This window comes from Panicum virgatum, chromosome 4K (genome assembly GCF_016808335.1).
Source record: "Panicum virgatum strain AP13 chromosome 4K, P.virgatum_v5, whole genome shotgun sequence".
NCBI classification, from domain to species: domain Eukaryota; kingdom Viridiplantae; phylum Streptophyta; class Magnoliopsida; order Poales; family Poaceae; genus Panicum; species Panicum virgatum.
In genome coordinates, this window is record NC_053139.1 from 8,798,189 (window position 1) to 8,939,136 (window position 140,948).

The following is a 140,948-nucleotide window of genomic DNA, read 5'->3' on the forward strand; positions in this document are numbered from 1 at the left end:
GAGGTGGAAAGCGTTACCACGCTTTTCTCCCTGGCAGACAAGTGTGCCAGGGCCGCTGAGGGCCGCGCATGGCACTCAGCCCCCCAAGACGGAGACGCCAAGGCTGGTGGCTCCGGGGCTACCGCCCAGGGCGGTGGCAAGAAAAAGAAGAACAAGAACCGGAGTCGCGGGGAGCCGCAACCCAGCGGTCCAGTCGTGGCAGCAGCGGCACCAGCTGCAGCGGCAGAAGCTGGGGGCCAGAACGCGCATGGCAAACGCCCGCGCCCGTAAGGTGGCAACGGTGGTTCATGCCCAGTGTATCCCATCGCTCGCCACAGTGCCGCTGACTGCCGCGAGATCCAGAAGCTCGCGAAGCGGGTCAGTGGGCGGCGTGAGCAGTCCTCCAAGGACAGCTCACCCCCTCCTCGCCAGCGGCATGGTAAGGAGAAAGCCTCCGACAGCGAGACCGCTGCCGGGGAGAAGGAGCTGGGGTACCAATCCCCCGCTAAGGAGCTGAAGGGCGTCTACCGCCACGACAACTCTGACTCCGACAACGAGGAGCGCCGCAAGAAGCTGTACGTAATGTACGGCGGAAGCTGGGAGCTTGTCTCCCGGCGGGACGTGAAGACCCTTCGCCGAGAGGTCCTTTCAGTGAAGCCGGGGGTCCCGAAGGCGGCGCCGCACCACAGGTGGATGAACACCACCATCTCTTTCGGGCCATCCGACTGCCCGGAGAACATGGCCGGGGCTGGTGTACTACCTCTAGTCACCGCCCCTGTCATATCCAACGTCAGGCTCTATCACGTGCTGATTGACGGTGGGGCTGGCCTCAACGTCATCAGCTATGCAGCGTTCAAGCAGCTGGAGATCCCGGAGTCCAAGCTGACTCCCTCTCGCCCATTCTCCGGAGTGGGCCCACATCCGGTGTTCCCTCTGGGGAGCATCACCTTGCCGGTCATGTTCGGGACCGAGGAGAACTTCCGCACAGAGAGCATCTAGTTCGATGTTGCGGAGGTGAACCTCCCGTTCAATGCCATCATTGGCCGGCCGGCTCTCTACCGCTTCATGGCCATTGCCCATTACGGGTATTTGGTTCTGAAGATGCCTTCCCCTGCCGGTGTCCTCACCGTGCGGGGTGACCGCACCGCTGCCGTCGCTGCAGTTGAGAGACTGCATGCTCTGGAGGCAGAGGTTGCACGTTCCGAGGAGGACCCGTCCACCTCGCAACCCAGGGCGCCTGCAAAGGCACCTGAGGTTCAGTCGTCTGATCCGGACAATGTTCTTGTGAAGACGGTGCAGATCGGAGCAGACTCCTCCAGGACCACCCGTATCGCGGGGAACCTGGAGGAGAAATAGGAAGACACGCTCATCACTTTCCTCCGGGCAAATGTAGACGTGTTCGCCTGGGAACCGTCACAGATGCCCGGGATCCCCAGGGAAGTGATCGAGCACAATCTGAGGATCTACCCCGACGCCACGCCGGTGCACCAGAAGCCTCGGAAGCAGTCCGTGGAGCGGCAGAACTTCATCCGTGAAGAAGTCCGCAAGCTGCTACACGCTGGCTTCATCGAGGAAGTCCACCACCCCGAGTGGTTGGCCAACCCGGTCGTCGTCCCAAAGGCCAACGGGAAGCTTCGGATGTGCATCGACTACACCAGCCTCAACAAGGCATGTCCTAGAGACCCCTATGCTCTTCCACGTATCGATCAAATCGTGGATTCCACCTCTGGGTGCGACCTTTTATCTTTCCTAGATGCATACTCTGGTTTTCACCAGATTCAGATGTCTAGAGAGGATAGGAAGCATACAACTTTTGTAACAGTGGATGAGCTTTATTGCTATATTGTCATGCCATATGGTCTGAGGAATGCCTTACCCACGTTTGTACGAGCTATGAACAAAACCTTCTGTAATCTAATTAGAGATATTGTTGAGGTGTATGTTGATGACATTGTGGTCAAGACTAAGGTAGGGTCAACACTAGTGGAGGACCTGTCCCTCGTCTTCGACCGACTACGCGCCACGCGCATGAAGCTGAATCCCGAGAAATGCATCTTCGGCGTCTCAGCAGGGAAGCTGCTGGGTTTCCTGGTCTCACATCGAGGCATCGAGGCAAACCCAGCCAAGATCAAGGCGATCGAGGAGATGAGGTCTCCTGGCCGCATCAAGGATGTCCAGAAGCTTACTGGATCTCTCGCCGCTCTTAGCCGCTTCATATCGAGGCTGGCTGAGAGGGCCCTCCCCTTCTTCAAGCTATTGAGGAGGTCCGGTCCATTCTCTTGGACCGAAGAGGCTGAACAAGCCTTCCAGGAACTGAAACAACACCTCATCTCGCTACTAGTATTGGTGGCTCCAGAGCCAGGGAGACGTTGTTTCTGTACCTTGCTGCGTCTGCAGAGGCAGTCGGCATGGTGCTGGTCGCCGAGAGGACGGAGCAAGCTCGCCAGGGGGACACCAGGGTCTCCCCGGCCAAGGATGGTGAGCCGGACCCCGGACATGGTGGTCCGGCGGCCACTCCTCTGTCTGAAGGACCGGACCTCGGACAAGGGGGTCCGGAGGAGCCTCGTTCCAGTGGGAACCCAGAACCGTCGGGGGCCCAAGGACCTGACGTGGCGGACAAGGGCGAGCCGGACCCGGTTGCCAGGGTCCGGACCATCCAGAAGCCAGTCTACTACGTCAGCGAAGTCCTCCACGAGACAAAGGCCAGGTATCTTGAGACACATAAGCTTATCTATGCTATACTTATTGCGTCCAAGAAACTGCGCCACTACTTTCAGGCACACCGAGTTGTCGTAGTGACCTCTTACCCGCTAAGAGCGATCCTGCACAACTCCAACGCCACGGGCAACATCGCCAAGTGGGCAGCAGAGTTGGCTGAGTTCCAGCTGGATTTCCAGCCTCGCCATGCAGTCAAGAGCCAAGTCCTGGCTGACTTCATAGCGGAATAGACTCCTTCCCCAAGCAATTCTGGGGGTCCGGACTTCAACGCCGGACCCCCGGAGCCGGAAGTCAGGACACCAGTCTTCACCGAGCCCCACTGGACACTCTTCTTCGACGGGTCCGTCTGTAAGAATTGGGCTGGAGCTGGTGTGGTCCTCATCGGCCCAAACGGAGATCAGCTGAAGTACATGGTGCACCTTGAGTTCAAGGCCACCAACAACATGGCGGAGTACGAAGCTCTGATCTTTGGCCTGACACAAGCCCTGTCTCTGGGGGTCCGGCAGCTTCTGGTGAAGGGGGACTCTCAGCTAATCATCAAACAGGTCCGAGGGGATTGCAGCTGCAACAATCCCCAGCTCGCGGCATACCTCATCCACGTGAGGAAGCTCGAGAAGGACTTTGACGCCTTGGAACTGCAACATGTTCCCCGCGAACTCAACTCAGCAGCAGATGATCTCTCCGCGAGAGCATCTACCTGGGCATCCATGCCCGAGGGCATCTTCGAAAGACGGTTGCTGAGACCTACCGCCCAGCCTACCGAACTGGGTGAAAGGGATCAAGCTAGCACCTCGAAGCTAGCGGTCCAGGGCGGCATTCCACCTGTGGTGCTCGGCATGGGTTGTAAGCTCTGTTGAGGATCCTGGAGACCTCATAGAGCCATTCCCACCTGCTCAGGGAGCTCCCGATGCATGGATCTCCGAGATCCGGGACTACCTGAAAGACAATATCCTCTCTGATGACGATGTGTCCGCTGAGCGCATAGTACGATTGGCTAAACGCTACGCGGTGGTAGAAGGGGATCTCTACCGCCGTGGCGCCAATGATATCCTCATGCGGTGCATTTCCTAGGGAGAGGGCCGCGAGTTGCTCGCGGAGATCCATCGAGGCGAGTGTGGAAATCATTCCTCATCTCGCACGCTTGTTGGCAAGGCCTTTCGGCATTGCTTCTACTGGCCGACAGCACTCCAGGATGCGGCTGAGCTGGTAAAGTCCTGCAAAGCATGCAAATTCCATGCAAAGCAAATACACACACCGGCTCAAGCTCTGCAAATGATCCCGCCCTCATGGCCATTCGCCATATGGGGCGTGTATATCCTGGGGCCGTTCCCCCGGGCCGTCGGCGGGTACCGGTTCCTCTACGTCGCTATCGACAAGTTCACAAAATGGCCGGAGGTTACCCCTGTGGTGAACATCACCAAGAAATCAGCAGTTGCATTCCTCAAGTCCATTGTGTGCAGATTTGGCGTCCCAAACCGCATCATCGCGGACAACGGGACCCAATTTAAAAGCAGACTCTTCCAAGAGTACTGCGAGGACATCGGCATCCAGCTATGCTTCGCGTCCGTGGCACATCCCCGCAGCAATGGACAGGTCGAAAGAGCGAATGCAGAGATCCTCAGGGGACTCAAGACCCGCACCTACAACTGCTTGAAGAAGCATAGTGCCAAATGGGTTGATGAGCTTCCGTGCGTACTACGGGGCAACCGGACCACACCCAGCCGAGCCACCGGGGAGACTCCATTCTTCCTGGTCTATGGGGCCGAAGCATGCCTTCCCCCGGAAATTAACCTGGGCTCACCACGGGTCCAAGCTTTTGACGAATCCATGCAGGAACAGCTGCGGCATGATGATGTGGACTTCTTTGATGAACGAAGGTGGCGAGCAGCAATCCGAAATGCATGCTACAACCAGGCGCTCAGACGCTATCATCAACGGTTCGTGCACAGTAGGGAGCTCCGGGCTGGCGACCTCGTCCTCAGGCGGATCCTGAACCGAGCAGGGCTCCACAAATTCTCCCCCAGCTGGGAGGGGCCCTTCAAGGTTACAGAAGTATGCCGGCCCGGATGCGTTCGCCTTGCCACAGAAGAAGGGGTGTCGCTGCCCAACCCATGGAACATAGAGCATCTGCGTAAGTTTTACACTTTGGCAGAGCAGGGAACTGAATTTTTTCTTTGTAATAAGATAGAATTAGCATGCAGCGCACCTTGGAGGTTCCTCTCAGTCGTTGGGGGCGAAGGCGCCCTGTACGTGCCTATACAGCATCATCCAGCATCACCTCGGGAGCTCGCAGGGCCCTCCTCAGCACAAGATCTGTCTCATGCTCAGATAGCATGAGAACAACTTCTTTGGCTTTGAATGGGAGTGGCCCTACCGTTGCCAGCTGCCGTCGGAAGCCAGCCCGATGGCCACTCATAGTGAGCTGAAGCCAGCTTATCACCCTGGTGCAGCGGAAGGACGGGTGCTCGTTTGGACTAGCACGGAGCGTGGAGAAGGGCAGTCGTTTGCCGGCTCCACCTTGGTGCTGGCACAGGGCCCCCGCGCCCTACGGTGGAGGTCGACGCCTGTCTGCAGCAGCTCCAAGGGAGGCTCGAGCCAGGCGAGGGAGAAGGCGACAGACATCCTTCCCGAGCCACAGCCGTCGGCTCCAGGCTCCATTTTTAGAGGAAACCTTGAGCCGACGCCGTGCCGCCGCAGGGGACCCCTGGTGGTTGCTTGAGAGAAAACCTTGAGCCGACGCCGTGCCGCCGCATTTTGAGAGAAAACCTTGAGCCGGTGCATCCGCCGTCGCCGCGTCGGGTGCAGCTGCGCCTGGCACTGGCGCATCTGCCGTCGCCGCGTCAGGCATTGCTGCGCCTGACACTGGTGCACCCGCTGTCGCCACATCGGGCATTGCTTCGCCTGATGCTGGCGCACCCGCCGTCGCCGCGTCGCGTGCCATCGGGTTAGCGGAAGCTGCTGTACCCGAGCTCCCTGCACCCGCCGTCGCTCCCGCCGTAGCCGCCGAGACCCCGGTCGCCTGGACCCCTGCTGACGAGCCAGCGGCGGTGGAAGAACTGCTTGGGCGAGAGGCCCTGGCAAACAAAGAGAAGAAGCCTTCAGTAAAAAGCGGAGCACCAAGAATAAGGGTAAGAACACTTACCCTGAAGCGCCGGGTCTCCAGCGCCCACGGAGGCTCGGCGACTGCTTCTGCTGCTGCTGCTGCTCCTGTGGCGGCGGCGGAGGCGCAACTTGTGGCTGCTGCTGCTCCCGAGGCGGCGGCGGAGGCGCACCACGCTACTGCCGCTGCTGCTGCTGCGGCTCCCGTGGCGGCGGCGGAGGCGCAACCCGTGGCTGCTGCTGCTGCTGCCGGGGGAGGCATCTCTTGGCGGTGGTGGTGGCGGCGCGGCTGCTCCGGGGGTCCCGCGAGGTCTGGGGGTCCGGGAACTACCCTAGCCCGTGTCCTTGGCGGTCCTCTGACGCTTCGCGGCGGGCTCCGTGATTGGGGTCCCGTCGCCCCGGTGCTACCTGCGCCGGCCTGCTTCCCCCGACGACGTGCCGGAGCTGCTCCGGGCTGGCTGGGGCCGCTCGTGGCGGCGCTACCAGCCACGGCCTGCTTGCCCTTCGCAGTAGGGCCGGACCCCGCGGCGCTCGGCACGGCTTGCTCCTCAGACACACCAGGGATCCGGATCCCGCGGTCCGGGTCGCCTCCAGTCTGGCGCGGTGCCAGCCCACCGTCGTCGGCGGTTGGCAGGGTGGCCAGCACCGCGGTCCTCAGGCGTGAATCCTCGCAGAGGGGGACGACGCCCTGTGGAAGGATCAGGTGCTCTGGGATGAAGACTTCCCCGGTCACCGCCCTCACCAGGACCTCCAGGGCTTCCTGGGTCAGATCGCTCCCCTCTCTGTGGTGGGTCCTGCTGCAGTCGTTGGAGCCGGTGAAACTCCAAGCAGGACACGGCCGCTGCTTCAGGGGGGCGATCTGGCACTTCAGGAAATCCCCGAGCACGTGCAGCGAGGTGAGGCCGCCCTCCGCCAGCGACCTGATCTTGCTCAGCACCGGGTCGAACGCCGGCGGCAGGGACGGCTTTGCTCGCCAGGACTGGCGGTCGGTGGTGGGTCCCTCGGTCGGCAAGGCGAGGCGCTCGTTGACTTCGGTGGTGGCGATCACCCATTCCTTGCGCCATTCTTCCCACTTTCCGCTGGTGAGGCCGGGAATGTAGGGCGTCGGCAGGTCGCTCCGCGTCTGGAAATAGTACGCCCCTACCTCATCCTTCCCCTTTCCGGACTTCACCAGGACGAAGAAGTGGCGGAAGAGGATGACGCAGGGACGCACCCCCACGAACATCTCGCATAGATGGACGAAGATGGACGTCAGGAGGAGGGAGTGGGGCGTGAGGTGTTGGAGTTGGAGGCCGAAGTCTTCCAGCAGCAACAGCAGGAACGAAGAGACCGGCAGCCCCACGCCGGTGGAAATGTGCGAGATGAATAGCACAAATTCCCCGGCGCGGAGGTTGCTGAGGGGAACCGAGCCTGCTCGGATCCCCCAGGCAGTCTCCTGTGGACTCCACCCTAGCAGGAGGCGCACCGTGTTCAGCTCCTCCTCGGTCTGGAAACGACTGGGGCGAGCGAGAGACGCCATCACGCTGTGGAGGTGTGGAGCAATCTACGCAGGAGAGCAAGGGGAGAGGAGGCTCGAAGGCAAAGTGGCGCAAAGGTTGGAAAGAAGAAGGCGAATCCGGAAAAGTAACCGCGGTGTGCGGTTCATCCCTTTATGAAGCCTGGCCCAACCGGCGCGCCCCGGAACCGTCGCTGGAACCCAAGCGACGCTCGCGCCTGGTGTTAACCGCCCAATCCATGACAAGGGGGCCCAGGCCCGCCTGTCAGGGAGGGCGGGTAACCACAAAGGTGTGAAAAGGTGGGATCTGAACCGTCGCCCGCGCGCGAAGCGAGGCGGAAGCTGAGCTGACGTGCGTGCATTAAGCGCTGGCATGACCAAGCTTTTCGGGACTGCGCTGGTGGTAAATACCCCGTTTACTCCGGCCGCACAATGCCGAGCGTCGCTCGCATGACTAGATCTACCACTGTGCGTGGGGGCCACAAGTCAGTAAGCCGTTGCGATGTGATGAGGCAGCAAAAAACCCGATGGATGGTCAAAGCTGGGCAAGACTCCTGCAGTAAGAGGCTTCAAGTTATGCAGAACCAAATCACAGTAGTGGCCCCACCTGCGGGTTCGTCACCTCTCCCGAGGTGGGCCCGGGGGCCACTGTCGGTACCCTGTAGCAGGGATACCCGCTTCTACTGCAGCAAGCCAGGACTCCTGTAGTCATCTATGACTGCGCCTTAAGGGGCGGAGCGGCGTTGCCCCACGGGTCAGGCTCCTACCTCACCGGGCCAACGGCCCCGGACCCGCTCCCCGCCCCGGGATGGGTCCGGTGACGCCACGTATCCCTGAGGAGGGGAAGCTCCGAGACAACAGCCGAGGGCCCGGACCCCCCATAGGGGTCCGGGACCCCCTGCATCTGTCCGGACCTCCCGCGCGCATAGAGCCAGCATACCGCCGGGGGGGGATCCGGAGGGTCCACGTGTCCCGCAGACGCGGGCGCGGGTCTTCCGCAGGAAGACTCGCCCACCTACTGCATTTAATGCGGGTGGTTGAGGCGTGCACTGCCGCCGCGGCACGCGGGGCAGCCTTTGTCAGGTCTCACTGTAGACCGCGTATTACCGAGGTACACAGTGCAGCCGCCTACGCCGCTTCCGCGCAGAGCCTGTCTGCCGCATTAAATGGATACGACGGCACGGCACTTTTTCATCATGCCGCCTACGCCGCAAGCTACACGGCCCGTTCAGCTACGCTGCGGGCGACGCCGCAAGCTACGCCTAGTGCCGTTTCGACAAGACAGCGCATGGGCATGCTGAACGGAGGATTCCCAGGAGCAGGCAAGGAAATCCAGGAATAAGATCTCCTTCGCCTGCAGCGCCATAATGTATGAGCAGTATGTTATTTTATACTACATCATTGGGCCCACCTGTCGGGGACCCAACAGCCATGTACGCGCCTCCCTTGAGATATAAAAGGGAGGCGCTCGCTGAGGCTCAGGAGGAGAAAAAAGGACACAAGCTCACTCAGTCTCAAGCAATACAGCACACAGTGGACGTAGGGTATTACGCTCCGGCGGCCCGAACCACTCTAAACCTGGTGTGTTCATCGTGTTCTTTGAGCGAGATCGAACTAGTCCTAGCTAACCCCCCGAGTACTCACCCTCTGGGCTTAGGCGGGTGCATTCCGCCACCCGGCTGTGGTTTGCCACACCACGACAGAGCCATTGATGTGCTCCGGGCGCATTGGGTGCTCCCGTGCACCCGATCGATTTGCATCCATCCGTCGGATGCAACATGCACACATCATATGCGTAGTTATTTATTTTTCATTTAGCTCCTGTATTTTTCTCAATTTTTCTCAAATCAACCCGCCGTGTGTACATCTGGTGGATCTGGTGCATCCTCGTTGCACCCACGTAGAGGAAATTATTTTATCTTTACTTTTTTTTATAGAACTAGGTTCGTGCCCGTGCGTTGCAACAAGCAAAACAAATAGCGAACTCAACCAATCATATTATGCAAAAGAGCTTACATATTAGTCTTAATCAATCTAAGTGACATATAAATGCATGCTTTTATAATTTCCATAGTTACCATATTTATTAGGTAAGAAGGTAAGCATGAATGAATACATGGACTCAACCATAGTAGTCTCAATCTATTAGAATTTTCTACCCTACAAATAGGATACTGTACACATCATATATCCAAAACCAAGAGTGCCCATCATAAGGGGCAGGGCGTGCAGCCCAGATCCAAGAGCAGGCAGAACGGATCCTGCCGGTGGAATCTCGAGGTTGAGATGGTTTGGACATGTCCAACGAAGGCCTCTTGAGGCGCCGGTGCGTAATGGGATTCTTGAGCGGGTCGATAATGTAAAGAGGGGTAGAGATAGACCTAAACTGACGTGGGATGAGTCGGTTAAGAGAGACCTTAAGGATTGGAATATCTCTAAAGAGATAGCTTTGGATATGAGCACTTGGAGACTAGCTATCAATGTGGCTGAACCTTGAACTTATTTCTTTCGGGTTTCATCTCTAGCCTACCCCAACTTGCTTGGGAAAAAAAGCTATATTGTTGTTGTAAAGTCACAATATGAACAAGATCTGAACCTGACTATATCAATTGACTAAACCTAAATTCTCCAGCAAGTATCTGTTTTGCATAGCTCATTGATGAACACAGGTTGAATCAGAAAGTATCTTTAAGAAAAGTTACCTCTGTCATGAAACCATTCTTGCAATATCACGGGTGTTTTACTGTGATGAAAATACTACTGTTACAATACCAAATTAGCACTCTATATTTATCACAGTTCTGTAGGGTCTATAGTCAAATATTCAACTCCTAACGAACAATTGATCCATAGCAGATACAAATTACAGAGCATAGAAATTGTCATGGGTCAACTGACAGGCAAACCAAAAACATTGCCTGCATAGTGCATACCCACTAAGTTCCCGCATTTCATCACTTCCACTCTAGAAGTCAGTAGCTCTACATCTAGCTAGACATCCCCAAGCCTGCACGATTAACAGCCAGTACTATAGATGATGCACAGAGGTGTTTCTTCAGTAACAAGCTGCAAGTAGATACATTTAGCGCAAGCTATACAGAAAGAGTGACTGATTTGAAGTGCAGGGTTGCCCTCGAAATCATCCAACGTCCAGAGCTTCTCGGTCAGTGGCTCTAGGAGCTGCACGCCCACCACAAAGGCAAAGTTGCCAAGCACCCCAGCATCAGGCTCAAATGTCAGCCAATACCTTATCAAGAACCCACGCCGATTGACATACCTTGAACTGCGGCGTGCGGAAGTTGACGGCGACGCTTGTGGACTCCGACCTTGCGCACCCGAAGCCGCCAACTGCCCGCAGCCGGCGGCGAGGTGAGGGAGCTGCGTGGCGGCGGTGGCACGGCAGGTGGGGCGACGAGGAGGCCGGCCGCGAGGGAGGAGGGGACGACGAGATGCTCCATCAGTGAATCTATAGGGCTGCTACGATTTGGTCGAAGGAGAGGCCAGCCCGATCCGCCCTGAGAATCACCTCACGCGGGTGGACGGGAACCCCCTCGCGACGGAGGGTGGCGATGGATGGGTTGATGGCAGCAAGTGCTCCTTGCTCGAGCTGGTGGCGTGCCCATCTCCTGCAAGCTGTCGCCGGCACCGCGCGACCCGCCTCCTCGCGCGGGCGGATAGCGGTACCTCACTGCGGAGGGCGGCGGCGGCGGCGGACGGCCAACCTCGCGTTCTCGGCGGCAGATGAGGGAGGGTGCCGAGCACGCGGTTGGTGCGCGGCTGCACGTCGATCCGCGTGCGCCTCGCGAATGAGGGAGGAGAGGATGGAGAGAATCTGCGCAGGAGACGGAGAGTTGTGGGAGGGCGGCGGTATCCTAGATCGGAGCTCTGAAGGATGAGGGGGCTCGGCCCCCACAACTCAGGTAGGTTCCCGGCACGGAGGAGGGTTGGAGGAGAGGCCGCCGCGGGTAGCCACCGCGCCTGCCATTCCGCCCGCCGGCGCGAGGGCACGATGCGTCGATGGTGCAGCGGAGAGCCGGTGATCCGCACTTGTTAGGGAGGCCGGAGTCGGATGCGGCGAGGATGGCGGCGAGCGGCGTGCGCTGGGCGTGGGCGAGGACGCGATGGGCAAGCGGAGGTGAGGGTGAGCGCTGAGCGGAGGCGAGGGCGAGGGATGCGGCGGCGTGAGGGGAAGGGCGGGCGCGGGGTTGGCGATTGTGATGGATTGGTTGAGGTCTGATGATCGAACGGAGACGCTGGTCGCACGGGCGATCTGCAGCCGTCGGAGGCTTAACCAAGAGGGGACCACGGGGTGGCAGCCGAGATGTACACTAAAAAAAATATCACACTTAGCCTCTTTTTAGTAGTAGAGATAGAAAATTACAGTACAAATTTATTTCCATCAGATTGCTAGGCATGAAGGTAGCAGAGTCATCCATCTCATTTTCTAGAGACGGAGCCACCACTAGGGCGAGCTAGAGTGGCCGCCCTAGGTCCATCTGGGCAAGTTCCAGAGCATATCCCGTGTTCTCAACTCCGGCAAGGGGCTCGTGGCGCCCTCCTGGATGTGAGGACGACGGTCGATAGCGAGATTCAGATTGGGGCATTGGGGGAGAGAACTTCGTGACCTCGTGGGCTGTCCGGCCGAGTGAGCTGCGGCCTCTTCAGCGGTTCAGCCCAACCCAACGCCGCTTCTTCTTGCAGCTAGCCGCTGCCCACTTCGGCAGTTTGCCATCCGGCCCCGCCCGCAGCCCCCGCAGCCCCGCCTCGGCACCTCTTGCTTAAAATATGCATGATGCTGTTGTTAGCCAAAATTTTATCGTAGAGCTCCACTCTAGGTCATTTCCTGAGCTGGCTTGGCCACTGTCGTTTTCAATTGGCAGGTCAGAATTTGGTGGCCGTTTTAGGTCGCTGTAGTAGAGTACTATCCACCACGTATGTTTTATGATATGTCACAAATCAAAGTACTATAACAGTAGCCACTCTATATAAGAGTGTCGTTTACGAAGAAATAATGAATCATCTTGCAGTCATGTACCGTACAGAATCTTCATTTTTCATATTAGAAGATCAGGGTCATGCACGTATGATATTATTATTTACTAAAAGGAACTATAACTAATCAAAGTCTATAAACTTTCAGACATATAGATGTGAAATACAAATATCAGCATCTGCCCCATGGTACATTTACATATCTAGAAAAGAAAAATGGTGCATGATTACGCTGACATTTTGGGTGACATAAAAGATCCGGAGCATGCTTAAGAGAGTATGCCTCAAAATATCATTATATATTCTTCTTCCCAGTGAAAAGTACTTGACATTATTAACTTTTTGTCAGGGCACCCTTAGTGACAGAGGCTTGTTTTGCGACATCCATTGGGTAACGATGGATGCAGTTTGCCCATGCAGAGTCAGCACTACGAGCTGGTAGAATGCACTTCCACACAGCGCTGTTGCACTTGTATCCAGAACCAAACCCAATCATCCAAACTCGATCCCCCTTCCGCATCTGCTGCTTGGCCTCACAATACGCCATCTCATACCACAGCGAGCTGCTCGATGTGTTTCCAAATCGATGCAGTGTCATCCTCGATGGCTCAACCTGCTCGTCGGACAGATTGAGGCTGCGTTGGACTGCATCGATCACGGCTCTCCCACCGGCATGTATGCAGAAATGCTCAACTGCCAAGCCGAAATTAGGAACATACTGCTTTGTTCTTGCACTTTTCTTGATGAACACCTTTTGCACAACGAAGGAGAGAAAAAATGAGAGCTGCTCAGAGATTGGGAGCAAAACTGGCGCAGTTGTGGTGATGTTGGCTCTGAGTGCCTCGCCGGCGACTGCCACAAGGTCCTTCGACAAGTTAAGTCCTAGGAGACCCTCGTCGTCTTCCTCCTGGAAAACACAATGGTATGCACTATCCTGGGCAGCTGTGGATTCTCTCACAATGTGCGTAAGCTCAAATCGAGCATTGTCCCTTGAGGTCGAGAGTAGCGCGGCAACGCCTCCCATCCGGAACAACACGTTGGTCAGCTGCATCGATCGCTTCTTCCCTGCATAGAAGTTGCCAGTCATGAGCTCCGTGGATACCACCAGCGCATGTGCACCGTAGGGCATGGTCTGCAAGAGGTTTCTTGCTAGACCAACTGCGATCAATCCTGCACTGCACCCCATCCCAGATAGCTGCATATTGTGGATATCACTACGAAGCTTGTATCTGTTTGCGATCATGTCGGTCATGGATGGTACCATTGTGCTGCTGCTGCAATTGGCAATCAGTATGTCGATATTGTTAGGCATGACGGGTGTCTTGGCAAACAGATCATCAATGACTGCGAAGATGATCATCTCTGCCTCCTCACGAGCTAACCTTAATCTATGAGCCTGGGGGAGAAAATTATTTACAGATGGGAGGCTAGTCTCATTGCCAAGGCCAGAGCGTCTAAAAACCTTTGTTAGGAAGGAAATGGTATCATCATCAAAGAAAAAGCTGAAGCGATGAGTCTCAGCCCAGGAGGCTGGGTCGACGTGGAAGTTCGAGCTAGGCCCAAAGCAAGCATAGTCAACAAGGTATACAGTGCTTGGACGTTGGATAAGATACTTGATGGTTACTACGGTTATGATCAGTAAGAAAGCCCAAAGTTGGTAGATGGGTGGGGTGGTAGTGGACCAGCTGGTGAGTAGCCAGTATTGGCAAATCTGTGTGACCTTGAGGATCATGGCAGTTGTGATTATCATGGTGGCAGCAAAGACGATGCAATTGTTCACAAGCTGGTTGAGATAGCATGCGACCTTGTATTGTTCAAGCTCACTATATTTGCGAATGAAGTATGGAAGACAGGCCGGGGTGGGGGGTCTTTAAAGCTGCCGCTAGATAGTACACATTCCTACCATGCAAAAAACATGATCCGATCAAAAGAAATTTCCATAATACCATATATATGATGGTGGTTCTTCCTTCACTACAAGGCTGCAAACATTTCCCCACAACTTATTTTGCAAGTGTTTTAAATCTTTTGTTTATTTTGATAATGACTAGCTACTATTTGTCGGTAATAAGTTTACTAGTAGTTACATTGTTGATGATTTGATAAAACTATTAGGGAATATGAAAATTATACTAGAACTGTTGGCCACTCGACAGAAAAAAGGCACTACAACTTTTGGCAACTCATACAAAACTGTCAGGAATCTTGTGGTGCTTCTAATTTTTGTAGTTTTTTTGTTAGCAAACAGTTTGGCAAGCTGTCAGTGTTGTTAGTTGGAACAGTTCTAATATTTTGAAACTGGAATGACGAGTGCATTTCAGTGTTGTTAGTTGGAAGTGGAACACTTTGGCCCAATCAGCGCGAAGATAACAATTGTTGCTGTGCGTCAAATAAAGGCTGCGCTTGTTTTCCTTGATACTACTACAAAACATATCGCCACAGTTCGTCATCCTTTGCCAATAAGAATCCTTCGATTTCATAAAAAAAAAGAATCCTTCAAATATAAGAGTTGCTTCTTACTCATTCTCCCCGTGTTTGGATTTTCCAGGGCGAAACGTTAATAGTTATATAAGAGTTGAAATTTGGCATTTGAACAAATGATGCAAGTTTATTTTATATCTGAAAGGACTAGGCCTATGTCACTACTAGGAAACAGAGGAGACTCTCATGGGGATAGCTATTAATAACCAAGTGACCAATTTAAGACTTCCCTTTGCACAGCTATAAGCTCTTCATGCGCTTGCACATGTGACCTGCATTTTCTTGAACGCATATCGAATGCATTGTTCTGAGCTTCCGATCGATGTGCCATTCATTGTAGCCTATAGCCCATGAACGAATCTAGAAATGAAGGGAGCAGTTCAGTGTTGTTAGTTGGAACACTTTGGTCCCATCAGCGAAAAAAAAACATGGTCACTATACAAGACTCATCCAACGGGTCGCCTCATCTGTTCGTTATACAAAACATTTTCCATACTATTCGTAGAGGTGTTTGTCCCTTGTTTGAAACCATATATACTGTCTTTTTCTCAATACCTTGCTGTCTTGACACCGCACAGGATTGAATCGAAGTACAGAATATGATATCAAGTGGACTACAGGGCATTAGGTGCCAATGCCAATGCAAATTACTCTCATTTATTGTATGAAATGCCATAATTAAATATTTGAGGTGATTTGGGCGTCTGACAGCTGGGAAGATGCATGTGATTGTAATGGTTTATCCCTAGTACATAGATCTTCTTTTATCCTGGTTAATAAGAGGTTTTAGTCCCGGTTCCTTGACCGAGACTACGGATCCGGAACTAAGGTTGTGTTTGATTGGGCTTGGGTTTTTCAACCTGCTTTTGTTAAAGCCAACCAAATGGTCCAAAAGCTATAGAAGATTTTACCTTAAACAACTTTTCCTGCATTACAAATCTGGTTCCCCTACTTGTTATCAAAGAAATGACCCACCTGCTACTTGTTATGAAAGAAAACTAACTTTCTCTCATCTCGTCGCGGCCTCTTCTTCCCCGGCGTGAGTGTAGCTCCGCTGCAGGAGCGGACGCGCGGTCCCAACCCGGTGCAGGAAGCTTTGCCTGCCACCATGGGGAAGTTGAGGGACCGAAACTGGCGACCAGAGGGGGGTGAATGGGAGCCGATCAAAATTTCTTTCGAAATCTGAAACGTCAGCCTATGTCCCAAAATCACCGCAAGCCCTCGAATCTAGATCAGCGAGAATAACTATGGACAAGCTATCTCGAAGCAGAAGACCCAGGTCGTAGCGCGGAAGCAAAGCGAGTCGAAATGCAGAACTGGACTGCAGAGACCGGTCAGACCGGTTGCACAGACCGGTCAGACTGGTCGGGCTGGGAATTCAAATTCCAGACCGGTCAGACCGGTTACTCAGACCGGTCAGACCGGTCGCTCCCAGACAGCCCGCCAACAAAGCTCCAAATGTCAAATCTCGAGCAAACGAAGTCCAAATCCAACGAAACTTGAAGGAAAGCTTCGTAACTACCCCGTGAACATATCGCCAAAAGATCTCACCCAAAAGATTCACGGATCGAGAGAAATCGAGGAAAGATCAAAGAGGATTGGGGTTTTCTCAAGAACACAAAATCGCCAATTCGTGAGAACTCATGATTCCAGGGGGTTTGGCACTAGGCTATATGCATAGGAATCGTTCCAAAGAGTTCATCAAACCACGAAATCAAGGGTTGTTCTCCTCCAAACAAAGAACACACTAAAAGAGGAGAATTGAACCCAAAACGCAAGAGAGAAGGGGAGGACGAGATGCTCAGCATACACAAGTGAATTGCAAACAAATTTCATCCATTAATTCTCAGAGGAATTCATCTATACAACAGCTAGAGCCATCCGCCCATCATCCACCCACTAGATTGAAGAGAATAGCTATAATCTAAACTCTCTTTGCGTTGGAGTCCTTGGCCCTAACCTAGAGCAGGGGCAGGGAGAAGGAAAAACACAGAGAAAACAAAAGACTCAAGAGACTCAACCAGCCACGGGCTGGTGGGGGGTATTTATACCCGGCTGCTGCGGCCAGACCGGTCAGACCGGTCCAGGGGACCGGTCAGACTGGTCGGGTCAGCAGCACCCTGCTGTACAGCCTCGATCGACGGCGGAGCTTCTTTCTTCGACTCGAAGTCTTTGCTGTGATGCCGCCACGTTGACGAAGATCCGGTCCACGGTTTTGGAGGGTCCGTGAAACCCGGGTAGGTGGCCGGTTTTGAGAAAATCGCCAAAACCTCACGCGCGGGAAGATTCCCGCCTCCACGCCGTGGCCCCAGACGCCGTTCCCGCCTCGGCCTTTTGACGGCCCTAGACGCCGCCCGACGCCCGTCGCCTCCGTCAGTCCCGAGATCGACGCCCGTGCCTCCACGACTTGGCGTCTTCAACCGCCGTCCGCCTCCTTGGTTTTGTGGCGCAAACCAAGAAACCCGCCTTCCGTTGCCGCTTGCGCCCTCGATCCAGGAGTGGACGCCACAGCTGCCACCCGGTCCGAGCTCCGGTCCCGGCTGCCCTTCACCGCCGTCCACCGCACGGTCCATCGGCCACAGCACCTCCACGGCAGCTCCCCTTCGACACTTGACGCCCGTGTACCTGCAATCAAAAGACCAAGCGCACGATCACACCGCACAGTTGACAATTCACTCATCACAGGCAGAGTAGAGTACTCACATTCCTCAATCTCCCCCTTGATGAGTGCATTGTCAACACACCACAAACGAACCAAGAGAAGTGAAACCAGAGAAGAACAAAGAAGCACGAAAGAGAAGAACTCAAGCAAGTGACGAAAAGCTCAGAAAGTCAAGAATAGTCACTTACTCAAGCAAAGATCGATCCCCTAAGACAAGGGCAAGGGCTCGACGCAATCGATCAAAAGCCAAAACATGACTCCTCAAAGACAGAGGTAACGCTCGACGCAGTCATGCAAGAAGCAGAGGGAAAACGAGGAAACCAGGAGCCAAAACCAAAGCAGAAACTCCCCAAGCAAAATTTTTCCCTCTCACAAGTGCAACTCTCCCAAAATGATGCACTCTCAAAGCCCTGTGCACAACAAGTTTTTCAAAAATCAAACAAGTCTCCCCCTTGTTCGATCACTTCTCCCAAAATTCTCCCCCTTGTTGGCACATGCACACATAAAGTCGAAAAAGACCTAAAGCTCCCCCTAAAGCTGAAACTCCCCCTGAACAGATGCTATGCAATGAATGCAATGCAGGAGGTGTAAGTGAAAGCATTCAGGGATACAAGGATATGAGTAACATCTAGTCACAAGCACTTGTGCATCCATAAACAGGACCTGCATCTAGCTCAACAGGGTATATCAAATCAGTCTAGAGCTAGGCAAGTTCAGGTTTAGGAGAAATAAAGACATCACCCATGATCTAGCACTAACAAGTAGGGAATAGAAAGCAGTGCTAATCATACTCATACAAGGTGATCCAAACCAGCCAAAGCATGTTGCACACATTCATTTTTCAACCAAATTTATATCAAGCAGTTCTTAATGCCAGGGGTTGAAAGCTTGTCATGCTTTACTTAGCAACGAGGCCAAGCCTATGCCAAGAGACAATCAGAAGCTTAAGGCACTCGTTTCAGTAATGCACAGCTTTGCTCGGGTTCTCACAAGTGCAAAGTGAGCCGTCCCGAAAGCTCGATTAGTGCGACAAGCAATCCCACCTAGATCTTTTCAATCCATTTCAAGAATAGTTCAAGCAAATTTATCAGATTTAGATCATTTCAAGTACGAATTGCTGAACGAAAAGCCACACTAGCATGAATAAAATAGCAAAGCATATCAACACGCCCTAACATACTAGTAGCCAAGACAGGGTGATCATGTTTTCAGATTTTCAAATCAAAATAGCTTAACTTAGATGATGTCATATACACAATGGAGCAAGCTATACATGATCAAGTTTATCAACTCACACTAGCAGGCACTAGAATATCATAGTAATGTATACAAGAATGCTAGTGCGAGTGAAACAATGCAAAATGCAAACATGTACAATGCATATGCACAATTCAACTACCAAACCTAGAAAACCAAGAGAAGCAAAACAAAGACCTACCAAGCTAACCAAAACAAAAGTCAGCGATCAAAAGGGGTAACAAACCCCAAGCTCCCCTCGCAAGCGAGCAAATGTGTCCTGCTCTAGCGGTTTGGTGAGGATATCTGCGGTTTGCCTCTCTGAAGGGACATGGATCATGTCTATGAGTCCTCTCTCATGATTGTCTCGCAGGAAATGGAATCGGATGTCTATGTGCTTGGTTCTGGAGTGTTGGACAGGGTTCTTTGCAATGCTAATGGCTGACATGTTGTCTACAAAGATGGGAACCCTAACGAAACTCAAGCCATAATCCTGCAAGGTTTGTTTCATCCAAAGTATCTGGGAGCAGCAGCTAGCAGCGGCAACATACTCAGCTTCTGTGGAAGAAAGCGCTACGCTAGCCTGCTTGCGAGAGGACCAAGACACCAAAGATGTACCAAGAAATTGGCAAGTGTCGGATGTTGACTTGCGATCCAACCGACACCCACCGAAATCGGCATCAGAAAAACCCACCAAAACCAGAGAAGAATCCGCAGAATACCAAAGACCAAATTCAAGGGTGAATTTCAGATACCTGAAGATGCGTTTCACCACCTGCCTGTGGGAGGTATACCGCGCGCAGAGGCAGACGCCGAGCTGGATGTCCAGTCGCGTCGCCGTCAGGTACAGGAGAGAGCCGATCATGCTCCTGTACTCCTTCTGGTCCACCGCCTCGCCGTCCAAGTCCTCATCAAGCGCCGTCGAAGTGCTGATCAGAGTCGGCTGAGGAGACAAGTCGCTCATGTCAAACTTCCGCAGCAAGTCCCTGGTGTACTTGGCTTGATGGACGAACGTGCCCTAAGGAGTTTGCTTGATCTGTAGCCCGAGGAAGAACTACAGCTCACCCATCATGCTCATCTCGAACTCCCTGGACATCTGCTCAGAAAACTTGGAGACAAGAGCGTGAGAAGAGCCACCAAAGATAATATCATCCACGTATATCTGAACTAATAGAAAGTCACTGCCAGACCGCATAAGGAACAAAGTTTTATCAACACATCCCATTTTAAAGCCCTGAGCCAGCAAAAAGGTTTTCAATCTATCATACCAAGCTCTAGGTGCCTGTTTCAAACCGTAAAGAGCTTTTTGAAGTTTATAAACACGATTTGGAAACTTGGGATTTTCGAAACCAGGGGGTTACTTCACATAAACTTCTTCTTCGATAAAATCATTCAAGAAGGCAGATTTCACATCCATTTGGAAAAACTTAAAACCCTTGGAAGAAGCAAATGCAAGAAAGGTTCGAATAGTTTCCAAACGAGCAACAGGGGCAAAAGTTTCCTCAAAATCAATACCCTCTTTTTGGCAAAACTCCTGGGCAATAAGACGAGCCTTATTTCGAACAACCAAACCATCCTCACCCTGCTTGTTTTTGAAAACCCACTTCGTTCCGATGGGATTACAAGCAGGTGGAGGCTCGACTAAAACCCAAACTTGGTTTCTTTCAAAATTTTCAAGTTCCTCATGCATGACATTGACCCAATTAGAATCAGAAAGAGCGTGTCCAATATCTTTGGGCTCAAAAGAGGCAACAAACGCTGAATGAGCAAAGCCAGCGATACTTGTTACCTTGGACCTGGTGACTCGCTCGTTGAGATCACCTAGCATCTGTTGAGGTGGATGGCGACGCTGAATGTGTCGCGGTGCTTTCCATGTCAAAGTCGCCTCCTCCTCAACCAAAGCTGGTGCCTCCTCAGGTGCAGCTGGTGAAGCCTGAGTCACCTCCTCGATCAGCCCCCGGGAAGTAGACGTAGTCGGATCGGGGCCGTCGTCATAGTCCGAGCTCGTGGCAGAGACGGCTGGGTCCACAGCACGCGTGGTAGCCTCAGTCTCGCCATCTGCAGCTTCTTCCTCCTCATATTCAAAGATGGAGGTGCCGAGCTCATCATCTCCTCAACTTCAAATACAGAAGAATTGCATGGTGCAGTCTCGTCGAAAGTGACTTCACAAGTCTCTCTGACGATGTTAGTATCAATAATTAGCACACGGTACGCTCTAGAGTGAGAAGCATAACCGAGAAAAACACCGTCAGACGAGCGAGACTCAAATTTATCAAGATTTCCATCTTTCAGCATAAAGCACCGGCAACCGAAAACTCTGAGATGGTCAACACGGGGCTGGCGTCCAAACCGCAACTCATAAGAAGTCCTGTGCATGAAAGCACACAAGAAAATGCGGTTGGACACGTAACATGCGGTGTTAACCGCCTCAGCCCAGTATTTGCGAGGAGTCCTATGGTCATCGAGCATCGTCCTCGCCATCTCAACCAGCGTCCGATTCTTCCGCTCTACAACTCCATTCTGCTGTGGAGTGCAGGGAGAAGAATATTGGTGTTCAAGCCCTTGATCACTGCAAAAGGCGTCAAAACGAGCATTTTTGAATTCTGTGCCATTATCACTGCGAATCGCTCTCATGGCCTGGGGTAGCTCGTTTTTCAACCTCAAGATCAAGTCTCGAACAAACTCGAAAGCCTCATCCTTGGTTCTCATGAAAAAAACCCAAGAATAGCGAGAAAAATCGTCCACGATCACAAGAACGTACCACTTCCCACCAACAGACATCACCCTAGGAGGACCAACTGTGTCCATGTGTAGCAACTCTCCAGGGTGAGCAGTCATCACCTGATTAACAGGTGGATGTGAAGTAGCAATCATCTTACCGTGACGACACGGATGGCAAACAAGGTCCTTTTCAAACTTCAATTTGGGCAATCCTCGGATCAGGCCAAGTGAGCTCAATCTCGACAACAAATCGAAACTCAAATGTCCAAGTCTCCTATGCCACTTCCACAAATCAGAAGAAGGACCAGCCATCAAGCAACGAGAAGGGCCAAGAGGAGTTCTAGAGAAATCAACCAAGAAAACCCGATCGCGAGGTGTAATCCGGCAAACCAAATCTCCTCTGGAATCCAAAACACGCGAGCAACCCTCCTTGAAGCGAACCTCAAACCCCTCATCAAGAAGTTGCGAAACAGAGAGCAAAATAAAGCCAAGATTCGAAACCAAAGCAACTTCTCTCAGGGTAAAGCGATCAGAAACTCGAACAGCGCCAAGTCCATGTACCTTTCCTCTTCCATTATCCCCGAACACAATGTACTCCTTTGAGCGCATCGGGGTGAGGCTGGAGAACCATCTGTCATTTCCGGTCATGTGGCGCGAACAACCGGAGTCCATGATCCACCTGTTCTCCAAGCCTCCGACATGCACATCAGTAGTGAGACAAATGGTGAGTAAATGTCTCAACACTGGGGTTAGCAAAGTGAGAAGCAAACCAGTGTCGAGCCATTTGCTCTACAGAAGGGTTAGCAAAACCAGACAAAGCGTATCCCCCGTCCCGTCTACTGCGTGACTGACGAACACCACCGCGAGGAAAACGTGGAGCCTCAAAACCTCCTCCAAAGCCTCGGTCCCGTGGTCCATAGCCGTACTGAAAACGACCAGGAGCACGGCCGGCAAAGCGACCACCCGCTGGAGCACGGTAACCATCACCGTCTCCCTGACCTCCACCTACACGGCGCGCCCTAGCATCTTGCCTACCACCACGCCGAGAAAGACCATGCACCCGAGCAGAGTACATGTCCGCGTTCCGTCTCTCCTGCTCTCTCCTCACAGCCCGCTTCCTCCTAAAGCAAAACTCCTCCAGGTGACCTTCCCTGTCACAGAACTCGCAGTGGTACCTCACCTCACGCTTGAGAGGTGGAGGCCTAGCCTGCGGACGGGGAGGAGCAGCCCTCTTCTTCTGGGCAACCTGGGCTGCGACAGCAGGGAGCGTGTCGAGGGAATTCCTCAGCTCATTGGGCTTGGGAACCCAAACCTGCTTCTGCGTAGGTGCTTTCGGTGGTTCTTTAAACACACCATCCGCGGGGTCAACAAGCGAAGGCTGCGTGCTCGTGCTAGCAGTGTTTCCAGCAGCCTTGCCAATTTTACCATACAACCTGTCAAAGTCTGACTTCGTGTATGTGTAACCGACCCCAAACCCATCACCACGCTTGAACTGCTTAATCATCATGCCCAACTGCGGCTCACTGCTAGAAACCCAACTCAGAATCGCCCTAATGTATGTGTTCTCATTCTCCAGGTTGGCTTTCTCTACCGCAAGATTATCCAATCAGAGATCAAACCAGGGCAAATAGAGCAGTCAATAGGTGGGCTAGACTCTACGACCTTAGTCTTTCCAAAAGACTTGATCAAAGTGTTCTTCTCCTCTAGCTCCGACCTAAGCGTGGGACAAAGCTTACAAGCGCCAAGCAAAGCAGGCCTAGATCTAAGCTCCTCTAGTTCACAAACAACAGTAGCAAACTTGGATTGCAAAGAAGCTAGATCAGACTTGAAGATAGGACACTCATCGCATTCAAGCACATCACTAACAATGGGAGCGTCCTTGACAAGTTCAAGCTCATGCTTGGCCTTGGCTAGCTCGTGAGACACGTCAGAAAGCGAAGTCTTAGCAACATCTAAGTTCGCGACGTTCTCATCATGCTTGGCACGGAGAGCAACAAGATCATTCATGTGAGATATGCAGCCAGCGCACTCATCCTCACTAGATTTCTCCCGAGCACAAGCCAGCTCAGCCCTAAGCTTTCTACGCTCTCTAGCTGCTTCCTTAAGTAGCCTCTTCTGGTTGTCGAGAGCGGCGTACAACTCTCTAACCTCTGTATCAAGCAGGTCGATCGTGGAGTTTACCACTGAATCGCTCTCGGATCCAGGAGAAGAGCCGGAGTGCGTTGGTGTAGCATGTCCACCTGAAGACGCACGAGCACCATCGGCTTCGCCAGCCATGGTGCAGAAGCTCTTGCGCCGACCGGCCAAGCAAAGGCCGATGAAGCCGGTGGCTTCCTTGTCCCGCTTCTTCTTCTTCTTCTTCTTGTCGTCGTCGTCGGAGGTCGGTGAAGAAGAGCGGTCGGTGTCGGAGCTCTTGTCGAGGTCGCTGAGCTGCGCCAGGAAGGCCTTCTCCCGCTTCTTGGCCTTGTACTGGAAGCGCTTCTTGAGTGACTCCTTGTCGAAGCGTCCTCCCCGGTCACGACTGCGGTGCTTTTGGCGCCGACGCTCCTTGTTGGAGCCTCCCTCGTCGCGGTCGCGGTGGCGGTAGTAGTCGAAGGTGTTGTTCTGGCCACCGCCGGACTTCTTGGGGCAATCGGCGATGAAGTGGTTCAGATCGCCGCAGTTGTAGCACCCGGGGTTCTTCTTCCTCTGCCTGTTGTGGTAGACGCGCTGGAACTTACTGATGAGGAGGCACAAGTCGTCGTCGCCCAGCGTCTCCAGCTGCTTATCTGAAACAGAAGGAAAAGAGGCAAGAGAAAAGCCAAGAGCAGAGTTAGCGTTAGAGCTCGATCCACCTGTGCCAGTCACAAGAGCGACGCTCTTGGAAGGAGGGGCACCATTGAGCTTGGCTCGTGTCTGGTTATCCACCTCCGTGGCCTGGAGCTTGCTGAAAAGCTCGTTCACGGTCAGTCTCATAGCCTGCAGACTCAATGATCGTGTTCACCTTGAGATCCCAAACAGAGCGGTCAAGTGCGTAGAGCAACTTGAGAGCCTTCTCGTGCTCTGTGTACTCAAGGGCACCAGCAGATCTGTTCGCATTGACTTTATTCACAATCGACTGAAAATGACTGAACATCAAGTCAATGCTCTCACCCGGCTCCTGTGTGAAGTTCTCGTACTCACGCCGGTGAGTCTCGAACAGTCTGGCCTTCACCTGAGGTGTACCCTCGTGGTAGTTCTCAAGGCACGTCCAAATTTAATGGGCTTCCTGAAAACCCTGGACGCGTGAGAACTCCGCACGAGAAATGCCAGCGAACAAGGCATTGACGGCCTTGGCGTTAGCCTCGTGCTGGGTCAACTGGAGAGGTGTGGTCCGAACAGCAAGCACCTCATAAAGCTGGTTCGTGGTAATTTCCCAGACATCGGCTCCCATGCTCTGCAGGAAGGCTCTCATGCGAACCTTCCAGTAAGCATAATCCTCGCCGGAAAACACCAGGATCCTACCAAGACTCGCCATGGTCGCCGAGTGGTTTTCGAACCGGTTAAGGTACTGAAAACCTCAACCGAGCTCTGATACCAATTGAGGGACCGAAACTGGCGACCAGAGGGGGGAGGTGAATGAGAGCCGATCAAAATTTCTTTCGAAATCTGAAACGTCAGCCTATGTCCCAAAATCACCGCAAGCCCTTGAACCTAGATCAGCGAGAATAGCTATGGACAAGATATCTCGAAGCAGAAGACCCAGGTCGTAGCGCGGAAGCAAAGCGAGTCGAAACGCAGAACTGGACAGCAGAGACCGGTCAGACCGGTTGCACAGACCGGTTACTCAGACCGGTCAGACCGGTCGCTCCCAGACAGCCCGCCAACAAAGCTCCAAATGTCAAATCTCGAGCAAACGAAGTCCAAATCCAACAAAACTTAGAGGAAAGCTTCGTAACTACCCCGTGAACATATCCCCAAAAGTTCTCACCCAAAAGATTCACGGATCGAGAGAAATCGAGGAAAGATCAAAGAGGATTGGGGTTTTCTCAAGAACACAAAATCGCCAATTCGTGAGAACTCATGATTCCAGGGGGTCTGGCACTAGGCTATATGCATAGGAATCGTTCCAAAGAGTTCATCAAACCACGAAATCAAGGGTTGTTCTTCTCCAAACAAAGAACACACTAAAAGAGGAGAATTGAACCCAAAATGCAAGAGAGGAGGAGAGGACGAGATGCTCAGCACACACAAGTGAATTGCAAACAAATTTCATCCATTAATTCTCAGAGGAATTCATCTATACAACAGCTATAGCCATCCGCCCATCATCCACCCACTAGATTGAAGAGAATAGCTATAATCTAAACTCTCTTTGCGTTGGAGTCCTTGGCCCTAACCTAGAACAGGGACAGGGAGAAGGAAAAACACAGAGAAAACAAAAGACTCAAGAGACTCAACCAGCCACAGGCTGGTGGGGGGTATTTATACCCGGCTGCTGCGGCCAGACTGGTCAGACTGGTCCAGGGGACCGGTCAGACTGATCGGGTCAGCAGCACCCTGCTGTACAGCCTCGATCGACGGTGGAGCTTCTTTCTTCGACTCGAAGTCTTTGCTGTGATGCCGCCATGTCGACGAAGATCCGGTCCGCGGTTTTGGAGAGTCCGCGAAACCCGAGTAGGTGGCCGGTTTTGAGAAAATCGCCAAAACCTCACGCGCGGGAAGATTCCCGCCTCCACGCCGTGGCCCTAGACGCCGTTCCCGCCTCGGCCTTTTGACTGTCCTAGACGCCGCCCGACGCCCATCGCCTCCGTCAGTCCCGAGATCGACGCCCGTGCCTCCACGACTTGGCGTCTTCAACCGCCGTCCGCCTCCTTGGTTTTGTGGCGCAAACCAAGAAACCCGCCTTCCATCGCCGCTTGCGCTCTCGATCCAGGAGTGGACGCCACAGCTGCCGCCCGGTCCGAGCTCCGGTCCCGGCTGCCCTTCACCGCCGTCCACCGCACGGTCCATCAGCCACAGCACCTCCACGGCAGCTCCCCGTCGACACTCGACGCCCGTGTACCTGCAATCAAAAGACCAAGCGCACGATCACACCGCACAGTTGACAATTCACTCATCACAGGCAGGGTAGAGTACTCACATTCCTCAGATGTCCCAGTAGTTGTCGCAAACCAAGGCCGGGTCCTGACCGGAGGCACCCTGGAGGACGCGGCCCTGCTCCAGCGAGGACGCCGCTCGGCCACGGGGGCGGGCGCGCGGCCCCAGCCTCGGCGTGGGCGCCACTCCATCGCTGGAACAAGCGGCCCTGCTCCGACACGCAGCCCCAACCTCGGTGCGGGCGCCGCTCCACATTGGGAGTGAGCAGCCCTGCTCCAGTGAGGGTGCGGCTCCGGTGTGCGGCCCCAGTCTCGGCGAGGATAGGGTGAAGTTATAGCTCCCGGGTGCCGATGCACCCACAGAAAAATATGAAAGAAGTGATAGAATCTATTTTTTTCACTATATATATATGCTCCACGTCAGCTCAATCCGATGCACCCACAAGACAAGTGCACCCCCTATGATCCTTTGATTTGCTCTAACTTCGCTACAGCTCCGGCGATCCTCGACAGCTAGCCCTATCCCACTCCGGAGACCTATACCGGTCCGCAGGGCGCGATGCGGATGGCTATGCCTGGGGTGCTGCGGCCTGACTGCAGCGTTGCGCTCGGGTGGCGCATGAGCCAGCGATAAGGGGTGTGCCTATCCCGCGGCGCCTAGTGTGGTGGCGAGGAGGGGGGTGTGGTGCGGCGGCGAGCGGGCCTTGGTGCATTGCTGAGCGGCGCACGAGCCAACGCCGAGTGGCGGTCATCTCCTTCCTCAAAATCCTTAGCTGGATCTAAAGTTTGGTGTTCTTCATCCTGCTCATAAGCTTCAGTAATGTTCTCATTTGTCAACTCTTCCGCATTAGTTGCAAGGGAAGTAGCTAAAGACTGCAATTTGTCATTTGTTTTGAAAAACTGCAATGATGAAGCCCACACTACTACATAAAGCATTTGTAGGGGCGGTTAAAATGAGATTTTTAGAAACATAACATCTACAGGGGCGGGTAACATACCCGCCCCTAAAAATCATTATGCAGGAGCGGTCATGCCCTCACCCGCCCCTACAAATCGACCCGCCCCCTATAGATTGAATAAAAAATTAAAAAAAGTCGATGGGGTCGGAGCCGTGTCGTCCCGCGCTACGGCCCGTGCCGCCGCTGCTCCGGGCTGCCGCTCCTCACATTGCAGCCCGCGCCGCTGCTGCTTCAAGTCGCCGGCTGTGCGCAGCCGGCTTCGCGCCTTCCGTAGGCCAAGAATCTCCTTCTGTAGGCCCTCTTGTCGTCGTTGCTGACGTCGCAAAGCGTGGTGGACGACTGGCTAGTGAAGGCACGCCGTTGTTCTTGAGGGGTAGGATCCTGCCTTTGGAGAAGAGCTGGTCCGCGGCCATCATGGGATAGGGTAGCTGCCCACCGAGAACTCGAAGTTGAGGTCCTCCTCCTCGGACCGCAGGCTCATCGTTCGGTTCTGCACCAACAGCGGCGGCTCGATGGTGAAGTTGCACTACGCTTGGTGCTCGTGCTCCGCCATCGCTGCACGCTCATGTCCTTCGACCCCACGCCGGGCGCTCGCACCACCATCACAGGCCCCGCGTCGGGCGCTCGATACACCGCCCCCGTGCACTCGTGCTGCCGCCGCAGGGGAGAGGAGGAGGGAAGCAGAGGGGGTGACAGAAGAGGGAGAGAGAGAGATAGAGAGAGAGAGAGAGAGAGAGAGAGTGACGGAAGAGATAAGGAAAAAGAGTGGGTTAATGCATGCGTGGAACTTTTTAAGCTATTTCGACACTGGTAGGATCATCTTCTTCGCTTGATAGGTATTGGCGGGCACCTTGTTACCCTCTGGGTATGTGTCAGCAAGCATACGAAATAAGTCGTTGAAGCTAGTGTCGGACCACCCATGGCGCGACTTCAGCATCAACTATTGGAGGTTAAAATGCAACGCTGTTCAATGCTTTGGATTGTCCTTATATAGCGGATCAATTGTCGCCTGCTTCATCTCCTTGAAATTCTCCGGCCACTTCGAATTCCCAAACAGAACATCATCTTGGTCCATACGGTTAGCATGGTTTTTAAAAATCTCTGCATCTTCGGGCTCCAGCAAATCACCCTGCTCATCACCATGCCCATCACCATCATTGCACGCCATATCTTGGAGAAGTTCATCAATGTTGATGTAATCGCGATTCGCACTGTTGCTGCCCGTTGTTACTGTTGATGACGAGGGTTGTTGTCCTCTTTCATTCACCATCGAGGTCATCGACGAGTTTCGTTCAGATGCACCGATGACACTTGGATCTCCTTCGTCGTGAAACATTAAGACGGTGTAATCTTTGATAAAACCACGCCGGATCAAGTGAGATTGCACCACGATATCTTTCTGGAGATGTTTATTCTGACAGCTATTGCACGGACAAATCGTGCGCTCCCAACCCAGACTCACACGATGCTTTTTCAAAGCGGCAATAAATTTTCTCACATGATGAAGGAAAGTCATATCGTTGCCAACCTGCGCTAACTTGTACATCCACTCTTCTCGAGACCTTGCACACACGCACAACAAGAAATTAAAGTCATTTGGTGAGGAAAAAAAAGTTTATTTTGTGAATTGCGGAGTGTCCTGAAATGCGGTCTGTTTTTCAATAAATGGATGGATGTTTTTGCAAAAAATCTAAAATTCGAACGATCTGATCGATGGTTTTCGAGAAACTAAAGTCATATAAGCAGATCAATATAAGAAAAAAATGCATCCGAGTAGCTCCAGATCCGGTTTTCTCTCTCCTCTATTTATATCTAGATCTAGATCTAGAAAAATGCACCTAAATCATGTAAAAGAGAGAAGAAGAGAGTTGGAGAGTAAGAAATCAACCTCTTGCGGTGCCCCCCTTCATCAAATCCAAGGGTAAAACATCCCCCTCTAAAATGGCCAATTTATGTGTTTTGAGCTCAAAACACGAAAAAATAGAGGAGGAGCAGCGGGGAAAAAGAAGGGGGTTGGGCTATTATATATAGGAAACTTAACCGAAGTGGACAACCTTACGAAACCGCCTTGGTTAATCGCTATTAACTGAGGCGGTTGTTTTAAGATGTGCCGCCTAAGTTAATCCCTTAACCTAGGTGGTCGGCATAAACCGACCGCCTCGGTTAATACATGGTTATCTGAGGCGATTGTGTAAGGTTGCCCGCCTCGCTTAATCGATTAACCGAGGTGGTTGTATGGACGGTGGGCCGGTAATGGTTAATCGAGGCGGGCCACCAGCCCGCCCGCCTCCGAGGCCATTTTAAAAGGTCACGATTAATGTTTTTTTGTAGTAGTGCGCTCGTGCCCTTGCTGCCGTTGACATCGATTTTTTAACCCCCGCCCCTGCCGCTTCCTGCATTCAAACTTTGCTGGGCAGGTCATAAGATGATCCACCCCTACAAATGCTATTTTTAGGGGTGGATCACCCCATCACCTGCCCCTGAAGATGGACCCATTTTCAGGGGTGGGTGATGGGGTAGTGCTCCTAAAAATGCATTTTTATGGACGGTTCAGCTACTATAGTAACCTCGCTTTTTTTTTTGTAGAAACGGGTTATTTTTTATCCGCCCCTAAAAAAAGAGCTGTTACTACAAATTGTTTTTGTAGTAGTGATGTAGATTGGTTTCTTCTCGTAATTGATGGTTTGGCACAAATAATGGTAGAAACAAACCTGAAATATACTACATAGAAATAAAGTTGCTTGAGAGAAGGCACCCGGACCAGTAGAGATAGCTAGAAGTATACTCCCTAACATTACTCCCTAAGATCAGGTAGATTGTAGTATCTAGCATTAATTCTCGAAACAACATATTTTTTATGCTCCTCTTATTGCTTCAAAAAATTTCTGCTCATGTAGCAACACACATGTATAAACCATATAAGAACAAATGATATTGCTAGGTAGATAAAAATCTGAGCTGTACATCTTAAACAAAAGAAGCCCCTAAAACACTTGGATGTTATGTAGTCACTCACTTTTCTTATTCTTTTGGGGAATGTTATAGCTGTCAGCATCATATACATGGTAATAATCATTTTTTTACACGAATGGTTTGAAGTTTAAAAACAAAATTCAATATAAATTCTGTAAATGTACGGAGCATACCCTTCTGAATAAAATCATGACGGCACCCAACAAATCCAGTCAATAATGTATTGATGATTTACATGTATGGCCTGTCATGTCCTTTTTGAAGGTATACAATATGCATTTCTCCAAAAGAAAATGAGAGTCCCAGCAACACAGCCAATGATCATCCTGGGCATATACAGAGCCAGCACCAACTGACAAACCCTCTGATGAAACAAGGGCAAAAATACTTCTGAAGTTCTGATATGTCCAAGGTAACCAAGCATTACAATCCACTTAGCTAGCACTACTGCATTAGTATTATTATTATTCGGCCATCGCCACTCGAAGGCACAACTTACTATCCGTGGCGAACTGATCCGTGAAAAAAATTTGCATTCAAGTTGAATGAACTAATTTAAAGCAGCTTCGACGAGTTGTTCTGTTCGTGTCATCATCTACGACGACCGGGCGAGGGGCGTGCCGCCGGCCGGCCGGCCCGGCACGCGGCCGGGGCATTACGCGACGGCGGCGACGCTGCCCCCGGCGGTGGCGCGCTTGACGAAGCGCCCCTTCATCCGCGGCCGCTTCTCGGCGTTGAGCTTGCGCACCTCGTACCGGATCTTCTTGGAGAAGAGCCGCGTCCGCCGCTTCTCTCGGTACCGGGACACTCGGGCCTCCCGGCCGCCGTCCATCACCCCCAGCCTCGGCGTGCAGAGCTCCTCGCCGCCGTGGCCGGCGAGTCCTCCCACCAACCACATGCCCTGCACGCACAACCATACTCGAATTAAGCTAGCTATTACTAAGTTAATCCGCATATGCGCACGATGTCAACGTGATGCTTGTGCGCGCGAACGTACCGTGTAGTCGTGGGGCCAGCTGCCGTCGAGCTTGACGTGCGGCCGCTCGCCGCCGCCGGTCCACGGCGAACTACCCCAGCTCTGGATGATCGCCTCGTAGTTGAGGGTGAGCGAGAGGCTCGTCTGCAAGAACTGGGCGTCGGCGCTCGTGTCGTTGCTCCCGGCCTTCTCGTCCGGCGGCGTCTCCTGATCCGGCGAGCCGTAGTCGAAGTCGATGTCCAGCATGTCGTCGGATGCCTCCGCCTCCAGCTCGAGGCCGCACGCCGCCAGCGTGCCGCTGGTAATTTCGCAGGCCCCGCTGCCGTCGATCTCCACCTTGACTCGCGCGGCGTCGGCGTCCACCGGGTCGAGGAGCCCCAGCGTCTCCATGTAGAACGACGAGTCCTCCTCGTTCCCGTCGTCGAGGCCGCGCCCCAGGAGGGCTTCCATGTCAGCGGCGAACTCCCTGAGCTCGGCGTAGGTGGGCTCGAAGTTGGCATGGCCGTCGGGGAAGAGCTGCGCCGGCGGCGGAGCCGGAGCCGGCTTCGCGGGGTCCTCGACGGCGCCGTCCTCGTTGCACGACGACGCGACGGCCGCCGCGTCCTCAAGAGGCGGCGGCGAGCAGAACTCAGCGAGGGCTGGGTCGAAGACGGGCACGCGGTAGAGCAGCTGCTCCTCCTCCTCCTCCACCTCCCCTTCTTCTTCCCCGTTCCGCCCCTCGGGCGAGTCCGCCCCGCTCGCCGCCTCCGGCACGACGAGCCGCCGCGACAGCGCCTGCCCGAGGCTCTTGGCGTGCCCGCCCCGCGGCGTGCGCGCCTTGCGCTTGAACCACGCGGGCACCACCTCGTCCCGAGGCTCGCGCCGCGCCTCCTCCCCCGCGGGCGCCGGCGGCGCGCACAGCGGCGACGTCGGGCGCAGGCGCAGCCGCTCGTGGCGCCGCGCGAGCGGGTTCGCCGAGTGCACGGACGTGTCGCACCCCTTGCACAGGAACGCGTCGTCCGCCGCGCAGTACCACCTCGCCCGCCGGCGCAGGCAGCCGTCGCAGGCCCGCGCCGCCTTGCCGCCCACCGCCCCGGCCGCCGCCGCCTTCTTCGCCAAGCTGCCCGTGGCAATCATCTCTCCTCAACGGCAGCGTGCAGCGATCTTGCTCGTCAGTGATGTCCCCTGTACGCTCGATATGGGCGCAAGTACTCAGATCACATGTATGAATGTACACTTTGATCTTTGTACGGTAGATTACAATTTTTTTGTGTGCCGGAAATATCGTGGGCTTAGGTTTTGTAGTATAGAACGGGAGGAGATAGTGGGCCCGGCTTGTGCGCTTTTGGGGGGACCCATGGTGTGTACTTTGCACTTTTGGTGTCGCGGAGGGGCTCACCTGCAGGTCTTATCTGCGACGTGATTGGCTGAAGGGCATGCAGCATCCGGCGCGAGCGCCTGTGATTGGCTCCGACGGGATTTCCGGTGGGCCACCCGGTTCATCTACGCGACGCCCAGAGCCCTTTCCCCGTCGTTCTCACGGTTGCTGTGGGTTCACGCTGGCAGTGGGACCGTGTGAACCCTGCAAGAAAAGTCTTCCTTGAATTCCATTTTTTCCCCTAGCACAGCGATCACAAACAACTCCTCCTACATCTTACATTTTACTATGTTACACGTTACCACATGTTCTGTTACCATTGTAAACCTTAGAAATAGTTTTATTTGTCCATTGGATTTTTATAAAATTTAAAAGAGGGACAAGTTCGAAAGCATGCACATATACATGGGTCGTTTCAGTTACAAAACCGCCGATCTCAAATCACGTCAATTTTTTTTTGTTTCCTACATTATTAACCATTTTAACTGTTTCTTATAAAATCATACTCGTCCAAATGGGTCCTGAATACACAAACAATTCCAAATGCCCTAAATTGATCTAATCCTACTTATTACGAAGATTTGGAGCTGGCATATACAAAATAAAGTTCCAAAGTGAATAGATCTGACAATGATTGGAACTTCAATTGTAATGTTGTCATTTATGCATTCCCGATGTCCTTACTAGAGAGGTGAAGTAAAATTGGATACTAGCAGCTTAGCTTGTGCGCCGCGTCATGGACGTATGGTCCCCCAAGGAAGATCTACGCGCTCGCAGCTGCCATGCCCGAAATTTGGAAGCCTGCAAAATTGCACACCCGAAAAACATGAAGAAAATATTTGGCCTCTATGGTCCCCAGCCAGGGATCTGAATCGTTTTCGAAATGTTGATACGGTGGAACATAGTGGTTGATGACCGCTTGGAGCGTAGCAGCGTGGTCGCATGGGCTTACAAAACACTCGGACTCACGGCGATGCCGACTTGATATGCCAGAATTATACAGGTCTTATCCAGTGAAGATAATGCCCCGTAAATTGCAAATGCATGCCTACCCTGGCAAAGAAAATAGTGCCTTGTGCATGCTTTCTTTGTCTCAGCTCTCTCTTTCTTGGGAGACTAAATTGTGCCTAGAAACAAAAGTAATATCATTAGTATATATGAACGTAACGAGGGTTTAAAGCTAGGCCCTCAGCAATTTACGGTGAGTCAAAGGTATTTTTTGCTCCCCTTTGCATACTTACATAATTTGACAGAAATTTCATAGTAACCAAGAAACTAATGGAACACAGACGCGCACTTTGCCAATACGTTGGTTTAATTTGTTTTGTGCATCAGAAAAATCATTGCTCATTTCCACCGTTATGGAAGAGACTGAAGTAACAGAATAAAGTTACAAAAGAAAACTCCATGCCACTACAATTTTTTGAAGTTGGATTTCATGTTGAAATCCATGCCATTGAGTGGCATGATTTTGAACGTGACACCCAATTTCACGGAGTTGTGGTGGCACGAATCGAATTTTCCCTTGTCTTAAAAGAGTATTGAAGAATCTGGGCTGTCAAGCTAGGAAAATAACATTTTCACGATGACTTTTCGTTTTAGATGACTGGCTATGAATTCTTGAGAATATGTATTGCAAAGTTTTCTATCTAGTTCTTGGTCAGATAATAGAACATAAGAAAAATAACGATTACGCATCTTGGTGCATTCTGTATCAGAAACGTTCAAGCAATTGACCCTGAAAATTTTGTTTTGACTATCTACCATTGATCTTGACTACGGTTTTGTTAACTATAGAGCTCTGTTCCATCTGAACCGTTGGTCGTCCATGCTGATGCGATCACTTGACAAGCATAACCGCCGGGAAGTAACAATTTGCAAGCAGCCCACCTGCCAAGTCCTACTAGTGACGACTGCTCTGCTCGGCAGTTCACTCAATTCCAACACGTTCGCCAATTCCGGCTTGAACATGGGGGGTAACACATGTCACATCCTCATCCCACGGCGAAGCGAATGGATCAGCACTTGCATGTCGCATCGAAGGTACAGGTCGTCAGCTTCTAAGGGCCTGTTTGGCTCCAGGATTTTTTTCAAAAGTCCCTATCACATCAAAAGGAATCTTACTATTTTATATTATTAAATAAAATCTGTTTATAAATGTTTTTTGACAGCTGAGTGCTTTTTCGCGAGACGAATCTAATGAGCCTAATTAATTCATAATTTGCTACAGTCATGCTACAGTAACCATTCGCTAATCATAGATTAAGATACCTCATTAGATTCGTCTCGCAGTTTAGCCCCAGGGTTCTGCAGTTAGTTTTATAATTAATATTTATTTAATACTTCTAAATACTAAAAAATCCCTGTGACTTTTTTGAAGTCCCTGTTTCTAAACACCCCCTAAAGGTAGCTGCTGCTTAAGCTCCAAGTCGTCTTTCTTACCTTCCTTTCCTCGAGTGAGCCGTAGCATTCAGTTCCGACATTCCCCAGCAATGTGTTGAAAAATAGACAACTGTAAGTTTAAATTCCGAACTAGATTTATCATGACAAAAATTAAACCTAGCATGCATGACTCTAACATACTAGACAGTACGCATATCATAAACATGATCTCAGAAAACATGATTATGAAACAGATCTGATCACAAAAATACGTACTGCGGGAGCCGCCGGAAGACGAAAGGTGCAGACGAGACGAAGACGGTCCTTCGAACGGAGCGCAGCAACCGGCGTTGCAGATGACGGTACGCCGCAGCTCCTGACTTGGACGGAGGACGAGCCGTGGCGAAGAAGATGAGCAGTCACGCTTAGCGCTTCCCAAAAAAACCTTATTCGCCCTCTCCCGGTGCAGGATCACAAGAGCGAGTGGTTCCGGAGACCTGCTCTCCCGTTTGCCGGTGTATGCCGGCGCTCGGGATGGAGAAGACTACGGTAGTGGCGCAGCAACGAGAGGAGGCAAAACCCTAACTCAGATTAGATCTTCTTATGAATTCCCAAACCTTGGGGACTCCACGTATAACGATCTATGGTGCACTTTTTCCATGAGTGAGGTGGTCCGTATTTAAAGGGAGAAAAACCCCCTACACCCTCGTCCATTAGCAATACGAGACTAATAGATGGTGTACCTCCTCTTAGCGCTAATGAGCCTTTGAGATTTATTAGAATTATTTATATGGGCCAAGCCCATAAATCTAATAATCCCCACTAGATCTCAAATACCCATTTATAGATTTTGCATGTTTCTCACTACTGTTTGATATACCAGTGTTTTAGTGAGGACTGTTAAGTTGAATTCTCACCTAGAGCTCCAAGCTACACTTATCCACAACTTGAACAATAGACTACGCCTTGAATTGCAAGTTTGGTGCGAACAAGTTTCACTCAAAGTCATAACCAGTACATGGCTGCCAGTAGCCTTCTCCGCGGGTGGAGCATATACGTCGTAGTCCCTGGTCTCTTCATGAGTTTACTAGAGATTACCCAAATATCACAGACTGCGACGTTAGACAGTCAGACTCATATAGGTGTGTTCTTTCAAGAATGCTCTGTAGGACAGCACCTTTGCTCATTAGAGCCAACAGAAATACATTAAGACAAATAGCCAACCTGCCTTACAGCAACTGAGAGTATTGCATCTTTTCTTAGAGAGGGTTTAACCATTACTCTCCTCAGTTCACCATCAGCTTGTTCTCCCCAAGTCCTAATTCACAGGGATCTCCGATCACATAGGTTGGGTTACCACTGTGGCAATTTATACGGGTCTCATACCCATCTCCCTTGATGCACTATCTATCACATTCCGTGATAATCCTTTTGTAAAGGAATCTGACAGGTTTTTATTTATTTGAATATAAGTCATACTTATCACTCCGGAGTTTCTCAACTTCCTGATAGACTTCAGTCACCTTTTAACATGTCTTGATGACTTTGCATTATCCTTAGCACTGTTCACTTTGACTATCACCGTTTGATTGTCACAATTCATAAGGATGGCCGGCACTGGTTTCTCAACCACAGGCAAGTTTATCAAGAGCTCACGCAGCCACTCTGCCTCAACAGTGGCTGTGTCCAAAGCAGTAAGTTCTGCTTCCGCGTCAAAATGGTCTATTTGCAAGACCTCCATGATATCGCACCACCTCTAAGGGTAAACACATACCCACTCATGGCATATAGCTCATCAGCGTCAGATATTTAGTTTGAATCACTATATCCCTCAAGCACAGCAGGGTGCCCAGAATAGTGAATCCCATAACTCATAGTACCTGCTAGATAGCGCATAACCCTTTCAAATGCATGCCAATGATCAGTACCCGGGTTTGACATGAACCTGCTCAATTTGCTCACAGCAAAAGATATGTCGGGTCTCGTTGCACTAGCTAAGTACATGAGTGAACAAATAATCTACGAATATCTCAGTTGATCTTTGGCAATTTTCCTGTTCTTTCTCAACATCACACTAGGGTCATAAAGGTGTTGGAGAAGGCTTGCTATCAATATAGTCAAAACGGCTCAAGACCTTTTCCACATAATGGGATTGTGAAAGAGTAATCCCATTCTCAACCTTAATAAGCTTGATGTTAAGGATAACATCAGCTTCTCCTAGATCCTTCATATCAAAGCTCTTTGAAAGAAAGGACTTGACCTCATTGATCACATCAATGTTTGTGCCAAAGATCAGTATGTCGTCCACATACAAGCATAATATCACTCCTCCACCCCCACCATAGCGATAAAACCCGCAGAAGTTAAAGTTCTGTCGAACTTCTCATGCCATTGCTTAGGTACTTGTTTCAACCCATACAAAGACTTCAAAAGCTTACACACTTTGTTTTCTTGACCTTTCATTACAAATCCATCAGGCTGATCCATGTAGATCTCCTCATCCAACTCTCCATTTAGGAAAGCCGTCTTAACATCTATCTGATGAATGATAAGACCATATGAGGCAGCCAAAGAAATTAATGCTCGAATAGTGGTCAATATAGCGACAGGTGAATAAGTATCAAAGAAGTCTTCGCCTTCCTTTTGTGTGTACCCTTTAGTAACAAGCCAAGCCTTGTACTTGTTAATAGTACCGTCAGGCTTAAGCTTCTTCTTGAATATCCACTTACATCCTACTAGCTTGCAACCATAGGGTCGTTCAGTGAGCTCCCATGTTCCATTAGAAAGAATTGAGTCCATCTCACTTTGGACTGCTTCTTTCCAATTATCTGTATCTGAAGATGCATATGCCTCTGCAATGGACGTGGGAGTATTGTCTACAAGGTACACAGTGAAATTGTCACCAAAGGATTTTACAATCCTTTGTCTCTTGCTCCTTCTAGGAGCTTCACTGTCATCCTTCTCTAGGACATGCTCATGTTCATCGGATTGTTCAGAAGACTCGATAGGTACTGCAGGTTGAGAAGTTATCTCTGTCGAAAATCTAGAATTGCTATGCACATCTTTCATAGAAAAAATATTCTCAAAAAATGTTGCATCACGAGATTCCATAATAGTATCAACATGCAAATCTGGTATCTCAAATTTAACCACTAAGAATCTATAAGCAATGCTCCTCTGAGTATATCCTAGAAAGACACAATCCACTGTCTTAGGTCCCAACTTGCGCTTCTTTGGAATAGGCACATTAACTTTCGCTAAGCACCCCCACGTGCGCAGATAAGAAAGTGATGTTTTTCTCCCATTCCACATCTCATATGGAGTTTGATCTTGATTCTTGTTTGGAACTTTATTCAAGACATGACACGAAGTCAATACAGCCTCCCCCCACCATGCCTTAGAAAGACCAGCTGTGTCTAACATGGAGTTAACCAAGTCAGTCACCGTGCGGTTTTTCCTCTCGGCAATCCCGTTTGATTCGGGAGAATAGGGAGGCGTCCTCTCATGAATAATTCCATGCTCCTCACAGAATTCATCAAATATTTTGAGAAAATACTCGCCACCACGATCCGACCTTAGACGCTTGATCTTTCTCTCTAGTTGATTCTCAACTTCAGCTTTATAGATTTTAAAGTAGTCTAACGCTTCGTCCTTAGTTCGCAACAAATAAACATAGCAAAATCTAGTCGCATCGTCAATTAACATCATGAAGTATCTTTTCCCACCTTTTGTCAACACACCATTCATCTCACATAGATCAGAATATATGAGTTCTAGAGGTGCCAAGTGTCTCTCCTCAGTAGCCTTGTGAGGCTTCCGAGGTTGCTTTGATTGCACACAACTATGGCACTTAGAACCTTTAGCAATGGTGAATTTCGGAATTAAACACATGCTGGAAAGCCGAGACAGCAAACCAAAATTAACATGACATAAACGTGATTGCCAAACACTCGCATCATCGCTAACGTTGCCACAAATATGGTTCACCGACTTATTACAAAATTTAGCAAGAGAAAAGCGGAACAAACATCCGCAATCATAGCCTTTACCAACGAAATGTCCATGTTTCGACACGACAAATTTATTGGACTCTAACACTACCTTAAACCTGTCCTTGCATAGGACTGACCCGCTGACCAGATTCTTGTTGATAGTGGGCACATGCTGCACGTTCCTCAGCTGCACGATCTTCCCCGAAGTAAACTTCGGGTCTACCGTGCCAACACCATGAACAGAAGCATGTGAACCGTTCCCCATCAGCACGGAGAAGTTCTGGACGGTCTGGTAAGAAGAAAACATAGAGATGTCAGCACACACATGAACATTAGCACCCGTATCAAGCCACCAACTCGTGGATTAAAAAACTAAAAGAACTGTAGGTAAATTACCGTACCCATCTCCAGTGTTGCTTATGATCACCATGTTGACATCCTTGGACTCATTTGCTTTCTTGGCCCTGCGGTCTGCCCGATCTGGGAAATCCTTGGAGAAGTGTCCAAGCTTACCACATGCATAGCACTTTTCCAAAACCTTGTTCTTCTTCTTCTTGAAGGTAGTGGTCTTGTTAGGCTTGTTGTTCCCTTTGTTCTTGCCATGTGGGAACTTTTGGACCAGATTGGCGCTGGACTGGCCTTGATCTCCTTTCTCAGGCACGTCCTTCTTCCGAGCCTTCTACTCAACATGAAGAGTCGCTATCAGATTTTCAACTGATATCTCCTGTCTCTTGTGTTTCAGAGTTGTGGCGAAGTTCCTCCACTGGGAAGGCAACATTTGCAATAATGCATCCAGCCACAAACTTTTCGGGAATAGGACACTTAAGGAGATCAAGATCCTTGACAATGCACTGCACCTCATGCGCCTGTTCCACCACAGAACAGTTATTCACCATCCTGTAGTCATGGAAACTCTCCATGAGGTACAGTTCATTGCCCGCATCTGTTGCATCATACTTAGCAACCAGAGCATCCCACAGCGTCTTCGCCTCTGTCTCATCAATGTACACACTGACTAATCCGTCTGACAGATTGCTAATGATACATCTAACAAAAGAGATTATTGGCCTCATCGTACTTCTTCTGCTCTTCAGCAGTAAGTACGCCCTCAGGCTTGCCAAGTCTCATGTCCCAGATGTGCATAGTAGTAAATCAGAAGCGAACCTTGGACTTCCAGATCTTAAAGTTCATGCCAGTAAACTTTTCTGGCCTTAGTGACTCAGCGAAACCAGCCATTGTTAAATCAACAGATTGCCTATAATAAGGTTTTTGGATTGTTGGAAAAATAGACAACTGTAAGTTTAAATTCCGAACTAGATTTATCATGACGAGAATTAAACCTAGCATGCATGACTCTAACATACTGGACAATACGTATATCATAAACATGATCTCAGAAAATATAATTATGAAACAGATCTGATCACAAAATATGTATTGTGCGGGAGCCGCCGGGAAGACGAAAGGTGCAGACGAGACGAAGACGGTCCTTCGAACGGAGCGCAACAACCGGCGTTGTAGACGACGGTACACCGCAGCTTCTGACTTGGACGGAGGACGAGCCGTGGCGAAGAAGATGAGCAGTCGCGCTTAGCGCTTCCCAAAAACCTTATTCGCCCTCTCCCGGTGCAGGATCACAAGAGCGAGCGGTTCCGAAGACCTGCTCTCCCGTTCGCCGGTGCATGCCGGCGCTCGGGATGGAGAAGACTACGGTGGCGGCGCAACAACGAGAGGAGGCAAAACCCTAACTCAAATTAGATCTTCTTATGAATTCCCAAACCTTGGGGACTCCACGTATAATGATCTATGGTGCACTTTTTCCATGAGGGAGGTGGTCCGTATTTAAAGGGAGAAAAAACCCCTATACCCTCATCCATTAGCAATACGGGACTAATAGATGGTGTACCTCCTCTTAGCGCTAATGGGCCTTTGAGATTTATTAGGATTATTTATATGGGCCAAGCCCATAAATCTAACACAATGCACTAGTTGTCGACAGGTTAAACATAATCCACTTGATTGGTAACTTACATATATACAGCGTATGTTCAAAGGTTTCCCTTTGGTTTCTTCGTGACAAAAATCTTTGCATGTACCAAGTTCGTGGCAAAAAACTAATGCATGTCTACCAAGTATATTATTTTGGATTACTGAAACAGTCAAGGATTTTAGGTGTGCCGTGGGCGATAATATCAATATACAATTATTTCGGTGCTGAGTTGCTCATCAAGTGATGTTCATGAGAAAATAATTTTGAAATAGTAAAAGTAGAACACCTCACATTCTCAGGGTTTGCCTTTTCTCACATTACTCGAATTGTTATTGCAATCTCTATAAAGAAAAGTTGACTATAGCTGATCTTTTTCAGTAATTTTCTCTCTCCATTTTTTACTGTGGTATATTCTTAGGTGACTGTAGTTTATAGAAATTAGAACCAGTCACTAACTAGAATTTTTTTAATAACAGTAATGGAGATCTATAAATTCTTTTTCGTACTTTTAGTTGTCAATATGAAGAAGGTAGCCCTATTCAGAAGAAAAGCATATTCTTTGGGAAATGGAGGCAGGTGCTCCTCCTCCGAAACGGGACAGCAGAGTGAGATTTGGATGTGAGTGAACAACCTAGCCGGGACATCAACATCATGCCCATCCCTGCGAATGGGAGAAGATGGGTACCCTTCATGATCCAAGGCATGTCAATTGCCAATTGCACGTCCAGATCTTGGTCCTATGTGACCGATTTGGCGATTTCCATGTCACTGAGATGGACGTGCTTCTTTCCCCAGTTTACCAGCTGTAGTAGTACATGTTCATAAAAAAGATAAAAAGCTTGAATATGAATTATGGACTTCAAATCTCCAGTGCCATTCTACTAGTATTCGATCTGAGTACCCCCCCTCCAACCTCTATTTTACATGATTTAAAAAAAATGAAGCGCTGCAAAAATATTAAACTGGAATAATGAAGGACAATGGCTGAGCACAAAAAGAAAAAAAAATCAAATTTCCTACTGCTTGCTGGTGGGGCTAGTGTTTATCCACTTGAGTCATGTCCTTGTCAAGATACCTTTTGGACACCGTCTTTGTCTTGGCATATACAGTAGTATTCCACTCTGAATGCGAAAATACAAATGTCACGCAGAATTCCAGAATTATATTTCACGGGGATTAAAATGCATGAAGGGACACGTGTCGATGTGAGGCGCTGTGAGTCTGTGACCAAACATGTGTATATGTCCTATATGGAGCATTTGTTCTTTGATGTAGCTCATCCAGTGTTGATATAAAAAAAGCCTACGACTATGATACTTTACCATGTGTTGATTAGGAGGCAAATGAAGTGTATACTCCTCGGTAGTTATATTGAGTTTCAAATTCTTTACAATCCCAGTGAGTGTAACAAAAAGTCACACATATGCTAGCTAGCTAGCAAATCATAGTACGTCGCTGGATTCTGGAGGTTTTTGTTAGTGGTAGGAACTTGGAAATATACGGCATCAATTTGTCTTGAACCTTTGGTAGCTAGCGAATCTGCTTTAGTGGTAGAATCAGAGCATTACGCTTTGCCTGCGAAATTAAAAACTAAAGGCTACTATTTCATTCAATTGAATATGCAGCGGAATAAGGTTTACAACACGCTAATAATGACTTCCTTTAAATATTGTAGATTTTTTATTGGAAAATCCGTTTGCAGTATGTATTACCAAAAATCTTGTTTTCCATTTTTTTACTTAACTCGATTTTGATAATGAAATTTTATAGAGAGAAATATTATGCCCATCCCTGCGCCTAATAAAAATTATAAATATTTGCAAACCTTTTTGGGTATAGTGAATATTCAATTTACACAACACCTTCACTAATGAAGATGTCATAATAGTATAGATTCCATTTTCACTAGTTCTAAAACAATTCATTAATATTTTATAATTTTTACTGTATATGCATGAGGATGGACTTGTATACACCTCCATCGAAGTCTCATTTCTAAACTCCATGTCTTAAATAAAAAGATATAAAAATTAATATATAACTAATGGCAATGGATTTTTAAAAAAGATTAGTCATGACAATGTTACAAATGGATTTTTTAAAACCATATGCAATGATTATAAATACTTTAAACTATTTTCACAATAAAAATATGCCTGTGATGTAAATAGAAGGTTTGGTTTCCCAAAATGCCGTGAAATATTTTGGTTCCCATTGACTAGATGCATCTCTGCTGAAATATCTGGTTAACGGATGGATTTTTGCTATACAGTTTTAGTTCAAATGGTTGGCTTTAAACCTTATGCAAATGCAATATTTATATTCAACTGGCCTGACCTGCAATTTGGTCCAGCTAGCGCAAGCGTTGATACGTGAGCTAAGGTCTCATTAGATCCAAGTGCTAATAGGTGAAAGTGCTAAATTTTAGCACTGGTATATCCAAACAAGAATGCTAATAGGGTAGAAACTTAAAAAAAATTAACAAAAGTATAAGTGCTAATAGGTGCTAAAGTTTAGCACTCAACTTTATCCTCCTTCAAACACGCTCTAACTGGAAAAGAAAACCTACGTGTCAACTAATTTCGATGCACCTGCGATACTGCTGCAGAGAACATGTGTATTTCGGAGAGGCCGTCGTACTGAAGATACTTGATCTGAGCAGTTCAGCTACAGGCCTTCAACCTCATTAAAATCCCACCTTGTTCCCGTTTCCTTTTGCTTATATTCAGGCCCAATTCAGTCAGCCTAAAAGCTTATCATTTGAGGCCAAGGTGCAGGGCAAGACGAGCTGAGGTTTAAAGCCCAATTTAGCACTGCTGCCTTCCCCTAACAAAGAAGAAAAAGTCGAGTTCCCGGCTCCACCCCTTAATGTTGGATTTCTAAGGTCGATCGAGAATGAAATTCAGTCAGAATGTCAGATCCAGTGTGAACTGTATCACTGTACTTTATGGAACGAAGCAGCTGCTTAGTTAGCAGTTGGTGCGTAAACAGGGCGTCTTGTTGGGAGCTAAATTTCCTCCATTTTTTCCGCATGCACATCAACCCACAGCATGCGATCCGCGAGCCTGACAACTAAGACATGAACAGACCTTGAGGCAGCACAAGGTAAATCAATCGCGTCATGTGGTGGTCGTTTCCCTTTCTCCCTAGCCGGATGTCCGTCCTCCATCAGGGCTCTGTCGGCGGCGGTTGGCATCGTGCGCTGGTGCGTGCCATGCACAGGACGCGCGTGCTACCAACGACGTAGCAGGCCAAAGACGACGGCCTTGGCAGAGCTCAGCCGCTCAGGTATATGCATGGGAGCCAGCACTCTCCGTCATGCCGGCAACACTCTGATAATTGAATAGCGTTTGTTTCATTTTTGAATTTATCTTGGTTGGAACGGCTCATCGTAATGTCTTCTCCCAGCTGATTGGAGGAGCTCTGCGGGATGATGTTTGCTGAAAACTGATTTTAGAATGAGCCGAGGGGTTGTGAGATGAAAAGAAAATCCTTCTAATTTACTTTCTGTACAAAATCACGTCATCCGTTAATAGACCTAGAGATTCATAATGCATCACTCTCAACCACATAATCACTGTTAGAATCATTATTTGCGGGATTAAGTAGAAGCAGGAGGAGTTAGGGATGCAAGTGGGTACCCATTGAAGTTTTTGAGTTTCTCATTCTAGTTCATTTTTTCTCCCAAAATAATTACATAACATGCCATTCTAGTTCATTTTATCAAGTTTTGGGTCGACCCAATGACCCCAAAAAGATGGAACTTGCATCCCTAGGAGGAGCCCTACCAAACATACCCACGATTCTATATATGACGGTAGTCGTTACGGATCTAAACCATTAAATCAACAACTGCAAGTTTCAAGTAGCAACATAAAAAATAAAGCAGTTAAAAGACCAGATGTGATCCAGACTTAAAAGAGAAATTCCCCTAAATTTAGAGACATTATATTTCCAAGAAACCATACATATCTACATTTATATAGGAATCGCATGCACCAACCAATTCAACCCAAAAACTTAAGCTGATAGGAAGAGGCGGACAATTCATTTACTAGAACATTAGGCGCGCGATGCGCGCCCTACCATCTGGGTGGACGAATGCTAGTCTGCTGCAACCGTTGGCGGCGATGGCAATGCTTCTACTTCCCTCCGCCTCGGCCCGAACCCAACGATGTGTCGGTGATGATCTTGCCGGTGTTGGAGGTGAGCCGGTCCGCGACCTCATCGCCGTCAAAGGGCCCAGACACCATCTGCCCTGAATTGGAGGATCAAAGTAGCTGCAATTTGCAAGCACGAACATAAATTAACAAATGAGTTGAGATGCCAAAGACTGGCATAGAGAATTTACGTGATATGTCTGACGGGAACACAGTAGGTGCCAAATGAAAAGCAATTTCAACAGGAACAAGAATGACCATTGCAACATAGATAGCACTGAGAAAAAGACCCAGCAGAAACTTGAAATAAAAGTTGCAGAATGGTTCCCCTATCTTGATTTGGCCTCCAGTAGTGTCGACAAGGGCACTAACTCCTAGCCTCAATACCTATTGACAAGCAAAACACATGCATTCCACTGTTTAAATTCTGAAACAACAAAAAAAACATACATACTGACATGCTGAACCAAAACTATAGTATGACAATTGACACACCGGGAGAAGAAGACTGGAAAGTGAGTAGTGAAGCTTCAAACAGATGCATCCAATAAGCCAGAGAATGGCATTAGAAGCAAATGATGAAGCAAATAGAAGTTGGGTCTTCTGAGGTATTTTCACACCAAACAATTATGAAGTGCAGATATCAACTTATCAAAAGCAACCAGCCAAAGATCAATGGGCATATCACAAGTATCGCTGCAAGGTTAAGAGAAATATTGGCTACACTTATGATCCCCCAGAAGAAATGCTGCAAAAAATTGCATGTCCTATCGAGCACCCCATGCATGCTAGGCAGCATTCTAAGAGGGCTAAACAGCCAGCAGACCCCCAGTTGGTTAATACATCAAAATAAATTGTGATTGTAAGGCACTCACCCCTTGAGTATTGCTGGAAAGCATGCAAGCCAGTGAAGAGAAGCGCCACAATAAGGATAAACCCATATCCAACTAAAAGTACTGAAACTGTTGGAGTGTAGGAGAGTTCTACATGACTACATCCATAGTGGCAAAACTGAAACAACATAATACTATTCTTCCCAGTGAGAAGGGGAGAAACCCATATCCACATTTTGAGAATTAAATCGATCAGAAATTCATTTGAAAAAGTTATACGCATACTGCACAGAACAAGTTGCAATGATTCAGGCAATCATTTGTAAATTAGTATCCACGCTGGATTACATGTATTGATGTGACTGAATTTCCTTTCATAATGTTCATAGGCGATCCTCTCACTGTACCATCCCCTTAACATAGAAGTCCTCACCTATTGCAAGATTCCGAGATCACGCAAAGCCTGCTGCTGCTATTAGTGGTGAAGAAAGTTCTTTATTTTTGTTTGTTGTACCTAGTGTATTACATTTTTTTTGCCAATAACTCTTTCATATATGGTTTATAAAAACTGAAATCAAGCAAAGTAACCCAAACAATATAACTCTTGCATCTCCTATTGTTTGTATCTTATAATGTACTTGGCTCCGTTCTCAAGGCGGTAAGGCGGACGCCTAGCAAGATGGGGCGGCTGGACGCCTAGGCGAGCAAGGCGGGCGCCTAGGCGAGCAAGGCGCAAATCGGTGGACGGCGCATGGACGCCTAGGCGACGCCTTGAGAACAGAGATACTCGGTGATACTAACTGCATCTACTCCTACAATTTGTTACCCAAACAATATAATGGACAAGAGAGATAGGAATTCTGCTCCAGTTTTGCTGGGAAATAATTTCAGTGTTCATGCGATGGTTCCGAAATTACGGAAATAGGAACAATCAGGATATAGCTATCCTCTCATATACGCAGGGAGTCATAAATTATGTACCAAAAATAGCATCAAGCAAACATTACCAGTAAAACAGAAGTGATAAAAAATGTATGCTTATCTTTTCAATTGATTTATTTCGAGTAACATTGAGCATACACGTGAGAGCTTGCTTGTGGTTGTCGGTGCTAATAATCAGAACACACTTGTCTAATAAGAACTGCCTTGTATATCAATTGTCCCGCACTGCAAAAGCCATGCATATATTCGACGAATTCAGACACTAACACTCCGATTGAACTGAATAAACAAAGTGGGACTAACCATCCAAATTACTTGAGGAGTTAAGATATATTGAACATCGAGACAACCAACGAATAGGCAAAACAGAGAAGAGGAGCGGGAAAGGATGGAGACCGCACCGTGCTTCCGTGTCCGACGGACCGGCGCGTGAGGGCGGAGGCGAGGCGGTGGCAGCAGCTGTAGGTGTCGGCCCAGGTGTACCGCACGGGCCCGTGCACGACGAAGGCCCTGGCCGGGTGGGTCAGCGCGCCGCGCTCGAGGAACCGGAGCGGCGTGAGCGCCGCATAGTTTGGCGTCGTTCCGCGGCAGGTCGTGGATGTCCTGTTCCGCCGCCATCTCCGCGCCACCACCAACGCCGGGACGCCCCCGGTCGAGCCGCGGCGTGGCTTTGACCTCGGCGCGCGAGGCTCTGCAGCTGAAGGGATGGTGATGGGGATCGGGGAGGCGGAAGGGAGGGAGAGTCCGAACGAGTAGGGCTGGGTGGCTTCGCCTACGCACCTGGACTACGCCTTCGAGTGGCTCGCGGCAGCACACCTTCTACCTGTCGCGGTGTTCCCGCTGGTCGACGCGCTACGGGCCTCCTGCGAGCTGCTTGCGCTGCCGAACCTCGCGCGCCGCTTCCACTGCCGCAGCCAACTCCACTTCCTCCGCCTCTTCCAGCGAGTCTTCCATCTCCGCGCCCCGCTCCCGCTCTCCCTATCGCTGACCCCCACCGCCGCAGACCTCCTAGCCGTCGCCAGATCCCCCTCCGACGCGGCGCGTACGCTCCGTAGCCTGCTGGCGATCTGTATCCCGCGAGAGTTGGAGGCGGCTGCGTAGAGTAGGAGGGGCGACGGCGGGGAGGGGAGGCGGCATCGGCGAGGCAGAGAGGAGAGAGGGAGAGAGAGGGTGGCGGCGGCGGGGAGCAGGAAAGGGAGGAGAGCGGTGGGGAGAGGGAGTTAGGGTTCGGGGTTGCGGAAGGGGGTCAGTCAAAAATGCCTGGGGGTTGCTGTAAAGATAACAACATTATAGAATTTCTTCTTCTTTACGTTGAAATAAACATTTATTTGAGGACCTTTGTGAAAACTATTTGAACATGGTTACTGTGCCTTGTGGAGGATCTGAGTTCAATTGTGATTTCTATTAAACCGGAGGGTGTTTATGCAAAAAAGTCAGAGCATGCAGGACACGCGCCCCCTTCTTACCTGAAGAGCGGGGAGAAGAGCAAACAGTAAGCAGTAGTATCTTTTAACTATTCCGATACTTCAACACTCCCCCTACATTATATATATTAATTATATATATTGAGTTGCATACACCAACCAATTCAACCCAAACTTATATTTCAACAGACTCCCCTCACGTGTAGGCTCCACCTGACCTCAAACGTGGACAGAAATCAGCTACAATTATTTTATTTAATCGTGTTCTTCAGGATTCAAACTCAAGACCTCTAGCCCTGATACTACATTGAGCGAGTTGTCTGCACCAACCAATTCAATCCAAAAAGTTAAACTAATAGAAAGAGGTATAGTTCCACCTGCCAACTCCTTTTAAGCGCCTTTGGAAAAAAAAATTTAAAAGCCACCGCCTGCCAACAAAATTTAACCTACCACCTTGCCAACAGCCAACAATTTGTGATAATACGATCTGTTGTACATGCTATTGAACTTATTGTCCTTGTACATGCTTGTCCACGACAGTTTCATGTTCGCGTCTACTGTTTTTCCATGTTCTTGAAATATCTATCCCCGTGTGTGTGTGAGAGAGATGTCTCTGGATCAGCCACGCAGAGATGTCATGTGTAATTTATGATGCAAATTAAGGTGATGAAGATAAAGTTATTTTCATCTAGAAACAATTCAATTTAAGTCAAGTGTTTGATTTAGACAGGCACGATTTTTAGTCACCTCGATATCCCCCCATGATGTTTTAATGGCATTGCATAATAAATGATATGAAAGACATCCCCCCTTTAAAACCTTGCACACCCTCCAGTCCTGCTCCATATGAGCCGATGCACTTCATCAGGAGCATCAGCAACATGAACTCACCACCCAGTACTATCAAGCGCTACAAATACTTATTCCAGCTTGTCATGAACAATTTTGTTGTCACCGTTGCTGCTGTGCTACTTGGAACCATCCTCTTGCTGAGAGCCGCTCAGCTTGGCCCTGCCCAGATCCTCACATGGTTACATTCAGTGCGGCACGCCCACCTGTTTTCAGCAACCTTCCTTCCAATTGCCCTAGGCACCCTCTACCTCATGCGCCGCTCTCGCAGTGTGTACCTTGTGGACTATGCTTGCTTCCGCCACACATCCGATTGCCGCATCCCCTTGGCCTCTTTCGTCGAACATGCTCACCACTTCCCACTCATCGACGACAAAAGCATCCGCTTCATGAAGCGCATGCTTGAGAACTCCGGCATCGGTGAGCAGAGCTACCTCCCAGCTGCTACCCTCTACATCCCACCATCTAACACATTGAACGATGCTCGCGGCGAGGCTGAGCAGGTTGTTTTCTCATCCATCGACGACTTGCTCGCCAAGACACGCGTCAGCCCTGAGGCAATTGACATTGTCGTCACGAACTGCACCGTGTTCTGTCCGGTGCCATCTTTAGCTGACATGATTGTGAACAAGTACAAGCTGCGAGGTGACGTCCGTAGCATCCACATCTCAGGGATGGGGTGCAGCGCAGGAATGATTTCAGTGGAGGCTGCGAAGAACCTCTTGCAGGCTGCCCCTCCGGGCGCACACGCACTAGTGGTGTCCACGGAGATCATCTCATCGCTCCACTACTACGCAGGGAGGAACCTTTCCATGTTGCTACCGAATGTCCTGTTTCGCATGGGTGGGGCTGCAGTGCTACTGTCCACATCTAGGTCTAAGTCCCGCTTCAAGCTCATGCACACCGTACGCACAATCACTGCCGCCCAAGACAGGTCTTATCAGTGTGCATTCCAGCAGGAGGATGACATGGGTGAGATGGGGGTCAACCTGTCCAAAGACCTTGTAGCTGTTGCTGGTGACACGCTACAGGCCAACATCACGGCGATAGGGTCCCTTGTTCTCCCATTATCGGAGCAGCTGCACTTCGTGCTCTCACTGATTGCACGCAAGCTGCTGATGAACAGAAAGATGAAGCCCTACGTTCCTGACTTCCGGATGGCCTTCGAGCACATTTGCATCCATGCCGGTGGGCGGGCGGTGATTGATGCTGTCCAGCGTAGCCTTCGTCTATCAGATGAGGACGTTGAGCCATCACGGATGACGCTGCACAGATTTGGGAATACGTCGAGCAGCTCGGTTTGGTATGAGCTTGGATACATTGATGCCAAGTGTCGGATGCGGAAGGGTGATCGGGTATGGATGATTGGGTTTGGATCAGGATTCAAGTGCAATAGCGTCGTGTGGCAGTGCATCCAGTCTCGTAGCAACCTTGATGGACCTTGGGCTGATTGCATTCGTAGGTATCCTGTAGAACTAACCAAAGTGGCCAGGTGAAAGCTTTGGTCGAGGTTTAAGATACACATGCACTTTTGCAAGGGTCTTGTGTTGTGAACTGTGTGTATCCTGGCTATACATGCAGAGGCTGAGAGTGTCTCAAAGTCTTTGTATCAGTTCGATGTAAGGATTTTGAACAAAACCCACTTTTAATGCAAGTATAAATCTCTAAAACTTATATGTTTAAGTATGAAACACTACTACAGAATAGGCTTTTGTTCCAGATCATTTGTCCCGGTTACCTTTGGACCCGGGACAAAAGGTGACTTTTGTCCCGGGTCCAAAGGAGCGGGGGGACATGGGCCTTTTGTCCCGGGTGGAGCCACCAACCGGGACAAAAGGCCCCCCTTTTGTCCCGGTTGGTGGCTCCACCCGGGACAAAAGGTCCAACCCTTTTTATCCCGGTTGGTAACACCAACCCGGACAAAAGGGTGACCCTTTTATCCCGGTTGGTGGTACCAACCGGGACAAAAGGCCTTTTTTGTCCCGGGTGGAGCCACCAACCGGGACAAAAGGCCCCTCTACGTGATAGTTCAAAAGAGAGTTATTCTTTACTGAGTCACATGTACTACTTAGGTGAGTTGGCAAGCAGGCCATGCGCTAGGCAATAGGTCTTGGGTTCCAATCCCGCAGGGCGCAAATATTTTTTAGCACGAGGGACATTTTGTCCCGGTTCTACCACCCGGGACAAAAGCCTCCAGCGCTTTTGTCCCGGCGGCCGAATCCCGGTTCCAAAACCGGGACAAATGGCCATATGGAACCGGGACAAAAGGCTGTTTTTGTAGTAGTGAAATAAATTGAAATTTCATTCATAATATGTCTTACATATTCTTTAGCAATTCCAATTTACATTGAGAAAACGATTCTTTGATGTCGTCTGATTCTACCTAATATATATGAGAATTTTTATAATGATTGAAAAAAAATAACAGCCGTCCATCTGACAGAATGTGATCAAGTAGAAAGTACCTGGTGGTACAAAAATGTGGGACAAGTACCAAAAAGTGGGACCAAATACTAATTTAATTTAATTTTTATAAATATTTTCCATTGATCAACGGCCATAAAAAAATTCAAGGCAAAAGTACCTGAAAGTACCCATTGTATTTTATAATCATTGTAACAAAGCTCAAAAATAAAATGGCTTCAACCAAGAAATCCAAAATGAAATTCCAGAATCACTTACAATAGAGAGGAGAAGAAAAAATGGCTTCTAGCTTCTCCTTTTTTCTCCATTGAAGCTGCATTGGTAAATTAAACAACAGTTTCGACTTCATGAAAAATGTGATTTCACCGGTGAAGCCAAAACCATGGTTCAATTCAGATAGATTGGAGAACTCGACTATGTTTTTTCGATGGAACAGGAGGGGCAAGCTCCTTTTTGTATGGGAGTGTATCCAACCATCAGATAATGCTGATGATGGGCCATGGAGTAAGTGCATCCATCGGTACCCAATAATCAAAGCATGACTGTGCTAATCGCCACTTGAGCTGAGGGTAGCCCAATAATCCAAGTATTTGTACTAAAGTAATGAGTGTATGTCTTGGAATTATAATGTCGTTGTTGTTTTGCACCAGTATAATAACTCCACTCTCTCGTCCTGAATTTTGAAAAGAATACAGATCCGATCAATTAAACTTTCTAGGCCACTAATTTGATTCCCTTGCAAAATTAAGTATATACGAATCAAATCAACCCTAGGCGTTGAAAACAGTCATTTCAGTCGAAAATATAAAATCGGGCATGCAAGATGAAAAGTAAACACAGAAAGATTGGCACACACTAATCTTGCAAAAAAAAACCTTTATTACCAAGATTTTGTGATGTCCTCTAAAAACACCATGAAGATTTATCTACTAAATCACCAGAGCCTGGACTAGTAAACTCTTAATCTCAGGTCTAACCTGCTCTTTAAATAACTGTTGGAAAAAATGAATAGCCAAAATTCGATTCTTAAGGTGCTGTTTGGTTCCAGAAACTTTTTTAAAGTCCCCGTCACATCAAAAGAAATCTTATTATTTTAGAGTATTAAATAAAATCTGTGTATAAAATTTTTTTGACAGCTGAGTGCTAATTCGCGAAACGAATCTAATGAGCTTATTTAATCTATAATTTGCTACTGTGATGCTACAGTAACCATCCGCTAATTATAGATTAGTATACCTCATTAGATTCGTCTCGCAGTTTAGCCATAGGGTTCTGCAGTTAATTTTATAATTAACATTTATTTAATACTTCTAAATGCTAAGATTCTCTTTAATGTGACATAGACTAAAATTTAGCCCCTCAAACCAAACAACCCCTAAGTAGTCCTCCGCTGGTCCGGCCCAACTTGTGCGAATCCCTAAAAACTGGCCCATGCTGGCCACACCAGGCCTCATGTTTGAACACTGCTGGGCCTGCATCGCGCGCGCGACAAAAGGCTCTTTTATCGGGGGCTCCTATCTATCTTCTCGAAGATAGATAAAATATTCATCTTTAAAGTCCATTTTGACCCAATTATGTACTGCGAATATGTTTAATATTTTAGCAAAATTAACTCAATATTTTACTAAACATATTCAATATTTGGCTTTCAAAATGTTAAAACTGTAAAGACCACATGTTGAAAATACTAAAAATAGAAATGTTGCGTGGGTGCGGCACAGCAGCAGTAGCAACAGCATGTAGTAGCATGCAGCAGCACCAGCAGCGTGCTGCGCAGCAGCAGCAACGCGCGGCAGCGCGCGGCTCGCGGCGCAGCAGCCGCGCGCAGCGAGCAGGTGGTTGCGGCAATCGCGGCGGGCAAGCGGCCGCGGCTGGCGGAGCGGCGGCGCTGCGCGTTCAAAGGGCGGCGGCGGCGCTTATGGGGAAGGGGGTTGGAGGAGGAAGATTAGAGTTGAGAAGATCCAACGGATGAGATGACTTGCACGAATCTCAAATATTAAAAGATGGGGAAGAAAAAAATCTTTCGGAAGATATATAGAATTTCCGCTTTTATCGCCCACGCGCTCCAGCTCAAGCTGGCCCACCGAAAAGTTTTAAAGCCGAACAAGTGTTGGATTGTTCTTGAACTGAACAGCGCAACAGGTGCTGCATTGTTGGGTTCGGCCCATTATACTTTTTCCCTTTTTTTCTCTTTCCATTTGCTTTTCGATTCTGCTCTATTTTCTTAATCCAATACTTTTTTCTTTTCATTTTTCTTCTTCTACCAACATGCGTATACTCTTTCTTCCTTTCCTATATTCTCATCCTATTGTTTTCTTCTAATTTCAGTTATGCAGTTTGTAATTTTATTTTTCACATTTATTCTTATATATGGATCTTAACGAGTTTGTGTTTGATCTTAACAAATCTTTATTCTTATCTTTTATTTCCCTTTTCTTATTCATTACCACTTCTTTTTGTTTCATCCTTCTAATTTAATTTATGATAAGATTATTTTTATCTTTTTTCAATTTAGCTCCTTTTGATACTCACGGCAGTCTTTTTCTTTTTTTGCCTTCCTTTCCGTAATATTAACCTTTTTTATTTTCCTTTCTTACTTTTGTTTAACTAAATTGTTAACGCTGTTATAGAATTTATGCAAGGTGTGGCCGTGTCATGTAGAGTTATTTTATAATTGATTTCCTTCATATACTAACTTGTTTAGCACATGTCTTGCAAAAAAAATTTTATGTTATAGATATATTTATTATTTTATAAAATTATTTATATAAGTGTAACTAATTTATTTGCAATACTAAATTATTTTTTTCATATTTTAGATTAAATTATTCAGCGGTGTTGATTTATTTGTTCGTGATATTTATTTTTTTATTACTTCTACTATATAATTAAATGTTCGTGATGTTTAATATTTTGTTCATTTGGTATTATTATTTTCTGTTATGTTTAATATTTTTGTTCAAAAAAACTATTTGTTCGTGTCATTAAAATATTTGTTCCAGTATCTGAGATTAACTATTTAGTATTAAAGAAAATTATTTTTATAATATATTTTACAAATATAGACAAGTGTGGCCATATTTTGAAGATCTAATTGCAAGAAAGATAAAGATGCAATTCAAATTTAATTTGGATTGTCATTTTAATATCTATATCTTTTTTATTTTGAATTTGTATGCAGGTGGGTGATATCATCATCGTTGTTTGTTCTTCAACATGCATGGATACAATCTCTCTCCTCTTTAGGAGCAACGTGAAACAATAGTAGGCAGAAATAATAAAATATACAAACTAAGATACATGTGGCACAATAAAATAGCGATCGGTCCTAGATCTTATATATTAGAGTTATACTTGGCTACATGAGCTGGACATAGGCCGATACCCGGGGCGGAGAAAACGGAGCAGGACGGCGGGAGCCTTCAGACGACAATCACACAGAGATGTCACTTGACAGCTAACTGTGTCTGCCAGGGCTATATATCGTCCGCATGACAAAACTTGAAACCATCCCTGAAGGGAAAATGGCTTCCCTTCTTCTTCCTCATGCTCCTGTGGGCGGCGAGCCAGGGAGAGGGGAGTGGTGGCGGCGGCGGTGAGCTAGGGGAGGAGGAGGGAGTGGCTGGCGAGGGGAGGTTGTTGGGGGGAGTGACCGCCAGCGAGGTCGTCGACTGCCGGGGCGGTCGAGGGCGGCAGCAGAACTTAATTTTTTGGGTTGTTGGAGCTTCCATGGACGTCGACCTTAGAGAAGGGGGTTAGGGGTGGCCGCAGCCCGGCAGTGGTGGTGGGTTGGGCAGCGAAGGACGAGGCGGCACGGGAGCGCCACCGGCCAGCAGGTAGGACTCCGGGTGGGTGGTGACCGGCGACGCGGGTGAAGAGAAGGTGGTGCAGCGCCAAGGGCGCGAAGGCAGGGGAGGGCGTTGGTAGGCCGCATGGGCCTGTCTTGTCTTCAAGCAATGGATGGCGCTTCCATCGCCTTAGATGATGTATAGCTGCGCCCAACCGCGCCCCTTGCTTGCTGCTATCCCGGTCAAAGCAAACCACACACACTTAGGGGTGGTAGAGGGTCTTGCAATTTGGTCTAGAGAATCTAAGAATTAAGCCTTAAAAGAGCCGGGCTCTAATCCTATATAATTTTGAGCTACAATATTTAAGGGTCGTGGGCTGTAAAGAGGTCATTAGGGTAATAGCCCATTACCACTACACACACTCTGAGCCCGATATGGATAGGATAAAGGCGCATCAGCAGTATGGGCAAGCATGCCACGAGTCTTAACCAATTTGACGCCATTTACATGGCCACAAATGAGTCGGCTGGTGGCTTGTTCATTCAGAAATACAGTAAGTCAGCATCAGCTGGTCGTATGCTCGCTGAATTGATCAAATTAAGATAGATATCCGGAAGGTGCGCTGAACGCCTGAACCATCAGTTGTTTTCGTTTCAGTTAATAAGACTCGAGAAGGTAAGCTCTCAAAGTCAAGGGATTGTTTGCCCGAACCATTACTGAGGCAGTCAACCCGGTCAGTCCGCTTTTCCAACTAATCATGTTATAGAAAATTAGCTACCTACCATAGAACCATTGGCAATATAGACGAACTCCCTCCATTCCAAATTATTATTATCCGTTTGGGCTTTTCTAGGTTCATAGATTTTGTTATGCACCCAGACACATATTATATATATATATATATATATATATATATATATATATATATATATATATATGCGTATCAAAGTCTATAAATCTAAAAAAACTAATAAATTCCTCCTACAATCCTGAAGTGAAGTACTACTAGTATACTGTTTCTGGTCATTTGTTCTGAGTTGAAAATAAATTCCTCCTACAATCCTGAAGTGAAGTAAGACGACAAAAGGGTCGAGGGTATATGGCACTACAGCACAAACAGTTAGAGGTTGTGCAGAGCCATCAGTCCATGTCGTTGATTAAGTAGCTCTGAAGTACAGAATAATCAATACAGAAATTGCGACGTATGGACATGGTTGATGACAATGCAAGCTTCTGGCTAGCATCGTCATAAAAACAAATAAATGTGACGGGACATGATGACTGGACACCTTGCAGTTTTGCACTTGCAGTCTTGCACCACGTCACCACTTGCAAACTGGCGCAATTGTTGTAGTGTTAGCGAAATGATACATACAGCCACAATTTGTTAAACGGGCTAATTATGGAAGAAAAGTATCAAAAGTGGCATCTTGAAATTATCTCCAAGGAATGGGATGTCTTCCGAAATTCTTCCCTTCGATCCTCAACAATCTTTAGAACTGCACCTAACGGTTTACCTAAAAATTGTTTGCATAGAAGGTGTGTGAGGTCTTCTGTTATTAATTTATTACAAATATCCTTGCAGCAAAGCCATGGCCATATGGACATGTTCTTAAGGTATGTTTTAATATGAATAGAAATACACTGAACCACGAAGGCTCGGTTCAGGAGCAGCCCTTTAATAGCCAACTTTAGTAGTTATATATGTATATAGGTGTGTACACATGTTGTTCAGATCATGCCATTTCACCTTCTAAAACAAATGAAAAAAATGCAATTGCACTATTCTGGATTTGTTAATTTATGCATCTATTAACTGAGTGATGATCCACCACCTTATAAAATTATTTTTTTTATTTTTTAAGAAAAGTAAGATGGAGACATATTGTATACCAAAATTATAGTGTTCGATAAGATCTAAAATACTGTAGTTGACAATTTTTTCAGTTGAGATTGTTTTGGAATCCAAGTATTTAATATAAGATTTGGAAGATCAATATGAAAGAATAGCATCCCTTTACCAGTCACAAGTGACTATATGATCTAGTGGAGGGGTAATATAACCCATTCAAATCCTCGAGAAGTCGAGAATGCACGCTTTGCGTGTGAAAAAATTTGGGCGTTAAATGTTGCGGTCAGTGGCGGAGCTAGAATTAAAATCTACCTATGGCGGAGGGCGCGGAGCAGTGGAGGGAGAGGAACCGTGGAGGTAGTCGAGAGCGACAAATCGACAGGCGACAACGCCTTCATACGTCAATTTTTCACGGTTCAGCTTCAGGTAAATGGATTGGTCACGGGCTGACGGCCCAAAAGTCTAAAGCCTAAAAGCATCTCCAGCAGATTACTTATTTCTCATATCATATATATTTTCTCTCTCCATTACCAATAATACTTTTACATTTTGGTAGTAAGTGCTATAGCAGATTACTCAAAGAATAGGGTGAAGGGAGGGGGAGGAATCCCATACATTTGAGCAAAACGGAGGTGTGTTAGTTTTAGCGATCACCAAAAAAATATAGGTATTAGCGATGGAATTGATAATTTGCTGGAGCACCTCCCATTACCAAAAGAATATATTTTTAGTATTAGGGGAGGGATGAGTAATCTACTGGAGATGCTCTAAACGTTTTATCTTCTTTCTCCAGTTTCCAGCCGAACAGACCTCTATTTCTATGGTGACTGAACCTCGCAGGAACTGGGGAGTTCGTCGGCCACCAGGTATGGTGGCCACCATGGTTCGCCATACTAGTGGCTCCACCACCGGTTGTGGTGGTTGCTTCATTGTGATTTTTGTTGCCACCATTATCTGTTTTGTATACTATTTTACACTATTTTTCTGGGTTTGAAAGCAGCAATGATAATGTTTACGTAGTAGTGTTTGTGATCCATTTAGTGGGTTTCCATGTCTGATTTAAGTGCTCTCTCCAATAAGAAACTGATGGGTTTGCGAAACCCACGGTTTTTATCCTTAATTCGGCCGTGATTAAGCATTGGTTTAGGCATTGGTATTTCATGAAATTAATGATGATCTTTTGCCTTAGATGGTCTCCCTCGCTCCCTCTTTGCTTTCAAAGAAAGGCCACTTGGGATTTTCTGGACCTTTCTTCAAGCCTATCATCAATGGGGAGACAGCGAGGTTAATTATATGCGTTGGGATAGCAGGATATATAACAGAACGGGCTCGATTCAAGTTCTGGCCTGGTTTAATTTGTATATATACAACTGATTCTGATCTTTCATATTCTTTCATGCCATTTTATAAATTTTTAAGCTTTTACAACAAAGTACGTATGACAATTCCAAAATATTAGTCTACAATGGTTTGTTAATGTAATCCTATGCGATTTCAGTTTTCAATCCGGCAGAAAATGCAATCGTAGAAATTCTCATAGAGATTAATTAGTAGCCTTAAGAAATGACCTGGTGCCCCTAAGTAATGTCATTAGAGATTGCTTTATGGGTTCTCTTTTGATTTCCCTCTGTCTATTAAATGCGCATGTAGAAAGAATATTAGTCAATCAATTCACTTTGTTCTGTTGGCAACTAGTAGCAGTGTTTTTCTCTCACACCAAATCAACACCAGCCAGCCGTACTTTTTTCTCACAGCAAATCAGTACCAACAAATCTATCTAATTTATCGCATGTATTGTTTTCCATCCGGCCCAAGGTTCATGGCTGACCTACGGCACGGTTTTCTCGGCTCCGGCCAGCATAAGCCTCGTGCTGTGCTTGGGCCGGCCTTGGCACACGCACGAGTACATATACACCCATTTTCCACCTAAACCCAAGCTCTAACCTTCCTTTCAAGCTACCCACGGCTGCTGCCCCTTCTTTCCCTCCAGGCGCGACAACGCGGCCGACCCTCCACCCCTCCCCGCATGACGCCTTGATGATCGGAAAGCGTCCGTCCTTCTTTCCTCGCTCTCGCGCGGCGACGCTCGGCCCCCTCCCGTCTCTACGTGGTGGTGCAGCCAACACCCACCCTCCTCCCTTCCCCACACAAAGGCGCTCAAGCTACCTCCCCTCCCCACGCAGACTCCTCACCTCCTCCGCAGCAGTGCCCCTCCCCTCACGCATGGGTGCGCAGCACTTGACCACCTCCGCTTCCCGGTCGGCATGGCACGACCGGATCTGGGTGGGTTAAACGGGACGTCACGGTACGACTAAGATGCACCCGTGCTATGCTGGAACCGACTCCTCAGCCCACGTGCGGTCAACGCACGGCCCGTTTAGTATTTGTGCCTTAATGGGTTGTTGCACCCACGGGTTTAATCGGTCACCCTGCTCATGCCATATATAGACATTGGCTTTTTTTCTAACATGCCAGCTTCTGCTTATATCATTGCACTGACGCTTCTTCATATACCATCAATTCAACTGGTGCAGAAGATTTTGTCCCTCGCTGGTTGATATACTTACTCTTACACTTATCGGCCGTGGAGAGGCAAGGCTAGGAGAGCTTGGTTCACCTGGAGCTGACACGTGCCCAGCCCGACGCGGGCCCTGCATTTCGGCCAACCTAAGCCAACCGCCTTCGCCGCACCAACTAGGCCTGCTCAGCTGCCCCGGCCCGCTTTGCGCGCCTCCTGTGCTTGCGACGGCCCCTGCGCTTCCCACCCACGAGACATCGGCCATCGCCGGATCCGGCCCTGCCGTTCCCGCCTCGGCCTCGCCATCCTCGTCGCCTTAGCCTCGCCGGCGCCGCTGACCGCCGGATTCGGCTTCGCCGCAAGGACGTCCCGGCCTCGGCCACGCCTGTGCTGGCGTCCACGCCTCGGCCGCGCTCGAGCCGCCGTCCGCGCGCAGCAGCCTCGGCCGCGCCCGCGCTGGTTCGTGCGCTGCTGCCTCGACCGCGCCCGCGCTGCCGTCCCTGCTTCGACCGGTCCTGCACCACTGTCCACACGCCGCCGTGCCGCCATCCGCGCACGGGGGAGTAGAGAGACGGGAGAGGGAGGGGAGGGGAGGGCCGCCGCACCGCCATCCGCGCGCGGGGAGTGGAGTGGAGGGAGAGACGGGAGGGGAGGGAGAGGAGGGCAGCCGCGCCGCCATCCGCGCGCGGCGAGGTGAGTGGAGGGAGAGACGGGGCGCGGCGAAGCGCACTATTGACCTAGTGCTCTCTAGACAATGTGGTAAGTTCAAGCATCGGACGCTCCGTGGTAGATGATTGGCCGACTGCCGACACCTGCCAAACAGTGACAGGTTATATATTGTTCAACCTATCTGAGACTGAGACTGAGACTGAGACTGAGACGAGCCTCTTATTTTATTTGAGACTGAGACTGAGACGAGCCTCTTATTTTATTTATAGTAGCCCAGATTTCGTCCAGACGTTGCCATGCCGGTGGAGATGGCTGCCGATCTAAACCGGCTTGTGTCCAAGACCAAGGTCCAAGGGAATCCCTAGTTATCTTCCAAAAAGGGTCCTCCCATTGATGAGCGAGATAATTCGAGCGGGCGCCCATTTCTGAGACACACCAACAACCTCCTTTCGCGCTTTTCCTCGATCCGCAGCGGGGATTTTTATGATCCCGACGGAAAACGGTGGCAGCTCGATCTGAGGTCCCGGCGGTATTTACCGGTGCCCTAACCCCGTGCAGTGCGTGCGTTAGCCATGGATGCGTGCACATGTGAGCTTCGGCGAGCTAGCTAGCTTCAGTTCCCTCACCCTTCTTCCATAGCAGGCAACAGTCGCGTCGGACACTCCATGCCCGATCCTCTCGTGAAGAAAAGGGAACCCAGTAGCTGAGGTCACTGGATACACAGTGGCTAGCGGGGCCGTGCAAGCTCCCATAACGGTTGGTATGCTCCCCATGCTCGCCTGAACCGGCCGGCCGGTAGTGACTGACAACCCCTCCGGCGAGCTAATAGCTTTCCACATCGCAAAGACAAAATAGGAAAAGAAGGAAAAACAAAATACTCGGCGAACTTGGCGGCCAACCAGAATCAGTTAATAGAAAAGTTTTCTAGCTAATAATAGGAAAAAAGGACCTAGCTAACGTGGCACCTAGCACCAGCTTTTTTCTATCACCAGCTAAGGTGGGCACTGTGTAGGGGTGGTAATGGGCCATGACTCTAGTGATTTCTTCACAGCCCAACAAGATCTTAAATTTTTTTAGCTCAAAATTATATAAAATTAGAGCTTAGCCCTTTTAAAACCCGGCCTTTAGATTTTTTTAGTTCAAAATATTAGGCCCTTTACCACCCCTAGTACTGTGTGTACTTACTGTGGACGTGAGCCCGCCCTGCCTGCCTGCCTGCGTCTCACTGAAGGAGACAGTGCACCACCCCTGCCTTGCACAGAGCCCGAGCCGCCGCGGCTTTAAAACCGCCTCACCCGCAGCTCGCTCCCTGCCGGAACCCACACACATCGTCTCCCTCGCTAGCGTGCAGCTGCGGCTAGCTAGCGCACCGAACGCGGCACACCATGAGCAGCTCGCCACCCCTGCCCGGCGCCGGCGGCAACGGCACGGGCCTCATCAAGACCGTGTACCGCCGCGTCGTGGACAACTTCCTCGCCGTCGTGACGGTGCCGCTCGCGGCCGCCGCCCTCGTCGCCGCGGCGCGGCTCGGGCCCGACGACGCTGGCCGGCTCCTCCGGGAGGCCCGGGCCGCGCACCTGTTCCTGGCCGCGTTCCTCCCGGCCGCGGCGGCGACCGTGTACCTCATACACCGCCCGCGCGCGGTGTACCTGGTGGACTACGCCTGCTTCCGCACGGCGCCCAACTGCCGCGTGCCCTTCTCCACGTTCCTGGAGCACGCCAAGCAGGTTCCCGCGCTCAACGAGCGCAGCGTCCGGTTCATGACCCGGCTGCTGGAGCGCTCGGGGCTCGGGGAGGAGACGTGCCTGCCCCCGGCCCACCACTACATCCCGCCCTACAAGTACTGCACCCTCGACGCGGCGCGCGGCGAGGTGGACCTCGTCGTCTTCGGCGCCCTCGACGACCTCTTCGCCAAGACCGGGATCAGCCCGGGCGCCGTCGACATCCTCGTTGTCAACTGCAGCCTCTTCTGCCCGACCCCGTCCTTCGTCGACATGATCGTCCGCAGGTACGGGATGCGGGAGGACATCCGGAGCGTGCACCTCTCCGGGATGGGGTGCAGCGCGGGGCTCATCTCCGTGGGGCTGGCGCGCAACCTCCTGCAGGTGGCGCCCCGCAGCGCGCACGCGCTGGTGGTGTCCACGGAGACCATCACGCCCAACTACTACGTCGGCAGCGAGCGCGCCATGCTCCTGCCCAACTGCCTCTTCCGCATCGGCGGCGCGGCGGCGCTGCTGTCCAACTCGCCGGCGCGGGCCCGGTTCCGGCTCAGGCACGTCGTGCGCACGCTCACCGGCGCGCGGGACGACGCCGCGTACGCCTGCGTGTTCCAGCAGGAGGACGAGCGGGGCAACGTCGGGATCAACCTGAACAAGGACCTGATGGCCATCGCCGGGGACGCGCTCAGGGCCAACGTCACCGCGATCGGGCCGCTGGTGCTGCCGGCGTCGGAGCAGCTGCTGTTCGCGCTCTCCTTCATCGCGCGCAAGGTGCTGAGCGGCAGGGTGCGGCCGTACATCCCGGACTTCCGCACGGCGTTCGAGCACTTCTGCATCCACGCGGGGGGCCGCGCGGTGATCGACGAGCTGCAGCGCAGCCTGGGGCTGTCGGACGAGCAGGTGGAGGCGTCGCGGATGGCGCTGCACCGGTTCGGGAACACGTCGAGCAGCTCGCTCTGGTACGAGCTGGCCTACATCGAGGCCAAGGGCCGGATGAGGAAGGGCGACCGCGTGTGGATGATTGGGTTCGGGTCCGGGTTCAAGTGCAACAGCGCGGCGTGGGAGTGCATCGAGCCGGCGGCGAACGCCGAGGGGCCGTGGGCCACGGCGATCCACAGGTACCCGGTGGACATTCCGGACGTGCTCAAGCACTGACTGATGATCACTCTGCTCTGTCTTGGGCATGCACCCAACATGTGTGCAGTGCTTATTGCTTTTCTCTGAATGGTACAGTGTATCGTCCTATCCCTGTGGAATAATGCATGGAGCCCTGTACACCCTGGTCTCTATACTGTAGCACCATGCGTGTGCGTGCGTGGCAAAGCCATGAAGAAACAGGTTAACAGGAGTGTGTGTGTGTGAACTCAACCTGTTGCAAACAGTATACTAGCTCTCACTACTGTCTTAGTTCTGCAGTCGGCGACCGTCGCTACCGGACATATTAAATAGGGAAAAGCTATAGTTTGCTCGAGTGTTTCTGGCGTCGCTGTCACTCGATTTTGCCACCGTCCGATATCTGTGCTGGTTGCCTCACGCTCGTCTGATCTGCCCTGTTGTCTATTTTGTTTCTGTTAGCTGGCATGTATGTGGGCCCAGTTTGTCAGCATATTTATTTGATTTTTTGGGAACCGCGCCCATTTTCCTTTTACACGGGTTGGGGTCGTCGAGACCCAGCACTTTCCCCATCCTTTCTCGTCCAATCCGGCGAGGGGGCGATCCACAAATCCAGCCGGTGAGTTGCGTCGATCCACCCCTCGCGTTTTGATTTTGCTTAGCGATCTCCCCGATGATTGCCTGTGTTGTGCTTTTTGGTTGGTGATCAGAGTTGTTTGGGGTTGTTTTGGACGCTGATTTTGTCGATGCTTTTTGAGGAGTTTTCTGGCTCACTTTGATCCCCCGCGTTGCGCTCCGCATTCATCATCTGCTCCCGGGCGTATAGCTAATCTGACGTTGATTTGGTTGGATATTAGTGTTGTTGGTGGCTTCGGCGCCTATTTTTCTGTTGGTGATTTCTGGAGATTTTTTTGGACCCTGCTTTGATTTCGCGCACGGTGCTATCCATTCCTGATCTGCTATGCCCCCTAGCTGTGCTCAAGTGTTTGATTTCGCACGCGCCGCGCCCCTGGTGCGGATTTCGTGTTTGATTTTCGCGCGCATCACCCCCCATTCCTGATCTGCTATGTACCTAGCTGTGTTCTAGTGTTTCATCTCTGCACGCGTTGCCTGCTGGTGCAGATTCTCGTTTTGACTTCGCGCGTGTCGCCCTCCATTTTTCCTGATCTACTATGTTCGCCTAGGTGTGTTCTGGTGTTTGATGCCGCCCGCGCTGCTTGCTGAGCCTTCTCGTTTGTTTTGTTTCTTTCACTGACAAGTGGGTCCCACTTTTTATTTTGCTTTTTTGATTCTACGGTTACTTTCCTCTTTTATTCCCCGCTCGTTGCCCTCGTTTCTGTTTCGAATTCATTTTTCCTCCTCCCTTTTCTGAGCGCTCCGAGCTGCCCCCTTCTCGCACTCGCCCTGCTCCTCTTATCGTTCGTCGGTTTCTAGTGTTTTAGGTGAGTTTTCTTGAGTTAGGGCGCTCTATTCCCTTCGCATTGTTCCCCGGTTTGTTTGTTCGGTTGATTTTTGCTTCAATTTGTTGCTGTTTTTGCTGGATTTGGTTTGTTCGGTAGAGTTCATGGGTTCGTTCTGTTTGGTTCGATCTGTTGTGGTTGATTGATTTGGAATCAACCATTCTGTTGGTTTCTGATGTTGTTTATGGTGCGAGTTGAGTTGTGCCTTTGATTTATTCGTTCGATTTCTCGGTTTATTTTGATGAGATTGGCGCTGTTGTTGGAGTTCATGTGGTCCTATTATTCAATTCGCAGTTGGATCCGCTTATTTGTGTATGGCATTTCCTAGATCTTGGCTCATATTGTTTCTGACGTTGGAGTTCATGTGTTTATTTTACTCGATTCGCAATGGGATCCGCTTTTTGTGATTCATTCTAGTTCATCGCTTCCTTTCATTCGATTTTGCCCCGCAGCTTATCACTTGTTGTTGCGTTTCTGTGTTCCCCTCCCCCCTTGAATTTTGGGTTTAAGCAACTTTTAGGTTGAGCTTGCATTTTGTCTGGTGCTCCTCATGAAGTTACACAGTTGTTTAGTTAGTGTTTATGTAGTTTCTTCAGATGGAGATATTCATTAGAGGTTTCGTTTCTCCTAGGTTTTGTAGTTACATAGTTTTTTTCTGTAGATTGTTAGTTTACAACTTTATTTGTTATACTGTGTCTGACAACATTTTGTAGCATTGTGGATCTCTATTATGATATGATCTAGTTTGCTTTTATTTTAATTTGTACTATCATGTCAATGTCTGATATATGCTATATTCATATGCTTTCATAATTTTCTTACCTCATCACTGAATGCTATGCAGATGGTGAGGAAGAAGCGTAAAGCTGTTATAGATTTAGAAAGCTCTGAAGAATGTGATGCTGGGAAGTTTGATGGCTTGTATGATTCTGAATCTGATCTCCATATTGATGTTGACAATCTCAGTGATGTATGTTATTTTTTATTTTCAGATTCAAGCATTTTGCTACTATGTTCTACTTTTTGTATAACTTTTACATTCTTTTCTGCATGATGGTGATAACATTCTTACTATGTTTATTCTGAATTTGTTTGTATTTTGCTGTTTATAGCATTCGTATTCTCCTGATGATGATAGTGTCAAACGTGCTGCTTATAAACAACTTCTTAAGGAGGTACAATATGCATTCTTCGTCGATATGGATTTTTAATTTCTTATTTAAGTTATACTATTGTTTCAATCTGTTTTTTTTCATCAATTTCTGCAGTATACTGAAATTAAGCTTTTGACGAGGAAGTTGGCCTTGTCTCTCTCTAAAGAGGTTATATTTCTTCTATTCTTCTTATTGATTTTCATCTAGTTTGTATATGATAGCGAGAATTTCTACAGTATATAGGATTCTAGAAAATTACACCAGCTACTTGTGTAACTTACAGTACAATGAGCACTATAATTTTACAACAAAAGCACTGTCAATATAATGCCAACATCCATTTCTTTTCTCCATTTACTTTCGAAATAATATTACACTTGATTTGTACAATTTTTTTTGTCTAATTTAATTTGGCTTTTACTTTTGTACTATGTTTTATTAGTATTTGGATTAACATTTCAATCTTTTTTTTCAATCATATTTTTTTGAATGCTTTTTTTTTACGCTGCGGATGATAGTATTTTTGTTTCATGCTTTTTAGGAAAAGAAGTCCCACTCATTGAAAAGGCCAAAAGATGCTTTTACAAGATTCTCTGTTTCCAACCTTTCGTCAGTCATTGATTCTTTGACTCCTGATCAAAAGAAGATTATTGATAATTTTGGATTTGGTTCTCTACTTCATTTTGATAAGTGCTTTGTTCCAAATAAGTTTGCTCAGTGGGTTGCTAGGCTTGTGAATCATAGATCTGGTGATATTGTTATTGATGGCAAAGTTATTTCTCTTACAAAGCAATCAGTACATCTAGTTCTTGGTCTCCCAATTTCTGATAAACCTTTTCCTGTCAATCCTGCTACTGGTAAAGCTGTGGTTCTGTCTAAGTTTGGAAAGAAATCTATCCCGCCGGTTTCCTTCTTTGCGAACAAATTCTTGGATAAAGAACCTATGTCAGATGAAGAAGTCTTGATTTGTTTCATTCTGGTTGCTATGCATAGTTTTCTGTGTGCTAATTCATCAGTGACACCTAGTTATAAGTATTTTGGTATATTTGAAGATCTTCATAATGCCAAACAGTATGACTGGTGTGGGTATATCTTGGATTGGTTGCTTGATTGTGTTAAGACCTTTAACCGAGGAAAATGTTCAAAGGATTATGATGGTGGTACTCTTGGCGGCTGCCTCTATTATCTTGCTGTAAGTCTTGTTTGTACTTTTATTTAAAAAAAAATTCTACTTTTTACCATTTGTTTGCCGTAAGTTATGTTACTTTGATCATAACTCTTTTCTTTGTTTATGTATGTTGATTATTATAGGTGCTTTATTTGGATCATGTTGATTTTGGTGCTCGTCAAGTCTCTGATAATGTTCCCCGCATAACTGTTTGGAAAGGTGGTATGATTCAGGAATATGCTGAATTTGATATGAAGTCTACTGGTTCTTATGGTTATCATCCCTTACTTGATCATTCTCATACTTGCTATGCAAAGGTATTGTTTTTAATTTGCAAATTCTTTTTGTTATCATTTATTGTAAATACTAATCCTTTTTTTAATTAATAGGATCTCAGATTCTTGGACAACCCCTCTGCTTTGAATTTGGATGAGTCTTTTCTAGAAAAGCTTGATTCATTTTCTGGTTGCAATCTTCCTCTTACTTTGAAGAACAATATCTGCTACCTTATCCAGAAATTTTGTTTCAATTGTGGTGTTTCTATTAATATGAATGTCCAATCGATTAATTCATTACCTGATGATTTGAAAGCTACATTCTGTGCCCTACTGAAGCATGTTTATTCAATTGATTCACATTCTAAGAATTTAGTTCTTGATCTCATCAAGCTGCTTGCTGATTCTTTTGGTGATGATGATCTTGGTACTGCTCCTTCTGGTAGTGGCCCTCATGGAAATAGTCCTGTTTTCAAAGATGATGGTGAAATTAATGCAGGTAACAGACACTGTTTTAATTTTCCAACATCTTTCGATTATTATACATTTTGTTATAAATTTTTTCATTTTGTATTTCTATCCTTATTTTTTCAGATGTTAATGACGATGTGCCTTTGTCTCAATACGAGCTCCATAAAGCAGCACAATGTTCCCCATGCAATGATAATTCTCACATTGGACAGGTTATATTTTTTTATCTATTTTGTTTTCATGTTTCTTTCTCTAAATCATATTTGACTGTTTTTTTCAATTTTAATGTTCGTTTATGTTTTTTTGTTTTTTAGCTACACTCTTCTCCTTCCACTGCAGCAAATCGATCTGTTCATGATATGCGAATTGTTACTCCCTTGCCCGTTCCTAACTTGAGTCGATCTGCCTCTAAATCATGTAACCCTAATGTATGCTTTTTTTATTTCTCCTTTTTTGTAGTTGTGCTTTTCCTTTCAGTATTTCATTGGTTAATTTAATAGGTTTTTCAATATTATTTTCAGTTGACTTCAGCTTCTGTTGATAGAGTCATGGCAAATTTAATGAAGAAAAGTAAGTTTTTTTGCTCATTGTTTTTTGTTAAATGTTTGTCTTGTTCTATTTATCTTTTTAATATATAATTTTTGCCCCAGCTCCTGTTGTTGAAACCTCTCCTAAATTTGATTCTGCGCCTTCCAGTTCTACACAAAGGAGTACGTCCTTTATTTCTTATTTATTTTACATGTTGTTTATAAGCTTTTCATTTTTTTAATTTTTCAATACTCTCATTTATTGTTTTCTTTAGTTCCTCATGATATCAAGACTACCTCCAAATTTATTGTTCCTCCCTCTGGTTATCCCCCAGATCGTAAGTCTTGTTCCAAACATGATAATTGTTTTTGTTATGTTCTCATATTTTGTTTTGTTGTTCTAATTTTTAATTTTCACTTTTGCTTCTCAGATCCTGTGTCTCGGTCTTTGAACAAGAAATACTGTCATTCGAATTCTAAACCTCTTGACTCTGATGAACTTAATGTTAAGACTCCACTTTCTGATTCTAATAATCATGTTGAGAAGTCTGTTTCATTTGGTGTGCAAGCTCCTGCTTCAAATGATATTATAATGCTTGATGCTGAGAATAGATGTGTTCCAGATTCTGTTTCACCATCTCCCAGGCCTTCTTTATCCCGTTTAGCTTCTCTTAAGGTGTTTTTTTTATGCTTTCTTCATAATATTTATCTTGTTTTCTCTTATCTAATTCATCATTATTTAGTAAATTGTTTTCAATTTTTTTTCTAGAAGAAAAGTGGCAAAGAAAATGTGCCCCCCGATTCAGCTAATATGGTTTGTTTTTCATGTCTTTGGGTTTCAATCAGTTGCATATATTCATTTGCATGTAAATTTAAATATTTTTTTTTCATTTCTAGGATCAAGTTATAATGCAAACATTGGACTTCACTCCTCATAGCTCTGATAGAATTGATTCCAGGCTGCCTAAACCTAGATCAATTCTTAAATCCCAAGCTTGGCACTCTAAGTCCTGTTCTCAGAAGAGGGTTTGTTGTTGTACATCTTCTATCATATTTCCATTAGTTGTTAGTTTTATATGATCTTTTGATTTATTTTTTGTTTTATTTTGTAGTCTTCTCCCGATGTTCAAATTCTTGGTGAACCATCTCTAGAAGAGAATGTGCTGAATATGTCCAGAAAAGCAGAACAATTGTATAATTCTAATTTACAAGTGTCTGCTAAAACTCCTAATCCAGTGACTGCTGTTGGAATTTGTGCTTCTGCTCATCATTTTGATTTTACCTCTCAATCTCAACCATTCAAGATCAGAGATTCATCTACTGGTGGGAAACAGCCATTGCATGGTCCCAGACGTTTAGCATTTCCTGGTCCTGTTCTTCGTGGTGATTTTGTTACTAACAATAAGAGGTTTGCTGTTACTAAATCTGAAATTCAAAACTACAAAGTTATTTGTAAGCTTGCTTCGTCCAAGTTTCAAAGGTTTGGCCTATGTTTCATTTACTTCTGTGGTTTATGTTCTTATTTTCTTTGTAATTACTTTGCTTTATGATTTTTTTATTTTTCATTATTAGTGAGGATGCTGTGAATCTGTTTGGTGTTCGCTGTACCTTTTGGTGTCTTGGTGAATCACTAAAACCTGGTGGGCAAGTCAAGAGTTTTATTGTCTCTGCATTCTGCTTTAGTTTGTTCCAAAAACCAAATGGTCATCCTGATACATCAAAGAGACACTATTTTTTCCCCAACATTGGTGTAAGTTTTAAATATATTCTTCTTCAATTTTATTATATTTATTACATTCAATTGCTTTTATTATTTTTATAAATTATTTATTTTTTAGGAGAATTTGTTAAAAGATATTGATGATGCTGATCAAGATATTTTGGGGCGTGCTTTTATAAAGTCATCTAAAGCAAGACCCTTGAAGCATTCTAATTTGGTACTTACTTTTTTCTTAATCTGACCTTCTTCGTTTAGTGTTATTGCTTTATAACTTGTTTATTTTTGCTGCAGCTCGTTTTTCCTACATGCTTTGAGGATCATTGGTTTGTTTTTATCGTTGATATTAAGGATAAGAAATATGTCATGCTTGACTCTTATTATAAGGAAACTGATGAATTTCAAGAAATCGTTCGTGAAAGAATGGTTAGTTCTTTTACTTAATATTTTCCCCATAGTTTTTTTCTTTTTGTCCACTCACCTCTTCATTTTGTTACTTATCTTTGTTCTTTTCATAGAGAGATTCTTTCGAGCATCATTGGAAAAAAATTCTTGGTTTCGAGATGGGATTTGATGACTATGATTTCATGTATCCAGTAGTACCCGAGCAACCTCTTGATAACAAGTAAGAATCTTTACTTTATTTGTTTCCCTCCTTTTTTACTAACTTCATCTTTCTTAGTTTCCCATATTTATATTCTTTGTAATTATAAGACTTACAGTTTGTATGCACTGTTCTTACACCTATATGAGCACTGTAAATTTGAATATTAGTGACTGTCAAATTTTTTTTGTCCCTTTTTATATTTCTTTATAAGTACTAAACTTTTCAATTTTTTTATCAACAGCTCTGATTCTGGTATATATGCTATGATGTTTATTGAGCACTGGACATCCCCACGCACTATGCTTACATCTGTTTTCACGTCTGAGGACATTCCCAACATCAGAATAAAGATTGCAAATGATTTGGTATTTCAACCTAAGAATACAGGCATGAAACATCGTGTTACTCATTTTAATGCTGAGGTATATTTTCTTTTATACTTGAGTTCTTGTTTTTCATTTATTTTTTAGTCTGAAATATTCTTATTCCTTAATTATTTTCATTTTCAGGATGCTTAATTGATGCCCCAAATTTTGATGCTCATCTGTTAAAGATCTAAACTCATACCCATTCTGAAGATAGAAATCTCAATTACAACCAGTAGCTATCATATACTCTCTGCTGTAATAGGATAGAAACAGTACTTTGCTTAGTCTATTACATATGCTGTAATATGATATAAATAGTACTCTGCTGAGTCTATTACATAATGTTCTTAAACTGGTCCATTCATATAATACATTACTACTAAACTCTGGTTTTCTTCATTTCCTTCCTTTTGGATTATTCCTCCATTTGTTCTTTGTTTGTTGTATCACCCTTCATCTTCATTTTGGTCTTGTCCTCTTCTCATCTTCTTTTTGCTCTTTGCTATTGGACCTGCCATGAAAAAATATGTTAAATTTGTAATATAATTTTCAGATAATATGGAATATTTGTTGTAAGCAAATCTCACTTGAGTTTGATGGTTTCTTCTTCATTTTTTTCTTTGCCTCTGCTTTTGCCATTTTTTCCCTCATCTGTTCTACCATTGGTTTGAGTCTTGTTGGGTTTTTAGGTCTCCCTTTTTGCTGGATTCTTGTTGGATCAGCTAGTATAACAATTCCCTCATCATTTGGCACTCCTGCTCGTTGTATTTGTGTCTGTTCTTCAAACTCTGTTGTACCAGAACATGAAGTTCCTCCAGTCTCTGCTAGCAAGGTTTCAAGATGTTTATCAATGCGGTCCAATTCTATCTTCAGGTAATCTGTTGCTATTTCTTTTTTAGCTGCTTTAGATGTCAATATTGCTGCCTTCCTTGATAACATATTAAATCTCAGCAACTCATGTGTTGAATTTGTTGGCTCTATTGTAATGTTTCGTAGTCTCATTTCTTTTTTCCTCCAGCGGTCAATGAAATATTTCTCTGGAATTTTCATAACTTCTTCTTCTACTATCACTTTCAGTATGTGAGTACATAAGATTCCATCCTTGTTGAACTTTCCACATATGCAGCTGAATTCCTCTTCTCCTTTTTTTAGATTAGTAGTCACAATGTACTTTCTAATCCTCTCATGTTTCTTAATCTGATTGGACTTATACCATACTTCAAAACATGTTCCCCTTTCTGTCTCCGTGTATTTGTATCTTTCAGTCTGCTTCAGTTGGTTCATAAATTTGAGATATATGTTTCTGTTGTATAGTCCAATCGCTTGCTGTTCAATAGTGTATCCATATTGTAACTCCTTTGGTATTTTCTGCTTGCTGAAACTATCCTCTATTTCTTCTTTCTTTCTTATACTGTCCACTATTCGCTGGTACTCTCTCAAGAAGCTAACTATACTATATGTAGGCCCAACATTGTCTTTGAACCTAGCATTTGTACCTTCACTCCTACCTGTACTTTGTATGAAAGGAAAGAAGTCATTTTTGAAGTAAACAGGTATGAACCTTTTCCTTGTATCCCACATCTTACTGAAGTATTTGTTGTTCTCTAGTTTGAAATCAAATATCATTTTCTGCCACAGCATCTCAAATTCCTCTTCTGTAACTGAGAAGTTGACTGTGTCTTCAAAAATTTCAGGTAGTCCTTTATTTGCAGTGAAGCACCTCAAGTTTTTATTGTAGCACTTTGATTTTATATGAAAGAAACAATTTCTGTGCCTGGTATTTGGAAATACTTTCTCAATAGCTGATTTCATTGCCTTGTCCTGATCTGTTATTATAGACTTTGGATGTTTTCCACCCATTGATTCTGCAAAAGTTTCAAACACCCATTTGAAAGTCTCTGTTGTTTCATCTGACAGGAATGCACATCCAAACAAACATGTGTGGGCATGGCCTGTTATTCCAACAAACGGTGCAAATGGAAGGTTGTATCTGTTTGTCATGTAAGTTGTGTCAAAACTCACACAGTCACCATACTCTGCATACCATTGTAATGATATTCCTTCTCTCCAGTATAAATTTTTGACCTTCATTTCATTGTCTACTTGAAATCTGTAAAAGAAAGTTGGATCTTCTGTTTTCCTCTTTCTGAAGTATTCCAATGCTTGTGTCATGTCATTTCCTGTTACCTCTCTGTTTATCTTTGTTCTTACATTCTGCACATCCTTGGTCTTGTATGGTAGTGCTGTCAAACCTCCCCTAAGATAAGATAGGATTGCTATCATCTTCCTTGTTGGGATATTGTTGTCATTTAGAGTCCTTATTACTCCTTTTTCCATGTCAGTCATATACTTCTTTCCACTGAATAATTGATTTCCATCCTTAGGGCTCAGTTCATGATTGTGATCTAAATCAAGTCTAACAACCTTCCAGATTCCATTAATTTCCTTCACTACCATCACACATCTGCAGTCTGTTTTAACCTGTACATTTGTTCTTCTCTTTGTCTTGTCTTCATTATTCCCCTCCACAAGCAATGTTTCTTCTGTCTGGTATTCTTTCACTTTCTTTTCTTGCTTCCCATATCTGTGGCATTTCATTTCTTGTTTATATATCTCCTTGTTCCTGTTCTTTGCAGCTGTTCTCGTCACATGTGCTACCACGACTTCAAATCCAGCCAGGAATCCGTAGAATGAGAAAAAATGGTTTGCCTCATCCCTGCTTTTGAATTCCATACCTATCTGTGGTGTATATTTGCTGACTATGTCTGCATTATTCCCCTGTGCTGCAGCTTCTTGTTCACTTCTAATGAATTCTCCAATTTCCTCTTCTGTTAGAATCAGGTTCCCCTGTGTTCCATCCTCAATCTGAATTCCATCTTGTTCTGTATCATGACTTGTACTCAATGTCTCTGGCCTTCTTGTACTTCCTTCTTCAACCTATCATCAATTATTTGTTTGTAAGTAATCCTTTTATAAATTTCTTCTTTTCTAGGTACCATGAAATGATATAAATTTTGAATATATAATCGCACCTCTTGCAACTGCAGTGTACTGAAAATATCTGCTTCACATATTTCATCTCCTATGTTCATATCAGTGCTTCCATCATCTATTCTTGTTGTCCCCTCAAACTGAAAAAGTAACATTTTCAGTATCATTTATCTTACAACATCATGGTTCAATTATTTTTGACTTCATATATAATTTACCAACAGTTTACCTGATTGTTCATTGACTCTTCATCATGGTTGTAACTGGTCACATAAACATTCTGTGATCTTTCATTCTGTAATTGCAATCCCTGCATATAGTTATTGTCAATTCAAATTCTTTGAGTTCAAATTTTGTTATAGACATTTAAATTTGAAGTTTTCTTACTTCACTTCCAAAACTTGCAGTTGCCATATTCAAGCATGATTCTTCTGGTACCAGGTATGATTCTTTTGCTACCTGGTATGATTCTTTTGCTACCTGTTCATTCAGTTACAGCCAGTTTTCATTAAATTTACACTTGTGTGTACCTGTCATTTTATTGAATTTGTACTGTCATTTTTATATCTCAATTTTTTCAGCTTATTGTGTACCTTATAATTCTGTTGTTGGCTTCCATCTTCTTGAGAATTCCTAATTTGCTCAAACATCAGACCTGTGTAGTATCCGTGTCTTGAATATGTAGCATCTATGTACTGTCTGCTGTGGCCTCCATTGATATTGAACATATCTGTAGAACTTCCATCCATCCAGTGGTCTGTTCTTGCCAATGATATCTGCAAATGTTTGACAACATCACATTTTGTTATGAAAATTAGAGTTGTCAATAAGTACTTCTGTTTCTATCTCTTCTCTATCTAATCTCATGAATGTGAATGTGACTTACTTGATTGTTCATTCCATCTTCACTTGATGCCCCCTCATTTCTGCATTTAGTATGACTCTTTCTGTTTGACTTGCCTGAGCATTGTACACTGCAACCGTATGCATGGCCTGTATCTGTTGTTGTTGGCTGTTAAAATTGTTTAGTTGTCCATTGCCATCCTGCAGTTCCTTTTGTTTCTCCATGTATGACATCTTGTTTGCTGTTTCAAGTTCCTACAATTCCAAAATTTACATTCCCATTAGCTGTGCTTCTTTTTTGATTAACAAATTCTTTAATTTTCTTATTTGCCATTCCCACCAATACCTGATTGTATGTTAGGAAGCTTTGCCGATTCTGTCCATCCTTGTACCTCACCCTCGCTGCATTCCAATTTCCTATTGATTGCTGCTTTGGTTCAAAAAAAACACTAGTTAATTGAAACAAATTTTCCCCCTTCTAACTTGATTCCAGTTACTGCTGCAATTTACAATTTTTACATTGCAAAATTATCTGTCATATCTTCTTACTCGACATGTAATCCTTGCAGGTTTCAAGTTTATGATTTCTGTTTGTTGGTCTAATTGAGAAGAGACACGATAGGATCTGTGAAGTAAAGAAAGTTTACAAGTAAGTAATAAGCTTACCTCTAGATCTTCCATCTCCTCTTTTACTTATCTCAGTTGTCTTCCCTGAATCCCCCTTTGTCCTCAGGTTTTGCTTTTGCCCATTGCTTGATTTCCTCGCTGTATCTGAGATCTGATCGCTGACTGCTTCTTGGAGGACAAGTTTATGTTTCTATTTCCTCTTTCCTTTTTTGCCCCCTTCTTTTTCTCTTGGGCCTGTATTTGTTATCTTTGCAGGCCCTGTTAAAGTTTTTACTTGGGCTTGTTTTAATATTGCTTTGCATGGGCCTTGTTATTATTTGTATGGATTTCTTTTATGTGTGGGCTTTTTAAAGCACTGCTGGCTTCCTATGGGCTGTTTCTATTTTTACTCAGCCCATCTCTATTTCTATCCTCTTATAGTCTCACTGCTGATGAAACTCTCCCCACGGCGTTTTGGCTTCTGCTTTGGTTTCAGTGTTATTTCTCTGTTTTTTGGTCTGTTCATTTCCCAGTCTCCTCTTCCCGCACGCAAACCATTTATTACCACCTATCCGCCTGTTCCCCTCTTCTCCTTTCTTTTTTCATTCTATGCATCTGCCCTGAGTACCCCAGGAAAATGTGGATTCTGGTTCAAATAAAATTTAGGCTACATTCAACCTTTTTATTTTCTTTTAACTGTTCATACATATTCTTTCAACTTACAGTTCAACTATGCTATAATGACAGTGTGCCTTTAACTGTCATATATTCTATATCTTGGTGTAATTTTTATTTTCGAATTTTCAAATTTGTTTCTGCTATATGGATTTGGCATTTGTTAGGTTTAGGACACCCTCAAAATTTCTGTGTTTGAATTCCATACAAATTTCTGTTAAATTTTGATATTTGTTTTTGCTATATGGATCTGGCATTTGTTGGGTTTATAACACCTTCAAAATTTTTGTGTTTGAATTCCATAGAAATTTCTATGGAATTTTGATTTATGTTTCTGCTATATGGATTTGGCATTTGTTGGGTTTACGACACCCTCAAAATTTCTGAGTTTGTATTGCATAGAAATTTCTATCCAATTTTGATATTTGTTTCTGCTATATGGATCTGGCATTTGTTTGGTTTACGGCACTCTCAAAATTTCTGTGTTTGTATTGCATACAAATTTCTGTCTAATTTTGAATTATGTTTTCTTAATTTTGAATTTTTTGATACAAGATTATTAGGTTTGTGTTGTTTCTCTGATTTGTGTGACATTAGTATTCTGAATCGCTCATCGTATGTTGCAATATGTAATTTGTGTGATTTGGTGCCTACTGTCACTTGAGTGAATGTTGTTTCTGTTTCACTCGATTTCTCTTGTTGTTTATGATTCGTGTGATTTGTTCCTTCTAATCACTCGAGTGTACTAAGCCTCCAAATCACCCAAGCATGATATAGACGGTCCCTATTAAATATAGGTGGCCAAACGTGCGGCACGGCCGTGCCGTGCCGGCACGACGGCATGGCAGCACGACGGCTCCGGGTCGGCCCGAGCACGATGCCCGGCAGCGGCGCCCGAGCAGGGAACCCGGGCGGCAATGGCATGGGGAGGAGATGAGACGACCTCAGGGACCGCGACAGGCACAGTGTCACCGCCGCGGCGGCGGGCCGTCGGGCGCTGCGAGGCCGCATGGCGGCGGGGACGCCGTCGGGCGCGGCGAGGCCGCATCGGCGTGGGGAGGTTGGAAGGCAGCGTGGGGAGGCTGGAGGGCGGCGGCACAGGAGTCTCGGGGAGGGTGGCCGGGAAGGCGGGGCGCGCGCCGCACGGACGAGGAGGGGAGGGGTCGACGGAGGTGTCCTGACAGCCTGAGCACTTGCGAGAGAAGGAGAGGGATAAGGCTGAGAGGGTGGCGGCTGCATGGCATGTAGGGAGGAATTTTAGGGTTTGATAGAGAGGTGGACACTATATATATATATGAGTAGACTATGGGCTGGGCCCTGTCAGGTCCGTGTCGGCCCATTATCCGTGTCGTGCCGTGCCGGCACTGCGTGTTAGGGTTTCGGCCCACGCACTACACTACGCTCGTGCCGAGCTAGCTCTGACACTAAACCCATCGTGTCGTGCCGTGTTTTTAGTGTCGTTTTCCGTGCCGCCCATCTCACAGGCCCATTTGGCCATCTATAATATTAACTACGGTCATTTTCGTTGTGTATGAAGTGGCTTGCCTTTTGCTAGCATGAAAAGGAGTCCCCGTCACTAACTAACTGCAAAAGTTTTAGAGGGAGGGTGAACAGCAGAACCATGCAATGAATGATGACTCCTCGGATGATGATGATGATGATGTTCACGTCCCACAGAACTGGTCTGGATATGATTTTTCAAAATTAAGTGTAAATGAAGGTGAAGCGGTCCCTTGGGAGTACAGGGAGAACGAGGTATGAATCAGTTTGGTGCATGCCAACAGTGACAATATGAATGAAGCTATAAATTGTTGGTCCACTCTATCTTTGCAAAGACCGTTCAAGGTGTTGAAGAGCAGTCCGAGAGTATATGAGGTGCGGTGTGTGAGAAGCGAATGCCCTTTCAGGGTATACGCTTCTAAGGGAAAGTGGAAGGATTTCTGGGAGGTGACTAGAGTTGTGGAACACACATGCCTGCTTGAGCAATTAGAACCAGAATACCGCAACCTCACAGCTGGTTTCGTAGCTAACTATATGTACCCTTTAATAGTGGACAATCCTAGTTACGAGCCGAAGTAAATTATTTGTGCTGTTGAGGAGGAGTTTAAATATAAAATTAGCTACAACAAAGCTTACAGAACAAAGCAGAAAGCGCTGGAGATGAGGTGGGGAACGTATGAAGCTTTGTATCATAATCTGCCACACTGCTATACTCCATATGCCTTAGAAATCCTGGAAGCTACTACAACTTGAGAACGTATCCATGTGCCCAGAAACCTGGGAAGCAGGTACTCCAACGGTCGTTCTTGGCCTTGGGCGCTTGCATTGAGGCGTTTTCGCACTGCCGTCCAGCCATTTGCATAGATGGGACATTTTTGACAGGAAAGTATAAAGGCACAATCCTCACAGCCGTTGCAGCTGATGGTAACAGCTAATTGTTGCCTTTGGCAATTGCCTTCGTAGAGAAAGAATCCGGGGATAGTTGGTATTGATTTCTACAGAGGGTAAAGTAGATGATTAAGAAAGATGTAGAGAACGTGTGTTTGATTCATGACCGGCACAAGGGTATCTTACAAACAATCGATGACATACATAATGGTAATACAGAGCGTCGCAGGGATGCCCAATGGCCGGACTTAAAGAGCAGGTGGTGCATGAGGCATATGGCGACAAATTTTCATAGCCAATTCAAAAACAAAACCCTTATGAACCTATTCAAGTGGTTACGCCGCCAGAATCAGGAGAGGAAATTCAACTTCCTGTGGAAAAAGTTGGATGACCTGACAAAGAAGCAAACAGCGGAGCTATCGAAGAGGGTAGTCATTACCGAGGAGGACGACCCGATCTCACTTGAAGACGTGGGCTTGGACGGTCCGAATGTAAGGCAAAAAAGGGGGAGGGCAATTAAGACATTTTCGGAGTGGATTGAGCATGAGCCTCGTTTGTATGTCTCACAATACTTCCTGAAGGAAAGTATTTTCATGACTTGGAGGAATGAGATTTATGGGTTTCGTATACTAGGAGACTTCATAACTGACCCTGGACACAATGCAAGTTATATTCCGGACCCAGATCCAGAAATGTTTCAAGGGGTGAGCCGACGTAAGAAGAAATGCATTCGCAATAACATGGATCGATCGGAGGCTGGTCCAGTCGTGCGCCTCTGCTCCAAGTGCCATGAGACGGGACACACGTACAAGGAATGCACTGCATTGACTTATGGTGGCGGCACAGCTGGAGCGGGCTCATCAGGAGGTGCTCCAAATCCGTCGGCGCAGCAAATAGGTCGACGTGCTCATCGTGTGAACAACGATGGCCTTATGTGATGGATGACGATTGTCAAGTGTGTCGTTCGGTACCGAACTATGTGCTACATTAAATTATGTAATCTTACGATGTACTAAGTGATGAACTGATTTCGTATTGTCGTACTAATAAGTGTTGTAAAGTGTGGCATAATATTATGTTCAAATTGGTTGTTGTCATTCAAAATTGAAGTTATGTGTTATGTAATGTGTTGTGCATCATTTATTTATTCAGTATGTTATGCTTCATTTAGTATTTTATTGTATTCTGCTATGATATTTTTTTACTAATTTAATGTATTATTACAGCTTCATTTAGTGCAGCTATGGAGCACGAGGAAGGCACCACCCCTGAGTTGCTTGATGCTCTCGTCGACAAGCGCCACCAATCGTACATGTCTGCGGTCCGTGGGACGAGTTTGGTGACATTTCGGGCACGTGTGCCCATGTCGACAATGCTGATAGACCCTCGCTGGGTTCCTAGGTACGAGTTAAATATTTCACATATTTTCATTATCTCGCTAAATGTTTCTTGAAGCCTGATAATTTTTTTCCTAAGTTGCAGGTTACGCGCATCGGGTCTTCTCCCGATTGCGCGACTTGTTGAGGGAGACGTGGCAGACCCTGGACGTCGACCGAGGGACAAGGCTGCAAGCTTTCAGTTCGATATGTCCCTCCTCGCGGCACTTCTCGACCATTGGCGTCCGGAGACACACACTTTCCACCTCACGGTCGGTGAGATGACACCTACTCTTCAGGACGTGATGATGCTTTTGGGGTTACCTTGTGCTGGACGAGCTGTAGGTGCACAGGACGTGCCTGTCTCGTGGCATGATGACCTTTTGGTTCGTTTCGCGGGAGTTCAGCGCAATGACCGAGTGTTCCCGTACCGGCCCTTCTCTTCGAACCACGGACCGACAAAGAAGTGGCTCCTACAGGTCAGTGTGAGTCCTTGAATGTTCAATCCTTGGGTACTTATGTTTTTAACATACTTGCAATGACCGACTCGTACAATTTTGCAGGCCGACTACATGAGGGCTGACGCAGACGACGCTACGATTGCTAGACACTTGGAGGCCTACTAACTGTGGCTGTTTGGTTGGATCATGTTCTGCAGCTCTCAGGGCGACTCGTGCCCCCAAGCAGCTCGTTCCTTTGGCGAGGGCGATAGCATATGCTCCACTTGATGACATCCCACAATTCAGTTGGGGTTCGACCGTGTTAGCTGCGACGTACAGGGGCCTCTGCACGGGTGTGACGAAGGTCTTAGCAGAGGAGCCCATCTTTGTTGGCTGCCCTCTACTGTTACAGCTATGGTTGTACGAGCGCTTTCCCGCGGGTAGGCCAGAGATGAACTTCGAGCCATACGCCAAGCTGTCCCCAGACCACGATGACGTCGACAGACTGATGATGGGTTCGCTGTGGTGCCACAGGATGGTACGTTAAATCATTTTGGTTGCTTATAGTTACATGCCTTCATACTTGTACGATTTAGTGGTGAAAATAAATTTTTCTTTATGCAGCCATCTTGGGCCGGCGTGCAGACGAGGAAGTCGTACCCTGACTTTGTGGGACAGTTAGACGCTCTTGTGGACGCGGACGTGAGATGGACTCTGTACAGTGCCGGTGACATACACGCTCGGGCACCGAGCTGTCTTTCTTTATTATGCCTGCGCGACATGGAGTACTGGATGAAGAGAAAGCCAATCCTTTATGACATCCACGTCGAGGAGTACCACGTGAACCGGGTCATGAGGCAGTTTGGTTTGTACCAGCAGACCCTGGTCCCGATTAAACACTCAGTGGAGGCCCACATCCACAGGTATGGAATATATAGTTGTATTAGAAATATTTTTTTATGTTATTGCAATGAACGTTGGTCCACTCTATCTTTGTATTGCAGGTGGACACAACAGGGGCAGCCACCAGGGTCGCTCTGGGCTGACAAGATCCTACCTTACGTCGAGTCCTAGGCCCAGGCCCTGGACGATGTGGTTTTTGAGGATCGGCCGCACAGCGACGAGGCGTTCGCAGACTACCTGCGGTGGTACCTGCCGAGGACACGCACACGTGTCCTGCCCATTCCATCAAAGGCTCGGATCCAGGCGGCATCGGTGTCGGAGACGTACCCCATAGTGCGAGACCAGAACTTCGCTATAGAGGTATGTTTTTAGGTGATTTTGCATTCTATATAACCGATCGCATTTAATGTTACAACTTTGTTGGTTCAGTACGATGTGATACGAGCCATTGAGTCAGAGGCTTCGTCGAGCATGGGCCAGTACCATGACATAACGCCCGCGCAGCACCAGAGCACGCTGCAGAGGATCGTCGACCTGTGCAGGCGGTTTCGGCGAGCCGTGACTTGTCGTTCTGACGACACCTTGCTCCCACCTCGCGCTCCAGGTCCGGTGCCGGGTGCCGGTCCATCATCAGGACGTTCCGCACCCGCGGCGCAGTCGGGTGCACCGCCACAGCCACCGTTCACGATGCCGACACCAACGCCTCCTGCAGCTCGCCCCACGTACGTGCCTCAGCCAGCTTATTTGTACTCGGCAGGTATATTATACTTTAACCTCATCTCACTTACAATATTGCAGCATCTAAAACTTGATTCATCAATTTGTACCTCTTATTCGTGCAATGCCCGGCTCGTCGTCATTTTCTCCGATCGATCCGTACGGCGCCGGATCTTCGTCCCGTCGACGTCCCATACACAATTTAGGTACGCCTAAGAACACTTGTTAATTAGCGATGACAAGCATATACTTAATTGAACCATGATGGATGGATCTATGTGAATCAGAGTACCGTCAGGTCAGAGGGACAGACGACGATGAGGACACTGAGGACATAGAGCAGTTCGTGCAGACGGAGTGGATGAACAATTTCTTCTCTGTTGTACCGCCGCACGAGGAGTTCAGCCCTTCACAGCTGGACGGCGCCCCACCCGCGACGCAGGACTCCACTCAACTTCAGCAAACACCTCTTCCTGAGCACGATCGTCGGTCCACTCGCGAGACCATTCCATCGGAGCCACTGACATACTCCCAGCACCACACGAGGGCGGCCCAGCGACGTGGCAGGAGGAGGGGGGCAAGCGCGGATGCAACTAGTGTTGAGGTTCTTGCTTGTTATGGACTAGGCATGTACGGTCCACCGATGTGCTGTGATGCATATGCTGTGATTTACTTAATTTCATTAGACTATGTTATGTAAGTTGGTGCACACTATGATATGCGTGCTATTACAAAGTAAAAATGCTGGTGAAGTAAGCCATATAATGAAGTAGGTACGATCCATAAAAATGTTGGTGAACTAAGTCCATAGACCATGTTTATTCATCTATAAATAGGGACACTCGGGCTTCAATGCCACACCCCACATATCCACAGAGCTCACCACACCACTGCAGCACAACACATAAGCATCATGGCATCCTCAGGTTCATCCTACATTCCATTCAACAAGAGGAGAGCAACGGTGCCTGAAGGAATCCAGGTGCCTATGTGCTTTTACGGTTCGTTGTGCAAGCTTATGGAGTCTCATGTTTTGGGCAACGATTATGGCATGAGGTTCTTCATGTGCGACAACTACGAGTACCATCCGCCTTGGAGATACGGCAACAACAGACCAAAGGTAGTACGCCATACTATCTTGTTACAGCATTTATGGGTTTTGCTAAGTTACTTCTAACTTGTCTGCACCCTAGTCCTCCCCGCCTCTTTGTGATTTCATGCAGTGGTTGGACACGGAGCAGTCACCCGAAGCAAAGGACTACGTTGAGTGGCAAGCAAGGTGTGCTGCGGACAGGTGGCAGCGAATGAAGCACGAGGAACAAATGGAAGAGAAGCGCAGGAAGGATCAGGAAGAGATCCGAAAGAGAATTGAAGCAGTCGAGCGTGAGGCGGAGGAGCGTGAGGGTAAGGAGCATGACGCTGATAGAGAAAGAAAGCACGAGAGGGCCCGCCGTGCAAAGGAAGCGGGGCCCGAGGCCATTAGGAAGGGGAAGTATCCCAGGTGCACTCAGTAACGAAGCACCATGTAATCCCGGCATTTCAATTCCCCTAAGGCATGTTACGTCCTGTTTACACATGCCATTGCAATTTGTTGTTCTAGATTACCGTTCAGTCAAAGTGCCTACGCGATGTACCGTAGTAGTAGCTACGCATTGGCCCGCTGCGAGGTTTTTATGACCTAACCAGCATTTGTACTTTGTAATCAAAGCCGGAAATTAATGATGAAGTGAACTTTAATTTTTGCATGCTGCTAATCAAAACAGTACTTTAATTTGTACTGTTGACGTGAAGCATCACTACGAATCCTGAATGAAAGACTCTAGCGTGCTTCAACACAACAAAGTTCTAGCCGACGTGACTTCATGACTGACCGCCACTACATGAAAAGTCGCTATTTCAAATATTGTTTTGATATGATTACATCCTGAGTCCTTCTTCGGTGTACTAATCTCGTGACTCTGTCGCTGTTTCGAAGGCCGATGCAGGCTGTCCGGTGTCTATAAAAGGCTAGGATGTGGTTGTCGAGAGTGGAGATAGTTTAGCTTCGAACATATTTTCAGTAAGCACAAACAAACCGTTATGAGCTCCTCATCGAGGGCAGCTTTGCGTCGGGAATTTAAGACGCATTTAGGAGGCCCTCCTAACGATCAAACTAGATGTGTTACAGATTGCAAGGTATGGCCGAAAGGTGTATAGCCACCCTATTGCTATTGCCAGATGCGTTGTGTTTCCAACATATCTCATGAGTACGAGACTTTTGGCCAGAGGTATTGGTCTTGTAAGAATATTGAGGAAGTTCAAAAAGCGGTTGCAATATCACATGTACATAGATTTTTTAAATATGTTTGTCTAGTTAATTTCAATTATTCTAACAATTTTGTTTCATTTCTTATTTATGAAAGGACGGTTTTCATGGGACGAATACTCATTTTTGTCATTTCCATGAGTGGATTGACACCTCCATCAGTCCTCGTGATCAGCAATATGTGGCGTGGTTGAAGAAGGTGGATGATGATGTACGTAAGTCCGGCATTGAGAAACCAGAACGAGCGGGACGTGGAAACGGTACTGGCCGTGAATGATGGATGTCGTAGTGGACCGTTTCATTCGGATCGGTCCTGCTGTCTGAATAAGTTATGTTCCTTCCCGACCAATATATTCCGTGTTTGTTTCAGAGGCCTCTTCTGGGTCCCTATGTAATATTTTTTTCTGCGTGCTTTCTATGTGTACTCGTTGTAGTTCCAGAGGTTGTTCTCGTTTGTAATAATATTGTGCATCATTCGGCTCCCTACCTGCAGAATCTGTCACCAGAACCAACAATGTTTATGCAAAATTTTGGGTTACACCAGCGGACCGTCCACCCCCTATGACCGGACTGCACGCTATTCAAACTTTCGGCTCACTCCAAAATTACCTATTCAATCGGATCGGTTAGTGGGACAATGCAGCGGCAGTAAGAGGATTAGGCCGGTGCCGGACTATGTCTAGACCAGTACAGTGGGATGTGCATTATTGCGATACTAGGACGTGCATTATTGTGGCACTGGGACCAGTCAGCACAAGCAGTGAAACAACAATGCACTGGAACATGCATTATTGCGGCACCCGAAGCCTTCGCGGAGTATAGCTTTTTCAGATGCATGCGACCCGTCCATGTCGAAGCTCATACCTTTGTAGGCATGCTGGGCATATTAGACAAATGCATTGAATTGAGGATAGTCACTGCCTGTTGTCTTTTCAGAGGATAACCTTTTCAGACCGACAAGACTACATGACACCACAACACGCAGCTTTACCACTACATAATTAAACTCTCACAACACATGGGGTGGCATGTGAAGACCTCTACCGAATAAAGGCTAACAAAGTTCTGGACTAAACCTAACATGCCTTAGGTAATTAAAATGAACAACAAACGCATGGATGCAGCATGTGAATAAGATACAATACTCCTAGTAGTTATCCCACACAGCAAATTGTGTTGACTCTTCTCCACAGTATCCTCACATTGCAGGTGGCGGTGGCGGCGGTGGCATGTTCTTCTTGTGACAGGGGCAAGTGCAATATGGATCGGTGCATGGTGCTTCCTGTGAATCGGCACTGTTGCCGTTGTCATCCTCTACCTCATTAGGGTAAAAGCTGCTCACTTCCCTTTCAAGATCGAAGATACGGTTCTGCAAGTAGTAGATGTACTCCTGATGCGGATGAATAGGAGAAGGATCGACCCACCTAGTGAACCCGTAATTTTCTGGAGCATCGGAAGACTACATCAAATATCTCTCGTAAGTTGGGCAAAATAAGAGAAAGATATTTAACAAATGCATAGTAGTAACAATTACCTATGCTCGTGGGCATTTGAAGAAACGTCAACCTCCATCTACCCCCTCGGCGCACATCTGCACTAAGCAGTCCTCCCCATGCTTGCATTTAGGCCAATCTTCCTTTCGGCTATCATATCCTCTAAGAGGAGAGTCTTTATTGAAATCACTCTTGCTCTCAACTGGAAACTCATACACCGCTTCAGAAAATAAATCAGGACCAAGAGAGCCCTCCCAAACAATGGGAGGACCCTTCCTTCCCCCCTTTCCTTTACCAACGCCACAAGCCTTTCCACTCGACGAACCTCCAGACATTGGTACCCCTACAAATTTCTTATTTTCCAGTTAGTAGCAACGCATCCACCACTGTGTATATATAGGTGGAAGCAGGTTAAGTACTCGTGGAGTTAAGGCGTGAATGCACCTAAAAAGTCTACGACTGTATCACTGAGAAGCCTATTACAAAGGACACTGAGAAGCCTATTACAAAGGACACTGAGAAGCCTATTACAAAGGACACTGAAAAGCCTATGTCAAAAGACACTAAAAAGCATATTTCAAATCAGACTGAAAAGTCTATTTTAATAAACACTGAAAAGGCTAGATTCTTATGTCGTTCCTTTTGTACACGCAACATGTGGCGCAATCTTATGTTCAACTTTGTTACTGTCATTGAAAATTGAAGTTATATGTTATGTAATATCTTGTGCATCATTTATTAGTTTATTATGTTACGCTTTATTTAGTATTTTATTTTGTTGTGGTACGATATTTTTTATTTAATATTAATATGCTTAATATTATTACTTATGTTATGAATTCTTTTCTAATAAATTCTATTATGTAGCTATTGTACTATTATTACTTAATATTATTATGCTTAATATTATTACTTATGCGACGCGGCAGGAGGAAAGGGGGCAAGCGCGGACGCATCTAGTGGAGGTTCATGTGTTTCGGTCGGCCTCATTGAATCGTGCATTGGATTCGACTATGAAGTGAAGTGACATAAAATGACGTTGACAGGACGCTAATTGATTGCCTTGTCTGTCCTGCGCTGTTTGAAACGACACGAAAATAGTCTTTTCATCTCGTGACCATTTAGTAGAGGCAGTGCTGGCTGCTAAGACTGTGGTCATGCTTTGGAACAATGCAACTGTTATAGGAAACTTTTATCATTTGCGATAGCGAACGGTGATCGCTCTATCTGGCGTCCGAGCGCAGCAGTGTGGAGCAGTGAGTGGTCATGTTCGTGCTTAAAGTGCGAGGGCAGCAGTGTGGAGCGCACTGGTATTTTTCACCCAGTCCTTGCTTACAACTTATCTATAAAAGTTTTGCACATAACTTTTTTCAAACAACTACTCTGAAAATATTTTTTCAGCAAATTTTTGTAATACACATGACTTTTATGTATAACTTTCAACTTCTCACGAGATATTTTTTAGCATAACTTTTTACGATATGCAACATTTAAGTATATTTTTTATAAAAAAACTTATTAGAGAATTTATAGCATAACTTTCATGATAATATTATCAGAAAAACTTCTCGCATAATTTTGAAGCATAAGTTCACTATCTAATTTTCCATAAAAAATTTTAGTATAATTTCAATGAAATATTTATCAAACAAAAACTTCTTAGAAGACAACATAACAGAATGTAAAAATATTAGATAAAGGAACTTAGTTTAATACTTAAAGGAATACTTTAGAAAGGAAAAGAAAAAATATAACTAATACATGTGCATGAGTTTCTCACGAACAGCTAGCCTCTGTCGCAGAGACGGACATGAGTACGACTGTACGACACTCGCGCAGAGCAGATAGCAGCATATTGCGAAACGGCAGTTATGCCTTTCGACAGTTCAAACGGCAACAGCAGGCTGTAGCCCCGCAGTTACAGTACGGCTATAGCCGACTGTAGTTCGGCGGTACCACCTTCAGCCAGATCAATTGGCGGAAGGTAGCTACCGCCAGATGATCCAGTGGTAACACAGATGGGCCGTGGGCCGGCACACTTACCCCCGGTTCATCCGGCGGTAACTAGCTTCCGCCAAATGAATTGGCGGCAGAATGACATATTTATAAAAAAAAATTGAAGCATATATTTTTGACAAATCGAAAAAAAATAAAAAAATAAAAAAACCGCAGAAATGGAATTTATTCAAACAAACATACGACGGGGCCGAACTGGTGGTGGTCTTGTTTTTCTCTGACCTGAAGAAATTAGTTATATCAAAGGTGAATGTTGGGCTGGTGGGCGTTGGGCCGTTGGCGCGGGCGAAGGAATGTGATGAACAAGGCCCGTAACGTAGCTCCCGCACACTGCTGAGTGCTGAAGGTTCATTTTTTAACTCGATGCCCCAAATTCCAGAGAGAGAAAGAGACGGGGTATGGGCCAGGCATGGCTTATCGGCCGCATGGCCGCGCCGGGCCGTCTCACCTGATCTGAGAAGGGAGATGTGGACGGACGGTGGACCAAAGCAAATGGAGCGGCCGCCGCCACCGCAAAGTCAACCTCGCTGCAGGCGCCTGCACGTACCAACGCCCACCAGCCGCCCGACCACTCCGCACCAAAAACCCAGCGCACTCTAGCCGCTCGACCGGCCGGCGTTGGGTTGGTTTGGTTTCCTCCTGTCGCTCTTCATTTTTTTTCTATATTTTTAACTAAATATAAAAATAGTTTAACTCAGACAATTTAATTTGCAGGACTGACAGCCAGCGGATGGTCCCACATAATTAATTAAAGCTTGTAGGTCAATGACCAATCTCAGACACGATGCGGAGCAAAGGGCAGGGATCCATCAAAAGTTGGCCCATGAACATCAGGGAAGTCCCAATGCAGACTCCATTTCACTTATAGAGTCTAAGTCTTAAAAATTCTATCGCAAGAAACTATATTTTCTAATGCAAGTATGTTACTTTGATTTATATGGCTCACTTGTCTCTCTTATATTTATTTTTGATTTGCGTGAAGACTTGGAGTCTAAATAAGATTTGGAGTCTTGATTTCTCTCCCTCTCTCTTCCATAAATATACTGCCACATTATTAAAACATAATAAATAGGATGCTTATACTCCATGGTAGAGTCTGGGTTGAGACTGCCCTCAAAGCATAGGCAAGGCAAGTAGTAACTTTGCTATACAGTAGTGACTGAGGTTACGACGAGGGGGGATCCATACATGCATGCATCTGGTAATTTCCGTCCGGCAATAGCATCAATGTGACATTAGTGGCATGGCATTAATTACCTATATACGATCGCTCTCCAAGCCCTTGCAAGGCAGCTAGTTATCTGTTAATTACGTGCTGTAGTAGTATCGGGCGCTGCCTACTCGATGCTGCAGCCCATGCTAATGCTATTGTTCGTGGGCGTGTGGCTCAGCCGACATGCATAGTACTCGAGTTCAATCCAGCGCGTATTCCATGCGGCCACGTACGTACGTAGCTCTTGTGATGGAGATGCATGCATCAACTCCAAACAAAAATTGTGATGGAGATGCATGCACGCATGATGATACAGATAGTAGATAGGAAGTGCCATTAACTTGGGAACGAACATCTATCCACATAATCAGCTGCTGGCCTGGCGTGTCCTTGACGTCGATCGTCGGCTAGTTAAACGGGTTGTTAACACTAACGTAGCATCATGGGTCCCTAATTAATAAACAGCTAAACTTTCATTTTGGTAGTGCCTTGTATTGGCAAGTAGTCTTTGAAGGAATGTTGAATCATCACAGCAGCAGGCAATGAAGTTCATCAGTGCGGCTTAGCTTGCTTGCAGCCCACCCCGCTCTGCTGGTTGTGGCTGGTAGCTGGTGCTGATTTGCTGTGAGAGAAAAGTACTGCTAGCTGACTAGTGATTGGCGTTGATTTAGTGTGGAAGAAAAATACTGTTGCTAGCAACTAGCACAACAGAGTGATAGTTCTGACTCTGACCCAAAAATTTTCCACCCAAGGAACAAGCTACCTCTATCTAGTTACTCAAAAACAACGTAATTTTAGCAAGAGAGAGTCCCCAGACCAAAAAAAATGCACAGCAACATTGTACCATAGAATGCAAATTCGTCCCACAAATGACTGAATGAGCACGAACACGGTCCAAGATGAGCTCAAACTAGGATGAGGCCAGGAAGATTGGACAGGTTACGATTTTAGAAAAAGAAAAGGAAAAATGAATCGAGTCCAATGGAGTTTGGATGGGCGAGAATTGAAGTTTGGAGGGTCATATGTCGGTTTGATTCGAAAATAGAAAAGAAACAGGGATTTTCGAGCTGGGCTTGATTTCTTGGGCTGGCAGATCGAACTAGGCCTTTTACTTTTCTTTTCGCTGCGTGGGGGGAAGTAAGGTGGGCTGTGGCAAGTTTGCCGAGTCATTATAATTTGCATTATAAATAATAGCACATTTCAATCCTTCAAAAAGAATAGCATATTTCAAGATCGATTTGCACATATTATTTCAATGTTTTGTTTTTATCATAAATAGTTCAATATTTTAGTTAGAATAAATTATTCACTTGGGAGTGCATGACAGCCAGTCATATGCATTCAAATAAATTATGTACTGGGATGTACTCCCTCCGTCCCATGAAAAATGCAATCCTGAGTTTGAAAAAAAATTCCACAAATAGTGCAATTATAAAGATTAGATCTCAATTACCTGTCTAATTAAGTGGTTAGATTTGAATTGCATGCCAAAACTAGCTATATGTGGCAAACAAATTAGGGTACGAGTGTCTTTTCACGTCACCACTAATTTGTCTGAAAAAAAACTTAGAATTGTACTCTTGATAGGACGAAGAAGTAGGTGACTGAAGGGAATTGGGAGTATCCTTTAATTACACTTGTCCCTAAAAGTACTAGACGGTGCCTCCATATCTGTCTGAATCTCTATGTATCCCATACTGGGTCGTTCATGGCCACTACCCCGGTCGGCAACCGGATCGGAAACAGATCCTCGCTTTTAAGAAGCAACAGGGTGGAGGATCCAATCCAACCCAGTGATTTTTAGTACGCCGTTGTTGCTGATGCTAATTTTTGGCATAGGCATTGATGGATTCCTGGTTCGAACTCTTATATTCCAAAACAACCCACTCAAAGGGGGGAATTATAGTTTCCGCTAGATTCGTATGCCTAGAAAAAGACTACTTCATCAATCGCGAAAGGTCGAGTTAGATTTTTCAACGTCCAAAAAAATAATAATTTCATGATCCCTTATTTGAAATTTATAGCATTTATGAAAAGAAAATTAGTTCATCATCAACTAATTGGCTTGTTCTAAAAGTCGCATATTAAAAAACATAGTGGTAAATTTGCGGTGTGTAGGGACCGTTTGCTGAAACTTATCCGAAAATGATTTTAATGAAGTTGAAATTGGTAAAGTTAAAAGAAATAATTTCATCCGATTTCTATATCATTTTAGAATGTAATTACAACACAATCTCATGTTGCAGTACCTCGATTTGTGTAGAACAAGTGAAAGCCGAATCCCTAAATTTAAAAGTTTGACTTCGGACAACCATAATATTCTTCTATTTACCATCAAAGGAAGTACTATTGGAAACGCTTCTACGGTTACAGAAATTTCCAACCCTCAAACTTTGTCTAGACGCTGACAGACATTCCCACCATGTTAGGCTGTCCGCAGTGGGTACTGCAACCCACACGGAACGCCATACTGCAGTGCTCTTTTCCATGAAAAATCCCCGCAGCGGGGGACGGTAAGCCGTCCGGTACTGTCCCGGACGAGCCGCGGTCCGGCATTCCCAGGGGGCAAGCGAGTCGTCCACTACCGCTTCCCGAGTACGGCAGCCGCAACCACCCCTGCCCTCCCGCCCATGCTCGGAGCTGTTGCTGCCGCCGAGGCCCGCGCCTGCCAAGGGCTGCCGGAGTTGGAGATGCCGGTCGCTGGCCAACCTCGGCCGTTGCTGCCGCTGCTCCGCCGCGCGCTCGCCTCGGTCCTGCGCCAGCCGCCCGCCGAAGAACGTTGCGTGCCACCAGCTGAGCTCGAGCTCGCACAGATCGAGGCCGTCCTCGAGCTTGCCGTGCGGCGGCCCGCTCCACCATGTCGCCGCCAGCCCAACCAGGAGGCGCCGCCACCGCCGGCCCGTGGAGGAGGAGGAGGGAGAAGAGGAGAGGGAGGAGGGGCGCCGCCGCCGGTCCGCGCTCGGGGACGACCCGTCGCCGGCGTCGAGAAGGAGGAACCGGCACAGGGGCGGGAGGGCGGCTGGGGAGTGGGCAGGTCGTGGCAAGAGAGGGAAGGAAGGGAGTTCGGCGGCGCCGAGCCGTCGCGGAGCTCGCCGTTGCCGAAGATTCGCTGCCTCGCGCCGCCGCCCCTGGCTCCTCCTTCCTCTGCTGCAGGGCCGGCGGCCGGGACCGCGAGCTCCCGGGGGCGGGGTCGCCGCCGCGAGGCCCGCCGCCAGCTTCCCGTCCGCCATGGCCTTGCGGAGGGAGAGCAGGGGCGGGGCGCCGCCAGCTCCTTCATCCCGCCATGGCCACTGCCGGAGGAAGGGGGGCGCTGCTCGCCGGCCCGCGGGCTGCGGCGGTGCGGCTCGGCGAGGGAGGAGGGGGCGGTGCGGTGCGCCGGGAGATGGGGAAGACAGAGAAAGAGGGAGGGAGGAAGGAGAGAGTGACCGGTGAGAGAGGGAGGCAAAAAAAAATTCTGACACGTGGGTCGAGCTATTGGTAGTTGGGATAGAGTAGAGATATAGGGGATGAATGGGTGCGGAGAAATTGATAGGGAGGCCGGTGCACTGATCATTACTTGTCCTCTTCTGCGGTAACCGCAATGCGTCTCTCTCTCAGCCTCTATTCCCATTGATGAGGTGCAACGAAAATTTCCACCGAGGTACTGTACTGGAAAACATGAGCTGTCTCAAACCAAACAAGGTTAAACCAAACGGAAGATGGGGGAATTTCTAACAATTCGCATGTACTATGGCCTTGGGGTCGGAATTATGGGAGTCCATCAGTGCGGCTTTAATTAGCGGAATCATTTCATCAGTTTTATCGGTGAACCATGCCGCGCGCTAGCCTGGTCTGGTCGAGTAAAGGCCCCCCTGCCCCACCACGATAATTCCCCCTTGCTCGGAGAGGTCTTATATCTCGATCCCACCCTCCACCGGGCTTTAAATCCTCCCACTCCCTCCCGCCCCCTTCCAAGATCAGATCACACTCGCTTACGCTTAGCCGCCGCCGAGCTCAGCTCACTCTCACAGTCTCACTAACTCGCACACAGTGAGTGCCAGCCAGCCAGCCAGCAGCATGGGCTCGCCGGCGGCGCGCCAGCTGAGGCAGCTGAAGCCGCTGTACCAGCACGCGGTGAACCACTTCGTGGCCGTGCTCGCGGCGCCGCTGGCCGTGGCGGCCGCCGTCGGCGCGGCGCGCGCCGGGCCCGGGGAGCTGCTCGTCCGGCTGCAGGCGCTCCGGGCGGCGCACGTGCTCCTCGCCGCGTGCGTCCCCGCCGCGGCGGCGGCGCTGTATCTCCTGCTGCGGCCGCGGGCGGTGTACCTGGTCGACTACGCCTGCTTCCGCACGCGGCCCAACTGCCGCGTCCCCTTCGCCACCTTCCTGGAGCACGCCAAGCTGGTGACCTTCGTGGAGGGCGCCTCCATCGACGAGCGCAGCGTCCGGTTCATGACCCGGCTGCTGGAGCGCTCGGGGCTCGGGGAGGAGACCTGCCTGCCCCCGGCCCACCACTACATCCCGCCGTACCGGAACATGGAGGCGTCGCGCGCGGAGGTGGAGCTGGTCATCTTCTCCGCCATCGACGACCTGCTCGCCAAGACGGGGCTCAGCCCTGGCGCCATCGACATCCTCGTCGTCAACTGCAGCCTCTTCGCGCCCGTGCCGTCCTTCACCGACATGATCATCCGCCGGTACGGGATGCGGGAGGACATCCGGAACGTGCACCTGTCCGGGATGGGGTGCAGCGCGGGGCTCATCTCCGTGGGGCTGGCGCGCAACCTCCTGCAGGTGGCGCCCCGGGGCGCGCACGCGCTCGTCGTGTCCACGGAGACCATCACGCCCAACTACTACGTGGGCAAGGAGCGCGCCATGCTCCTGCCCAACTGCCTCTTCCGCATGGGCGGCGCCGCCGCGCTGCTGTCGACGTCGCGCGCCCGGGCGCGGTTCCGCCTCGCCCGCGTGGTGCGCACGCTGACGGGCGCCGGCGACAGCGCGTACCGGTGCGTGTTCCAGGAGGAGGACGGCGAGGGCCACCGCGGGATCAACCTGTCCAAGGACCTGATGGCCATCGCCGGGGACGCGCTCAAGGCCAACATCACCGCCATCGGCCCGCTGGTGCTGCCGGCGTCGGAGCAGCTGCTGTTCGCGCTCTCCTTCATCGCGCGCCGCGTGCTCAGCGACCGCCGCGTCAAGCCGTACCTGCCCGACTTCCGCACGGCGTTCGAGCACTTCTGCATCCACGCGGGCGGCCGCGCCGTCATCGACGAGCTGCAGCGCAGCCTGGGGCTGTCGGACCAGGACGTCGAGGCGTCGCGGATGGCGCTGCACCGGTTCGGCAACACGTCCAGCAGCTCGGTCTGGTACGAGCTCGCCTACATCGAGGCCAAGGGCCGGATGAGGAAGGGCGACCGCGTGTGGATGATCGGCTTCGGGTCCGGGTTCAAGTGCAACAGCGCGGCGTGGGAGTGCATCGCGCCGGCGCGCACCGCCGAGGGGCCCTGGGAGGACAGCATCTGCCGCTACCCCGTCGACATCCCGGAGGTGCTCAAGCACTAGCATGTTGTTGGTGCCGGCGACGAGGAAAGAGGCCGGCCGGGTCTCCGACGTCACAGCGTGTTGGTGGTGCCGGCGGGCGGCCACGGCCAGGCCGGCCGGGCGCGTTGAATGCCGAGCCTGTCGCGTCCATGTGTGCGCTCCTCGCCGGCGGGGGCAGGTGGTTGCGCGCGGGTACGCCGGGGTTAAACCCCCGGCCGTTTACACACGTAGCACGGCACTCGTGGTCCTCTAGATCATATCGATCCTGTACCCTTCCTTCCTTTCAACTTCTTTTCGCTTTCGCTTTCTCTTCTTTTTTTTACCCCATTTGTTTATTTGGGTCACCACCACTAATAATTTTACGTTGTCTGTATTCAAAAACAAGTCAAGAAATGTACTGCGAGAGATGGATCCGTCACATTACTAGTACTATTACAGTACTACTACAGCATTTGTACCTGAATAGTATAATAATACAGTAATTCAGGAGTGTTCATTTATGAAGTGAAGTCACTGCCGCTGCCATAGCTGGATGGGCTGCGATCGTGACATGACTTGTGAGGCCAGGCTTCGCCTCGCTCCCCTGCCTTGAATCCTTTCCTCGCCGCGCGCTGCGGCTCCTGCTCCAGCGAGACCGGCCGAGACCTGCCGCCGCTGGCAGCTAGCGCGCAGCGCGCTCTCCTCTCCTGCCGCGCCGAGCCGAGGCCGCCGGCGGCCACTGGCCGGACCGGAAGCGGGGCGGGCAGCAGATGGTGCGCCGCGCACCCGGACCTAAATGTGACGACGCCGGGGGGGCATGGGGAGGCGCGCGCGGAGGGGTTAGGCCGGCCGGGCCGGGGCCGGGGCCGGGGTCGCCATGAATGCCCGCGGAATCTCGCCGGTCGCCGGCCGGCCTACGCTGCTGCTGCTATTATTGAGCCGGGGTGTCGAACCAAGAACGCGTTCCGGCCGGCGTGCACGCGCATGTGCCATAACACCCCATCGGAGGACCTGAATCTGCGCGCTCCCATTGCATTGCATGCGCGATCGGGGGGTTCAATTCCGTCGCGTCGCAGCGATGGGCCGGCCGGCAGCATGCATGTCGTCGTCCCCGGCGTAGTAGGGCGTACTGCTCCGTTCTCAACTGCGGTAGGTTATTCGTCGGCTGTGCTGCGCGCCTGTGCCGCCACCTCGCCACCGCCAGCGGCCACTGTTGGCGCCTTCAATTCTATTGACTGAGGACACCGGCTGACAGGTTGTGGCTGTTACCACGATTCACACTCTGTTGTTCACTTGTTTGAAGCTGGTGGTTGGAGTGGTGTGAGAGAAAAATACTATTGACTGGCTATTGGCTGGAAGCTAGTGCTAAAGCGGTATGAGAGGAAAACACTGTTGGACTGGAGACTGCTGGAGCTGACAGAAGAAAACAAGTTGCCTAGGTAACAGTAGAAACTGCTAGCAAAATGCATGTTTGTGACAAGCAGGACATGCTTCTTCTACAACTACAAGCCAACAAGTGGACATGCATGCTCCTCTCCTCTGCCAAAAAGATCACGGCTGTGTTTAGTTCTCTCCAACTCCTCTAAATTTTCCAAACTTTCCATCACATCAAAACATTAAATATAATAAATGACTCATGCATGGATTACTAAATATAGGTAAATAAGAAAATTAATTGTATAGTTTTGATATACGTTGCGAGATAAATCTTTTAAGCCTAGTTAGCCTATAGTAGAATATTATTTATCACATATAAATGAAAAGTGCTACAGTGATTTTCACAAACACTTTTCGCGTACTTTTTACAACTAAACACAGCCCACCATTTTTTTCTTCTGTTCAGTTAGTCCGGTCCAGGGCGCGGTTACGGCTATTAGCTGCCCTCGAATCATCCATAAACGAACACGACATGCAAACCAGTTCTAGAACGGGCAGAACGAGAGCTACTGCTGCTGCATCTGGTCTGGCAGCGTTCGCTTCGGCGAGTAACATGGGTCGGTCCACACGCGTAAATGTATTCCCCGTCGCGCCGTACCGGAGATCCAGAGCGCCGGTGTCCAGACCAGCAGCCAGGGAGGGAGAGTGGGCACTGGCCAGGCCCCTTCCCCGGGCCCGCGTGCGCAGCTTTAACCGGCCTAGCAGGCAGCTGCAGGGCGTGATAAGCTGGGCGTGGGCTCTCGCCGAGACGGCAAGTACCGCGACGAACGTGTTGGTACGGTGGCAGTAACATGGGCGCGTCGACGCGCCGACGACCAGGCCGCGGCATGACAGCCGGCAGCGCTCGGCGAGCACGGCGGCGCGCGGGCGCCGGAACGCGGGGCGCGCGCACGGGCTCCGCGGACGGGAAGGCAGGGACACTTGGGCAGCACGGACGACGCGGCGGCCGGCCCTGCCCGTGCGAGCGCGGCCGCCAGACGCACGGCGCCCCGGCCCTCTCGCTCGCGTAACCGCGCGCGCGCGTCCCGCCGACGGGCCCGGCCACCGGAGGCAAGCAATGCGCGGCGCCGTACGTTGCCCGGCACGGCGCAGGTGACGCCACTCTGCTTCAATTTGCCGTGCGAGGCGCGCTGGTCGGGATCGCTGCGCTGCGCTGAGGCGCCTTGACTCCGCCGCGGACGCCGGCGGAAAGTTGGTTGCCCGTTCGAGGACGTCTTGTGCAGTTGAGCCCTGTGTTTGCGCAGGCCGCGTCGGATGGTGCGGCGCCGCGGTGCGCCCTGCAGCGGCGGCAGGGCGGAGCGGAGCGGCCGGCGGCGCGATGGGCTTAACAGGCTCATCGATTTTTTCTAAAAAAATATTTGATTAATCGTGACATTGACTCCGAGATAGTTGCAAAAACTGTCTCAATTAATACATTTTGTCCGTCTTAATTAAAAATTTTGTAGTAGTGTATAATACAGTAATACTAGGAATCAGACGTCCAATGGATCAGATGCCCTTCCCACCGTTCCATTCCAGATCGCGCCTCCACCTTCCATGCCCCTCCATTCTTCTCTAACCATACCGGCGGCGAGCGGCGACACACGAGGCCAGCGGCAAAGATCCTGCTGGTGGCGGGGTCCAAGAGCGACGGCGGCGAGCCTGCGCGGCGGCCGCGAGCTTCGCGAGGAGGGGCCGCCATTTTTCTCCCTCACGCGACAGCGCGGGTCAGATTCGTGGCGGCACGGCCAGATCCACGGCGTTGTGGCCGGATCTGCGGCAACAGCGTGCAGTGGCGGCGGGGGCAGAGTGCAGCGGCACTGGGGCGGAGCCCACGGTGGCGGCAAACAACGGGGGTCGAGCCTGCAGTGGCGGCCGGCAGCAACGGCGCCCGTTGGCCGGCCAGTAACGGCGATGGGCTTGGCGGGCCCGTAATGGGCTCAGGCTTAGATTCTTTATTATTATTATTATTTTATTTAATTAATAGAGGCGGGCACCAAACCGCCTCAGAAATTACTTCATTTACTGTGACCTTCGTTTCTAGGCATTTCTATTGCCCGCCTCTCAAAAGATTATTGCAGCAGTGGCTGCAGGTTTACTGATTCGGGCCTCAAAACCGGGAGGAGGCAAATTTGCTGGTTTGGCCCTCAAAATTGGAGCGTGTCCGGTGTGGCCGGACGGCAGTTGTGAAGGGTACGTGGCGTTATCGTGAAGCTAGCTTCGATGCGAAGCGCAGTGGTGAATGCGGCGTGCCTGTCCGGGACTAAAAAGTTGAACAGTTTTACCTCTGAGAGGTATTTGGGTTGTGTGCATCATGTAAGAGTGTTTTGGTCTTTTGGCTAGGCGTTTATATATGTGTGGAGGGGCTGTCGGAGCAGCTCACCTCTTTTGTTTTTTTTTATTTGAGGTCCTCTCTTTTGTCTTAAGAGTTAGGGTACGAGAGAGATATTTGGCTGTTTGTTTGAGCTTTTTGTCATCTATAGTTTGATTAGGCTAGGAGTGGCTTGTAATCGGAACTCATGAATCAATTAGAAGATTAAATTAGTTTCTGTTCTTTGCATCCAGAGCGTTTTTTGATGTGATTTTCGGGTGGATTTTTGTGTGATTTGTTTATTAAGGAGATTTACTCGATTTTTTCACAAATGTTTTTTTAATCTATTAATCTTTGACGTTGCGAATCTATAGTTTGAATTTGGCTCGAAGCCATCAGGTTTTGGAGAAGTATTTTAGGATTCGAGTCTCGGTTTACCGGTTTTGGTTTGTTTTTTCCGTTCCTTGCTTTCTTGTCTATATACAGGATCGATTGCGCACGCGCACCGGTGCGTGCGAGGACGCCAGCGGCGGCCGGCCGGCGCGAGCTGCGGCGGCGGCGGCAGTGCTCGCTCGGCATCTGGTTCGAGCCGAGCAGGAGGGCGAGACGCGAGGGGCGAGCGCTCGCTCGCTCGCTCGTTTGCTAGGCCAGGCAGGGCGGCGGCCCACAGAAGCGCGGCCCATTCACGCGCAGCCCAGGCGGGTGCTGCGGCCCAGCTCGTGAGCTCACACGCACGCCACGCGCAGGAGCGGTCCAGGCGGCAGCTCAATGGGAGCAGAGCACATGCACGCACAGCCCAAGACCATTTGCAGGTGAGCTGATGGCTATTTTCTTCTCAGTTTCAAGACAGCATATCGTCACTTGTTGCATGCCGATTTAATTGGAGAAAATTATTATTATAGGATTTCAAATAAGTGGATTTGCTAAAATAGGACTTCTAACGTTCTCTTTGCTAAAATGACTCTCGAAACATTTGCACTTCGAAATACATGACTTTATAGTCATTTTAATTCATTTGATAATCCTAAATACATGTATTTTTCCATAATACCCGTATTGCCCCTCATTCTTTTTACCGATCGATTCGCCTGGCCCGACCTTTCGTATGCCGCCGATCCCTCCCAGCCCGCGACTCCTCTCGCGCTAGAGGAAGGAACGCCCGCCGCCGATGGCTCCCTGGAAGTGGAACCCCCGCCGCCGATCCGTCCCCGGCGGCCAGGCCTGCGGCCGGCCAGGCCACGCAGCATGCGCCGGCCAACGGGCATGCAGCACGCGCCCAGGCAAGGCGGCCATGCAGCATGCGCGCCGCACGCCTAGGCCAGGCGGCCATGCAGCATGCGCCGGCAGCCATACATTGTTTAATCAAGTCTGTTTAGACTAGATAATTAAATTTATTTTGCATGTTTACTTGTGGTTCCATTAATTGTTAGTCTTTGCATGCTTTAGCTTGATTAGATATTGTGCTTGATAATTTTGGCTAGTCTTTGAATGCTTATTTAAGAGGACTCTTTCACAGTGATTAGTTCTAATCTTTTTGGCGAGACTCTTGATCGGCTTTTTGTCAAGTATTGCGTCTGCTTGATTTCGTGCCTTGCTAATCTATGTTTGAATATTCACAAGCTTGGTTGAGGGAAGCTCTGGTCCTCCGTCCCGGTCCATCAAGGATCCCTGCTTTGCCTAGAATTACCACCTGCAATTTGTTGTGGGACGCCACCTTCGGATTACTACCGAAGGCTGACCGAAGACACGCGAAGGTCGAGGGCCCATCTACCCGCGATCGGGGCTCCTCGGGAAGATGGTGTAGGTCTTCGACCGACGAGCGAAGACCTCCGCGTTGAAGACGGACCAACCTCCGCGCCAAAGACGGACCGAAGAGAGGCGAAATGTGGGGGTTCGGACAGTGCGAGGAAGCAAGGGCGATGCACGACGGCGGCACCGAAGACTAGCCGAACGCATCGCCACGGGCTTCTACTGAAGGAAGGCGTAGAGGAAGAGAAGATGTTGAGCCGTAAAGGGAGCACGAATGTGAAATTACCATGTGCCCCTAGGAATATTCTTAGGAAATAGCCATTGGAGAAGGGTAAACTGTAACTAGCCAGAGGTAGGTGAACCGTCCCTATGTATACCGGTGTAACTTTAGTTGATGGGACAATAAATGCGGAGTAAATGAAACCCCGCCTTCGATCAGATGGCACTTGATTGTCTCTGTGTTCACCCGCTTCTCCTGAAAGCGCTCTCCAAAGCTGTTGTGGTGTCTAACCGTCCCCAATGCACTCTCCACCAATACAATTAAAAGGAGAAATATGTGTAGCCAAGCCACCTAGAATTACCACTCTTTGGCTGTTATGACCTGAGTTCATCCGACTGGCGCCACGGTAGCTAATACCAAGCAACTAGGCGTTTGTTGCAAACCTGACGGTAACAGTTACCAATACAGCTCGAGGAAAGAGCGTGAGCCTTTCCAGCCCAGAAAGCTGATTCAATTGCCCGATTCCTTTTCAATAAAAGAAAAAAACCAGCGCATATGAAACAAAGTCCTTTGCTTCAGTCATTCCAGGTAAATCACTTCTTCATCTTACCTCCACTTACCAGTGCATGATTCACTGAACCACAAAATAGGAAGTGTTGCCGCTGGTGCTCATCCAAACAGAATTTTCTTCCTCCTTTTTTGAGCTTGCAGCAGCAGCAGTCCATAGCACGCATTATGCTCCCCCCTTCGGTGACTTCTCATATGCAATGACTTCACATGCAACTCACTTAGGCCAATCTTAGTGGAAGTGCCATAAGAGTGTCATGAATATTAAATTTACTAACATGTACAAATAGTATGAGAAAAAGGAAGAGAGGAGTGTCATGAAATGTGAGAGGAGGGTCATCAAAATGACACTCCACTGGCACAATTCTTAAGATTTTAGTCTAGATAACTGTGTCGGTAACACTCCCACTGAGACTGGTCTTACTCGGGATTCACCAGCTGCTAGGTCGAATTCAAATCCGGCGTTTTTTGAGAGCGTCAAGGCCCTTTACCAGCGTGCCCTGCTGCCTTTTATGAAGAATTGGAGACCTTTCAGCTTTCACTGATGCTTTTAATCTTCTATAGACTATGGTCACATTGCCCCTACTTACCGAGGAATGTTGAGTACTCTATCCTACTTGTGATGAGTGAATTGTCAACCGTGCGGTGTGATCGTGCGCTTGGTCTTTGGTTGCAGGTACACGGGCGTCGAGTGTCGACGGAGAGCTGCCGTGGAGGTGCTGTGGGCGATGGACCGTGCGGTGGACGGCGGTGAAGGGGAGCCGGGACCGGAGCTCAGGCCGGGCGGCAGCTATGGCGTTCCACTCCTGGATCGAGGGCGCAAGCGGCGACAGAAGGCGGGTTTCTTGGTTTGCGCCACAAAACCAAGGAGGCGGACGGCGGTTGAAGACGCCAAGTCGTGGAGACACGGGCGTCGGTTTCGGAACTGACGGAGGCGACGGGCATCGACGACGTCTAGGGCCTCGCTGCGGGCGAGGAGGTGACGGGCGTCGGGCTGCGTCTAGGGCCGTCAGAAGGCCGAGGCATGAACGACGTTTAGGGCCACGGCGTGGAGGCAGGAATCTTCCCACGTGTGGAGTTTTGACGGTTTTTCTCAAAACCGGCCACCTACCCGGATTTCGCGGACCCCCCAAAACCATGAACCGGATCTTCATCGACATGGCGGCATCGCGGAGAAGGCTTCGAGTCGAAGAAAGAAACTCCGTCGTCGGATGAGATCGTGTACATATTTCCAGTTTTGCCCATACGGGCGTTTTAGTGTCTAGGTTGAGTCGAGGGTATTTTGGACCCCTGCGTGGGCACCTTAAATACCCCTCGCCCTCTCCTCTCTCCCCCTCGCGCCAGCCACAGACAGACAGCACGCCACCTCTCCTTTCCTGGCGCCCTCCTTCTCTATTCTCCTCTCTTTTCTTCCTCCCTCTCCTCTCTAGGGATCAGAGGCATGGAGTTTTGAGTATTTGTACTGAGATTGATCGGGAAAGGAGGCCCAATCCTCCTTGTGCCCTCCGGGATTTTGAATTCAATTCAATCTCGTACGTTTTGTGCTTTGTTTTGGATGAATTCGATTTTCCTTCGACGAATCTTGTGCACGAGATGTCGAGAGGTTTTCTATGATCGAGTGACTCTTTGTAGCGATTCTAATATATTTAACCTAGTTCTAATCCTCCTGGAATCATGAGCTCACTCGAATCGAAGTTCTTGGCGTTCTAAAGAAAACCCCCGTTTTTGCTCGGAATTCTTCGATTCCTCCCAAACCATGGAGTGATTCGTCGATTCCTTCCGTAGACATGTTCACAAGTCCTTTGTGATCATGCCTGCAAAATTTGAGCTCCTTTGGACTTGATTTGACCCTCCAATCATCAAAGATTCCAAAGGTCGCAGGCTGAAAAGCGTTTCTGGACTTTGTTCTTCCTAGCACCGGATGAACCGACGCTTTGAAGTTGTACGCGTCAGATTAACCGGTGAGTAGTATTTTCAACTGTTAGGGTTTTGCAATTTAGTCCATTGCACCGGCGTATAGGTTTTCATAGCGTCGGTTTAGCTGGTGCTCTGTGAGTGCATTTTGCAGTCCCTCTGGACAACTACACCGGTGATTGGATTTGATTTTGCCAGATCATCCGGTGTGTGCTAACACCGGTTGAACCGACGCAGTGTCAAACCCCACGTCGGATCAACCGGTGCTCGCTTCTCTCTGTTGCCGGCTCTGGTCATCGGTTAAACCGACGCTGTTCAAATCTGTGCGTCGGATCAACTGGTGAGTTATACCGTGCTGGTTCTTGTGCTGTTTTTCGGTGTTTGCTTCCGCGTTGAATCTTGTTTGTTCCTAGGGCTTTCTTGTGTTGGTGTAGCTCCACCATAGCTACTCCACACTGTGCCTAGGACTCTAGGGTTGCGCGTGTACTTCGGGACTAAACCGATCTTTCCGATTGCGATAAATTTTAATCGGCTCCCATTCACCCCTGGTCACATTTTCGGTCCCTCACTTACCTAATGTTTTGACCCCACTATATTCGTTTGGACTCGATTAAACAATACGATCTCGTCACAAAAAAGCATCATAAGAGTGCTGTCTTTTGCTAATTGCTCTGTTTTTGTCCATAAAGGATCCCCCAAATCTTCTGAAAATGATCGCGCCGGCGCGTGCTCATCCCTGAAGATAACTACCAAATGGAATGCTACTATGCAAGGGATGGTGCGACGAATAGAAAAAAAACAGCGATCGCATCCGTGCGTGTTTGTTATTCATTGACGAAATCTGTTCTAAGATTTTGACTGCTCCGATCATGTGTTCACACAGCTCCTTTTGTATGACTTGCTTGTTAGCTGACGGAACCATGAAACGAGCAGATGGAAGAGGAGGAAGAAATAAGTTTGTCAGGTTTCCTGATGGGTCAAACTGCACAGCGTTCCGGGAAGAAAAACGACGCTGCATGCCATCCGAGACTTCTCCATCGGTGAAAGTGAGACCGAGACGTGGCTCGCGAGATGCCAAAACAGTTGCATTGGATTGTCAATGCGTGATATGCCTACATACTATATAGCATGGAGATGGTCTGAAAACTGACCGAAACACCCATAATGATAAGGAGTTCAGGGTTTGGTTTGGCATGGAAATTGTTCGCCTTTTCCAGCTCTCTCTGCTCGTACCAGCTAGTCTTATTAGGTCCTGGATTTCAACAATTGGTATTGCAGTTCTGAAAATTGTCTCCAGAGATACTGACGCGTAAGTTGGTGAAGTCAAAGAATTGCCGAAGGAACTGAAACCGCGCAAGTGCAAAGGATTTACTTTAGTTTTTCCACCCCCAACGTTAATAGCGCCTAGTGCTCCAGTTTGAAACGTGTGCAAATTGTAAAGACTGCGAGCCTATGACTACGCGAAGGCGAACCACAAACTGCACCCCACAACACTGCCACTTTCAGCAATCAGCACTGCCTTTAGTTAGTCTGCGATTTTGGGGCCCAAAAGGCTCTCTCGCACCAGACCAGTCACCTATCCTTCCATCTCTCTTTCAACTTCCCAATCGCTTCCGGCTCTCGCACCCACTGCAATCAGGAAGACTCGGCTTGCGGATTGGCGCCGCCGGCCATGTTTAGTTTCAAAAATTTTCAAGATTCCTCGTCACATTAAATTTTTAGACACATCCATAGAACATTAAATATAGTTAAAGAAAATAACCAATTACACAGTTTAGATATAAATGATGAGATGAATCTTTTAAGCCTAATTAATCCATAATTAGACACTAATTATTAAATACCAACGAAAATACTATAATAGCGGAATCCAAAAAATTTCACCAACTAGACTCAACTCAATCATAGGTCGCCGTCGCCATCATTCGTAGCCCAGCAGTTTCTCCCGTCTCCCTGCACCAACTTCTGATCCGGCAATGACGCGACCGTGATGCCATCGCCATGGATGCAACATGGGAGTAGCTAGGAAGCAGCAGCGTGGTCTCTGCTGCGCTCGTGCAGTCCGGCATCGTGCTCGTTGAGTTGGAAGTTGGAACTGATCTCCGGCGACCGCCCGCCCGTCCGGTCAGTCACACGGTTGCTGCCAGACTTTGGCAGCACGAGCTGCTTTGATTTTAGTTCCAGGTCGTGTCAGTTTCTGGTCCGCTTCGCTCCTCTCCTCTCCTTGTTGAACTTGGTGCAAACCGACGAGGAACTTTTACCAATGTTCATCAATTTTTTTTTCGCGCGTCCTATCACCGGCCGGTTCGTTTTGTGCAAGTGTCAAGTGTGTCCAGGAAAAGGTCAGACGACGCATGGCACCACGCGGACCCTTCCTGTATTTTCTACAGACGCGATGGCACCACACGGACCCTGCCACTGCGCCGGACAAAGGAAGCCCCAGAAAATGTTTGGAAGGGCAGCAGCCATTATTTTGATATTGTTCAAGCTCGAAAGGGAACAAGAGGGCGGCAGATCTTCCATGTCTAGCGATGGCAACGGGTATATACCCGTCGGGTAGTGGCCACCCATATCCGTACCCGTTAGGATTAAATTTTACCCGTCGGGTTACCCGTACCCGCATATGGGTAAGAAAATGATTCCATACCCATACCCGCCGGGTAATTTTTACCCGTCGGGTAACCCACACCCGAAATCATACCCGAGTATTACATGTAAATATTAGACATTCACATAAAAAATAAATCATTACAAGCTTCATTTCAACAAGTTAATGGCTCATATGAGTTAACATGAGTTAGAGAGGGTTCAACAATATATATACTAGGAGAGTTTAATTGGATTTGAGCTAAATTCATAGGTCATATGTGCTAAAATGAGTTAGATACTTAGGCTCATTTGTTTTTCCTGCGGGTATTTCTTACCCACGGGTAGGCGGGTATGGGTAGTATAAACCCGCACCTGTACCCGCCATACCCGATGGGTATAGGATTTTGTCCAATAATATACCCACGGGTAGAAAAATCATTCCATACCCGCCTTCTTATCGGGTAAAACCCGTCGGGTACTCGGGTTTCGGGTACCCATTGCCATCCCTATCCATGTCCCGTTGTGCAGACAGCAGACAGGGTAGGAGGGAGAGCTTACCAGTGGCTGCTGGTCCCTCGCTCAACGACCCGTGTGAGTTGGGAAGTGTTCAAGAGGCCGCGAGAGGCTAGTTAAGCCGTTTAAACTCCCCGGTTGGTGAAGCATCTACCGCTGAGCCTGTCACTGCCCCAGCCTATTGATGCCGAGGGACCGAAACCGGCGACCAGAGGGGGGTGAATGGGAGCCGATCAAAATTTCTTTCGAAATCGATCCGTCGGCCAATATCCCAGAAATCACCCCAAGCCATCAACCTAAGGCATGAGAGAATAGCTATGGACTAGCTATCTCACAGCAACACACCCTAAGAAACTTCGCGGAAGTAAAACGGGAAAAAACTACCCAAAACGCAGCACTGCTAAGTCAGACCGGTCTGACCACTAGCACAGACCGGTCAGACCGGTTGGGCTGGAAATTGAATTTCCAGACCGATCAGACCGGTTACTCAGACCGGTCAGACCGGTCGCTCCCAGACAGCCCGCAATCAAAACTTCAAATGACAAATCTCGAGCAAATGAAGTCCAAATCCAACAAAACTTGGAGGATACCTTCACAACTGTTCCGTGAACATATCCCCAAGAGATCTTTCCCAAAAGATTAACAGATCATGAGAAATCAAGGGAAGATCAAAGAGGATTGGGGTTTTCTCAAGAACTCAAAATCTCTAATTCGTGAGAACTCGCGATTCCAGGGGGTTTGGTACTAGGCTAGATGCATACGAATCGTCACAACGAGTTCGGCAAAACACGAATCCACGGGCTTGGTTCCTCTTAACACGAAACATCCCAAAAGAGGAGAAATCAAGTCTAAAACGCAAAAAGGGAAGGGGAGGACGAATACTCAGCACACATAGATGGTCTCAACAAGATTTCATTCATAAATTTCAGAGGAATTCACCTATACAAAGCTAGAGCCATCCGCCCATCATCCTACCCACTAAAATTGAGAGATTAGCTAAACCCTAACCCTCGTTTGCATTGGAGTCCTTGGCCCTAACCTGGAGCAGGGGCAGGGAAAAAGAAAAACGAAGAGAATACAAAAAGACTCAAGAGCTCACCCAGCCACGAACTGGTGGAGGTATTTATACCCAGCTGCTGCGGCCAGACAGGTCAGACTGGTCCATGGGACCGGTCAGACCGGTCGGGTCTGCAGCATCCCGCTGTACAGACTCAATCGACGACGGAATTTTTTTCTTCGACTCGAAGTCTTTGCTGCGATGCCGCCACATCAACGAAGTTCTGGTCCGCGGTTTTGGAGGGTCCGTGAAACCCGGGTAAGTGGCCGGTTTTGAGAAAACTGCCAAAACTTCACGCGCGGGAAGATTCCTGCCTCCACGTCGTGGCCCTACACGCCGTTCCCGCCTCGGCCTTCTGACGGCCCTAGACGCCGCCCGTCACCTCCTCGCCCGCAGCGAGACCCTAGATGCCGTCGACGTCCGTCGCCTCTGTCAGTCCCGAGACCGACGCCCGTGCCTCCATGACTTGGCGTCTTCAACCGCCGTCCGCCTCCTTGGTTTTGTGGCGCAAACCAAGAAACCCGCCTTCCGTCGCCGATTGCGCCCTCGATCCAGGAATGGACGCCACAGCTGCCGCCCGCCCGAGCTCCTCCACGGCAACTCTCCGTCGACACTCGACGCCCGTGTACCTGCAATCCAAAGACAAAGCGCACGATCATACCGCACGGTTGACAATTCACTCATCACAAGCAGGATAGAGTACTCTCGTTCATCAATCTCCCCCTTGATGAGTGCATTGTCAACACACCACCTGAAACCAGAGTAGTGATAAAATAGAAGCAAGAAAGAGAAGAACTCAAGCAAGTGACAAAAAGCTCAGAAAGTCAAGAATAGTCACTTACTCAAGCACAGATCGATTCTCTAAGACAAGGGCAACGACTCGACGCAATCGATCAAAAGCCAAAACATGACTCCTCAAAGACAGAGGTAACGCTCGACGCATTCATGCAAGAACCAGAGGGAAAACGAGGAAACTAGGAGCCACAACCAAAGCAGAAACTCCCCCTAAAATGCATTTTCCCTTCACAACCCTGTGCACAACAAGTTTTTCAAAAATCAAACAAGTCTCCCCCTTGTTGGATCACTTCTCCCAAATTCTCCCCCTTGTTGGCACATGCACACATCAAGCCTAAACAAACCTAAAGCTCCATCTGAAGCTGAGACTCCCCCTGAACAGATGCTATGCAATGAATGCAATGCAGGAGGTGTAAGTGAAAGCATTCAGGGATACAAGGATATGAGCAACATCTAGTCACAAGCACGTGTGCATCCATAAACAAGACCTGCATCTAGCTCAACAGGGTATATCAAATCAGTCTAGAGCTAGGCAAGTTCAGTTTAGGAGAAATAAAAGCATCACCCAAGATCTAGCACTAACAAGTAGGGAATGGAAAGCAGTGCTAATCATACTCATACAGGTGAGCCAAACCAGCCAAAAGCATGTTGCAAACATTCATTTTTCAATCAAAAAATATCAAGCAATTCTTAATGCCAGGGGTTGAAAGCTTGTCATACTTTAATTAGCAACGAGACTAAGTCTATGCCAAAGACAATCAGAAGCTTAAGACACTCGTTTCAGTCATGCACAGCCTTGCCCGGGTTCTCACAAGTGCAAAGTGAGCCGCCCCGAAAGCTGGATCAGTGCGACAAGCAATCCCACCTGGATCTTTTCAATCCATTTCAAGTACAGTTCAAGCAATTTTATCAAATTTAGATCATTTCAAGTATGAATTGCTGAACGAAAAGCTACACAAGCATGAATAAGATAGCAAAGCATATCAACACGCCCTAACATGCTAGTAGCCAAGACAAGGTGATCATGTTTTCAGATTTTCAAATCAAAATAGCTTAACTCAGATGATGTCATATACACAATGGAGCAAGCTATACATGATCAAATTTATCAACTCACACTAGCAGGCACTAGAAGATCATAGCAATGTATACAAGAATGCTAGTGCAAGTGAGGCAATGCAGAATGCAAACATGTACAATGCAACTACCAAACCTAGAAAACAAAGAGAAGCAAATAAAAACCTACAAAGCTAACCAAAGAAAAGTCAGCGATCAAAAGGGGTAATAAACCCCAAGCTCCCCTCGCAAGCGAGCAAAGCTGTCCTGCTCTAGTGGTTTGGTGAGGATATCTGCGGTTTGCCTCTCTGAAGGTACATAGAGCAAGTCTATGTGGCCTCTCTCATGATTATCTCGCAGAAAATGGAACCGGATATCTATGTGTTTGGTTCTGGAGTGTAGGACAGAGTTCTTTGCAATGCTAATAGCAGACATGTTGTCTATGAAAATGGGAACCCTATCATAACTCAGTCCATAATTCTGCAAGGTTTGTCTCATCCAAAGTATCTGGGAGCAGCAGCTAGCAGCGGCAACATACTCAGCTTCCGTGGAAGAAAGCGATACACTAGCCTGCTTGCGAGAGGACCAAGACACCAAAGATGTACCAAGAAATTGACAAGTGCCGGATGTCGATTTGCGATCCAACCGACACCCACCGAAATCGGCATCAGAAAAGCCCACCAAAACAAGAGAAGAATCCGCAGAATACCAAAGACCAAATTCAGATACCTGAAGATGTGTTTCACCACCTGCCTATGGGTGGTGCGCGGAGAAGCCTGGTATCGCGCACAGAGACCGACCCCGAACTGAATGTCCGGCCGGGTCGCCGTCAGGTACAGGAGCGAGCCGATCATGCTGCTGTACTCCTTCTGGTCCACCGCCTCGCCGTCCAAGTCCTCATCAAGCGCCGTCGAAGTGCTGATCGGAGTCGGCTGAGGAGACAAGTCGCTCATGCCGAACTTCCGCAGGAAGTCCCTGGTGTACTTGGCTTGATGAACGAACGTGCCCTGGAAAGTTTGCTTGATCTGCAGCCCGAGGAAGAACTGCAGCTCACCCATCATGCTTATCTAGAACTCCCTGGACATCTGCTCAGAAAACTTGGAGACAAGAGCGTGAGAAGAGCCACCAAAGATAATATCATCCACGTATATCTGAACTAATAAAAAATCAGTGCTAGATCGCATGAGGAATAATGTTTTATCCACACATCCCATTTTAAAACCCTGAGCCAACAAAAAAGGTTTTCAATCTATCATACCAAGCTCTAGGCGCCTGTTTCAAACCGTAAAGGGCTTTCTGAAGTTTATAAATACGGTTTGGAAACTTGGGATTTTCGAAACCAGGGGGTTGTTTCACATAAACCTCTTTTTCGATAAAACCATTCAAGAAGGCAGATTTAACATCCATTTGGAAAACTTTAAAACCCTTGGAAGCAGCAAATGCAAGAAAGATTCGAATAGCTTCCAAAGAAGCAACATGGGCAAAAGTCTCCTCAAAATCAATACCCTCTTTCTGGCCAAACCCCTGGGCAACAAGACAAGCCTTGTTTCGAACAACCAACCCATCCTCACCCTGCTTATTTTTGAAAACCCACTTCGTTCCAATGGGATTACAAGCAGGTGAAGGCTCGACTAAAACCCAAACTTGGTTTCTTTCAAAATTTTCAAGTTCCTCATGCATGGCATTGACCCAATTAGAATTAGAAAGAGCGTGTCCAATATCTTTGGGCTCAAAAGAGGCAACAAATGCTGAATGAGCAAAGCCAGCGATACTTATTACCTTGGACCTGGTGACTCGCTCGTTGAGATCACCTAGCATCTGTTGAGGTGAATGACGACGCTGAATGTGTCGAGGTGCTTCCCGCGTCGAAGTCGCCTCCTCCTCAACCAAGTCTGGTGTCTCCTCAGGTGCAGCTGGGGAAGCCTGAGTCACCTCCTAGATCGGTCCCCGGGAAGTAGATGTAGTCGGGTCGGGGCCATCTTCATCGTCCGAGGTCGTGGCGGAGGCAACTGGGTCCACAACACGTGTGGTAGCCTCAGCCTCACCCTCTGCTGCTTCTTCCTCCTCATCTTCAAAGATAGAGGTGCCGAGCTCATCATCTCCTGCAACTTCAAAGACAGAAGAATTGCACGGTGCAGTCTCGTCGAAAGTGACTTCACAAGTCTCTCTGGCGATGTTAGTATCAGTAATCAGCACACGGTACGCTCTAGAGTGAGAAGCATAACCGAGAAAAATGCCGTCAGACGAACGAGACTCAAACTTATCAAGATTTCCATCTTTCAATATAAAGCACCGGCAACTAAAAACTCTGAGATGGTCAACACGGGGCTGGCGTCCAAATCGCAACTCATAAGAGGTCCTATGCATGAAAGCACGCAAGAAAATGTGGTTGGACACGTAACAAGCGGTGTTAACCGCCTCAGCCCAGTATTTGCGAGGTGTCCTATGCTCATCGAGCATCGTCCTTGCCATCTCAACTAGCGTCCGATTCTTCCTCTTTACAACTCCGTTCTGCTGTGGAGTGTAAGGAGAAGAATACTAGTGTTCAAGCCCTTGATCAGTGCAAAATGCGTCAAAACGAGCGTTTTTGAATTCTGTGCCATTATCACTGCGAATCGCTCACATGGCCTGGGGTAGCTCATTTTTCAACCTCAAGATCAAGTCTCGAACAAACTCGAAAGCCTCATCCTTGGTTCTCATGAAAAAGACCCAAGAATAGCGAGAGAAGTCGTCCACGATCACAAGAACATACCACTTCCCACCAACAGACATCACCCTAGATGGACCAACTGTGTCCATGTGTAGCAACTCTCCAGGGTGAGCGGTCATCACCTGATTAACAGGCGGGTGTGAAGTAGCAATCATTTTCCCGTGGCGACACGGATTGCAAACAAGGTCCTTTTCAAACTTCAATTTGGGCAATCCTCGGATTAGGCCAAGTGAGATAAGTCTCGACAACAAATCGAAGCTCAAATCTCCAAGTCTCTTATGCCACTTCCACAGATCAGAAGAAGGACCAGCCATCAAGCAACGAGAAGGGCCAAGAGGAGTTCTAGAGAAGTCAACCAAGAAAACCCGATCGCGAGGTGTAATCCGGCAAACCAAATCTCCTCTGGAATCCAAAACACGCGAACAACCCTCCTTGAAGCGAACCTCAAACCCCTCATCAAGAAGTTGCGAAACAGAAAGCAAATTGAACCCAATGTTCGAAACCAAAGCAACCTCTCTCAGGGTAAAGCGATCAGAAACTCGAACAACGCCAAGTCCACGTACCTTTCCTCTTGCATTATCCCCGAACACAATGTACTCCTTTGAGCGCATCGGGGTGAGGCTGGAGAACCATTTGTCATTCCTGGTCATATGGCGCGAACAACCGGAGTCCATGATCCACCTGTTCTCCAAGCCTCCAACCTGCACATCAGTAGTGAGACAAAAGGGTGAGCAAATGTCTCAACACTGGGGTTAGCAAAGTGAGAAGCAAACCAGTGTCGAGCCATTTGCTCTACATAAGGGTTAGCAAAACTAGGTAAAGTGTATCCCTCGTCCCGTCTACCGCGTGACTGACGAACACCACCGCGAGGAAAGCATGGAGCATCGAAGCCTCCTCCAAAGCCTCGGTCACATGGTCCATAGCCGTACTGAAAACGACCAGGAGCACGACCGGCAAAGCGACCACCCGCTGGAGCACGGTAAGCACCACCGTCTCCCTGATCTCCACCTACACGGCGCGCCCTAGCATCTTGCCTACCACCACGCCGAGGAGGACCATGCACCCGAGCAGAGTACATGTCCGCGTTCTGTCTCTCCTGCTCATGCCTCACAGCCCGCTTCCATCTGAAGCAAAACTCCTCCAGGTGACCTTCCCTGTCACAGTACTCGCAGTGGTACCTCACCTCATGCTTGGGAGGCGGAGGCCAAGCCTGCGGACCGGGAGAAGCAGCCCCCTTCTTCTGGGCAACCTGGGTTGTGGCAGCAGGGATCGCATCAAGGGGATTCCTCAGCTCATTGGGCTTTGGAACCCAAACCTGCTTCTGTGGAGAAGCTTTTTATGGTTCTTTCAGCACACCATCCACGGGGTCAACAAGCGAAGGCTGTGTGTTCAAACTAGCAATGTTTAGAGCACTCTGAACTCCAGCAGCCTTGCCGATCTTACCATACAATATGTCAAAGTTGTGACAACCCAGCTTATTAAAATGCTAATTAAGAATTAATCCTCCGAAGATGCATTTTGAAGTGGGTTTAATTTGAACACCTACACGTGTTTATACGCGTGTTAACAAAATTTAAACTTTAATTCAGGAACCATTAGTAACATTTAAACCACTGAGAGAACACACCCAAACTGTTAATGGCAATTCAGCATGGGTTAGACCTAAAATGAGCAAGGAAGTTATAAACAAAAATTAGGATTAAAACATATCAAATTAATTTGACCCTAAGTCAGAAAACGTGAATAACTTTTTAACCATTGCGAGTATGCTTATGAAATTGCATAGGCATCTCACCAACATCATGGTGAACCAAAGTCTAGTTGAGCTCAAGAGGAGAAAATAAAATTTTGCACATGAAATGATAAGTTGTTTCAACTCAAGTTTTATAACATATATTGATTTTGAAAATTCTTTAATTAGGCCTAAAAGGTAAAATTCAAACCGTTGCTTAAATAAACTTTTGCCTAAAACCAAAGTTGTAAAATTTTATATGACAAACAACTTCCATGTTCAAAGTTTTTCAAGTTGCCATGCAAAATTTGGAGAAAATTTTGAAATACAAACTGTGTAGGGAATTCTTGGTTACCTTTAAGTTTCAAATTTTAACTTTCAAACGGAGCTTCAAATGGAAATGTGCCTGAAATGAAAGTTGTAGGATTTTGAATTTTGAACAACTTTCGTTTTCAAACTTTTCTGAACTTCCATTGAAAAATTGGAGAAAAATCAAAGTCAACTCTCTCTCTCCCCCCTTTCCTCCTCCCTGCGCGTGCGGCAGAGCACTCGAGCGCCGCCCTCGCTGCGCCGCTGGACTGCCCGCGCTCGCTGCCCTGCTGCCGCCCTACAGCTGCGCTTGCTGAGCTCGCCGACGCCCCGCTCCAACCGAGCACGCCGCGCCCCGACGCCCGCAACGCGACGCGCGCTCACCGCCGCTGCTTGACCGTCTCGCTGCGACGCCACCCGGCCACGCCACCGCGTGCTGCTGCCTCGCTGCGCCGCGCTCGCCCTTACCGTGCGCCTCATCCCTGCAGTGCCCTGGCCCTTCCCAACCCTCCCCCACCTCTCCCTGGTCGCTATAAAGGCCAAGCCGAGCCTCACACGCGTGCCCAGAGCTACCCACCTCGCCGGCGCCCACAGCCAAGGCTCGCCGTGGAGCCCTCCCTTTCTCCCCTTCACTACCCCTTCACGACCCCTCCACTAGTGTCGCCTCAGCCTGGTGAAGCTTCCCGACCACCCTGTGCTCTGTCCCCTCGCTGGAACGCGAGCCATAGCCGTCCGCCATGGCCGCCGCCCGAGCTCCACCACCGAGCTCCCCTCTGCATCCCCTCTCCTCCCTCTTTTGGTCGCGTAGCACGCGTTCCGGCTCCTCCCCTATCCATTTCATCCCAATCCAAGCCCCCACTCTCCTCCCCACGCCCTAGGATGCTGCCGCGACCACCATTGTCGCCGCCGGCCATGGCCTCACCGTGGAGGTCCCCCTACAGGCCACCGCCGAGCCAACTCAACCCAACCACGAGCATCTCCTGCATCCTGAGAAGCTCAGCGGCCTGCTCTCGCCCCCGGACCGCCACCGGAACACCACCTCCGCCGCAAACCTCACCGCCCCGCCCGCCTACACCGCCGGCGACCCACAAATCCGGCTCCCCCGACCCCAATAAGCACACCCCTAGGTAGCTCTTGGCCCCCTCCTTCTTTTTCCCCACATCTCCCTCGCCGTCGGCGAGCAAGCACGTCGGAAACCTGGCCGCCACCGGTCCTCTGCTCTGCAAGTCCGGCCAGGGACTTCCCTGCAAGGAAAACAAACCTTCCAGGGGTTAGTTTGCAAAATGTACTTGGACTTCAAACAGCAAATTTTGAAAATTTGTAGAAAATCGTAGAAAAATCGGAAAAATACAAACTCAACTGTTATGAAATCCTTGTACATAGATCTACAATGTTTGTTAAATCCACTTTTGCTTTTGACTAATAGTTTTATCTCTAGATTAAATATTAGTTTTATCCACATTTGTATGTACCTCAAGTTCTATCCATCATATTTAGTTTATTTTTGGACAGTGTTCTATACCATATATGAGTAGCTTACTGTAAAAATTTGAGGACATTTTGTCAAATATATCTATATGTTTCATTAGATCTTGGTTTATGCCTTTGTTAAATAGAATTAAATCCACAGGGTTCTATATTAGTTTTATTTAGCCGAAATTTTTACAGAAGTCTTACCTTAGTTTCTAGATGCTATATAAAAATTTTGGGAACTTTTAGTAATGTATAACTAGTCCTTTTGATTTATTAATGAATAAAATTTATAAATCAAAATCCCTAGTTTCCTTCATTAGAAAAATCTCATATTTTCACTATTGCTTGTATTTCAATACATGAACATTACTGTAAAATTTCAGCCACTGAAACTAAGTAATTTACTCTGTAGATTTTTTTAGTTAGATAAATGACTTGGAGAGGAATCTAAATTCATATAATGAAAAACACTTTTCTGCATGTTTCTAAAAGAAAAACAGCAAACCCAGCTCCTTTGTGAGTTACGGTCACACAACTCATGCATGTGCATTCCATATAGATACGCCTACTCTCGCCAACGGTACGTACGAGCTGGTGCCGGAGTCCGAGAGTGAGCAGCGTGAAGCTCAAGTTAATCTAACTGAAATTACTGAAGACCTGAACCAAAGTTCAGAAGAGCCCAAGGCTAGCTCCGCTCAGGAAGGCAAGCCCCGGAGTATGTCCTACCTATTTTAAATTTATGCAACTGTTTATATTCCTATCTACTTGTGCATTTAAGTTTGTAGGAATTGTTTGGAACCTTAGTTGCATGATTCTAGGTACCTATGCTTGAACACTAGTATGTGTAGGTCGTTAGTTGGCTATGCTAATGGTTCGGTAGAAGTCGAGTGATTTCCTGTCACTCGCGAGCTCATAGGAGTTGAATGCTTACTACACAGTGCAATATAAGGTTTACGGGCGGGGTTGTTGTACTTGTGATACCCCATCTGTTTAGTGAAAATGGATAAGGCCGTGGTGTGTGGTTGTGGTGGTTAAGCGTTTGAACGTACTAACCACATGCCGAGAAATATGGTAATCGGTAAGCTTAAGTACCTGATCGGCCCGGGGAGTGGACTTTTCCCTCACCCCCTTTGAACGTTGTTTCTCATGCGGCCACATGCGGGTGCAAGCGTGGTCACGACCCGGCGTCGACCGTGGCGTGGGGCTCTTGTAGTCGAATGGGGTGACCCTGATCCACTAGCCAGAAAGAAAGGGGAAATGTTGCATGGGGACTCGGTTCCCATGCGTGTGTTTAGGTCTGCCTAGCCAGGTTAACAAATTCGATTCGAATCGTCCGCCTCTCATGGAAATTGGGACTGCTTAACCCTTTTGCCACATAGAGTAAGAAGTGAAAGATGATGATGATGATAATGAATATGGTTGGTTGGTTGATGAAAGATAATTGTTTCCCACCATGTATGCTATTGGATAGATGCTCACCTAGAATGGTTAATTGAACTAGAATTTGAAAGCTAAAACCTGAAATTAAGGATCTACTCTGCTTTTCGGCAAAACAAACCACTCAAGCCAAAAGCCTTGCATGTCTAGATTAAGGGCTAAGTATACCCATAGTCGGATAAGCCTTGCTGAGTATTAGTATACTCGGCCTTGCTTGTGGCTCAACTTTGTTTTCAGGTGATACGTTTGAAGATCAGGTAGCTAGCTTGACTTGGCCGTGTACTTTACCTCCTGGTTGGTCGGTGGAGTGGGATACGACTCCGGCCAACGATGACAATGCCGAGTGATGTCATGTACGGGCTTCATCATGACATCTTGTATCGTCGTTTAGAGCTCGCTTTATTTCCGCTGCAGTTGAACTCTGAACCACTTTCAATTTGAACTTCAAGTACCTTTCTGAGATTTCGAACTTGGTGTGTACTAATTAAGTTAAGACTCTGTAATGTAATGTATTTGTGAAATATTGTACTCTCTGGACTCACCTTCGTGTGGGTTGCATGTAAGCTTTGGGTTCGATCGACGCTCAGGTGGATTCTTCGGGACTTTACCCGACAGCCCTGCCGGATTACTTCGTTTGAAGTGCGTGTTAGCCGGGATTACCTTTAGGGTGATGGTTAACGCACTTGAGCCGGATTAATTTGGGCGGTGCTGCCACAGCTGGTATCAGAGCCGATCAAAGCGCACACCCGAGAGTGCAACTAGATTTCAAAAGTTTTCCTTAAAACTTATCCACACAATCGCGTTTGGAAAATACGTTGGTTCGCTAAGGATCGTGCATAGTACGTAAAGCCCTAGGGAAAATTATGGGAGTTACTAGGTGGCTATTTAACTTATGGTTTATTTATGACTGACTTCCAGCACATTTCTTTCTGTACTTTAAATTCAGTACTTTACATTATGTAACGACGCACCTACGCTAAGGTAAGACGGTAAGGATCCTCAGTCAACTGAGAGAGTTTGACCTTCCCGTCGGTGATGCGAGCCGAACGCTGCCCTCAAGCAGTGGCTTACTTGAGGTGCTGCCAATATACCAACTATTAGTTGGCTATATTGGGACTAAAGTATACTCAGTCAGCTGAGGGAGTCTGAACTTCCCGTCGGTGATGCGAACCGAACGCTGCGCTCAAGCAGTGGCCTACTTGAGCTGCTGCCAATATACCGACCATCGGTCGATTATATTGGGAGTAAAAAAACCGTGAATACGTCGCCTCGGTAGCGTATGAGCACTGTCCATGCAGTGTTGGACGCATGGATGCCGCTTCTATAGTAAGCGGTAATGTATGGGGACGCTTTCATGTGTGCTGGCATGAAAGGTTCGATGAATATATATCTGTCAATTTTTCTGCAGGTACACTAACCACGATTACGTAAGTTAAGAACGGTTAGAACTCGGCTAGATATATATATATATATAGGGAGAGACGTAAATTGTGCCATGCCACTGGTGCTAACCCCGTAAGTCCAAAGCTATTTGGCAATTGTTTGCCTTGTGAGGACGAATAGGTCGTGCATGCATCATGATCATAAACTGAAAGCCAATGAAAATGGATGTGGGTTAGTTGGGAATATTAAGGTTTGCACATGAGCACGATTCATTTTCTCTCGATCAAGGTCTATCTAGAAATCTGTCTTTTCTGCCGTATCAAGAGAGATGGGACTTATTGGATATATCAAGGACCTTATATGCAGAAGTGCACGAGGAGAATTTTACTCCAAAACTTGTCTACTACCTGTTGTTAAAATTTGAGAATTTTTGGACATCAACTCCTTGAGTTATGGCTACTTTAGTGCACTACCTAGAATCTGTTTTTATCATCTTGATTCACAAGTTTTTCCCATATCACACACCAAATCATTTCTTTAGAGGGCCAACCCTGTCTAGGGGAAAATGTGTCACCTACCTCCTGTGTGACATTGAGCATTTATCGTTTTCTCCACTTCGAGTTATGATCAGCTTTGTGCCACTCCTTTTCTGAATTTTTGGAACGAGCACCTAGCAGCCCGCACACTTTTAGCCTAGCTTTGAGTTGGAATCTGGTAAGTAGAATCTGAGAGAATTGTTGGACAACAAGTGGAGATAGAATTGGAGAAGGATATTTGCGGGGATCCCAGGATCCAGCCTGGCTCCCTAGTCAGCCCATCAAAGAGGAGTAATGGTATCTCCCTTGGTCAAGTTTGAGGAAATCTCAATTGCCCTTCTTGCTCATATAATTCTTTTGAAAACTAAAAATGGTGCATGCAAATCCGAGAATATCATGTAGGATCATTACATGTATGGTTGTGGCATTGCCATTGCCAAATCACATGCATTTTTGGGGCTCCGTCTCCATTAACATCATATGCATCTAGGAAGTACTTCTGATTTTCACCGGGCTCTATCTTCCCTCCTAGCCATGCACATTATTTGGGTTGCTATATTTTCATCTTGTCGTGGTGTTTGTCACTGACATATGGTGCCGCGACGGAACCTAGGGCCTCGTATGCGCTACAGCCATACGCTTGTATCACTAGGTGCGCGCTGGTATCATAGTCCGCGATAGCAACTCCGCGACATACTATTTTTCGCAACCTGCATAATGGGATGACTTGGGTTCTAATTCGGGTCAAAATAAAAATAATAAGGAGTACCTGCATGACTCCCACGGTTGCTAACATGCATTCTAACACGTGCACCATCAGTCATGCATCATGACGGGCACATCATAGCCAATGCAACACGCCATGTGCATAATTTCATAAATGCATAGGTCATCGCATCCATGCATTGTATCATCGATCTCCTGGCATGTTGGCATTTCCATAATACATTATTTTTCTCAGAACCAATATCAACTCCATTAAATTAAAAGCAACTTTGAGCAAGAATGTCTTGAGAAAACCTTGCTTATGCCACATAATAAGATCTCGGGTTAAAAATGCCTCAAATAGTAGTAGAATTGATCCTGTTGTTTTCCATGCTACGCATGTGCCAGTGCAACTATTCAATTATGTACATATAAGATCCTCAGGAGTCACCACACCGAAGACGAAGCCACGTGGGGCACTGAAAGTATCTAAACCAAAAAATTTCGTGTTTTCCTAATCTCACTACAAGGTACACGCACGTTCCTCTCTAACTTTACTCACCCGAATCTCGGGACGAGATTCTTTTTAAGGGGGGTAGGCTGTGACAACCCAGCTTATTAAAACGCTAATTAAGAATTAATCCTCCGAAGATGCATTTTGAAGTGGGTTTAATTTTAACACCTACACGTGTTTATACGCGTGTTAACAAAATTTAAACCTTAATTCAGGAACCATTCGTAACATTTAAACCACTGAGAGAACACACCCAAACTGTTAATGGCAATTCAGCATGGGTTAGACCTAAAAAGAGCAAGGAAGTTATAAACAAAAATTAGGATTAAAACATATCAAATTAATTTGACCCTAAGTCAGAACACGTGAATAACTTTTTAACCATTGCGAGTATGCTTATGAAATTGCATAGGCATCTCACCAACATCATGATGAACCAAAGTCTAGTTGAGCTCAAGAGAAGAAAATAAAATTTTGCACATGAAATGATAAGTTGTTTCAACTCAAGTTTTATAACATATATTGATTTTGAAAATTCTTTAATTAGGCCTAAAAGGTAAAATTCAAACCGTTGCTTAAATAAACTTTTGCCTAAAACCAAAGTTGTAAAATTTTATATGACAAACAACTTCCATGTTCAAAGTTTTTCAAGTTGCCATGCAAAATTTGGAGAAAATTTTGAAATACAAAATGTGTAGGGAATTCTTGGTTACCTTTAAGTTTCAAATTTTAACTTTCAAACGGAGCTTCAAATGGAAATGTGCCTGAAATGAAAGTTGTAGGATTTTGAATTTTGAACAACTTTCGTTTTCAATCTTTTCTGAGCTTCCATTGAAAAATTGGAGAAAAATCAAAGTCAACTCTCTCTCTCTCCCCCCCTTTCCTCCTCCTCCCTGCGCGCGCGGCAGAGCACTCGAGCACCGCCCTCGCTGCGCCGCTGCACCGCCCGCGCTCACTGCCCTGCTGCCGACCTGCTGCTGCACTTGCTGAGCTCGCCGACGCCCCGCTCCAACCGAGCACGCCGCGCCTCGACGCCCGCAACGCGACGCGTGCTCACCGCCGCTGCCTGACCGTCTCGCTGCGACGCCGCCCGGCCACGCCACCGCGTGCTGCTGCCTAGCTGCGCCGCGCTCGCCCTTACCATGCGCCTCATCCCTGCAGTGCCCCGGCCCTTCCCAACCCTGCCTCCCCTCTCCCTGGCCGCTATAAAGGCCAAGCCGAGCCTCACACGCGTGCCCAGAGCTACCCACCTCGCCGGCGCCCACCATTGCCACCGCCAGCCAAGGCTCGCCGTGGAGCCCTCCCTTTCTCCCCTTCACGAACCCGAACGACCCCTCCACTAGTGTCGCCTCAGCCTGGTGAAGCTTCCCGACCACCCTGCGCTCTCTCCCCTCGCCGGAACGCGAGCCACAGCCGCCCGCCATGGCCGCCGCCCGAGCTCCACCACCGAGCTCCCCTCTGCAGCCCCTCTCCTCCCTCTTTTGGTCGCGCAGCATGCGTTCCGGCTCCTCCCCTATCCATTTCATCCCAATCCAAGCCCCCACTCTCCTTCCCACGCACTAGGATGTTGTCGCGACCACCATTGTCGCCGCCGGCCATGGCCTCACCGTGGAGGTCCCCCCTACAGGCCACCGCCGAGCCAACTCAACCCAACCACGAGCATCTCCTGCATCCTGAGAAGCTCAGCGGCCTGCTCCCGCCCCCGGACTGCCACCGGAACACCACCTCCGCCGCAAACCTCGCCGCCCCGCCCGCCTACACCGCCGGCGACCCCCCAAATCCGGCTTCCCCGACCCCAATAAGCACACCCCTAGGTAGCTCTTGGCCCCCTCCTTCTTTTCCCCCACATCTCCCTCGCCGTCGGCGAGCAAGCACGTCGGAAACCCGGCTGCCGCCGGTCCTCTGCTCTGCAAGTCCGGCCAGGGACTTCCCTGCAAGGAAAACAAAACTTCCAGGGGTTAGTTTGCAAAATATACTTGGACTTCAAACAGCAAACTTTGAAAAATCGTAGTAAAATCGGAAAAATACAAACTCAACTGTTATGAAATCCTTGCACATAGATCTACAACGTTTGTTAAATCCACTTTTGCTTTTGACTAATAGTTTTATCTCTAGATTAAATATTTAGTTTTATCCACATTTGTATGTACCCTAGTTTCCCTCATTAGAAAAATCTCATATTTTCACTATTGCTTGATTTTCAGTACATGAACATTACTGTAAAATTTTAGGCACTGAAACTAAGTAGTTTACTCTGTAGATTTTTTTAGTTAGATAAATGCCTTGGAGAGGAATCTAAATTCATATACTTGCTGTATAGCTCAATAAATTATGAAAACTTTACCACAAGCTCATCTTTAGGAATCTAACCTACTGGTAAAATTTCATTACCAGAACTTGCATTCTCTACCCTAGAGATTTGTTTTTGTACTCTAGTAGTAATAGATTCATGAGTTTGTCTGATTTATTTGTTACATCAAATGACCTAAAAAATTTTACTGCACACTAGTGAACTAGTAAATCATCTCTGATAAAAAAATATCAGCACCATTCTATGCTTTTAGCTTTAGTTATAGTTTTCCCTTGTTTTCCATGTATTTATATAATGAAAAACACTTTTCTGCATGTTTCTAAAAGAAAAACAGCAAACCCAGCTCCTTTGTGAGTTAAGTATAAATAAAATACTACTCGATAAATGTTTGCCCAATAAAATATTTATGAAAGTGTTTCATTCTCCAATTCGGGTTTTGTTGGACTACAACTTTATAGTGAAGTAAATAAAAAGTTGTTACGGTCACACAACTCATGCATGTGCATTCCATATAGATACGCCAACTCTCGCCAACGGTACGTACGAGCTGGTGCCGGAGTCCGAGAGTGAGCAGCGTGAAGCTCAAGTTAATCTAACTGAAATTACTGAAGACCTGAACCAAAGTTCAGAAGAGCCCAAGGCTAGCTCCGCTCAGGAAGGCAAGCCCCGGAGTATGTCCTACCTATTTTAAATTTATGCAACTGTTTATATTCCTATCTACTTGTGCATTTAAGTTTGTAGGAATTGTTTGGAACCTTAGTTGCATGATCCTAGGTACCTATGCTTGAACACTAGTATGTGTAGGTCGTTAGTTGGCTATGCTAATGGTTCGGTAGAAGTCGAGTGATTTCCTGTCACTCGCGAGCTCATAGGAGTTGAATGCTTACTACACACTGCAATATAAGATTTACGGACGGGGTTGTTGTACTTGTGATACCCCATCTGTTTAGTGAAAATGGATAAGGCCGTGGTGTGTGGTTGTGGTGGTTAAGCGTTTGAACGTACTAACCACATGCCGACAAATATGGTAATCGGTAAGCTTAAGTACCTGATCGGCCCGGGGAGTGGACTTTTCCCTCACCCCCTTTGAACGTTGTTTCTCATGCGGCCACATGCGGGTGCAAGCGTGGTCACGACCCGGCATCGACCGTGGCGTGGGGCTCTTGTAGTCGAAGGGGGTGACCCTGATCCACGAGCCGGAAAGAAACGGTAAATGTTGTGTGGGGACTCGGTTCCCATGCGTGTGTTTAGGTCTGTCTGGCCAGGTTAACAAATTCGATTCGAATCGTCCGCCTCTCACGGATATTGGGACTGTTTAACCCTTTTGCCACATATAGTAAGAAGTGAAAGATGATGATGATGATGAATATGGTTGGTTGGTTGATGAAAGATAATTGTTTCCCACCATGTATGCTATTGGATAGATGCTCACCTAGAATGGTTAATTGAACTAGAATTTGAAAGCTAAAACCTGAAATTAAGGATATACTCTTTGCTGCTTTTCGGCAAAACAAACCACTCAAGCCAAAAGCCTTGTATGTCTACATTAAGGGCTAAGTATACCCATAGTCGGGTAAGCCTTGCTGAGTATTAGTATACTCGGCCTTACTTGTGGCTCAACTTTGTTTTCAGGTGATACATTTGAAGATCAGGTAGCTAGCTTGACTTGGCCGTGTACTTTACCTCATGGTTGGTCGGTGGAGTGGGATACGACTCCGGCCAATGATGACAATGCCGAGTGATGTTACGGGCTTCATCATGACATCTTGTATCGTCGTTTAGAACTCGCTTTATTTCCGCTGCAGTTGAACTCTGAACCACTTTCAATTTGAACTTCAAGTACCTTTCTGAGATTTCGAACTTGGTGTGTAATAATTAAGTTAAGACTCTGTAATGTAATGTATTTGTGAAATGTTGTACTCTCTGGACTCACCTTCGTGTGGGTTGCATGTAAGCTTTGGGTTCGATCGACGCTCAGGTGGATTCTTCAGGACTTTACCCGACAGCCCTGCCGGATTACTCCGTTTGAAGTGCGTGTTAGCCGGGATTACCTTTAGGGTGATGGTTAACACACTTGAGCCGGATTAATTTGGGTGGTGCTGCCATAAAAGTCTGACTTTGTGTAGGTGTAACCGACCCCAAAACCATCACCACGCTTGAACTGCTTAATCATCATGCCCAACTGCTGCTCACTGGCAGAAACCCAACTAAGAATCGCCCTAATATAGGTATTCTCATTCTCCAAGTTGGCTTTCTCTACCGCAAGATTATCCAAATCAGAGATCAAACCGGGGCAAACAGAGCAATCAATAGGTGGGCTAGACTCCACAGCCTTAGTTTTCCCTAAAGACTTAACCAAGGCGTTCTTCTCATCTAGCTCCGACCTAAGCGTGGGACAAAGCTTACAAGCACCAAGTAGAACTAGCCTAGACTTCATCTCCTCTAGCTCGCACACAACAGTAGCAAACTTAGACTGCAACGAAGTTAGATCGGACTTAAAGATAGGACACTTATCACATTCAAGCACATCGCTAACAATAAGAGCGTCCTTAACCAGTTCAAGTTCATGCTTGGCCTTAGCGTGCTCATGAGACACGTCAGCAATCGAAGTCTTAGCAACATCTAAGTTCGCGACGTTCTCATCATGCTTGGCACGGAGAGCAACAAAATCGTTCATGTGAGATATGCAGCCAGCACACTCATCCTCACTAGATTTCTCCCTAGCACAAGCCAGCTCAGCCCTAAGCTTTCTACGCTCTCTAGCTGCTTCCTTAAGCAGCATTTTCTGGTTGTCGAAAGCGGCGTACAACTCCCTAACCTCTGTATCTAGCAGGTCAATCGTGGAGTTTACCTCTGTATCACTCTCGGATCCAGGAGAAGAGTCGGCGTGCATCGGTGTAGCATGTCCACCTGAAGACGCACGAGCACCATCAGCTTCGCCCGCCATGGTGCAGAAACCCTTGCGCTGACCGGCCGCCAAGCACAGGCCGATGAAGCCAGTGGCTTCCTTGTCCCGCTTCTTCTTCTTCTTGTCGTCATCGTCGGAGGTCAGTGAAGAAGAGCGGTCGATGTCGGAGCTCTTGTCGAGGTCGCTGAGCTGCGCCAGAAAGGCCTTCTCCCGCTTCTTGGCCTTGTACTGGAAGCGCTTCTTGAGCGACTCCTTGTCGAAGCGTCCTCCCCGGTCACGACTGCGGTGCTTGTGGCGCCGACGCTCCTTGTTGGAGCCTCCCTCGTCGCGGTCACGGTGGCGGTAGTAGTCGAAGTGGTTGTTCTGGCCACCGCCGGACTTCTTTCGTCAATCGGCGATGAAGTGGTTCAGATCACCGCAGTTGTAGCACCCGGGGTTCTTCTTCCTCTGCCTGTTGTGGTAGACGCGCTGGAACTTGCTGATGAGGAGGCACAAGTCATCGTCGCCCAGCGTCTCCAGCTGCTCATCTGTAACAGAAGGCAAAGAGGCAAGAGAAAAGCCAAGAGCAGAGTTAGCGTTAGAGCTCGATCCACCTGGGCCAGTCACAAGAGCGATGCTCTTGGAAGGAGGGGCACCATTGAGCTTGGCTCGTGTCTGGTTATCAACCTCCGTGGCCTTGAGCTTGCTGAAAAGCTCGTTCACGGTCAGAGTCTCATAGCCAGCAGACTCAATGATCATGTTTACCTTGAGATCCCACACAGAGCGGTCAAGTGCGTAGAGCAGCTTGAGGGCCTTCTCATGCTCTGTGTACTCAAGGGCATCAGCAGATCTGTTCGCATTGACCTTGTTCACAATCGATTGAAACCGACTGAACATGTTGCCAATGCTCTCACCCGGCCCCTGTGTGAAGTTCTCGTATTCATACCGGTGAGTCTCGAACAGTCTGGCCTTCACCTGAGGTGTGCCCTCGTGGTAGTTCTCAAGGCACGTCCAAACTTTGTGGGCTTCCTGAAAACCCTGGACGCGTGAGAACTCCGCACGCGAAACGCCAACGAACAAGGCATTGACAGCCTTGGCGTTGGCCTCGTGCTTGGACACCTGAAGAGGTGTGGTCCGAACGGCAAGCACCTCGTAAGCCTGGTTCCTGGTAATCTCCCAAACCTCGGCTCCCATGCTTTGCAAGAAGGCTCGCATACGCACCTTCCAATAAGCATAGTCCTCGCCGGCAAACACAGGGACCTTACCAAGACTCGTCATGGTCACCAAGTGGTTTTCGAACTGGTTAAGGTACTGAAAACCTCAACCAAACTCTGATACCAATTGAGGGACCGAAACCGTCGACCAGAGGGGGGTGAATGGGAGTCGATCAAAATTTCTTTCGAAATCGATCCGTCGGCCTATATCCCAGAAATCACCCCAAGCCCTCAACATAAGGTATGAGAGAATAGCTATGGACTAGCTATCTCACAGCAACACACCCTTGGAAACTTCGCGGAAGCAAAACGGGAAAAAACTACCCAAAACGCAGCACTGCTGAGTCAGACCGGTCTGACCGCTAGCACAGACCGGTCAGACCGGTTGGGCTGGAAATTGAATTTCCAGACCGGTCAGACCGGTCGCTTCCAGACAGCCTGCAATCAAAGCTTCAAATGGCAAATCTCGAGCAAATGAAGTCCAAATCCAACGAAACTTGGAGGATACCTTCACAACTGTTCCGTGAACATATCCCCAAGAGATCTTTCCCAAAAGATTAACAGATCGTGAGAAATCAAGGGAAGATCAAAGAGGATTGGGGTTTTCTCAAGAACTCAAAATCTCCAATTCGTGAGAACTCGCGATTCCAAGGGGTTTGGCACTAGGCTAGATGCATAGGAATCGTCACAACAAGTTCGGCAAAACACGAATCCACGGAATTGATTCCTCTTAACACGAAACATCCCAAAAGAGGAGAAATCAAGTTCAAAACGCAAAAAGGGAAGGGGAGGACGAATACTCAGCACACATAGATGGTCTCAACAAGATTTCATTCATAAATTTCAGAGGAATTCACCTATACAAAGCTAGAGTCATCCGCCCATCATCCTATCCACTAAAATTGAGAGATTAGCTAAACCCTAACCCTCGTTTGCGTTGGAGTCCTTGGCCCTAACCTGGAGCAGGGGCAGGGAAAAGGAAAAACAAAGAGAATATAAAAAGACTCAAGAGCTCACCCAGCCACGGGCTGGTGTGGGTATTTATACCCAGCTGCTGTGGCCAAACCGGTCAGACCGATCAATGGGACCGGTCAGACCGGTCGGGTCTGCAGCAGCCCGTTGTACAGACTCAATCGACGGCGGAATTTATTTCTTCGACTCGAAGTCTTTGCTGCGATGCCGCCACGTCGACGAAGTTCCGGTCCGCGGTTTTGGAGGGTCCGCAAAACCCGGGTAAGTGGCCGGTTTTGAGAAACCGCCAAAACTTCACGCGCGGGAAGATTCCCGCCTCCACGCCGTGGCCCTAGACGTCGTTCCCGCCTCGGCCTTCTGACGGCCCTAGACACCGCCGACGCCCGTCACCTCCTCGCCTGTAGCGAGGCCTTAGACGCCGTCGGCGTCCGTCGCCTCCGTCAGTCCCGAGACCGACGCCCGTGCCTCCACGACTTGGCGTCTTCAACCGCCGTCCGCCTCCTTGATTTTGTGGCGCAAACCAAGAAACCCGCCTTCCGTCACCGATTGCGCCCTCGATCTAGGAATGAACGCCACAGCTGCCGCCCGGCCCGAGCTCCTCCACGGCAACTCTCCGTCGACACTCGACGCCCGTGTACCTGCAATCCAAAGACCAAGCGCACGATCATACCGCACGGTTGACAATTCACTCATTATAGGCAGGATAGAGTACTCTCGTTCCTCATATGCCCAATAGGACTGAACAGCTAGCTGATCATCAGTTCTGGGGTCTTGCAGAGCTCTCCCCACTTCTAGAAGCCCCAGCTGCATATGACTCGATCAGAATTCAGAACAGCTGCCCAATAGTCAAGGCTTTCAGAGTTCACAGTAGTTCTCAGTTGAAGGTACCTGATGCTCCTTTTCATTGTATCGAAGATCAAACAGTTCAGAATCTGTATATGCAAGACAGCTCTACCATAATGTATGTACTGAACTTTTTTTTACTGTTACCCTTGCATGCAGCCCTTATCACAATCCTGCTTTTGCGCAACGAAGTTTGAGGTCCATGTTTCTCCAAAAGGAAAAGACACGTATGAGAACCCTTCCGGTCTCCATCCCTGACAGAGACTTGGAGCTAAATTGGCATCACAAACAAACACGCGGCTGCCCGTGCTGCGTAGGACGGAGCGGCAAGCGTACAAACCCCGAAAAGATTGATGCCTAATGCTAGGTGGTCTAACGAAAGCAACAGTTTGCAGCTTCTTTATAGTATGTGCAAACTGCAAGCTGACAAACCGCCGAGTCACTGAAATCCCTCGACATGTTGAGCACTGTTTGCCTTTGCCCAGCCAGATCCCCATCAGCGCAGCACTAGAGCAGCATCTGAGGTCAGAGGCAGGGGACGTTGAAATTAAGGCCGATCTCATTGCACCAACCGTACTCCCAACCCCGTCCTTCAAGCTCAGAGTATACTATTATTACCACTAACCTCTTGAAGAACTTGTGTATAAAGAAACTCTTAAGGAATTGACCGGTGACCGGTAGTTCTGAATCGGAGAGCCAGCGTTTGACCTGTCCATGTTCACCTCGCTCCTTTCAAGGAAAAACTGCTTCACCTTGAGCACAACCGACGACCTAAAACCGTAGCTAGGCAGGAGCTGAACATGTGCTTGTTGCTTGCTGCGCCGCAAGGATCCCAGGCCAGTGCACACTTGGCAAAAGTAAGAAAGCTTGCAGTTAGGCCAAGCCCTGGTTTTATTTTAAGCCAAGCTGTCTAATCCTAGTCCCCACAAATCTTCGTTATTGGTAACCATGCATGATTAGTGCAAGAATACTGTACTAGCCCCAACCGAAGTAGGCCAAAATTCACTCCACAGATTCCGTTCTGTTTACTCCTTTCGCGGGTTCCTTGGAGACTTTCACACCGCTAATTTGAAAGAAATTGCCCAAGATCTGACGGCAAAATGTATGCTAAATCATCATTGCTATGTTTTTTTTTCGATGAACGTCATTGCTATGTGAACACGACGAAAGACTAGTGCTTTGGAGGTCTCGGAACTTATCAGAGGAAAGTAAGAAGGTGGATCGTACAAGTTAGAATGATAGGACTTCTAAAGTTTCTAGAATAGATGATCTTTTAAAAAAAGTTTATAGAATAGATATGCTCTGGAATAATTCGCCTCATTTCTTTATTTTCCAAGACGAACAATCGATCGACTTAATTTACGTAAGATCGAGACTCCATTATTTTTATATGACATGAAACGTATGCAGGACAACCCACATTCTTATTGTTTGCTGTCTAATATAAAACTCGATTAATGTTCTTATAAACGTAGTCAATTATGCTTCAGAGGTTGAAGTCTTGGTGAAAATAAAAGGGTCATAAAAGATATAGATGTCTCAGCAAGTTAGCACGATGGAACCTTGTCCATATATCATTCTAGACCGCCACGGATAAAATGTGTAATTGGCTTAATTGTTGTAGGAAAATATTACACGTGATGAAGTAAGGTGTTCTTGTTTGCAATAAATGTTAGCCTGAAAGGATCGGGTGCTCTAACCTAAGAGGGGGAGGGGGTGAATTAGGTTATAATAAAAAACTTGACATATGGCTCCAACTAGTTTGTACAAAACTTAAACTAAATCAAGATATCTAGATGTGCAACTAGGTTGTTCTAAAGTGAAACCCCTATCCCAAAAGAGTTATGCACCCTATAGCCTTTCCTAACAAGAAACTATTCTATGAAAGTAAAGGCACAAAGGTTGCAAGTATTAAATGTGAAAGCTTAAAGAGCGGGATAGGAGATAGCAAACTCTTGACGCGGGTGTTTATCCCGTGGTTCGGTTAGCCACAAAGGCACACCTACATCCACGTTGTTGTAGCACTCACTAAGAGTATTGCTACTCGGCAACCAATTCTTTTTCGTGAACACAATCACGGTCACCTTGGTCTCGGGTTTTACTAAGGAGCTTCTCCACAAAGGATGGGGGTCTCCACGTCCCCCGCACAAGGTGTCGTCGCCGCTCCACACCAAGTCGGAGGGTCGATGACGTTGCCGGCGAGCTTCATGCTCCAAGGTGCCGGCGCACCAAGCTCTTGCTTTGGTTCGCTAATGAACCACAGCACAAAGGCTCGAAGCCTTGCAATCTCACTCACTAAGAGCTAATCCTTTACACAACACTCTCAAAGTGTGCTAAGGGCTAAGGATATGATCTTGATGCTTTTGTATGGCTTGGAGGTGTTCTTAAGTATGTGTGGGAAGTCTAGTAACTCCAGCAAACTTCAAATGGCCGGGGTGAGGCGTATATATAGGCCACCAAGTCTTGTAGCCGTTGCTCCAACGGTTAGCAGAAAATCTGCGTATCATCGGATGAACCGATGCCTCTGGCTGGGGTAGTGTCGGTTCATCCGGTCACTCTCAGACCCGAAGTAGCCGTTGAACTCCTGACAGCTGACACAGTGATCATCGGTTGAACCGATGCTTGACCGTCGGTTAAACCGGTCACTCACAGCACTCCGTTGGCCTTCTTCTCTTCTGCTGATGTCATTACACCGATGTTATGCACAGATGCTTCACCGGTTCAACCGGTGCTGAAGAATCTTTTCCTGGGCGCTTGACATCGTCTCTGGAACATAATATGCCCGATGCACCGATGCCCCTTTTTGAACCATCGGTTCATCCGGTGCCTATAAACTGACTTGGCTTCGATTCTCTTCTGCACCAAAATACCATGGCGTCGGTTCTTCCGACAACAATCGGATGCACCGATGCTCATGCGTCGGTTCTTCCGGTGCTACTGACCGAAAAGCTTTCAGGGCGCTGCCCTGAGACCCGCGAGGGGCGGCTTCCCCTCGACCCCCGTCCGCTAACCGGGTAGCAGAACGCCCGTAGGGGCGGCCCTTCGACCTAGCTACGCCTATCTTCTCTCTCTTTGTCATCACTTGAACCTAAAAGCCTGAGAATGATCATCTTAACAATCATATTAGTCACATTGATTGCGTTGTCAATCGATCACCAAAATCACTCGAAATGGCATAAATGATGCCATGTTCGTTTCATAGCCCACGGATAAATGTTGGAGAAAAGTACTAATTGACTTCATCGGCTCATTGCAATGTGAAAATACCAAAATTAATACTAGGGAGGTTTTAATCTAGCTAAAGGAATCTAATGAGGGTCCTCGAAAATTAGCGCAATTGAACTTCTTAAATTGTATAAAATACAAATGGATTTCTTCAAACAATTCATTCATAATTTTCTATTCATTTTTGTGTCTTTGACTTCACTGTGCCATATACTGAGATTTACATACACAAAGGAGTACAACCCGCATGCTTTATTTGGCGAAAATGCGCCATTCGGGTACACAAACTAACATTTGTTTTTGTTGTGGAATTCCTATATTTCCTTTTTTATGCTGTTGCAGAGTTCCAATCTGCAAACATGATTGAAGATTCCTGAAATATGTACTCTGATATTAAGATTTTTCCGCATGATGTAACATAAGTATATATAGACACCACATCATAGTTGATTATGCATTTATGCTCCAGCCACCAATATGGGCACATAGAGTGTTTAATGAAATTGCCCCACGATCTCAAAGGATTGTCTATAAAATATTCTATATGCTGAATCATCGTGCCTATATGAGAAAACCGAAAGGGTACTACTAAGGAGGTCCTGGTCGCAATGATGAATTTGCGGTTGACCGTAACTTGGCGAACTCACGGTCGATTTTCACTCACGCTCTCCCTTTCCCGTTCCTTTCTTCCTTCCTCTTCTCTTTTTCCTCTCTCTTCCCTCTCTTCCTAGATCTAGCCGCCTGGTGCTGGCCGTCCGTCCTCCTCCGCATCCCTTCCTCTCCTCCATGGCCGGCCGTCCTCCTCCCCATCCCTTCCCTCTGCCTCTCCCTTCCTCTCTCTCTCCCTCCCTTCCTCTGCTCCATGGCCTGCCGTCCTCCTCCCCCTCCCTTTTTTCTCTGCTCCATGGCCGGCGGCGAGGGAGGAGAGGCGGGCGGGGCCCCTCTGCTCCGTGGCCGGCGGCGGGGGAGGGGAGGCGCGGCGGACCTCTCTCTGCTCCATGGCCGGCGGCGGGGGAGGGGAGGCGCGGCGGGCCCCCTCTGCTCCATGGCCGGCGGCGGGGAGGGGAGGCGCGGCGGTCCGGCGGCAAGGAGGGGAGGGGTGGCGTGGCGTGGCGGCGGCAGGGACGGGAGGCGTGGCGGCGGCAGGGACGGGAGGCGCGGCGCCGGGCCAGCGGCGTGGAGGGGAGGCGGCGGGGTGGGGAGGAGGCGCCGCCGCCCGCCGCCGCGCCAGATCCAGTTTTTTTTTGCAAAAAATTTTCAACAATTTTTTTTGAATTCCTTTGATTTTTTCGGATGAAATATTTTTTAATGATACAAAAAAAATTCTTGAATATTTTCTGCTCTCCAATTTTTTTTCTTGAAATTTTTTTCCGCTCTCCTTTTTTTTGCTTGAAATTTTTTTTGGTCTCCAAAATTTTTCGTCAAAAATTTCTCTCTCTCTAAAATTTCTCTTACAAAAAAAATTCCAAAATCGGAAAACGACAAAAAAATTACTAAAAATGGAAGAAAAAAAAACGGTCGGGAAATCGACCGTAGGGAGCCCCTCCCTACGGTCCACCGTAAATTAGCGAGACCCGGTCCTGGTCTTGTTGAGAAAAGGGTAAGGGAGTCTTATTATAAGTTACAATAATGAAAGGATCTAGAGTGGATTTTAAATTGCCAAACTTAATAAGTCACTGGAGTTTCTTTTGTGTAAAGGTAAGTTTCACTGGAGTTTCTTTTGTGTAAGACTAAGTATTTAGCAAGACCGCACCTTGGAAGCACAAATAATTATGTTTCTTCAAAATAAATAAAATAAAGGAAGGATATCTTCGCAAGTTAGCACAATCAAAATTGTTGATTGTGCTATACACATCTGAAATAATTCATTCACCTTAATTATTTTGCACTAATAGTTTGATTCCATTATGCTAGAAAATGGTCACTCATGAACAATACGATGGTCTTTCAAGTTAATTAGCATGATGAAACAGCACGAGTTGTTTGCAATCAATTGATATGTACTTGAAAATTGGTTTGGGTTTCCTGTGACTGAACAATTCATTCGACTGTCTTTGTGTAATTTTGACTTCATTGCGCTTGGCTTAGATTATGCATGAAAACTGAAGTGCAACAAATCAACATGCATGTTTACCTGCTGAAAGTTGCTGTTCTTATATAAGCAAAACGTGACTAGTATACCCATGAGATTATATCTCCATGGTTGCAATTTGAAAGAAAAAAAAAGAATTGGCACAGAAGTCCTGGCAAATTAGCATGGTGAAACGTAGATATGCCATGAATAATAATTCATTCATTTCCTTATTTTTTCTGATTGTTTGTGAAATTGATTGCTCAAAATGGGTCCACATGGGGAGTGTGTTTAAATCTCTTCTGATCAACTTATTCTCACGGTAGGATAGACCGTCAGAACACTAATTATCATCCGATGTGAACAATCACCACATTAGTACTGCTAAGTAGGTCTCGGTCGTGCCAAACAGAATCTAATGACAGTCCTAGCGAATTTGCTTGATGGAACTTCATGGATTGTTTACTCTGCATATATACATGTACATTCCGCGGACGATTCGCTCAACTTGTGTTCTCCTTTTTATTTTGGATATTTGACTTCACTGTTCTGGAAGAAGTTTACAAAAGAAATATGCAAGTGTTGATTGTGCTCCCAGCCCAGTGTTCCGTCTGCACTTGTCATGAACTTTTCCCATGAAACAAAAAGATAATCAGGGTACAAGCATCATTGCAATGTGAATCAAGACTGCTACAAGTGAGGTCTGAGGAGCGAGGTTCGAGTCTACACCTACCTCGAGGAATCTAGTGAGGGTCCTGGCAAATTAGCACGACGGAACATGTTAAAAACTTGGTTGACGGTGCAAATAGATTCCTCGAATCATTCCTTCAACTTGATTGTTCCTTTCATTTTTTTTGTTTTGCGTATTTGACTTCCAATTCCCCTTACCTTCTTCTTTCTTTTTACGATGTTGCGGAATGATTCCAACTTTTATAAACGTGACTTGCGAAGATCCCTGCAGCCGGAGTCGATTAAGCATGGAGTGTTTTTCAATCCGTAGTTTTCTGAAGTTTTCTCATGAAAGGAAAGATAGATCAAATGGAGTACAGGCCACAGCAAAAATGGAGTACGTACAACCAATGAAAAAGTACAGTCGTGCTAAAAAAATACCACGCCGGTCTAGCAAATTAGCACGATGGAACCCACTAATCTATTCACGAATCACAGTCCAAATATATGTAGTCCTCGAACAATCCGTTCACCTTCCTTGTATTTTAATCTCATTTGTGCATGTGACTTGACGGTGCTGCAAGACTGAGATAGATCTCGGACGCGTCTGCCAAACCCGCACGTTTATCTTCCGTATTGTGCCATTCTCGCATACGCAGATTTTTTTTCCTCTCAAAACCTGACCAAAATCTTCCTGCAACCGGAGTTGATCAAGCACCGGCACCGGCACGTGGGGTGGGGAGTGTGCGCGCGGAGAGCCTGCTGCCTGGACTCCTTCACGATCTCTTCTAAGACCACGAAATGGACAAACGTGCGTGCGTACGTGGCCCCTGCACACCTGCCGCGATCTTTCCGAAGCCCTGCCGCGCGGGGCGCGGCCGGCGGCCGGCTCGATCCTCGGAGCCATTCGCTCCGCGCATCACGGGGGCGGCGCCGCGGCTTGGAAAGCGACGGCCAGGACCTGGCGGATCGGAATTGCCCGCTCCCGCAGCTGGTTCCCCGGTGGTGGATCCGGGGGGGCCGTCCGCCGTCGCCGCCGTCGAGCTAGAGTTACCCGTCGGCCGTCGCGCACGCGCACGCAGCACAACGCACACGGGCCGAGGCAGAGGCCGACGCGCCCGGCGCCCCCGCGCGCGGCTCACGTGCGCGGGATTGTTTGATTTCATGGACTTTTTTAGTCTCTGGAACTTTTTAGTATTTAGAAGTATTAAATAAATATTAATTATAAAATTAACTGCAGAATTTTTGGGCTAAACTGCGAGACGAATCTAATGAAGTATCTTAATCTATGATTAGCGAATGGTTACTGTAGCATCACTGTAGTCAATCATCAATTAATTAGGCTCATTAGATTCGTCTCGCGAAAAAGCACTCAGCTGTCAAAAAACATTTATAAACAAATTTTATTTAATACTATAAAATAGTAAGATTTTTTTTTGATGTGATAGAGACTTTTGAAAAAAGTCGTGGAGCCAAACAAGGCCTGGTGAGGGAGGCGGCTGTTCCGCGGGCGTCAGCATTCAGGCGCCGGACGGTTAGGCGGTTACGCCCCGACCACGTCACGCCGGCCGATGATGGTGCTGCTGCTGGGGACGAGGCGCACGTCACGAGGAGCTCTGGATCACGTCATACCTCCACTGCACAAACAAGTTCTCCTGTAGTATTCAACTCCGGAGCGTCCCCGCAACAGATGCTCTGCTTTGACTCGTCCCTCCACACGAGCCAAAAACCGGGGCGCGTCACTCGTGGACTGCGCACTTTGACCCCCAACAACCGCGACGGCCAAACCATCCGTCCGTGGTGTCGCGTCGCGTCGCGTCGCGCCGGCTGGCCTCCTCGGGTGTTTGTTTCAACCTTGCCGTGCAGCAGAACCCAACCTCCACCGCGGCCGGCCGCCGCACAAATCAATGCGGCCAGCCTCGGCACGCCGCCCAACGCACCCCCGGCTGGTCGCGCCACCGTCACTCTCTCTCTCGCGCGCGCGTGCGGCGCCACGTTACGGCGGGGGGCGTCCGTGCCCCAGCCGTGCGAGCGCGACTTCCGGCTCCTCCCCCACCAAGCGGGGCAGCCGGGCGGCGGCCGCTTGGTAAGGCTGCCGCCGTCGCCGCCGCCGCCGCCGCCATCCGGCTCGGCTGACCGACCAGCCGCGCCCGCTGCATGCAGCGCCCTGGCCGTTTCACATTCCCCTGCCTCAAAAGTCTCTCTCGTGACGCTCGCCGGGGGGGGGGGGGGGGGGGGTCCCTCGAGAGCCAACGATGCCAGCACGACGCCACGGAGGCGAACACACTTGACCACACGGACGACGACGACGACGACGACGGCATCAACCACACCCGCATCCGCATCCACACGCACGAACACGCACTCGATCTCGCAGCCGGTTTTCAGTGTCGATCGGCTCGATCGACGACGCGCGTGGGGCCTCCCTTCCCTGATGGAAACGGGGAAGAGCAGGGGGGGAGCGGACGGCGGCGTGGCGCCCCTGCCGCCACGGCAGGTGCCGTCTCCGCTAGCGTAACCGGCGAGAACGACGAGACCCTCTCCACCGCGGCGGCGGCGGCATTGCAAGTTCCATTGTGAACGGTCGCAGATTCCCTGGCAGGCAGGCAAAACGGATCGAGGGAGCGGACGGGACGGGACCCAGCGGCCGGCGGCGCGCGCGAGCACGGCGTCACCGGCCGGGGGGGGGGGGGGGGGCATGTGTGTTTTCCTTTCCGTTGCTCTCTCGCCGGGCGGCGTGCCTCGACGGCGCAGCCCGGCAGGGGCATGATTGGTGCATGCAAGCTAGTACCAAAAGTCACCTCGTGTTCGGTAGGGTCTCGAGGGGTATGACAATTGCGGCAGGTTCGGTAGCCGGTAGGGAGAACGTGCGGCCGTTGCTGCCGGAAATGGAGATTCCGTTTACAACTGCGTACTACTAGCAAGGAGTGTGCAGGGGAATTCAAGTGAACAGTGCGAGTGGTAGTTTTTTTTTTGAAAAATAAAGGTCACGTTTCGACGAAACAATATGTACATACGGGCCCACACATCCTGCCTTCAAACTAAGCGTATTTGAGGCACGCATAGGGAAAATTTCTCGAAGAAAAAAAGACAAGAATGTCTTCTCATAGCTAAGCGCTGTAATATCTTATTTTTCATGTTAGATTGTTCTGAGATAATTTAGATTATTTTGGGTTAGTTTGAGGGATTTTTTTCCAAAAAATCCGATAAACATGTTTGTCAGCAACCTCCGAGCTTTCTCTCCCCGATAAACCGACACCAACAACAGTCTTCCGGCATGAGCATAATTTACTACCATGCGGTAGGTGTGCAAGTAGGAGTAGCTAGCTAGCCATTGTTCTTCCAAATCTCGTCTCACGAATTTCCAAAATGGACCGCTACGTTGTTGTACGCTACTACGTACTGCGTACTACAAAAGTAAAATTCCAAACAGACTGCTGCTGCAGCGTGCCAAAACTTCTCCCGGCACCTTTCATTTGTTTACAAAAAAAACCATATTTTTAATGTCCTTTTCGCGTGGACACAGCATCAAAGCTGAAGTACAGTACAAGTATAAACCGAGAGAAAACGACCATATTACACACTTCCCTCTCATGCCCCTTCAAGATTCAAAGGCGTGCGATTGTGCAAACGCAGGACGTGCCACCGATCCCGTACGCCGGCCGGCGCCGTCGGCTCACCTGCGGAGTGGCACGACTGCACGAGCGAGTCACGATGATGTCGCCACGCGTTGCTCACGGATGACCACGGCCGGGTCCGTCGCGTACGGCAGCGGCAGGTCAGGTCGACCTCCCCGCCGGCCATGGTCCGGCGCCGACCGATGGTTGCCTTCCATTGACGGCGTCGCGCCGCGCGCGCGGCGGAATCAGCGATCAACCCGGCCGATCGAGCACGAACCCCGCGGGCGTCCCGGCGTGATTGACCATGCCGCTGGGGCGCGCGTGCCTGCCGTGACAGGCGGAGAAAATGGGAGAACTCTTCGCGAGACACAGGACAAGGGAATGTACGACGCGCGCCACCTGGCGTCCGCCGTGGCACCGTGGCAGAACGGTCGGTACCTGCAAGTTTGGAACTTTTGGCCGTCAGATCCTGAGAGCAGCAGCGATGTTTGCAGGGACAGACATTGGCGGGGACGCAGCTAGCAGGAAAAGAGAAAAAAAAAATCCAAGAAAGATCAAATTTGAATATATAAATTATGTATCGGGGTGAGTTCAAATTTTTTGTTATTTTGTATAGTCAAATTTTGTGCGCGCAAATTGTGTTCATCCAGCATCAGAAGGGCCTGAACCCCCGGTAGCAAAGTTTAAGCACTTGAAAGAACCTTTTTCTTTCCGTCTTCCTACCAGAGACTAAAGTTTATGCTACAACGATCTAACTGAAGGTGATGACTACTTCTTAATCTTACTTCCCTAGCTGGCTCCATGAAAACTAGTCAAGTCTGGCAAATGGCTATCCACTGGACCCTCACGATTTTACTGCCCATTCTACACGGCCCTGCTAAACTTCAATTCATTAGTCGTCAAATTTCCACCACTCACCGGTACCCCTACCATGCCCAATGCCTTTGCCACATTGCTACCTTCCTTGCCTAATGTGTGGGCGTATTTTCCTCCATCACCTTCACCACTTGGCTGTTGAAAATAAGTCGTCATAGGATGTTCACACACATACACCTTCCTTCTTCGGTCATATGTGATCTACTAAGTAGGAGCTGGCCTGATAAATATTTCCTCATCCTCTTGCAAATAAAAGAGCATCAACTACCTTGCAAAATACAAAAGGATTTACTTACAAAATACACCCCTCCCTGTCCTTGAGCCGAATACCACCATCACCTTTGACTCCAAAGCCCCCTACGGCCTACCTCCCCTTTGCCTTTCGCCCTCCCCCTTTTAAATTCCTTCACACGCCCTACGCGGCTACGCTCAAACACCACATCCAACAAAGCGAGCCAAACCCATCGCGACCGCCGCGAGAGCGGAGGCGGAGGCGGAGGCCAAACCCAAGAGAAACACAGCCGCGCCACCCACCAATCCCGGCCACAGCAAGCAGGAGGAGGAGGAAGAAGAGGAAGCAGCAGCAGCCGCTGCCGCCGCGCGGCAATGGGCAACAGCATCGGCGGCCGGCGCAAGGGCGCCAAGGTCATGCAGCTGGACGGCACGGCGTTCCGCGTGAAGCCGCCGGCGTTCGCGGGCACGGTGCTGCGCGACCACCCGGGGTTCCAGCTCCTCGAGTCCGAGGAGGTGAAGCTGCTGGGCGTGCGCGCCCGCCCGCTCGCGCACGACGCGCCGCTCCGGCCGGGCCGGCTCTACTTCCTCGTCGCGCTGCCCCGGCCGGCCGCACCGCCGCGCCGCGCCTGGTCTGGCGCGCTCCAGGTCGGCGCGCGGGAGCGGCTCGAGTCGCTCATGCTCACGCGCCGCTCCACCTCCGACCTCTCCCTCCCGGCCTCGGCCTCGGCCGCCGCCACGGCGCCGCCGTCGCCGCTCTCCACGGCCTCCGAGGGCGGGCCCGTCCGGCTCCGGATGCGCCTGCCCAAGGCCCAGGTCGAGAGGCTCATGGCCGAGAGCCGGGACGGCGCCGAGGCCGCCGCCAGGATCATGCAGCTCTGCGCGGCCAACGCCGGCAGCGGCGCCGCCACGCCGGAGAGGGGAATACTGCGGACGCCCGAGCGGAGCCCGCGGTTCGTGCCCACGCCTGACTGGGGCGCCGGCGCGTTCGCGCAGACGCCGGAGCGGAGCCCGCGGTTCGCGGCGACGCCCGACTGGGGGACCGGGTTCATGATGCCGTCGGGCGCTGGGACGGCGCCGAGGACGCCGGAGAGGTGGCCCGCGCTGCCCCGCACGCCGGAGTACGCGTCGCCGGACGTCAAGGCCAGCCGGAAAGAGGTAATGCTCGCCATCGATCTCTCCCGGATTAGTTGTCTCAGAACGATTCTTCTCGCCATGCGTCCTTGCTGAAGGTTGCACGCACGCACACACAAAAAAATGAAAAAAAATCCCCTGGGCATCACCTTTTGCAAATATCTTGATTTGATTCTCTGCACAAAACTGAAACTTAAAACCAACTGATTTTTCTCACATAACATAGCATCCTTGTGAGAAGCACGTGGTAGAGTTCTGCTGCTTTTGACCAGCAATCTCTTGGGAGTATATACAAACTGGTAAGCAGCACCAAAATGGTAGCATGCTTTCACAATTTTATTCTGTAAAAGAAAATAAAATAAAATGCAAAATGAGATCAATAGGCACCCGGAGTTATATTATAATTTTAGGGAACTCGAGAACATCATTATTTTTTTATAGCGGATATGCAAGAAGCGCGAGTTCATGAAAACAGAGCATCAGCAGTAGTCGACAACTATTTTTGGATCACTTGGTAGCAGTCAAATTTTACTGTTTCTGTTTGTCCTGTACATTGCGTGTAAATTCTCCAACTAAAAAAAAAGTAAATCGGATAACTGAGATGAAAGCGAGTGAGACCTGGGGGCAGTGACAACTTTGTCTGAAACCACTCGGATAGTCGGATCCCTGACGTGCCCTCCCGGGCACAGATCGATCTGGAGCTGAGAATGTTGTCATCACGAGTGCGTCCAATACGCTAGGCTAACCTGAGCACCACTATTAAGCTGGGGCCCCATTCCATGTCACTGCCCCTGGCCTACTAATGGACGACAAGGGTTCCAGATCATGCTTACACACAAGAAACGACTAACGATTTCCCACAAGAAACCCAAAAGGGATCGATCGAACACCATTTTAACTCCCTTTTATGCTCAAATCCAAATGCGTTCACATCGCCTTTTGCCGGGTTTGGTTTCAGAGTTTATAATAGCCAGGTTAGCTAGCTAATCCTTATCCAGATCAATCAAACATTAATAAAATTTCCCTTTTCGAAAAGAAAGACCGGCCAAACAAAACTCAAAACCAACTTCTTGTGCCAGTAGATAACACTAGATAATTACTAGGATTCAGAAAAGGGGTCATTGTTGATGGGTTAGCTTTCCAACCCTTTTTCATGGTGTTCTGGGCAATACACAAGCTGTATGCATCAAAGCATATCTCACGAGGGGAGGTGGTGGTCACCACACTGGCAAAAGCTTCCCCGGGAAACCTCACGGAAAAAAAAAGTGAACAAAGGCGAGGCCGGCGCCGCCATGGATGTTGCGATCGTCGCGTGAAGGTGAAAAAAGGCGGGAGAGGCCGGCG

The 140,948-nt window shown here is 48.2% G+C and overlaps 9 protein-coding genes and 2 long non-coding RNA genes across 16 annotated transcripts in view; 7 read left to right on the forward strand and 4 right to left on the reverse strand.

Moving 5' to 3' along the window:
- Positions 1–10,058: 10,058 nt before the first annotated feature.
- On the reverse strand, positions 10,059–11,517 carry LOC120704660. The gene is made up of 2 exons (XR_005687634.1): positions 10,569–11,517; positions 10,059–10,471 (listed from the first exon to the last, which is right to left on the reverse strand). It is a non-coding gene; the product is annotated as an uncharacterized LOC120704660 (long non-coding RNA).
- A 782-nt stretch (positions 11,518–12,299) lies between these two features.
- LOC120704661 (3-ketoacyl-CoA synthase 6-like) lies at positions 12,300–14,121 on the reverse strand. The gene has a single exon (XM_039989138.1). The coding sequence runs from the start codon at positions 14,031–14,033 to the stop codon at positions 12,618–12,620; it is 1,416 nt and encodes a 471-aa protein (XP_039845072.1). The 5' UTR covers positions 14,034–14,121; the 3' UTR covers positions 12,300–12,617.
- Positions 14,122–30,562: 16,441 nt separating this feature from the next.
- Positions 30,563–32,607, reverse strand: LOC120704662 (zinc finger protein CONSTANS-LIKE 16-like). The gene is made up of 2 exons (XM_039989139.1): positions 31,370–32,607; positions 30,563–31,273 (listed from the first exon to the last, which is right to left on the reverse strand). The coding sequence occupies exons 1-2, from the start codon at positions 32,462–32,464 to the stop codon at positions 31,028–31,030; spliced, it is 1,341 nt and encodes a 446-aa protein (XP_039845073.1). The 5' UTR covers positions 32,465–32,607; the 3' UTR covers positions 30,563–31,027.
- Positions 32,608–44,973: 12,366 nt separating this feature from the next.
- Positions 44,974–48,241, reverse strand: LOC120704663. 4 transcript variants are annotated; one of them, XR_005687636.1, is made up of 3 exons: positions 47,785–48,241; positions 47,406–47,695; positions 44,974–47,229 (listed from the first exon to the last, which is right to left on the reverse strand). It is a non-coding gene; the product is annotated as an uncharacterized LOC120704663 (long non-coding RNA). The 4 variants fall into 4 exon arrangements; XR_005687635.1 differs by having other exon boundaries at positions 47,406–47,701; XR_005687637.1 differs by having other exon boundaries at positions 44,974–45,616; positions 47,406–47,701; positions 47,785–48,240.
- Positions 48,242–49,285: 1,044 nt separating this feature from the next.
- Positions 49,286–50,947, forward strand: LOC120704664 (3-ketoacyl-CoA synthase 5-like). The gene has a single exon (XM_039989140.1). The coding sequence runs from the start codon at positions 49,310–49,312 to the stop codon at positions 50,771–50,773; it is 1,464 nt and encodes a 487-aa protein (XP_039845074.1). The 5' UTR covers positions 49,286–49,309; the 3' UTR covers positions 50,774–50,947.
- A 10,899-nt stretch (positions 50,948–61,846) lies between these two features.
- LOC120704665 (3-ketoacyl-CoA synthase 6-like) lies at positions 61,847–63,653 on the forward strand. Its single transcript, XM_039989141.1, has one exon. The coding sequence runs from the start codon at positions 61,914–61,916 to the stop codon at positions 63,399–63,401; it is 1,488 nt and encodes a 495-aa protein (XP_039845075.1). The 5' UTR covers positions 61,847–61,913; the 3' UTR covers positions 63,402–63,653.
- A 2,010-nt stretch (positions 63,654–65,663) lies between these two features.
- LOC120701852 lies at positions 65,664–68,671 on the forward strand. Its single transcript, XM_039985662.1, has 10 exons — positions 65,664–65,789; positions 65,932–65,994; positions 66,088–66,141; positions 66,515–67,165; positions 67,285–67,458; positions 67,531–67,915; positions 68,011–68,099; positions 68,202–68,315; positions 68,409–68,457; positions 68,538–68,671. The coding sequence occupies exons 1-10, from the start codon at positions 65,664–65,666 to the stop codon at positions 68,654–68,656; spliced, it is 1,824 nt and encodes a 607-aa protein (XP_039841596.1). The 3' UTR covers positions 68,657–68,671.
- A 33-nt stretch (positions 68,672–68,704) lies between these two features.
- On the forward strand, positions 68,705–70,575 carry LOC120701853. The gene is made up of 8 exons (XM_039985663.1): positions 68,705–68,752; positions 68,846–69,090; positions 69,184–69,228; positions 69,312–69,440; positions 69,527–69,894; positions 69,987–70,164; positions 70,253–70,351; positions 70,426–70,575. Exons 2-8 carry the CDS (start codon positions 69,007–69,009, stop codon positions 70,573–70,575), a joined length of 1,053 nt encoding a protein of 350 aa, XP_039841597.1. The 5' UTR covers positions 68,705–68,752; positions 68,846–69,006.
- Positions 70,576–72,740: 2,165 nt separating this feature from the next.
- On the forward strand, positions 72,741–75,688 carry LOC120704667. 2 transcript variants are annotated; one of them, XR_005687639.1, is made up of 6 exons: positions 72,741–72,800; positions 73,024–73,107; positions 73,743–73,809; positions 73,942–74,063; positions 74,505–74,538; positions 75,510–75,686. XR_005687639.1 is itself a non-coding variant. In XM_039989142.1 (4 exons), the coding sequence occupies exons 1-4, from the start codon at positions 73,641–73,643 to the stop codon at positions 75,545–75,547; spliced, it is 363 nt and encodes a 120-aa protein (XP_039845076.1). In that variant the 5' UTR covers positions 73,409–73,640; the 3' UTR covers positions 75,548–75,688. The 2 variants fall into 2 exon arrangements, 1 of the variants encoding a protein (XP_039845076.1); XM_039989142.1 differs by lacking the exons at positions 72,741–72,800; positions 73,024–73,107 and having other exon boundaries at positions 73,409–73,809; positions 75,510–75,688.
- A 17,292-nt stretch (positions 75,689–92,980) lies between these two features.
- Positions 92,981–95,082, forward strand: LOC120704668 (3-ketoacyl-CoA synthase 6-like). Its single transcript, XM_039989143.1, has one exon. It carries the CDS (start codon positions 93,129–93,131, stop codon positions 94,605–94,607), a length of 1,479 nt encoding a protein of 492 aa, XP_039845077.1. The 5' UTR covers positions 92,981–93,128; the 3' UTR covers positions 94,608–95,082.
- A 43,538-nt stretch (positions 95,083–138,620) lies between these two features.
- Positions 138,621–140,948, forward strand: part of LOC120704669 (uncharacterized protein At1g66480-like) — a 4,309-nt gene continuing 1,981 nt past the window's right edge. For both annotated transcript variants that reach the window (XR_005687640.1, XM_039989144.1), the window contains exon 1: positions 138,621–139,628. Coding sequence is in view for 1 of the 2 variants with exons in the window: in XM_039989144.1 (XP_039845078.1) it covers positions 138,846–139,628 (783 nt within the window). In the remaining variant the exon portion in view is untranslated. The remainder of the gene's footprint in view (positions 139,629–140,948) is intronic.

What these genes read in the sequence shown, in the direction of transcription:
- LOC120701853 (XM_039985663.1), top strand. Translation starts at nt 69,007, where the DNA reads ATGCTTGATGCTGAGAATAGATGTGTTCCAGATTCTGTTTCACCATCT. An exon ending in CCCGTTTAGCTTCTCTTAAG is followed by an intron (nt 69,091 to 69,183) that starts GTGTTTTTTTTA and finishes TTTTTTTTCTAG; the next exon opens with AAGAAAAGTGGCAAAGAAAA. An exon ending in CCTTGAAGCATTCTAATTTG is followed by an intron (nt 70,352 to 70,425) that starts GTACTTACTTTT and finishes TTTTTGCTGCAG; the next exon opens with CTCGTTTTTCCTACATGCTT.
- LOC120701852 (XM_039985662.1), top strand. Translation starts at nt 65,664, where the DNA reads ATGGTGAGGAAGAAGCGTAAAGCTGTTATAGATTTAGAAAGCTCTGAA. An exon ending in CTCATACTTGCTATGCAAAG is followed by an intron (nt 67,459 to 67,530) that starts GTATTGTTTTTA and finishes TTTAATTAATAG; the next exon opens with GATCTCAGATTCTTGGACAA. An exon ending in TGATGGTGAAATTAATGCAG is followed by an intron (nt 67,916 to 68,010) that starts GTAACAGACACT and finishes TTATTTTTTCAG; the next exon opens with ATGTTAATGACGATGTGCCT.
- LOC120704668 (XM_039989143.1), top strand. Translation starts at nt 93,129, where the DNA reads ATGGGCTCGCCGGCGGCGCGCCAGCTGAGGCAGCTGAAGCCGCTGTAC.
- LOC120704667 (XM_039989142.1), top strand. Translation starts at nt 73,641, where the DNA reads ATGTTTCTTCTGTCTGGTATTCTTTCACTTTCTTTTCTTGCTTCCCAT. An exon ending in CTATCATCAATTATTTGTTT is followed by an intron (nt 74,064 to 74,504) that starts GTAAGTAATCCT and finishes CAAAACTTGCAG; the next exon opens with TTGCCATATTCAAGCATGAT. An exon ending in CATGATTCTTCTGGTACCAG is followed by an intron (nt 74,539 to 75,509) that starts GTATGATTCTTT and finishes TAATCCTTGCAG; the next exon opens with GTTTCAAGTTTATGATTTCT.
- LOC120704661 (XM_039989138.1), bottom strand. Translation starts at nt 14,033, where the DNA reads ATGATAATCACAACTGCCATGATCCTCAAGGTCACACAGATTTGCCAA.
- LOC120704662 (XM_039989139.1), bottom strand. Translation starts at nt 32,464, where the DNA reads ATGATTGCCACGGGCAGCTTGGCGAAGAAGGCGGCGGCGGCCGGGGCG. An exon ending in GCTGGCCCCACGACTACACG is followed by an intron (nt 31,274 to 31,369) that starts GTACGTTCGCGC and finishes TTGTGCGTGCAG; the next exon opens with GGCATGTGGTTGGTGGGAGG.
- LOC120704665 (XM_039989141.1), top strand. Translation starts at nt 61,914, where the DNA reads ATGAGCAGCTCGCCACCCCTGCCCGGCGCCGGCGGCAACGGCACGGGC.
- LOC120704664 (XM_039989140.1), top strand. Translation starts at nt 49,310, where the DNA reads ATGAACTCACCACCCAGTACTATCAAGCGCTACAAATACTTATTCCAG.